Source organism: Dipodomys spectabilis, unplaced genomic scaffold (genome assembly GCF_019054845.1).
Source record: "Dipodomys spectabilis isolate Male_0828 unplaced genomic scaffold, ASM1905484v1 ptg000225l, whole genome shotgun sequence".
NCBI lineage: Eukaryota > Metazoa > Chordata > Mammalia > Rodentia > Heteromyidae > Dipodomys > Dipodomys spectabilis.
Genome location: NW_024870902.1, coordinates 4,987,501 through 5,121,390, shown reverse-complemented (window position 1 = coordinate 5,121,390; position 133,890 = coordinate 4,987,501). Strand labels below are relative to the sequence as shown.

General features: G+C 42.5%; 2 protein-coding genes across 4 annotated transcripts; one reads left to right on the top strand and one right to left on the bottom strand.

Annotated features, from left to right (window-relative positions):
• The first annotated feature begins 28,894 nt into the window (after positions 1 to 28,894).
• On the top strand, positions 28,895 to 114,982 carry Alpk1 (alpha kinase 1). 3 transcript variants are annotated; one of them, XM_042697608.1, is made up of 16 exons: positions 28,895 to 29,004; positions 37,162 to 37,197; positions 43,677 to 43,846; positions 49,219 to 49,373; positions 76,824 to 77,022; positions 83,088 to 83,147; positions 84,062 to 84,148; positions 86,221 to 86,297; positions 87,080 to 87,175; positions 88,773 to 88,877; positions 89,859 to 92,004; positions 94,295 to 94,448; positions 100,196 to 100,358; positions 101,469 to 101,655; positions 103,169 to 103,388; positions 114,972 to 114,982. In XM_042697608.1, exons 3-15 carry the CDS (start codon positions 43,726 to 43,728, stop codon positions 103,366 to 103,368), a joined length of 3,750 nt encoding a protein of 1,249 aa, XP_042553542.1. In that variant the 5' UTR covers positions 28,895 to 29,004; positions 37,162 to 37,197; positions 43,677 to 43,725; the 3' UTR covers positions 103,369 to 103,388; positions 114,972 to 114,982. The 3 variants fall into 3 exon arrangements, with proteins under 3 accessions (XP_042553542.1, XP_042553540.1, XP_042553541.1); XM_042697606.1 differs by lacking the exon at positions 114,972 to 114,982 and having other exon boundaries at positions 103,169 to 103,853; XM_042697607.1 differs by lacking the exon at positions 114,972 to 114,982 and having other exon boundaries at positions 43,625 to 43,846; positions 103,169 to 103,853.
• A 14,782-nt stretch (positions 114,983 to 129,764) lies between these two features.
• Positions 129,765 to 130,550, bottom strand: Neurog2 (neurogenin 2). Its single transcript, XM_042697597.1, has one exon. It carries the CDS (start codon positions 130,548 to 130,550, stop codon positions 129,765 to 129,767), a length of 786 nt encoding a protein of 261 aa, XP_042553531.1.
• Positions 130,551 to 133,890: the final 3,340 nt, after the last annotated feature.

The window sequence follows — 133,890 nt, the reverse complement described above, 5'->3', positions numbered from 1 at the left end:
AATGGGTCAACCTGTATCCTTGTTTCAGCCTTTTGTTATTTCCCTTCCCTTCCCCAAATTAGAAAAATGTATCTAGTGCCCATAAGTAGCTAGAGTAACTCTTATCAGAAGACTAAAACTTCTGAGGTAAGCACCACTGCACATTTGTGCTACTATATATGTTTCGTGTCTATGGGGGGGTGATATTGACAGTGACATTTATTTTTGCAGATGCTGTGACTTGTTCTATGTAGAGGGGTCTATGAATAAATAAATTTAAAATACGAATATTATCTAGTATCTAGAGTAAAGGAAGAGATTACAGTTTAAATTATAAATAGATATTAATACAACTTCCTTAAGATGTGTTTATACATCATACTGGTTTTAGGTGATCCATGTCACAATTTTATCTTAGTGTAATGTGAATTAAAAATACAATTTTCTGAATATTATTGCCTAGGAGCAGCTATATAAAGAAATGAGAGCCAGGTACTACTGCACTGAGGAAACGTGGGAATAATGTTAGCGATACTATGCAGATAGAGTAACATTGCAAAGGAGGCTTCTAAACCTTTGATGATAGGAAATGCTGAGAAGTGGATATTCAAATGCCTTAGAACGTCTCTGATTTGGGACTACAGAACTCAATCTATATTATCATCACTGCATTTCCTAATTATAGCCAATATAGGAAGATTTGATGGTTAAAGTGTTTTCATCCCACTCATCAGACTCGTAATGCTTTCAGCTTTCTGAGGAATTTCATAAAAGGGATGCAGAAAATGATCAATATTTCTTAAAATATAGTCATTGAAAAGGTAATTTGTCCTACTGTGAGCTTTATAGCTCCATTTTGCTACTTTCACCAAGATACATGGATAGCTCTGATTTGGGGGGGGGGGCAAATGTGAACCCCTTAAATATCACCTAGGTGAAGTATATCACAGTATGTGACAATGGTCGTTTAAAATGGCTATATTTGTCAAGCATCAGTGGCTCTTGCTTATAATCCTAGCTCCTCAGGAAGCTGAGATCTGAGGATCACAATTGAAGCTAGGCCGAGGCAGGAAAGTCAAAAAGACTCTTTTCTCCAACTAACCCCCCCAAAAGCTGGAAGTGGAGCTGTGGCTCAAGTGTAGAGCACTAGCCTTGAACAAAAAAAGCTCAGGGACAGTGTGTAGGCCCTGAGTTCAAGCCTAGGATTGGCATCAAAGAAGAAGAAGAAGAAAGAAGAGAAGAGAGAAGAAGAAGAAGAAGAAGATGAAGAGAGGAGGAAGAAGAAGAAGAAGAAGAGAAGAAGAAGAAGAAGAAGAAGAAGAAGAAGAAGAAGAAGAAGAAGAAGAAGAAAGAAGAAGAAGAAGAAGAAGAGAAGAAGAAGAAGAAGAAGAAGAAGAAGAAGAAGAAGAAGAAGAAGAGAAGAAGAAGAAGAAGAAGAAGAAGAAGAAGAAGAAGAAGAAGGAAGAAGAAGAAGAAGAAGGAAGAAGAAGAAGAAAAGCCGTATTTGAAAATTCCATTTCTAGGAATGCATCTCAGGGAGAAAATTACTCTAAATGGGAGAAAACAAATCATTACATCATGAAAGTAGTTACAATAAGCAAGAATTGCATGCATTCTAATAAAGACAAGAGGTTAAGTAAATTATAGTAGGTTCTTAAGACATGTAGAGATAAGCCAGGTGCCAGTGGCTCATACCTAGCTACTTAGGAGGCTGAAATCTGAGGATCGGGGATTGAAGCCAGCTGGGGCAAAAAAGTCCCTGTGAGACTCTTACCTCCAATTAACCACTCAAAAACCAGAAAACGGGGCTGTGGCTCAAAGTGGCAGAGCACTAGACTTGAACAAAGAGCTCAGGGACAGCACCCAGGCCCTGAGTTCGGGCCCCAAACCCCACAACCACCACCACCAACAAACAACAACAAAGACATGCTGGGTAAAGAAAAGTAGCACTAGCACAATAAATGCTACATGACAATCAGATCAGAACCATTCACCAACAGGAAATTCCTATTTGAAAGTCAAAGAATACAAAGGGGCATTCCCCTTCCCCTTCTAAATGACTCTGAATGTTATGCCCTGGACGCTGAAAACAATCTATGATCATGTATTCACACCCCCCTTATCCATGTTCATTGAGGGAGTTCATTGTGGATGCGAAGGTGAGGACAGCTCCCAGCCCTGAATATTGTATCTTTGTCCCATACATCCGCCTATGGTGAACTTTAATTTGTAAATTTGGCACAGCAAGACATTGAGAATAATAACTGATCATAAAGCAGGACAGTTTTAACCAGATAACACAGTAAGTGTGTGTAAATGTGATCTCTCAACATATATTATGGCAGTCACTTGTCTTACGCTGCTGGTTGTGGGAAATTATAGAATCCATGAGGGGAAATCGCCCAAGGGAATGACAGGCACCTTGTGTATTGAAGCCCTTCACTAGCAGCTGATATAACAAGATGTGTACCAAGTGACTACCAGGTAGGTACCATATAAATCATGGCTACACTCCATAAAAGGATGATTCAAAGTCTCAGGCTGGACCCGCGTAGGACAGGAGACACATTATACCACTCAGAGTAGCATGCAATTTAGAACTGTGAATGATTTTTGTTTCAGGAACTTTCCATTTCATATTTTTGGTGTGGGTTTTTTTTGGTGTTTTTTTTGTTTGTTTGTTTGTTTTGTCAGTCATGGGGCTTGAACTCTGGGCTGGGCACTGTCCCTCAGCTCTTCAGCTCAAGGCGAGTGCTCTGAGCCACAGCGCCACTGCCAGTTTTCTGGTTGTTAAATGGAGATAAGAGTCTCACGGACTTTTCCTGCCTAGACTGGTTTTTGAACCATGATCCTCAGATCTCAGCCTCCTGAGTAGCTAGAATTACAGGTGTGAGCCACTAGTGCCTGGCTTCCATTTCATAATTTTGAGTCCCAGATGATAGTAAGGCTAAGGGAAGTGAAACGGTGGTAAGGGAAGACTACTGTTCTAACAAGATGATGCAGGTTGCAGGGCCCTGGTGGCTCATGCCTGTAATCCCAGCTACTCAGGAGGTGGAAATCTGATGATCGCAGTTCAAACCAGCTTGAGCAGCAAGAGACTCATAGGTCCATTGATTGCCACAAAAAAGCTGAAAATAGAGTTGTGGCTCAAATAGTGCATGCCAAACTTGAGCAAAAAAAAACAACTAAGGGACAGTGTATAGGTCCTGAGTTCAAGCACTAGGATTGGCATCCCCCCCCACACACACACACACACACACACATACACATAAATTATTTGTTGAATGTGTCTTTGGGTCTGTCTTTCCATGGCAAGTCTTCAGTCTTTACCTTGTTTAATACTTGCTGCAGTCCTTGTGAATCGGGACTAGTACTAGGAGCATTTGTTCGGTAGCAGGAAGTGATTCTTGGTTCTACCCATTTGCTGTGCTGGCTGTTAACAAGACTCTGGTATTCTTCCTGTTGTAACTTTCTCTATCTCTAATCTCAACCATTGGCCAGAACGCTGTCAGTTATTTGATTGAGATGATGCACCAGCCAGAACAGGCTTTCTGTGGCGTTTGTCTGCCCTTCCTGACATGAGCGTGAGGCTCCAGTGTTGGTCTTGGCCTTGTCCCACTACTGGTCCATTCCTCTTTCCTCTCCCCATGCTTGTACCATGCCAAGACACAAGAGATCCTCCCCCAGGAAAAGACTTTGCTAAAGATCAATAAGTACTTGGCAGGAGATGAGGGACAGAGATGGGGCGCATGCCCCGTTTTAATGTAAGTGTGAGAGCAAGATATAGTAGTACATGATCGTGTATGAAAAAAGTATATGGCACAAGAGAAAAATTCGTTATTATGCAACAGATAGACTGTAGAAGCTACAAAGCTATTCTTTGGTTATTGTTGATGAGATACAGTGTTTCTATACTGCATATAAACAAAGTAAAAATTAAGCAGGAGGGGGTGAATGAGTGACTGGGACCAAGGGCTTCCATACTTCAGGTCCCATCTGCTCCTTCTCAGAGAAGGCAGAGCCCCTGCAAGGCTCAGCCTCCCACTGTATTGTACTGAAAAAGTAGAGTCATGTAGATGGGAAGTTCAATGTTGACTTGTTGACAATGTGCTGCTTGGTAGTAATGTGCCAAAACCAAGATCAGTGGATGAAAGTATATCTATGAAGACCCCAGAGAGATTGGGCTGGAGAAGGGCCTCTGTTCCTTGCAAACAAATGCCGTAATTTGAAAACCATGAATGGAATGCAATCCCCAAAGAGTGAGCGGAGATGGAGGAAGGAAGAGGACTTGCCACTGGGCTTTTGAATATTCTAACTGTAAGGGGTCTAGAAGAGGAGGAGGAGCCAGCACAAAGGGCTAACAAGGCGTGTTCAGTAAGAAATTAGAACCCATGTGGACAATGGGTGGGGCCTATAAAATACTGCTGCAGCAACAGAAAACAGCATGGCAGCTCCTCACAAAAGTAAAAATACAAACCCCTAGCTGAAAAATAATTAAAGTAAAAAGAGCTGTGAGCAAGGTTCAAGTGGTAGAGCACCTTCCCAGCAAGTGAGGTCCTGAGTTCAAACCCCAATATTGTGAAGAAAAGAAGAGGAAGAGGAGGAGGAAGAGGAGGAGGAGGAGGAGAAGGAAGAAGAAGGAAGGGAAGAAGAAGAGAAGGAGGAGGAAGGAGGAAGAGGAGGAGGAGGAGGAAGAGGAGGAGAAGAGAAGGAGGAGAAGAGGAGGAGGAGGGGAGGAAGAAAAAGAAGGAGGAGAGGAGGAGAAGGAGGAGGAGGAGGAGAAGAAGAAGAGGAAGAGGAAGAGGAAGAAGAAGAAGAAGAAGAAGAAGAAGAAGAAGAAGAAAGAAGAAGAAGAAGAAGAAGAAGAAGAAGAAGAAGAAGAAGAAGAAGAGGAAGAAGAGGAAGAGGAAGAAGAGGAAGAGGAAGAAGAAGAAGAAGAAGAAGAAGAAGAAGAAGAAGAAGAAGAAGAAGAAGAAGAAGAAGAAGAAGAAGAAGAAGAAGAAGAAGAAGAAGAAGAAGAAGAAGAAGAAGGAGAAGGAGAAGAAGGAGAAGAAGAAGAGGAAGAAGAGGAAGAAGAGGAAGAGGAAGAAGAAGAAGAAGAGAAGAAGGAGAAGGAGAAAGGAGAAGAAGAAGAAGAAGAAGAAGAAGAAGAAGAAGAAGAAGAAGAAGAAGAAGAAGAAGAAGAAGAAGAAGAAGAAGAAGAGAAGAAGGAGAAGGAGAAGAAGAAGAAGGAAGGAGGAGGAGGAGGAGAGGAAGAAGGAGAAGGAGAAAGAAGGAGGAGGAGGAGGAGGAGGAAAGAGGAGAAGGAGGAGGAAGAGGAGGAGGAGGAGGAAAAGACAGATTGCAGTGACTGAAGAATGGAGCATAGCTCTAGGGAAGAGACAGAGTGGAAGGTCAGTGTTGACATTAATAATCCAAATGGGAGCTAGGAGAGCCTCGCACAGGCAAGAAGAGGGCATGGGGGAGGGGAACCACGCGATGAGATAAAGTTGGCAGTCACAGCGAAGTTCCCCAACCACAGGATGTGTGCTGAGGACAAGGACGGACAGAAGAAGCTGTCAGCGAAGGCCCCGGGTCATGGTCAGCATTCAGGACCATCACATTTGATACTGCAAGTGAAGACCGCTGGTGCATCTAATACAGCTCTACCTTTCTTTTGACCCGTCAGTCTTATTTCATACTTTCAGTCATTCTAAAATATTCTACTAGCTGGGCCCTAGTGGCTCACGTCTGTAGTACTAGCTGCTCAGGAGGCTGAGATCTGAGGATCGTGGATGGAACCCAGCCAGGGCAGGAAAGTCTATGAAAATCTTATCTCCAATTAACCAGCAAAAAGCCAGAAGCAAAGGTGTGGTTCAAGTGGTAAAGCTTTGAGTGAAGTAGCTAAGGAGCATCCATCCATGCCAGGAGTTCAAATTCCAAGTGTCCACACCAAAAAAAAAAAAAAAAAAAAAAAAAAAGAAAGAAATCAATCAAATAAAAATTCTTAATAATGTTAATCATCTTCCTGTTCCACAAACAGTTTAAACACACCTTGCATTGATATTTTTACTATTCATTTGGTGAACAAGCTCTTCTTTCTCCAATGATAGTACCACTGTCACTTTTATCATTGCTACATTATAGATTTGGGGACAGTGGATTAGTGATTTTTTTTTCTAAGATGAAATTAAAAAGATTAATGTAGTCTAATACACATTACTACTTCGGTGTTTCACAAAATTTTATTTCTCCGGGTCATAACTACATCACGTAAATTACTAAGTAGACTGTTTGGTTGTTGTTCTGTGGAATAGCCTCTTGGTTCTTCATGAATTAGTAAAACCAGGCATCTAGGTCAAACTGTTAACACTTAGATATATGCCACCCAGAAGAGGGCAGCAGTGAGACACGCGAGAGAACTGGTTTACCAGCTCTGAAAATAGCACTGGCATCAAGTCCCAGGGGTGAGTGGCCAGAATGGCAGCAACTGTGAGATGGTAACAATCAGAAACGGATTTATGGGGGGGGGGGGGAGGAAGAATATGACACAACAACTTTCAGAATTTTCTCAAGATCTGACCTCATAATTCAACGAGGTAGTAATAATATTTGAGAAAATGTCTGGTACATACGATTGGTGAGGATCGACACTAAGGGGTATTTTGAAAATTCCTTGGAGAGAAAGCATTAAAGGATGAGCTAACATGAAGCATGTGGTTTCTTGTCACTTCAAGACTGTAGGCAGAGAATATTGTACTTTGCAGAGACAATTGAAGGCATCTTTGTTTGAATGATGTTACCAATGCTCTGAAATAGACGGAAATGTCCCCAGTTTATCAACGGTAAGCGAGGCACAGGAAAAGCATCTAACTCAGCCTAGAGCTGCTTTTATAAGTATTGAATATATATATACATATACATATATATATATATGTATGTGGTGTGTGTGTGTGTGTGTGTATGCACGTGTGCACCAGTACTGAGGCTTGAACTCAGGGCCTGGGTGCTTTTCCCTTAGCATTAGTGTTCAAAGTTGGTGCTTTGCCATTTGAGCCACAGCTCCACTTTCAGCTTTTTTGCTAGTTAACTGGAAATAAGAATTGCTTGCCTCAAACTGCAATCCTCAGATTTTCAGTCTCCTGAGTAGCTAGATTTACAGGTTTGAGCCACTGGTGCCCAGCAATAATAGACTTTTTTTTGCGGGGGGGAGGGGGTCTGTCCTGGGGGCTGAACTCAGGCTGGGTGTTGTCCCTCAGCTCTTCAGTTCAAGGCTCGTGCCCTAACGACTTGAGCCACAGTACCACTTCCAGCCCCTTCTGGCTTTTTTCTGCTTGTATGGTGCCAAGGAATCGAACCTAGGGGCCTCATGCAGGGAGGGGCAAGCACTCTACCACTGAGCCACCTTCCCAGCCCCAACAATAGTGTTTTTGTTTTTTTTAAGCACTAGGATATGCTAGGATCTATTCTGGGTAATAAGAGTATAGAAGAAAAAACAAATCTTCTTAAAGTATATGTTGAGGTGGGAAAAACATATTAAAATCATTAATTCATAATTTATAATTGAGAACAATCCAGAATATAGAAAGCAGTCTACCAAAGAGGACCAAAGTAATGAGTTGGGATTCAACCACTCCCCCGCCCCCCCCCCCCCAAATTGGTGAAATTGAAACAAGAACACAAGAAAAATTGTTTTCTTAGTGCCCATTTATGCCATGTATATTATTTCCAATGACTAAAAATGGATACTGTAAGTTTACGGACTCATGAGAATGACACTGTCAAAGGGCATTTGAATAGCTGTTACAAGAAGTTTAACAACTGAAAAGTGTAAGACTGTGCCATGCCTGGCCAGCCCTGACCAAATGAATTATTCTCTGTGTCAGCTATCAGCTAGCCACGCCACGTCTAAGGCCTCGTCCCAGACAGGAAATGCACTTGTACCACTTCCTCCTCCTCCTCCTCCTCTTCCTCTTTCTTTCTGTCACAACTAGGGTTTGAACTTAGGATCTTGGAGCCATCCCTGAATTTTTGTGCTCACGGCTACTTAACACTCTACCACTTGAGCCACAGCTCCACGTCCAGCTTTTTACTTGTGCTTAATTGGAGATAAGAGTATCACAGACTTTCCTGCTTGGGCCTGGCTTTGAACTATGATCCTCATTTCTCAGCCTTCTGAGCAGTTGAGACTACAGGCGGGAGCCACCTGCATACAACGTCCCCTCTTTTCTTACTCATTTTCACTGGCATCTCCACCGATTCTGATTCCCCACATCGCCTTCCCACTGTGAGTCCCCTCTAGGTCCTGTATCTCCACAACCAAATTTAACCTAAGAAGTGTGTGTGTGTGTGTGTGTGTGTGTGTGTGCATGCACATCCACCGGTACTAGGGCTTGAACTCGGGGCCTACTGCTTCTCCTTAACTATTTTGCTGTTGACTGGAGCATGCTCACTTCAAGGTTTTTGATGGTCAACTGGTTATGAGTCTCACAGATTTTTTCCTGCCTGGGCTGGCTTTAATTACAGGCACGAGCCCTGCACTTGTCAAAATCTGAGAATTTTTAAAAGCAGCGTTCACAACCATCAATTCTTAGTCTCCTTAGGTCCCTGGACATAGAGATCCTTCTGGGAGCCAGAAACCTTAGTGACCTGTTTCAGAAACGACCAAATTCCAGAAGGGGGCCTATCTCTGCTTGGTCTAAATGGGTCTCTGGGAATGGAGGAAAGAATAGAAACACAAATTTAACGGAAAATAAAGTAATTTATCTCTTAAAAGACAATCCCTAAGGAAAACTGGACAGAAACCACTCATTTGAACAATTTTCTGACAAGAGACATTGCTACTGTGTGTTCACAGATGCTGGACATTGCTGCTTGAACCGATTTCATTTAAAGCCCACAGGGAGCACTGGGCTCCGGTGGCTCATGCTTATAATCTTAGCTCCTCAGGAGGCTGAGATCTGAGGATTGTGGTTCAAGAGCTAGCCTGGGCAGGTAAATCTATGAGACTCTCAGCTCCAATTGACCACCAAAAAATCTGGAAGTAGAGCTGTGGATTAGGTGATCCAGCACCAACCTGGAGCCAAAAATCTGAATGACATCTCCCAGTCCCTAAGTTCAAGCCCCAGAATCAAGATGAATAAATAAATAGTCCAGGGCTGGTCAGGATATTCTCTCTGTCTTAAGGGGACAGGGCATAGTCTAGCCTGCAGTTTGTAGGATGTTGCTTGACTTGCTTGGTGTTGCAGGATGCTTCTTTGCGGTTTCTGGATGTATTCTCCGTTTCTTTTTCAGGCTATAGAGGAGAAGTGCCATTCTTTCCTGTTCACTAAAGCAGCAGGCTACCATGTCCTGGAGGCATGGAGAAACTTCAAAGGGAGACGGAGAGGACAGTGGAGAAAGCCTGAGGCAGTCATTTTAAGTTCTAAAAGGAAAAAAAGAAAATACTAAGGTCAATAAAATGGATTTGCCTAAGGTGAAGTTAGCCCCAAAGCCAAATCTTCAACTTCCAATGTAGCTTGGTGAAATCTGCTAACCTTGAGTAGTTTGGAAGAGTCCTTATCTGCATAATTAGAAGAACAAGACTTCCTTAAATGTCTGTAAGTACCAAACCAGATAAGTTCTTAGTTCAATGACATAAGTGCTCAGTAAATGCTTAGTACTATTAAGATCTTTTAGTGCTTTTGTAATGCAAATAGTAATGAGGAATGATGTTTTCCTGCTAATAACAGGAGAAAGTGATTTTTTTTTTCAGTTGAGAAGTGTAGTAGTAAAACTTGTATTTCACAGCTATTCACAATTCCCTTTTTAACCTAAACTCCTCAATGGTACAACCACCAGCAAGGAATACAGAACAGTTGGGGCCAGTGGCTCACACCTGTAATCCTAGCCACTCAGGAGTCTGAGATCTGCCGATCCTGGTTAGAAACAAGTCCAGGCTGGAAAGTCTGTGAGACTCTTATCTCCAGTTAACCACTAAAAAGCCCAAAGTGGACTTTGGCTCCATTTTGTGGTAGAGCCCTAGCCTTGAGCACAAAAGCTCAGGGACAGTACTCAGGCCCAGAGTTCAAGCCCCAGGACTGTCAAACAAACAAACAAAACAAACACAGAACAGCATCTACCTGATGTGCCTTCTCACAGTCCTCTGACCTCAAAAGCAATTTATAAATGGTGTGAGCTGTAGATGGCGAACTTGGTTTTGAGAATCCTAAGCAATGAACGAAGCTGCGGATGGTGTTTTACCGTGGAAAGGGCTAAGTCAAATTGCTATCTTCATCAAGGCTGCTCATGATATCAGGCCAAAAGGATGTTGGGGGAGGACACATAAAAATTCTTCTCTGAGGGAACCATTGGTCAGTCAGTCTAAGCGAATCCGCCCTCAGTCACACACCACTGAGAATAGACAGACCATGGAGCTGCTGATGGAAAAAGCCTGGCTGTGTGTTCACGCTGGTTGTGTATTCACGCTGGCTGCTAGTCACTGACACAAGAGGATGAAGTGTGGAATGGGGACTGTACATAGCTTTCCTGGAAATCTCTCAGGAGGTACACAAATGTTACCCTCTTGACATTTGTCTATCACCCTAATTAATTACCTGAATCCATCTTATGTGGCCAAACTATCTGTATCTTTTTTGTTTTTCTTATCTAGATGAATAATTCTATCTTTTCTTGCTTGCTTGGCCCACAGCTGAGTATTTCTTCCCCCTCCTATTCCCCAATGGTGTCCTTCAGGGACCAATTACCATCTTTTTACCGGCTGACATCATTTCACTGGCTGACAGAGGCTTCTAGAATGCCACATTTAAGAGATCAGGACTCATTCTTTACTACTTCTGTATAGTCTCTGTGTCCAGCGTGAGCAGTTGGAGGGTTTTTCTTTCAGTTCTGCTCTGGAATCGTAGTTGAATGGCCGCAGGTCACAGTGGCATGCCTATGGATTTGTGGGAAATTTTGTGTGACATTCCCAAACTCTGCCTGCTCACGCAGTGGCCTGAGAGGTTTTGTTGATTCGTTCCATTGTGAGAGAACGCAGCGACTCACCCCACATGATAGATTGATGACCTTTTGCTGCATTATAAAGCAGGGTCATGGGCCCCAAAGAGCATCTTGGCTTGTGGGTCAGGTGAAGGGACCTCTCCAGGCCTCCATGGGGCCTCTGCCCTGCCATTTATCACCAGGCTGTAATGATTATCCACACATTGGGCACTCACAAATGTGTCTCTGGACTCCAGCAAATGTGCCATATTCCACTGGTTACCCTGAGCGCTGGCTCTGCCATGTAGCAGGTGCATATAAAATGTTTGAATCAATGAAAGACTAGGAAGAACAGGAAGACAGGAAGGAGGAGAGGTCAATGTAGAAAAAGAAGAGAATACACTTATGGGACAATATTATCATTAGGTTTTTAAAAATTTTTTATTAATTTTATTTATTTTTTTGTTAGTCATGGGGCTTGAGCTCTGGGCCTGGACACTGTCCCTGGGCTCTTGAGCTCACGGTGAACGCTCTACCACTTGAGCCACAGCGCCACTTTTGGTTTCTGGTGGTTAATTGGAGATAAGAATCTCATGAACTTTCCTGCCCAGGCTGGCTTTGAATAGCAATCCTCACATCTCAGCCTCCTTAGTAGCTAGGATTACAGGTGTGAGCCACTGGTGCCCAGATATATTGGACAATATTACTCTATTACTCTAAAGAACATAAAAACAAAAATGAAGAACAGCCAGTCCACTTGTCTACTTGTTCATATACTTATCCATTTAAAAACTGTATTGTGTGTGTATGTACATGTGTGCACATGTGTGCACCAGTACGGGGGCTTGACCTCAAGACCTGGGTGCTATCCCTTAACTTTTTCATTCAAGGCTGGTGCTCTACCACTTGAGCCACAGCTTCACTTCAGGCTTTTGGCTTTCTATTCCAGAGAAGAGTCTCAAAGACTTTGCTGCCCAAACTTACTTTAGACCACCTTCCTTAGTTCACTCAGAATTTTAGGCGTAAGCCACTGGTGCCTGTATAATTCATTCTTTTGTTGTTGTTGTTTTTGTTGTTGTTGGTGGTGGTGGTGGTCATGGGGCTTGAACTCTGGGCCTGGGCGCTGTCCCTCAGCTCTTCAGCTCAAAGCTAGCTCTCTACCACTTGAGTCACAGTGCCACTTTGGGTTTTTTCTTTTTATGCGATGCTGAGGAATTGAACCCAGGACCTCATGCATGCAAGGCAAGCGCTCTACCACTGAGACACCTTCCCAGCCCAATTCATTCATTTTTTTTAACCAAGCTATCAAGAGCTGAATTTTCACTAAAATAAATGATCATTCACTAATTTCAGTGAGAATACATCTTTCCAAAGATTATATTGGGCCTGGGAAGGTGGCTCAGTGGTAGAGTGTTTGTCTTGCATACATGAGGCCCTGGGTTCAATCCCTCAGCACCACATAAGCAGGAAAAAAAAAAAAGCCAGAAGTGGTGCTGTGGCTCAAGTGGTGGAGTGCTAGCCTTGAGCTGAAGAGCTGAGGGACAGCGCCCAGACCCAGAGTTCAGGCCCCACGACCGGACCCCCTTCCCCCCAAGAAAAAACAAAGATTACATTGTTCACATTCCCTTCCATTATTGGCGTTTCCCAAGCTTGTGTATTTCATATTTTCAAAGGAAGTTCTTTCAGAATGAGGCCATCTGAGTTTTTAGATAGCTTCTAAAACTCCTGAGCTAGGCACTGATAACACACTCTTGTAATCCTAAAGAGGCTGAGATCTAAGGATGACTGTTTGAAGCCAATCTTAGATAAGAAAGGCTGTGCCACTCCAGTGACATAGTAAAGTGCCAGAAGTGGAGCTGTGGCTCAATTGGTAGAGCTTTGGGTGGAAAAGCTCAGGGATAGGCCCTGAGTTAAAGCCCCCGGACTGGTGTGTGTACACACACACACACACACACACACACACACACACACACACACACACCTCCCTCACGAAGCTTTAGTTAAGCTATGTCAATATAGAAGTTATCAGAAAATTTGGAAATTGTGAGATGTTATCTAAAAGTGAGTTTGGATTTAAAGATACCATTACTGAAAGGTAGACCTCAGGAAATAGGAGTTGAGATCTAAATAAAAGCAGCAACACATTAATGCCAAGTGTCACCTATGAAGTTGTTAATGGGACATCTGACATAAAATAAGAGCGATAGCCAAGAACACGGGGAAATGCATGGTGGGTAGGGTCCAGGAGGCCATGTCTGCCCTGTAAGCACTCAATAACGGCTGGTTGACTAGGCCAGCTATTGTGTGGCTGCCATGTTCACAGAGACAATGAACTGCCACCTCACTAAAGGCAGAGTTTGTTTACTTATGTATTTGCTTAAGTACTGATAAAAAGCTTTCTCTGTGAGCTGGGTGCTGGAGGCTCATACCTGTAATCCTAGCTACTCAGGAAGCTGAAATGTGAGATTCAAAGTCAGTCTAGGTAGGAAAGTCTGTGAGACTCTCATCTCCAATTAACCACCAGAAAAACAGAAGTGGCGCTGTGGCTCAATGTGGTAGAGGGCTAGCCTTGAGCAGAAAAAGCTCAGGGACTGTGCCCAGGCCCTGCATTCAAGCCCCATAACTAACAAAGGGAGGGAAGGAAGGAAGGAAGGAAGGAAGGAAGGAAGGAAGGAAGGAAGGAAGGAAGGAAGGAAGGAAAGGAGGGAGGGAGGGAGGGAGGGATGGAGGGAGGGAGGAAGGGAGGGAGGGAAGGAGGGAAGGAAGGAAGGAAGGAAGGAAGGAAGGAAAGGAGAGAGGGAGGGAGGGAGGGAGGGAAGGGAGGGAGGGAGGGAGGGAAGGAAGGGAGGGAGGGAGGGAGAGAGGAAGGGAGGGAGGGGGGAAGGAAGAGGGAGGGAGTTTCGGAAAGAAAGGAAGGAAGGAATCACAGTGATGCAAATTATTAAAATGTGCACAAATCAATGAAGGAAAGGTTAAAATGGAAAATTCAAGCCATAACTATTTGGAAGAAAGGAAGAATACAGTATCCCTGGCTTGCAGGAAGCTATGAGCTCCCCGACAACCAAGGGGGAGCATGCTAGAATCTACAGTTCTCATCAGCCCTATAAAGAGGAGTGTGTAAATCCTTCCACACATGCAGGCTTCTTCTCAGAAGTTAATTCTAGAAAAAAAAATACTGCATAAACAAGAGAAAGACGAACAAGACAATTTGACAGCGTTTTGTAAAAACTACATGAACTGTACTCTAAAGATCATTACTACCAACAGAGCTATATAAATTAATAGGTGACAGGGGAAGGAAAGAAAGAAAGAAACTGTTATCTGAAGCAAACATTGATAATAGTACCTGTCATTTCTTTCTGTAACTACCTACAAGACTAGGTTGATATAAAGTGTACTATACTATACTGTACCAATAAATCTCATACTCAGAGCAAGGAATGGGAAGGGTGGTATGAGAAACTTCATTCTCCTTACTTCCTGGCACCATGGGATCTGTCTTTTGGTGAAACAGCATCATACATGGATTATTGATTTGGAGTGTATACTGTTTCTTATAGGCCAGTCCCATAAAATGGTCTGCAGCTGAGTTCCAAACCGAGTCTTCAGTACACAATTGCTCTGCTGCAGGAGGCCAGCTGCACCTAGAGGGTTATGGGAAGACCCATCCATCCCGTGGGAAATGGCCAATAGCATCCTGTTCCAGAGGCAAAGTTCTCTGGTGACTGTGGGGGAATGAGACCTTCAGTAAGTCCACAGAAAGTATGGCATCCCCACAGCACATATCTGTCTTAGGGAGAAAAATGACTACCGAGTCCATGATGGAAGGGGTTCAGTATGGACAATCAACAGGAGATTGTCCACATCGCCCCAGTCCCTGGGTTCACAGGTGTATGGATTTCTGCTTCTGGTATTTTAAACATTTGGAAGTGGTGATGGCCACATCTGCTTTCATAAGGGAAGTCTGTGTCTCTGAGCCCATGTACCAACTACATCTTTGACACCTTAGTCACTTTGTCCTTCAACCCACTGAGGAACTCTAGTGAGAGTGAGGGAAAAAGGACAAAAAAATGATGTTTGTGGTACAGTCCTCTTGTCCATCTGATTACTGACAGCACCCTGCAGGGAAGCCCTTTGGTAAACGAACACACATCTCCTTACACCAGGGGCCTCTGTGAGAGCTTCATCCATGTACTTTTCTATTTTACACCTTGTAGCCAACATCTTTCAATCATGTCCCTCCATTCTCATTTTCCCGACTAACTTATAGGCTGAATATATGAATTGACACTCTGGGGAATCTTTCCTTACAGGCAAAAGATACAAGTAGACTATACAGAATACACAAATAAGTATATACAAAATATACAAGTTTCCTACTCATTGGGAAAACATCATGGCACTTGTCCTAATGTTTACCAGTGCGGATAGCTTTGGTAATATATCGATTTACTTATGGAAGATGTTGTCCATCATCATGAGTGAATTAGTCTTGAATCTTCTCTTACCTGAGCACAGAGAAATATCTCCATGAGGCTAAAAATGTGGCTCTCGACAGAGGTGGTATTGTAGATTTGGTACCATGGTAGTGTGAGGTCCTGTATAAGATCATATAGTCTGCAAACAGAAATAATTATGAAAGTAGCTTGGATCTTTATATATTATATATAATATATTATATATATTATATATTATATTATATATATATTGACCTGGATCTTGTGTTTGCCAAACAATTGGATGAAGGGGAGCTGCTGTGAAAATCTGAAATTAGGTTGATTAATATCAACATCATAAACATTGTATATGAAAAACGTATAGTCTACAACCTTCATCCAATGATGAGTTGTCTCTTGGTAATGGTTTGCTTTGATGTGCAGAAGCTGTGTAATTTGATGCAGTTCTATTAGTCATTTCTCACTCATTTCTTGTGAAATTAGAGTCCTGTTTAGAAAATAAGTCTAAATAAACCCAAGTCTTCCAGTGTTTTCTCTTTCAGCCATGTCTCCATTGGGTTTTGGTACAAGGGTGATACTGGCTTCATAGAATGACTTTGGCTTATTTCATTCCTATCCACTTGGTGGTATAGATTCAGAAACACTGGTGCTAGTTATTCTTTAATGGTCTGGTAGAATTCAGCAGTGAATCCATCCAGACCCGAGCTCTTCTTTTCTGAAAGACTTTTATTATGCCTTTAGCATCTTTGTTTGTTATAGATCTGCTTAAGTGGTTTGTATCTTCTTGATTCAATTTTGGTAGGTCAAAATGAGAGGTTCATGCCTATAATTCTAGCTACTCAAGAGATTGAGATCTGAGAATTGTGGTTTGAAGCCAGCCAGGACAGGAAAGTCTGTTAGACCTTTATCTCTAATTAACTACCAAAAAGCTAGAAGTAAAGCTGTAGATTTCGTGGTAGAGCACTTAGCCTTGAGAAAATAAAATTTAGAAACAGTCCCCAGGCCTTGAGTTCAAGCCCCACAACCAGCATACATATATACATACAATATATATATGTATATATACATGTATACAATAATATACACATATACATATATATCAAAAATTTATTCATTTATTACTTCATCTTCAATCTCTGGTATTCTCTGGTATATTCAGCTTGTTTCATTCCATTAGCAAGATTTGCAACTGAGGTTCTTTCTCTTTTTAATTTGGATTATTGAGATTTTTATTTTCAGATTTCAAATTGACTTTTTTTAGGATTCTATATTTTATTGAATTGCTCTTTCATATCCTGCAGTCTTCTCTATTATAGATGTTTGTTTGTATCCTCTTTAAATTCATTCAGGTGCCTATACCTGCCTTCTACTGAAATTAATCTGCTATTCTTTGAAATTCATTTGCTATTATTCAAGTCCTTCTTTGTGGAATTGTTAACAGAGAAATGTTGCCTTGTGGGTTTTTTTTTTTTTGAAAATATTACTTGGATATTTGGGATCTGTGCATCTGAATTCATAGGGTAGGATTACTCTACCAAATGCTGGATGAGGAAAGGAATTCCTAAGGTAATTTGTTTTATGAGGTCCTTGTTGTTATTAGAGTCAAAGTTGTTATTAGAGTTGTTGTTAGAGTCAAAGAAAAAGAATGGATGATGAGAATGAGCAATCGCATTAAACACTATTTGAGGAAATGGGACAGGACAGGGCTTGTCTTGGTGTGAAAGAGGCCTCTGAGTCTGGCACTGACAGCGCATATGATATGATATGATACAATATAATATAATAATCAGGAAGCAAGAATACAACTTCCATGTTTGTCAATGACTTAATGCTAAAAATATCTCAGTAATAACAGTGCTCTTGGATAAGGCAACACTTAATAGAAATAAGTTCAAGCAGTTTCCAGTAATAAAAGCTTTTGTCCATGGGTGATGGATTCCAATTGGTATATCCAAAACAGGACATGTTCAGGCCTTTTGCAACATCCCCTTCATCCCAGCCTGGGGGTGAGACTCAAGCCCCTTTTCTTTAGTTTCTTTTTCAGATAGGACCTTTTGCTTTTACCTAGAGCTGGCATTGGGCCATGATATTACTAGCTCTACTTCCTGAGTAGCTGAGGTTACAGGAACAAACCACTAGGCCAAGTCTGGTTTCTGAGTTATAGTCTTATTAACACGCCTTACCCCTCCTGTGTGCTGGCCTCAAATCACAATCCTCCTGTTTCTACCCCCTGAGTAGCTAGGAATGCAGACGTGTATCACCATATCTGGTCCTCAAAGCCATCTTTTGTTGTTTGTAGTTAGAAGTTTACATTTTACAGATATAATTAACAGCATCTTCCATAGTTATCTATTTTTTCACTACAGTGTTATGGCATCCTCATGAAATGAACCATGAGCTGATATTTTTTTGCAATGCCCTATAATCATGTAAACATTCTCGAAATTAAATATTTCAGAAAGATTTGGTGAGAATTAACTTTGACAGCATCTGAACCTAGCACTTGTGTTAAAGATGTAGAAAAAAAATCTATACTTATTTTTTGATTTTTTTCAACCACTTTTCACATCTATAAAAGTTGTCTTAGAAAACATATACTTAGTATAAATTTTCACATTTTTTTAGATTGGATTTGTGTGTATTTTACCTAAAATCTCAACTATATGGTGTTTCCCATTCTGAAAATATTTTTTTATCTCTTTATATCCATTAAGCTTTTTTCTGAAAATTATTTTACTGGTCTTTTCAAACAACTAGCTTTTCTTCTGCTTCTTTTGTATATGCATAGGTGTGTATTGGTACTGGGCTTGAAATCAGGATTTAGGCACTCTCCTTTAGCTTTTTCATTCTTAGACTGGTACTCTACCACTTGAGCTATAGCTTCACTTTTGGCCATTTGCTGGTTAATTGAAGATAAAAGTCTCTCAGATTTTATGCTATGCTGGCCTCAAATCTTGATCCTCAGATCTCAGTCTTCTGTGGAGCTAGGATTACATGTGTGAGCGATCAATGCCTGGCTGACTTGTCTACTATTTTATAACTTATTTTAAGAAATGTATTTTTTGGGGCTGGGAAGGTGGCTCAGTGGTAGAGCGCATGCCTTGCATGCCAGAGTCCCTGGGTTCGATTCCTCAGCACCACATAAGCAAAAAGAAAAAAGCCGGAAGTGGCGCTGTGGCTCAAGTGGTAGAGCGCTAGCCTTGAGCTGAAGAGCTGAGGGACAGCGCCAAGACCCAGAGTTCAGGCCCCATGACCGGACCCAAAAAAAAAAAAAGAAATGTATTTTTTCAGTCACCCTGACTTTTCCAAGGCTTAGTTTGTTCCTGGAGATGAAAGCATTATTCATATTTCTTTTTATTGTTTAAAAATTAAAACCATGCAGATTTCAATGTACATACAGTTCTGGTTGGATCCTGAAGTCTGGAATTGCATTGACAATCACAAAAGGATGATTTCCGAGAGCTGTTGAAATTTCCACATAGTCTGATTATATATTTTTAATTTTTATTAATATTTCATAATACCATTTTGTATTGTGGTCAATTATTTTTTTCTTCGACAACATTCATGACATTTCTTCCTTTTTTTTCTTTTTTCTTTTTCTTTTTGGTGGTGTTGGGGCTTGAACTCTGGACCTGGGCACTGTCCCTGAGCTTCATTTTGCTCAAGAGTAGCACACTACCACTTAAACCACAGCACCACTTCTGGCTTTTTCTGTGATTAATTGGAGATAAGTCTCATGAACTTCCTTGCTCAGGCTGGCTTCAAACCTCAGATCTCAGCCTCCTGAGTAGCTGCGATTATAAATGTGAACCACCAGTGCCTGGCTTCATAAAGTTTCTTTAGGACCTACAGCAGTTCTAATAGAAATATACATTTAAATATATAGTTATTTTGGATAACAGGCAAATAGTGCATTTTGTGCATGTGCAAGAACTGGGGCTTGAACACAAGGCCAGGATGCTTTCCCTTAGTTTTTTCACCCAAGACTGGTACTGTGCCACTTGAGCCACAGTTCTAACTCTCGCTTTTTGCTCGTTAAGTGGAGATAAGAATCTCATGGACTTTCTTGTCCAGACTTTTATCAGTTTTCAGCCATCAGATCTCAGCCTCTAGAGCAGCTAGGATTACCAGGCTGAGCCACTAGCACCCAGCAATACTTTAAAACAATAACAGCAACAACAACAAACTGTTATTCACAGAATAATGGACTTGGTTTATTTCCCTTTGTGTTTTACATACAGCCCTATTATATTTTCAGCAATGTTGTACAATGACCAATTTGCTATTATTTGGTTGAAAGTCAGTCCCTATGGCTTAGTGAGCTACGGTGAGCTAAATGATGTTTGTTTGTAGGAATTATTACCTCTAAATGTTTACTGCTATCCCATGAAAAATAGGAGAACCGGGGGCGGGGAGGAGAGGCTTGTGATGCCACCAAGTCTATTCTGATTATCCAAGATCAGGTTCTCTTAGCACTTGATCCTAATCAAAGGGCGGAAAATATTTGGATGCAGTTCATTTTAATCTTCCTTGAAAAGAGTGTGGATAGACACTTAGGAAAAAAGTGAAATCAGCATAACACCTCCTCTTCAAGTGGAATGGGACTGGCAGAGTGTGAGCGTGGATTTGAGCCTCTAATTCCCCTTGATAGGGACAGAGGATTTTGCTGCACAGAAAGCCATGGTTTATGAGGCCCAGGGACAGACGGCTGCACTCAGAAGAGAACGCTGTTCAGTGTCTTCAAAGTGATGCAGCGATGGCGGGGCTGCTGCGGTGGCCACATGTAATATCGCCTGTAGCTCTTTAAAGAGGATTAGCTCTAGCTGGAGCTGGGTGCATTCAAAGCTGGATTTCATGTAGGGCCCAGTATGCTAATGAAATGCTAATGTCTATTGCAAACATTTCGTCATATGGAAAACACTCAAAACTCAGCTTTGTGGCTTTGGGAAACCAAACTTTATCATATCAGAAGTATGAGAGAGAGAGAGAGAGAGAGAGAGAGAGAGAGAGAGAGAGAGCGAGAGAACAACTGTACATTTTTTGGATTAAAAAAAAGCAAAGTTAAACATACACTTCTATACATATTTAAAGTCAAATTTCCATGGCAGAAAAATAAAACTCAGTCATCCTAAGTAACTAATTACCTGACTTATGAAAATGGTAGTCCCTCTGTACAATACATTAATAATAGTAACAAAATTATTTTAAAAACAATATCCATGGTCTATGACTAGGAGTTGGGAAAGAAATAATTCATCTTTGCAGAAAATGATATACATACAAAACTGATTTTTAGAAAATCCACTAGGATGACAGGAAGGATTTCTTCCCATTTCAACCTAAGATTTCCTGTTAGTCTCACCTTTTGGCTGAATCAAGTCTTCTGTTCACAGTTTGGAAAACTGTATTTTCATTGTCATATTCCTATTTCTGGGGAAGTCAACATGTGCTTTGGCCAGTTTCTTCCAACTACACACGCACTTGGTCAATATAGAAGTTATTTTCCCTTTAGGATTAGATTTTCAGAGAATGTGTGGTGCGGGAAAGTTGAATTCAGGAGAAGTTGGATAAGTTCCAATCCATGGAGTGATGTGTAAGGTCTTTGCCTCCTTGCACGTAGTTCCCAAAGATTGAAATCCTCTAAAGATCTCGTTTCAATTGCTGGGAAAGAAAGATCTCTGCAAATACATGAAAACCACTGCCTCTGGCGTGATTTCCAATGCGTGAGCTTTCATTAGTTACCAGCATTTTGCTGTACTCAACTGAGTAGCTTAGGTTTTCTTGGTTTTTGTTGGTGGGATGGTGAATGTGTGTGTGTGTGTGTGTGTGTGTGTGATATCTCAGTTTTGAAGGGTTTGTCTTAGACACGTTGGAATGGTAATACATATTCATGAAAGATTGCTTTCCCCCGGTCCCAGTGAGGGCCTACAAAGCCCTAGCTGTCTCGAAGCAAGCCGACTGAGATTGTGTGAGGGCTCTGGGACCAGATTAGTACAAACAGCAAGTCCACTCCTCTCCTTGTTGGCTGTCCCGACCCGCAGGACTTCAACCAGGGCAGTGAACCTAAGCGAGAAGGAATGAAGGGACAAGAGACACGAAGAAGGACAGCAAGACAAGGATTCTGATCAAGCTGCCAAATTTTATTTTTCACACAGGGATATTTATATGCTTAGAATAAGGAAGCTTTTTCATTGGGCGTAGCAGCTGCAGGATGCTTGCTTAGGGCAATGTGAAAAGGTGGTCGTTAGCAGCTACCTGGTCTTTGTTTGGGGCAGGATGCAAAGACCAAATTCTGTAAATAGCCTTGAGAGATGTTCCAGCGAGATAGTCAAGCTTATCATGCAGAGAGACTCCCTGCAGGGCTCTCAACATCTCCCCCTTTCTTATTTAGAAAATTGACCATTAATTGTTGGTGCTCTTTTTGAGGGGGTGACAGAGGCTCTGTTCCTCTAAGGGCCCAGGGTTTTTCTCCGCTCCGAGCGAGCGTCCTCACTCGGGGAGGGGAATTTTACAGACCTTGGCATGTTTTTTGAGGAGACGGCTTGTGGGTATGCATGCCAACCGTCATGCACCAGAGCTTGCCACTCAGGGGTCTTGGGTTTTGGGATCTCGCGGATCCATCCCCCTGCAGTCTTACCTGCACCCTTGATTAGAGCATTTTTTCTTCCTCCCATAGGTGCATCCTCCCCCAAGCGGAGGGGCCTATAGGAGGAGGGGCGAACCTATCCCTTATGGCAATAGGTCTTGCCCGTTGAATGGTCAGGAGTTATGAATAAGGAGGGTTTTCTAAATAAGAAAAAAAGGAGGGCTGTTTCCCACTGGAACAAGCTCATGGCAAAACACTAATTAAAAGCCTGGGGTCAATCCTAGATCTCGATGCTGCGGTCTGCCATATCAAGGCGATGGTGATGAACCTGTATGGGCTTAGAAACCAAGAGATTAATCTGTTATTTAATAAATTTAAACAGGATGGTCCATGTCTGGAGTTCTAGCTGCATCTGCAAGAGAAAAGGCCTCATCCTCGGGGGGAAGGCTTCCCCTGGGTTGTGGTAAGCCATTCACCTGTTTTATCAAGCGTTCTGGCAGCCACCTTGGGGCCGCTTGTTCTTGATCTAAAATACAGGCTGAACCTCGCCCCAGATAACAGGATCTGGGCCCTTCCATTTGCCTGTAAGGGGGTCTCGCCACATGACAGACGGGCGGGCAGAACTGGAAGATGGGTGCCAATACCTGTCAGCTGCCGAGTGGCCTTCATTGTCCAGAGTTAGAAAATTAAGGGCAAACAATGTGTGACTAAGGCGATCCCTAGGAGTGGAAAATGAAAAGGCAGAGGCTTTGAGGCGAGTAAGCCAGGTTTTTAGGGTGTTTTAGCCAAATTTTTTTGCGCGGTCTCTCTACATTGTTCCTTAAAGTCCGCATTCCATAAAACATAATCACTCCCACTAAGGGTGGCGCGGGCCAGGAACTTCCAATCATTAGGGGTGAGCCAGCGCGCACTTTGGTTTTCTAACAAGGCTAACGTATAAGGCGCAGTCGGGCCATATTGGGCACATGCATTTTTAAGCTTTTCAACAAACCGGAGGCTAAGCCTCTTATACTCTTGTTGGCCTTTTCCCTGGGTGGGTTGTTCCTCTTCATCCCCAGTATCCTGCTCTTCATCCTCCTTTTCCTCCTCTTCTGATTCATCCTCCTCACCCTCTGAGGTCCTATCTGTCTGGCTCCGAGTTACTGGAAAGGCGAGAACTGATTGATGGCCTGATCTAACCTTAATTTTATCAGGCGTTTTTGGAGTATCGGCCAAGGCCAGTATGCGGAGTTCATAATCAAGGGACCGCAGTTCTTTTAAAAGTTGAAGGTGTTCTCGCCTATGTTGAAGAGTCTCGTGTAAAGGTGCCAGGTTAGGTAAAGGGGAGGGAGAAAAAACATCTGGATCTGGAGGGGTAGTGGGCCCTTGAAGGGCTGGGCCACAAAAGGAAGGGATTTTCAGTAAATTGACCAGCAGTCATATCTAATACAACTGATGGGCAAGCCGAGGGGGGCCTAGAGGCATGTTGGAGAACCTCCTCTCCTGTTTTTACAAGTTTTAAAATTCCACTATCAAATAGAGAACCTTTTAAAACTTCATTAATCAAATTCCAATAGGAAAAGGCCGTAGCAGGAACCTTTTCTGAACCAAAGGTTTCATAATCTGTTAAATAATCTCCTACTCTTTGCCATCTTTTTGCATCTATGATTCCTACAAGTCCTCTATGAATGAGAAAAATAATTCTAAATCCTTTTTCTTAACCCGCATTCCCCGTGTCTTGAAGGCCTCCCTGAGGTCTGACAGAAATAGATCATGTGACGATATTGCTTGTCCCATAGTGGGCCACTTACCATGCGCCGTCCCCACTCTCCTCCTGGATCTGTCTCTCGGTGGGGTCTGTCGAGGCGATCTCGCGATCTCGGACTGTACTTGGCCAAGTTTTCCCGGAGGACGGCGTTCCTTCCTCAGTCAGAGGCTCGTGCCCCACGTTGGGCGCCAGTTGTCCCGACCCGCAGGACTTCAACCAGGGCAGTGAACCTAAGCGAGAAGGAATGAAGGGACAAGAGACACGAAGAAGGACAGCAAGACAAGGATTCTGATCAAGCTGCCAAATTTTATTTTTCACACAGGGATATTTATATGCTTAGAATAAGGAAGCTTTTTCATTGGGCGTAGCAGCTGCAGGATGCTTGCTTAGGGCAATGTGAAAAGGTGGTCGTTAGCAGCTACCTGGTCTTTGTTTGGGGCAGGATGCAAAGACCAAATTCTGTAAATAGCCTTGAGAGATGTTCCAGCGAGATAGTCAAGCTTATCATGCAGAGAGACTCCCTGCAGGGCTCTCAACAGTTGGCCTGGCCTTCCTGACAATTTCCCCAATTGTCACTTTGTGACAAGGCCTGTCATTACGTGATGGCTTCTTTTGGCCATTTTCAGATAAAGATAATTTCCTTAACTTCCATTTTATTTGACAACAAGCAGTTTGGAAGAGAAAGGAAATGCTTCGAGTCATTTATGGATTAGGGTTTTGTCACTTCAAAGGCATCTTTGATCTAAAAATATGTGCTGTACCAAATTCATTATGTCTTTCCTTAAAGAGCTCTTAAATTTATTGATCTTCTCCTCAATTATTCTGCTTTTACGTCCAGTAATGATGTGTGAGACGGCAGTGTGAGGAAAAGCCTAAGGAGAAGAGGGGGTAGAGGGGGAATGGAGCCAACTGGTCATTTCTAAGGTCATTACATGAGGGAAACAACAGGTGCTTTTGTTCAGAGTGGATTCTTTTCGGAATCACTGGTGACAAAGGCCTCTCTGCTCCTCATTGCTCCACATAAGGATGTTATACCAACCAAGTAAGACAAAAGTGTGTTTAACACTGAAGCTCACAAAGAAAAACCCAGCTTGTACCGAAGTTGGGTTTGTGATCATTTTTATCTTTGTTGTCCTGCGCATGTGTTTCCCAGCCCATTCATACCATGCAAAAACAACAAGTGTCTTCTGTTGTTGACCAACACTTTTCTAGCTTCTGCTAGAGGCAATCTTACCTTGGTCTGAGGCTGCTCAGCTTGCTTAAATTCTCACAACTGGCTGGCTGGAAAGATTCTACAAGCCAAACACAAGAGGCTAAAACTCCATTGGTTAAGATGCATCATATGCATAAATTGTAATGTTGAATGAAAACCCCTTTGTACAACTACTGAAAGACAATTTAAAAAATAATATTACATAGTGAGCATTTAGAAGGTCTGCCTGCCCTCTTAGCCTTTCTTGTCTTGGTGATACTGTTCTGATCCTATGTGAGCCATTTCTCATGTTTCAATCAACATGGTAATTTTAGGACAAAGAGGTAAACAGTTTACATCCCAAATATCGCAATTGACCATTATCCCCTCACACTTCATTTTTAATCATCAAGCTTATTTCCATTTCTGCAAAGAGGTTAAAAGAAACAGCTGAGCACCATGTGCTGGTACATGCCTGCACTCACTCTCAACCCTTGGAAGGTAAAGGTAGGAGAATCCCTAAGCTCAAGATCAGCTTGCATTACATAATGAATTCCAGACTAGCCTGGCTATGAAGACCCTCTCTTAAAAATAAAAACATCAACAACAGAATCCATTCAGTTTCCATTTTCTTGGTCTTATGCATTAATGACTTCCCGTCCAACAGTCTATACCACAATTTAAGAACATTCAGATACTTTTAGTATTTATATGTTCATTTTAGCAAATCATACACCCCAGGGCTCACACATGGGAGGCACAGGTAGTCTGCCCTTGAGCTGCACCCCAGTGTGGAAATATGCAACTTGTGGCGTATGACTGTAAGTTCCTCAAAAGCAATGAAATTTGCTTCTTTAACAAAAACAAAAACAAAACAAAACAACAACAAAAACAATGCTCTGGGTTTCCAGAAATGAGTGTAGTGTAACATAATGTTTTCCATTTTGAAAAACTAGTATAAAGCTTTAGGACTCTTGAGGCTTTATTTACGCCTGGGATAAAAATAGCTCTTGCACAGAAATGGAGGGACAAAGGGTGGACAAATGCAGCAGTGGTACTCATTAGACACTATGTGCAAAATGAACTATACAACTTACGGATGTGGACAGGAGGGAAGAGAGGGAGAGAATGAAGGAAATGACGTGGTTCAAAAAGCAACGTACTCATTACCTGCCTTATGAAACTGTAACCCCTCTGCACATCACCTTTAGAATAACAATAAAAAAGCTTAAATAGCTCTCAAAGCAATGGGTAGAGCATTTGCCATGTGCATCCTCACTCAAAACCTAATTTAGCTGGTTTTTATAGACCAAAAAAAAAAAAAAAAAAAAAGAGGTATAAAGAACCTACCAGCAACTCACCCATGGTCTCAGATTCAGTAAGTAACAGAGCCAGAATTCCAACCTGGATGCATTGGATCCAAAGCCCCATTCTGAATGTTGGAGCTGCCTCAACTTTCAGGACCTGGGCAGCCTACAGAGGTCCATGCTACTTCCTGTCTAGCTCCTGCCCCACTTCAAGTGCATGTCAGTGTCTCCTTCTCTCCTCCCTTCTCTTCAGATTCTCAATCTTGGTTTCTTGCCCTACACATTCCAGTTGAATGGGCAGAGAGGCTACAAAGTGGAAACTTGCCCTCTCTCTCAGTTTCTCCAGTGTTCCTTCTGCCTGCGCATTAAGCTTGGGTATTGGGACGAGGATTGACCTACAGAGATCTGTTAAGCAGACACAGTGAGGATCATGATTTCTAGCAATCACTGTATCAATCACTGCATTAAAGATACTTGAGATAATTTCTCTTGACTTTGTTTTGGGTCTGTGTGTGTGCGCGCGCGCGCGCGTGCGCACGCGCATGCCAGTTCTGGAGCTTGAAGTCAGGGCCTGGCACTGCCCCTTAGTTGTTTTTGCTCATGCCTGGGGTTCTATCACTGGAACCACACAGTTTTCCTTACAGCTTTTTGGTGGTTAACTGGAGATAAAAGTCTCAAAGACTTTCTTGCCCAGGCTGGCTTTCAACTTTGTTTTCACCAGAAAACTTTGATTTTTGTTTTTTAGTTATATACATTCTTATTCTTTTCTCTAAACAGTCATGGTTAAACTGTTATATGAAATGAGTGTGTGTGGAATAATGAACCTTGGCAGAATAGAGTCCAAGATCATCACGAGAAGTAAAAGGCGGTTCAGTGAAATGAAAGGCTTATATAAGTCCACTTAAATATACTTATGAATGTTTTGTCATCATCCGGATAGTTTTCAGGCATTCCAGTCTGTGTGAAAAGAGACAATATCTTGACTTTGATTGGTTCATGTGTGTGAGACAGATAATACAGAAATACACACAAAGATGAGCAAAATAAAATAATACTGTCCATTTATCTTACAGAAATACACAAAGATGAGCAAAATCAAATAATTTTTATCTTAGTTTTTCATTTTCTGTCATATCTTTCATCTTGTCTTTTAAGTTTCTCTTGCTCAGCAACAATTTTTGGTGCTTTTTTAATTTTTAAAATTAAGTGTAAGTAGTTGTACAAAGAGGTTCCAATTCAACCTGTCAAGTACATGTATCTTTAAAAAAATTAGTTATCTTGAAGTGGTTGCATAAAGGGGTTTCAATTCGACATGTCAGTTTGTGAGCTTGGTGCATCTTGAATAATGTCACCCCTTCCATCTTTCTCCCCCTTCTCTCCCAACCCACCCATCCCTTCAAGTTACCTGGTTCCCTTTTCACATCTGCACATTAACTCTGACGACTGTATTTGCTTACCTTTCCTTCCTCTCTCCATTTCGTCTGTCTTCCTTCCCCTAGTCTCCCCCAGCCCCTCCCACCTCTCTGGGCAACACATGCAGAAAACTTTGATTTGGATTTTCCTGTGAAATCAATAAACACCATTGGGTGTTGGTTTTGAGGGAGAGTTTTAGAGGAAGATCGCCCATCTGTCTTAGCATTCACCTGCTTTGTGGCATATGAATCCATGCTACAAATGGACAGCCAGCAAAGCTCAACCAGCAGCCAGGCTCTGAGGAGACAAAAGTAAACACTGGTTTCCAAGAGATTGCCCTGCTGCAATATGATATCAGCTGTGAGGGAAAGCCACCTCCTCCGGTCAACTGAGAAAAAAAATCATATTATCCTCACTGTGGTCTACAAATAGCTTGTAAGCCACATTCCCCGTTTGGAGGATGACAATGACAAGGCTAACCTCACGGCTGTGGGCAGGCCTGATCCCATCTCTAAACACAAACACTTCTGCCTGGGTTGTGGCTGGGGGCTATGCTGTGGTCTCCCAACCCCCACCTTCTCCCCTCACCCCCTTGTTAATTGGCTGAGACCACCAGAATTTGGAGGACACAGATGTCACTGATAGCTTTCCTAGGGAACACATTTATGCCCATCTGTTGCAGCCTAGAAGGCTGTTCATATATCCACAAGGCCTTTATTTAATTCTTGTCAGAAAGTAATGTAAATCCAGTTTACCTCAGAGGTCGCAGTGAGATTTATGCCAATGAGCCCCCTGCAATTTACACACACTGTCGTTGTATAGGATGAAAAGAAAGCCTTTCATGTTGGTGAATATTAACGAGAGCCTGCCTTTCCAAGAGAGAGGGGGAGAGAGAGAGGGGGAGAGAGAGGGGCTTTCTCATTGAGCTTTCTCCTGATTTTAATAGAGCCCATGCCAGTTGGTATACCCAGCTTTACAAAAGAGGAAGAAGGAGGAAAAGAAGAAGAAGAAGAAGAAGAAGAAGAAGAAGAAGAAGAAGAAGAAGAAGAAGAAGAAGAAGAAGAAGAAGAAGAAGAAGAAGAAGAAGAAGAAGAAGAAGAAGAAGAAGAAGAAGAAAGAGGAGGAGGGGGAGGAGGAGGGAGAGGAGGAGGGAGAGGAGGAGGGGGAGGAGGAGGGAGAGGAGGAGGGGGAGGAGGAGGGAGAGGAGGAAGAGAAGGAGAAAAACTAATCTTTAAACTAAAGTTTCTTCTTTTATAAGAAGTGAAAGAAAAAGTGAGAAATCCTAGCAAAGGAGACTGCTATGTCTTTAATTATCTGTGGAGAGACAGAACGCCCCTGAACTTGGAAAAGCCAGAGTGTGACAAGTGAGCATGCATGTTCTGACCTGAATTATTACTTGAAGTCTAGGGAGAATTCCGATCATAAGCAATTATCTTTCAGTGTGAGCGTTGTTGTCAGACGGACCAGTTGAATTAGCCCTCCGCCTCCTCAGCTGTACCTTTCTAGTAGAGATAGAGGAAATGATGGGAGTTGGATAACTTTTTAAAGACCTGGCTAAGTAGAAATTGATCCACAGTAAAGCCGAAGAGTGCATACAGAGAAATATTTTTACTGGAAACCTTAAAAGCATTTGAAAGGACTTCCATTGATCTTTTTTTTCCCCCTATAGTGATATTCTGTGTCAGTAGGCTAGAAGGCAAATGGTTTTGGAGACACCTCTGAGCCAAAGTCTTTTTTTAATGTGACTTTGGGCAAGTTACTTAACCCCCATGACTCTCAGCCTTGTCATCTCTAAAGTGGGGATAAAATCTGCATCACAAGGTTTTACATTTGCCTTGCCCTCACGTTACCCAAAACAGACTAAGTATGTATCCCATGGCAACTGTCCTACTTCACTCCGCCTTTCAAATTGTTCACAGAAAATAATAGTTAATTGCCTGGCACCAGTGGCTCATGCCTGTAATCCTAGCTACTCAAGAGACTGAGATCTGAAGATCAAGGTTCAAAGCCACCCTGGGCAAGAAAGTCCATGAGACTTTTATCTCCAATTAACTAGCAAAAAGCCAGAAATGGAGCTGTGATTCAAATGGTAAAGCATTAGACTTGAGCGAAAAACCCAAGCAAGAGCATAAGGCCCTAAGTTCAAGCCCCAATACAGGCACAAACAAACACCAACACCAACACAACAATCTCCTCAGCATTTTAAGCACCAGACTATTTTTTCCTGTTTTTCCATATTTAAAAAAAGAGATTAAGTGAGACATTCTCTTTTTGTTCTTTAGAAGGATGGCAGCATGCAACTTCTAGGCTGCTACTCTTCATTCATCATTGTGACCTCTGATTTCCCAAGCCTGTGTTACTCAGGCCATACTTCTCCAGGGTTCATAAACACTGCTCATTTGCCTAAGTGAATGGCTTTGAGGTAGACAGCATGATGATTTTTTTGCACCACATTTAACTTTCTGTGTATATTTTTGCGGAAGATAATGTTTGAATTCAGTTGTGATTTCAAAGCCCACGCTAATGGAAGATAGCAACAGAGGAGCCTAACACTGGGTTGTAGGCTGGGGTTGCAGACGAGTAAGATCCTGATTAAGAGTACAATGTGTTGCTGGTAGCACACGAAGCAGAGAGTCCACATGTGTGTAGATTGTGCTTAATGACAGAACCAGATAAAGTAATACCAATACATCAGAGAGTAGTTGTCATACTAGGGAGTCTAACACCCCATCCTGTTGGTGTCTGAGCCCAGGAACGAGGAAGACCTAAAATTATTCCCAAATGGTCTCTTGCCTCCTATCAGAGGTCAGCAATACCACTTGGTTACTCCCATGGTCCTCAGACCCATTAAAATGCTTTGTTTTATTTTATACCAGTAGTAAGACTTGAACTCCTGTGTGCTATCTATTGGCTTTTATACACATGCCCTACCATTGAACCCTTCCTCTAGTTCCAGCTTTATGTTGGTAAACTGAGAGTTTGTCTGCTTGGGCTGGCTTTGAACCTCAATCCTCAGATCTCTATCTCTTGTGTAGCTAGAGTTATAGCTGAGCAATGATGGTTCTCACCTATAATTCTAGCTACTAATATTCCTTTATCTCAATATGTAATCCACGGCTCATCTTTTCTAGTTGACATCATTTTTCCAAACCTCTATTCATGCATCAAATTATTGTATCATTTCATCTATAAACATTTCAGAAATTAATCCAAAAAGATATGTACTCCTAAACATAGCCACAATGCTATTATCCTTTCTTTAAAGTGAACAGTAATCCTTTTATTATGAATTATTATGAGTTACTATTATCAGTTAAGATACAGGAACCTATTTATGAAGAAAGGCATTTAACCACTAACTCTTACATTACAAATTAATGCTTTTGTTCCTATGGAACACAATATCAGGAAAACTCCTACTTGTAATGGTAGCCACTCTGGAGGCTGAGATTTGAGGATCATGGTTCAAAAGCAGCCCAGGCAGAAATGTCTGTGGGACTCTTATCTCTAATTAACCACCAAAAAGCCAGAAGTGGAGCTCTGGCTCAAGTGGTAGAGTGGCTAGCTTTGAACAACAAAAGCCCAGGCCCCGAGTTCAAACCCTAGGACCAACACACACACACACACACACACACACACACACACACACACACACACACAAAATGCACAATGTCACTTCACTATTACGGTCCTTCCCCACTTTCAGTGATTTGTTTGGGTAAGTATTTTCCAACTTACTGGCCTCAAATAAAATTTTATGTGAGCAGCCATCACATAAAATAGATATGAATGAAACCGTTCTGGGCTCATGCTGCCAACTAGTCACCTGGCCCTTTGTTTCCCCAAGTGAGCAGGCTGAGTGTGTAACATCTTCATTATTTCAGGACAAGACAAATCGCTGAGCAAAGCAATGTAAGGCACAGGTGAGAACCACGCACATGGACATCTAAGGTCCAAGGAAAGGGGTACAACTTCCTTGTTAAGCTTCCGATTCAAAAAAGCCATGTTTCATGTAAAAGTATTAAAACTGTTTGTTATAATGGGGTGGGGGGAATTCACTGTGCTCATAAGTAATGACCCTACTCAGCTGACTGTGTATTGAGGTCTCCTGGGAAGAGAGATATTTGCCTGCAGTCAGGATTAATCTATAAAGGCAACCACCACCTAGACCCCAGCCGTCTTCACTTCCCCTTCATTGGCCCCTGTGGAATCACATTGTAACATAGATAAAGTCAAAATCAGGTTGCCTTCCACCTAGGAAAAGTGTATCCCTGTGATTTCAGTGCTTCAAAGCTAGAGTATTTCTTTAACTATGTGAGATATATATTTCCGTTTTAGAATCAGTGATTACTTCTTGTCTGCCCCCCTCCATATTTATTAATTTCTTTTCCACACAGGACCCAGAGTAGATTCATGCCAAATCATGCTTGTTGGATATTTAAGAGCTGTTATTCAAATCCTGTCATGCAAGTTTGTTAAGTTGTGATTTGTACTTCGACCAAATTATCGAACTTTGACTCTCTTTATCTTCTAGTGGAGACCATATTTCTCCTTATTTCATTATAATATTATAGCTTAAGATAATATACCCAGTTCTATTTTCTTTGTCAGGATTGAAGAATAAATGGCTTTTCTTCTAGATCCTATGAAAGTGGAAGGATGGAATCTGTTCTCCAAGATTTCTTAATCAAAGTAAATTCATCCTCTGTCACATTGTTGCTCTAGAATGTTTTTTTTACAAGTTGAATATATAGTTGTATTTACTTTCAAATGAGATTGACTTTGAAGGTTATAAAGGTTTATTCTGGGTTTTGTTTTTTTTTTTTTTATTCTGGAGACTTAAAAACATGCCAAGTGCAATAAGCAAGGACGTTCAGTAAGTACTAACTACCATCAAAGAATGTACCTTAGTTTACATTTTACAGTTCTGAATTAGCTACTCAAGCCAAGCATTAAGGAAAACATAGAAAAGAAACAATTATTTTTCTCCCATAAAAGATTGTATCAAAAAAGTTCATGTGTTTCATTTAACTGTTTTGATTTACTCATTTAAAAAAATGTTTTTCTGTATCACTGATAGTTTGATACTGGCAAATATTCCTTCATTAACTAAAAGCAAAGAAAAGAATGAATCTGAAAACCCAAATCATGTCCCCCTTGTTAGAGAAAGGAGAAAACGAGAGCCCTTCCGCTTGAGGAACTACCAAAGAAATAAGTAGTGTGAATCAAAAACAATAGTTATGCCTCTGATCAGATAGTTACACTGCATATTTGCTTCATGACTAGAGGGTGTTTTCTCCCCCTCGGGAATATACGTTTTACAGAAAATATGGAATCCTGCCCATCTCAAACTGGACTCATTTCCCAAATCAGCCTGCTAATACCAGGTCTCCACAGCTGGAATAGGTTATGGAGAAAACAAGAATGCCTATTCGGACCAAATCTTTGACTCAAAATAAGTCATGTTAAGGATTGCCTTTGTCTATACCACAGGGTGATCAGGAATTACAATAAGAGGTAAGCAAACAAATCCATTTCTCTGTAGGGGCTTCTTATTTTGGTTTGTTCTCCTTGGGTTCAGTCAGAAGTCATAAAATCCCACTGTAATTCTCTCTCCCATCCACAAGTGGAATTATATGTTTCTGTGTATAACACAGTCTACAGAGCTCCTTCCCGCTGAGACATGCTAGGCGGGTGAAGAGGTCTGCTGGATGGAGATTAGGTCCACAGAACCAGGTTCCTACCTGTGTCTTCCCACTACAAGCAGCTTTCCGCCTGCAGTTCTTTCCTACTCAGGACTTGCCAGGGGCTATTTGTTCCCAAGCCAGCAGGAGGCTCTCTGCCAAGATCTGTGGTTGGTTGGGGTGAGTCACACAACAGATCATAACAGATTTTATTCTGTCAGCCCAGGAGTGTGGTCGGCCAATCTCCAGTCCAGAGGACTGCTCTCTGGAGCCTTTGACATTTTAAGTATAAAATAAATAAAGAGCTTTGTGTGATGTCACCAAGAGAAGAGGAGGGGCTGGGGACAAATGTTTCTGTCTGATCTGTAATCCCACTGATCCTCATTCCCCCCACCCCCCAGCCACTTTAGCCTCACTTCTCCTACACCTCAGACAGAAGCCAGCCAGGATGACCTGGGGGCAAACAGCTGATTAAACTAAGTTGGCTGGGAATGGGATATATGTTGGGTTTTTTTTTTTTTTTTTTTTTCTGTTTTAGCAAATAAAACTCCTATCATTTTCTCTGAAAAAGTCTAACTGGTAATAATCATATTCCAATACTCTCACACAGTTGCTGCTCATTAATAAGTGTGGATCGGACTCATTATTTAAGGCATAATTTTATTATTAAATAGCTATCGACTGGTAATATAGTGACACATATATATTTTTTCTGAAGATTTTACAGAGCCGCATAATTTTCTTTCATGAACACATTAATGTTCATGAAGTCAACTAGGAAGCCAAATTCAGCAAGGGTAAAGTAAGGGAAAATGGAGTGACACTTAAAAATTAAAATATAATTTTTCCAGGAGCTATACAGGAGCCTGAGACCTGACCAGGCACCAAAAGCCTGTTAAGTCTCTTATCTCCAATGAACTACCAAGAAGTCAGAAGTGGAACCACCATGTAGTAGAGCACAAAAATAGCTCAGAGACAGTGCCCAGGCCCTGTGTTTGGGGCAAAAGAAATTAAACACTCTGATCTGGGAATTATAACTACAGCTTGGATATCTTTTGTTGCCAAATGAATCTTTGCTAGCTTCATCAAAAGTATGCAGTACGAGCCTGGCATGGTAATATATCCCCACAATATCAGCTTCTTGGAAGTTGAGAGTTCAGGGCCAACCTAGAGAAGTTTAGCAATATGCTATCTCAAAACAAAATACAGCCAGGTGCTGGTGACTCACACCTGTAATCCTAGCTATTCAAGATGAGGACACTAACCCAGGCAGAAAAGTCCATGAGTTTATCTCCAGGTAAACATCAAAAAGCTGTGCCTCAAGTGGTAGAGCAACCAGCCTTGAGCAAAAATGCGAAGGGACAGCAACCACTCACACAGTTCAAGTTGTAGGACTGGCACAAATAAAAAACAAAAACAAGCAACAACATATGAGTATGAGGTAAGACCCTGGCTCTTAGGTGGATGGCTTGGTGGCTTTGGGAAGTTCACCCAACCTCCTTCACCCCTTCACCACCTCCATGGCTCAAATCCTTTACTTAAAATTTGCGTAGGTGGTGTCTGCTTCCCAGAGTGTACATAGCCAATGAAAGGCCCTGCAGAATTAACAGAACCTTTTTTGTTCCCCCATACTCTCTACATCTCTGTCACCATGGCAACTCTGGCCTGGGAGACAGACAGACAGAGACAGACAGAGAGACAGACAGACAGAAGAGAAAGGAGAGAGATGGAGAGTGAGAGAGAAAGGGAGGGAGAGATGTTCTTTCTTTACTTGGGCATAGAAATGCAGGAAAAAATGGCTGTGGAATCACCCCATCTTAAAGCTCAGGACCCAGATGGTAGGCTTGACTCACCTTGACCTGAGATGTCACTCTTCCCACTGTGGAGGGTCAGTCTAATAGTTGGTCAGATGTCGGTATGGCTGATGGAGCAGTAACTGTAGCCAGCAGCAGCAGCATACACAGGCCCTGCAACTGTGGCCCTTGCTTTCTCTCCTTTCTTCCTGAGGCCTCTAGGTAACCCATTGGTGACCCGGAACACTCTTAGTACATTTTTTTTTTTTGCACTGTCAAGTTTGGTAAACACATTCAGCAGCAGGAACTGGAGAAGGTGGTGTTCCAGGGGTAACACAAGCAAGACAGAAGATGCTTTGGCACCTTGCTTGAATACAATCTAGTCTGGAGAAGATGGAGATGCCCAATATTTTATTTTCACGTATAGAAAAACAAATCCATGTTGCTTTTATAAAAAACCAAAACCAACTCCTTCACTGTCTATGCAGAGTATCTATTTCTTCATTGTCTATGTAAGGAGAATGAAAAGATGGATTGAATTTCTTGGTAATTCAGTTGGTTAAACTTGTGGTTCCAAGGGTCTGATCTCATTAAGGATTTTCTGGAGCCTATACAACCTAGTCTCTGAATGTGTCATTCTCCAATTACAATTTATCTCCTCATTGTTTTCTTCTTCAGCTATTCCAAATTCAGCATCCTCTAGAATTCCCCAAGCAAGTACCCTCTCCACTTAAAAAGACTGTACTGGGCTGGGAATGTGGCTTAGTGGTAGAGTGCTTGCCTAGCATGCATGAAGCCTGGGGTTTGATTCCTCAGTACTACATAAGCAGAAAAAGCAGAAGTGGTGCTGTGGCTCAAGCAGTAGAGTACTAGTCTTGAGCACCTAGGCTCTGAGTTCAAAATCCAGGGCTGGCAAACAAAAGAAAGAATGCGGAGGGAGGGAGGAAAAGGAGGGAGGGAGAGAGGGAAAGAGAAAGAAAAGAAAGCCAGCTTCTGTCAGTTAGCAAATTTATACATACTTCCTTTATGTTTGTGATTTGTCATTTTACTTGATTTATGGAATTGTTTTGCAAATCTGAAATTATTTACTCATAATTTGTCTTGTTTTAAGGTGTTTAAACTTTTATTTATATATTACTCTAAGAGTCATGGGTATTTTAGTTAGCTTAGAAAGCTCTGCTATGAAAACTGTCATTTCCTTAAATATTTCTCATTTCTATCTTTATTCCTATCAGAGTAGATATATACTTAGACCTAGCTACAATTTTTTTCTGTTTCTTAATCCTTTTTTAAAATTTGGTGCCAGTTCTGGGGCTTGAACTCTGGGCCTGGGCACTGTTCCTGAGCCTCTTTATGTTCAAGGCTAGTACTCTCCCACATGAGATTTTTCTGAATGATTTATTGGAGATAAGAGTCTCATAGACTTTTCTGCCCAGGCTGGCTTTGAACCATGATCCATTAGATCTCAGCCTTCTGAGTAGCTAAGATTACAGGTGTGAGTAACTGGCACCTGGCTGTGTTTTTTAATCTTTTTATGTGTTCGATGCCCTGTGTCCTTATGTCAAATTCTGGATATGTTCTGATTTAATATTATAGTTCAAAACTTCCATCTTAAGCTAGAACTAGTAACATTTTATTAAATCTCTCCATTGATTGCATTTTTAATTATTACATTTTTTAGTCCTAAGTATTCTAACTCTTGTTCGACCTGATAGACTTTATAGTTTGTTGCTCTTGCCTCCTATTTTCAACATGCTTATTTACTTCTGTAAACATATTACACAATTTTTTTTGGTTGGTCATGGGGCTTGAACTCTGGGCCTGGGCACTGTCCCTGAGCTCTTCAGCTCAAGGCAAGCACTCTACCACTTGAGCCACAGCGCCACTTCTGATTTTCTGGTTGTTAATTGGAGATAAGAGTCTCATGGACTTTCTTGCCTGGGCTAGCTTTGAACTGTGATCCTCAGATCTCAGCCTCCTGAGTACCTAGGATTACAGGTACATAAATAATTTTAACTGTATTTTTTTGTCTTTTCTTTTTCAGTATTGAGGCTCTAATCCAGGATGTTGCACTTGCTAGGTAAGAGTTTTGCTACTGAGCTACATCCCAGCCCATATATATATATATATATATATATATATATGGCTTAAACTCAGGGCCTGGGAACTGTCCCTGAGCTAATCAAGTCTTGCACCTTACATTTAAGCCACAGCTCCACTTCTGGCTTTTTTGGTAGTTACTTCGAGATAAGAGTCTCACAGATTTTCCTGCCTGGCCTAGCTTCCAACTTTGATTCTCAGATCTTGACCTCCTGAGTAGCTATGATTACAACTCACCCCTAGTCAGCTGCTCTACCCCTCGGCCACACTTCCAGAATCATTTATAATTAATGATTATAGATTATAATTAATGATTACTTATAGACTACTTATAGATATTATAAATCAGCTGCCATCAAGAAGTATTTTTTTCATGGGCCTTTAAGTTCTCAAGGGGAATTTTGTTCCCCATTCAAAAAACAGCACGTTCTGTTACAGGAGATCTCCTGGGAGGAGAAGGTGAGGGTTTAGTTATGCAATCATTCACTGAAGGTGCAGCCCTTTAGGCCCGTATCATGGTGAGTAAGATCTGGGCAGAGTTCTCCCACCTTCTATGTTGGGTAGTTCTCTGGTGCCATTTCTAATCTCTCCATTCTCTGAGTGGAAGTTGATGCTCAAGAGAATGGACTTTGGCAAATATACTCAAGACAAAGGCTACCTTCTGTATTGCTATCAAAATGTCAGATTCCATTAGAATTCATTTGGAGTCTTTTTATTTTTTTTCCAAGTCTATCCTGTAACAAAGGGGTTGACTATCCTATGAAAAACGTATATGTCACCAATGGAGATGAAGCATGCAGATGTAAAAACCCAAGCACAGAACCTGGCACTGGTGACTCACACCTGTAATCCTAGCTTTTTGGGAGGCTCAGATCTGAGGATTGTGATTCAAGACCAGCCCAGGCAGGAAAGTCCTGTGAGACTCTTATCTCCCAGTAACCACCAAAAAGCCAGAAGTGGAGCTGTGGCTCAACTGGTAGAGCACCGCCTTGAACACAAAAGCTAAGGGACAGTGCCTAGCCCTGAGTTCAAGCACTAACACAAACACACAAATTGAACACAGAATGTATAAACCTGGCTGTTTGGCTGTGTGTGTGTGTGTGTGTGTGTGTGTGTGTGTGAGTGTGTGTGTGTGTGTACCTTAGGGAGTATGATTCTAATTTAGTTGGGTTCTTACACTTTTTCTAGAATTATCTTTATGGTTCCTTGCTTTCCCTGGCCCATTTCTATTTCTATTTGATTTGAAACAAAAAAAAAATGTTTATTTGGAAAAAAAAAAAAAAGGAACACTTAGCTTGCAACAAATGCTGAGAAATTTCTGTTACTTGGTCTTAGAAACAACAAATCACTCACAGAAGGCCACAGTTCAGAGGAACACAAATTGTAATAGGTTGAAATGGGAAAATGGCTCTTTTATAAATGAAGTTGACCCAAAATTTCCAGCAGGACAATTGCCTGAAGGAAAGTTTCCTGGGCTCCAGCCTGTGAGGCCTAACAATGGATCACAGAAGCCTGCACAGATGGTTGCGTTCTAAAGTGTGTCTCGTGTTACCGTATTTGCTTCCTATTGTCTCCCCTGAAGTCTACAAGGGAACAGGGAAAATGCTATAACTTTTGAAAAGTGTAAAGAATATTTTTAGGACATGTACAAATACTAACCCTTGATTTATCTTAGACATCTCTTCTTCCTATTTCAGAAATGTGTTCACAGTTAAAATAAGATTGCTTGCTGCAGACACTCTGATTTGTCTTTTTTACTGTCTTTATAGCTAGATAGATCTCTCTGGGTGTTTACTTAGAAAACCTCTTCTATATTCCTGTCTCAAAGGATAGTTATGCCACCATTCAACTTTGTTTTGGAGAAGCAGAAGCCTGGCACTTGTTCTTAACCTTTTCTGTCATCGTAATTACTGCCTTTGTGGCCTAAATTCTCAGAGCCATCATATATGTACATGTATGTATATTTCTAATATGATAATTTTGCTCTAAAGTTTCAGATTATTATTATAAGTACCTAACTCTGTGTGTGTGTGTGCGTGCGTGTGTGTGTGTGTGTGTGTGTGTGTGTGTGTGTGTGTGTGTGTGTGCACCAGTACTGGGTCTTGAACTTGCTTAGCTTTTTGCTCATGGCAGGTGCTCCACTAATCGAGCCACACTCCCTGATTCACAAGTACTTAACTGATCTGCCTGGGTTGGCTTCAAACCACAAACCCTCAGATGGAAGCCTCCTGAGTATGTAGGATTACAGCCTGGGGCACCAGCACCCAGCTAAAATTTATTTCTTCTTATTTTTAAAAATTTTATTCATTTTTGTGCCAGTTCTGAGGCTTGCATTCAGGACCTGGGCACTGCCCCTGAGCTTCTTTTCTTAAGATTAACTCTCTATCACTTGAGACACAGCTCTACTTTTGGCTTTTTTTAATAGTGTTTAATGGAGATGAGTCTCGCAAACTTTTCTGCCCTGGATTAGCTTCAAACCACAATCCTCAGATCTCAGCTCCCTGAGTAGCTGGGATTGCAGGAGTGAGACATGAGCACCCAGCTTAATTTTATTTTTAAATCACCAAATACAGTCATATAGCTGTATCATGTACAATATGATATTTTGATAAATTTATGTTTCACAATTCAGGCTAATTAATGTACATTCCTCACATACTTATTCTTTGTGGGGAGAACATTTAAAGTCTCCTACCTTAGTAATTTTAAAGTTAAAAAAAAGTATCATTAATTGTAGTCACTGTGCTGTAAAATAGCTCTCTTACGCATATTCTTCCTATCTAACTGGGCTTTTCAGCCTTTGACATCTTTACAATGTTCCTACTCCTCAGATTTTATTGATTGCCTTCCTGCCCTTAGTCCTTTCTGTTTCTAGGAGCTGAACAAGACTACATTCTACTTTAGGTAAATGATACCGCCCCAGTAAAAGCTTACTTTAAGCCTGTAGACAATGAGATGATAAACTATTAATTATTTTTTGGGGGGTCCAGTCTTGGGGCCTGAACTCTGGGCCTGGGCGCTGATCCTCAGCTCTTCAGCTCAAGGCTAGCGCTCTACCCCTTGAGCCACAACGCCACTTCCGGCTTTTTTTCTTTTTGCTTATGTGGTGCTGAGGAATCGAACCCAGGGCCTCATGCATACAAGGCAAGCGCTCTACCACTGAGCCGCCTTCCCAGCTCCTTAAATTTTTTTAAAAATGCAACTATTTCTTGGCGCATGCTCTAGCTCTTCATATTTCCTTATTATGTCTTTTTTTCTATCTGATGTTCTACAAAAAGGGTTTTAAGATAGAAAATACCTTTCTTACATTATTTGGGATTTGGAGAAAAATGTGCCTAACTCACCTACAGCTCAGACCAAACTCAAATTTGTTCTTAACATTTCAACCACTAGATCGGTCTCTAGACTAACCCTCCTGTTTCACTAATACAAACCTCTCTCAAAGAATGATGAAATAGAACCATGCGAGGCTGACTCATGCTTATAACCCTAGCTTCTCAGGAGTCTGAGCTTGAAGGATTGTGATGTGGAGCTATCCCAGAGAGGAAAGTCTATCTTATCTCCAATAAACTACCAAGAAAAAGCTGGAAGTGAAGCTGCAGCTAAAGTGGTAGAGCACTAGCCTTGAGCAAAAAGGCTCAGGAACAGTGTTCAGGCCCTTAGTTCAAACTCCAGGACTGGCACAAAAATAAATAACAAAGAAGAAAGATGGAATAGAATGCTCTTGTTCCGTAGTCCTTTGCCTACTCATGCCCACAAATTATCTATCTTCTTAACTCAGAGCAGGATGAAGATAAAATCCTGAGCAGGCCCTTACTGCTTTATCTTTTCACAGTGAGGCAGTCTAATAACTAGCTAGTAGCACAAAACACTGTAGCTTACCGACATTTGAATTAAAAGGGACATTGGAAGCCATTTAACCCAACAACCCAAGTTATGCAGGTATACTTTCTGAAACGCTCTAAGCAGAGGAGAGAGAGCATTTATCCTGACACTCAAAAGTCCTCATTGACAAACGGGACATTTCACTGAGGTGAATGCTCTTTAAAGCAGCATGAAGTGTCTATCAAAGGCCTCCCCCATGCTCACCAACAAATACAACATTCTTTTGAATAAAGCAAGATTGTGGTAGCCAAAACTTCACTTTGGCAGTGGTGTGGCTTTGTGAAGTGCATGTGCATGCTTTAAAACCAAAGCACATGCGTGCACCCTAACACAAACACAATAATCACTGCTTTAATATGCAAATGATTACTTCATTGCATAGATAAGCTCAGAGATAGAGACTTGACCATTCTTCTGCTTCTACCTGCCCTACCTTCCCAACTCTCTTGCTTTGCTGTCATAATTCTACATTCCCTGTAAGAGTGTCACAACTAGACAGAAACTGCACTATCTATCCTGGTCAAGTCAGGGAGAAAATAATTTTCTTTGGTTTGCTTACAAGATACTACTTTAATAAAGAGAAGAGAGAACTGCCCGATAAATAAATGGTCTAAAGACTTAAAGAGAAACTTCTTTGAAGAGGAAATAAGAATGGCCAATAGACACATGAAAAAATGCTCAACTTCTCTAGCCATAAAAGAAATGCAAATCAAAACAACATTGAGATTCCACCTCACCCCAGTTAGAATGGCTATAATCAAGAAATCTAGTAACAACAGATGCTGGAGGGGATGTGGACAGAAGAGAACCCTACTTCATTGTTGGTGAGAGTGTAAACTTGTTCAACCACTTTGGAAAGCAGTATGGAGGTTCCTCAAAAGACTCCACATAGAGCTCCCCTATGACCCAGCAATCCCACTTTCGAGCATTTACCCAAATGATCACAAACAAGGCTATACTAAAGCTATCAGCACAACTCTGTTCATTGCAGCATTATTTGCCATAGTTAAGATGTGGAACCAACCCAGATGTCCCTCAGTAGATGAATGGATCAAGAAAATGTGGTATATTTATACAATGTATTTGTATGCCTCCATCAGAAAAAATGATATTGTCCCATTTGTTAGGAAATGGAAAGACTTGGAAAAAATTATATTAAGTGAAGTAAGCCAGGCCCAAAGAAACATAGGTCCCATGGTTTCCCTTACTTGCAATAACTAGTATAAGTCTAGGACAAGCAGAAAAGGTCAAAGGCTATGTACATATGACCATATAAGATGATATTAAATGAAGTAAATCCCAAGATACGGACCAAGTGGTTTTTTTCTTTCTTGCTGTTGTTATAATGTATTTAAATTGTACTATGTGATTTTTTTGTTTCTCTTGTATGTTCTTCCCCCATGGTATAACCCCTGTTTTCACTGTATTTGATGTTGGTGCCCTGCATCTTATATATACATTTTTCTAATTTGAGAAGGGGAAAGGAAATGACAAAATGCTGAAATAAGGATACAGGATGACCTATTGTAACAATGAGATGTACAAGACACTATGTTGAAAATGAACTTTACAACTTGCAGGGGTGGGGAGGTGCGGTGAGAAGGGGGGAGGGAGATGTTGGGGAGATGGGGAAGGAAGGGATGGTAGGGGGGAAACAAAAGAGGAGGTAACAATGCTCAATAGGAAATGTACTCATTACCTTACTCATGTAACTGTAGCCCTTTTGCACAGTATTTTTACAATATAAAACATATTTAAAAAGAGAAGAGAGATTGCTAATCAATATCTTCTTTTTTCTACTTATTTACCAGTTTTTTTTCCACACTGCCAATAAATCATTTTGTTCTTAAAATTACCTGAACTACAATAGATTGGTGCATCCCATTCCTATGGACATAAGGAACTCGCAGTGATTTCTATGTGAAATGGTAGTGTGAGCAGACCTATCTAGCTTTATGATAGATCTACTTCTGTGCTAAATCTAAAAAACCCCGTTTCCTGGGATGGTCTTTCCCTCTTTTACTTAGCAAGGTGCCTGGCAGGGACGAGCTTTAAATTTGGTATCTGTCATTGCCTTTCTGGGTTCAAATGATATCATGAAGAATAGTGCACAGGTGAAATTAGCAGTGGGCTATGAGAGTGGTAACTTCATCTTCTCATGTGCTTGTGTGTGCATATTAGAACACTTAGATGCTTCCTGTAGACTCCCAGAAAGGCACAAAGCATGATGCCACTGGGATGCAGAGAAATGGATGGGAAGTATGCAGGCGATACATCAATCATGAGGCATATTCATCTTCCTTGGCCCTGAGTGATTCAGCACCCTCTCCCTTCTGCATTCGGTGCCTTCAAGGTCTGTCCATCCTCAGTGGACTATAATCATTTCACACACTCCTCTAATAATATCCTCGGGGGCTGTCATGTATTTTCCTGTGTTTGCCCTATTATCTCTCCCTGCTTGAGTCTTACAGATAATTGATGATGCTCTAGTTCATCATCTTTCTTCCTCTTTTGTTCACCAGGTACCTCGGCCTTCCAGGGGCTCCTTTATTGAGAATCAATGTCTTCTCGTAGGTAATTGATCACCATAGACCCAGGGATTCTCGATTCATCGTGAATCATCATGAATAATCAAAAAGCAGTGGCTGTGCTGCTGGCAGAGTGCAAGCAGGTGCTGGACCAGCTCTTGTTGGAGGCGCCAGATGTGTCAGAAGAGGACAAGACCCAGGACCAGCGGTGCAGAGGTGAGGATCTGCTGAGAGAGAGACCAGCGGTGAGCCCAAAGGTTCACCCTCATCTTCCTCGCCCCAACAGCACGCGCTCATCTCTGTCCTATTTTTCTTCTTTGGGCAGATGACCACTGAAAAATGAGTGGATTTCTAGGGCATGAATGGGACATAGGGTACAGGCAGACGGGCCAGGGAAGGCAAGCCTACTTTGTTGCAATGAATTGCTGTCAGTTCTAATTTTAGGCTTCAGTACACATGAGGCTTCAAGAAACAGTTTAGTTCAAGAAGAACAAAGGGTCCACGTTGCGGCGGGTGCACGTAAATTTCAATTATTAAAAAATTGAAGCAACTTCTGAATGGTGGCCCAAACAAGGGTTTTGTGCCTCATGAATTTCCATAGACTTCTACCATTTCTACAAATATGTCATCTTACCCGTCTCATCTCTCATGATCACCATTCTTCTGGCCATTCATAAATATCATCCACTCATCTCAGTAAATACTGGGTGCATCATGGCCAGGTGTTAAGAGTTTGGTGTTTTTGCTCATCTCAGAGTTTGTACTACTCATACTATAGAAAAGCCATTCTGTCTTATCTTTTTTATTTTTTGCCAATCCTGAGGCTTGAACTCAGGGCCTGGGTGTTGTTCCTGAGCTTCTTTGTGTGGAGGCTCTACCACTTGAATCACAGTGTCAGTTCTGGCTTTTTCTGAGAAGTTTATTAGAGATAAAAGTATATCACAGAGTTTCCTGCCCAGGCTGGCTTTGAACTACAATCCCCAGATTTCAGCCTCTTAAGTAGCTAGGATTATAGGCATGAGCCATGGGTGCCGGCTGACAAGTCATTCTGGGGGTATTCTGGTCCCAAGATCTAGAAAGTGAGAACAATTCTTAGTCCTGGAATGATTTCTTTTCAACCATTCAAATAAATGTCCCTCTGTTTCTATAAGTAGATCTTTTATCATTCCTTTTAACATTTTTCTTTTGACTATTAGTATTTTAATGCTTTTTTTAAAAAAATTACTTCCTACCCAAATAACATGCCCAAGTAAAAGCCACACTCCTCATCTCTTTTGTTATAGATGTTGTTTGTGTGCTGGGGAAAAGATTATGAGAAAGTCTTTTCTCCCACTTTCTCATCTACACACACACATTTTCACAGAGGCACTACAGTTGCTGGAAACCTCTTATCTGTGCTCCTTTTAAGGCAAAATTCTCATGTGTCCAGTCAGTTCCCAACACCTTCACATGGATATGTTCTCTCGTTACTAGCCAGATGCACCCAGGTATGACTTTTCTTAGGCTTGTAAATCTGAGATCACTGCTGCTCCCGGATATAAGTCCCTTATCTGGGATTGGCAGGTTCCCAGTGCCTAGAGAAGGAATTAGTAGCTGCCTCTCCTTCCTGGAGACAATGAATTTTTGGTTTGTTTGGTGGTAAGGCTTGAACTCAGGGCCTATGGGCTTTCCCTGACCTCTTTTTGCTCAAAGCTAGTACTCTACAACTTTAAGCCACAGCACTACTTCCGGTTTTCTGGTGGTGAACTGGAGATAGGAGTCTCCAGGACTTTCCTGCCTGGGCTGCCTTCAAACTTTGATCCTCTCAGCCTCCTGAGTAGCTACAATCACAGGTGTGAGCTGCCAGCGCCCAGCTTTGTGGTTGTTACTGAAGTTTCTCTCTTGTCCTCTAACTACATCAGACTGTTTTCCCCATCCACATACCTTTAAGCTTTGTGTTCTCCCTAGTGAAAACTCAGAACTCCTGAGCCGATAGCATTTTTCTTTTCCTTTTCCTTCCCAAGTGCCACAGAATAGGGGAAATAATCTGTTTGGTTCCAGATAAGACAAATCAGGGCTGACAAAAAAAAAAAAAATCACTAAATTGGAAGTGGAAACAAGAGGACTGTCCATGATCCAGTATGGCCTGTAGGGAAAGACAGTTCAGAGGAGGCAAAATAAGTTGTAAAGAATAAGCTTTCAGCTGGGCACCAGTGGCTCATGCCTGTAATCCTAGCTACTCAGGAGGCTGAGATCTGAGGATCATGGTTCAAAGCCAGCCTGGGCAGAAAAGTCCGCGAGACTCTGATCTCCAATTAACCACTAGAAAACCAGAAGTGGCGCTGTGGCTCAAGCGGTAGAGCACTCGCCTTGAGCTGAAGAGCGCAGGGACAGCATTCAGCCCCATGACCGACCCAAAAAAAAAAAAAAAAAAAGAATAAGCTTTCTCTGCCAGGGCCATGCCTGTGATTGCAGTACTCAGGAGAATCTTGAGTTCAAGGCTAGCCTAGATTACATAATAAAAAGTCTCAAAAAAAATAACACTTGCATTGTTGTGAAGAAATTTAGTAATCTGAAGCTGAAGTGATTCAGTTCCAAAGTATGCTGAAATGCCGGCAACCTCAAATCATGCTTCTTTGGTCACATCACCACCCACGTTCTCAGGGCCCAGATAATTTACCAAACAAGAACACTCTTTCTAAAATAATTTTAAAATATTTTTATTATCTTTAAGTAGTTATATAAAGGAGTTGTCACTTAACAAATCAGTTTATGAATACAAAATTAACAAATCAGTTTATGAATACAATGCATCTTGATCAAGAGGACATACTTTATTTGTTGTTATTCTAGTCTTTGGGCTTGAACTCAGGGGCTGGGTGCTGTCCCTGAGCTTCTTTTTAACTCAAGGCTAGCTAAGCATTCTACCACTTCAGCCACAAGCCACTTCTGGCTTTTTCTGAGTAGTTTACTGGCAAAAAAAAAAAAGCCTCATGGACTTTCTTGCCCAGGCTAGCTTCGAACTGCAATCCTAAAATCTCAGGCTTCGGAATAGCCAAGATTACAGGCGTGAGCCACCAGTGTCTAGACCCAGAGGACATTCTTGAAAGTGAAAGGTGGCCCTGTGGAAAGGTACACGTAGAGCACAGCACACAAGCCTGCATAGCCAGATCACTCCTAACTATTGAGAACTTCCCTTGGGGAAGTTTGCTCTGTATACAGGTATTGAGAATATTTTCAGAAATTGAAATAATCTCAGTGATTGGATAAGAGCCACATTCTATAGCAGAATGTGACCCTGTAAGTCCCCCATGCCAGGACCCTGGTTCCATTGGAGGAGACTATGGTAGAACAGGTGTTCAGGAGTTCTGGACTACTGAGTCAGAGTGGGAGGGTTCACTTCCCTGCAAAACTTGAAAGCCACCATGAGTTCTCAGACCAATCACTCATCAGAGTTCACCTGATATCCCCTCAGTGCCAAGTAGTCCTTCTCTGCCTGGAAACATGGGGACCAGTCCACAAAAAGACACAGAGGAAAGCTGGGCACCCATGGCTCACACTTGTAATCCTAGCTAATCAGGAGGCTGAGATCTGAGGATTGTGGTGCAAAGCCAGCCCAGGCAAGAAAGTCTATGAGACTCTTTTTTCCAATTAACCACCAGAACACAGGAAGTGGCACTTTGGCTCAAAGTGGTAGAGTGTTAGCCTTGAGCAAAACAAAATAAAACGAAACCCTCATGGATAGAGCCCAGGCCCTGAGTTCAAGCCCCTTGATTGACAAGAAAGAAAGCAAGAAAGAAGGAAAAAAAAGCAAACAAGCAAGCCAGCAAGCAAGCAAGAGAGAAAGAAAGAAAGAAAAAAAAAGAAAGAAAGAAAGAGAGAGAGAGCACGAGAGAGAGAGAGAGAGAGAGAGAGAGAAAGAGGAGGGAGGGAGGGAGGGAGGAAAGAAAGAAGGAAGGAAGGAAGGAAGGAAGGAAGGAAGGAAGGAAGGAAGGAAGGAAGGAAGGAAGGAAGGAAGGAAGAGAGAAAGAAAGAACAAAACAAAATTAGATTCTTCCTTCTTCTTCTTGCCTTTCTTTGTTTTGTCTTTACTTATTTGCACTGTTTAGTATGCCTCAGGCTTTCATAAGACTAACGATGTCTCTTTACCTTGATATTCTTCTGCCCATCACGGTATGATTTTTACAAAGCATGGGACATGACACCTGTCCTCAGGAAGCTTGCAGCCCAATTCAGACAGAAGTAGTCACAGCGAAGTGTGAAGAAGGATGAAAGAGCCTTCCGGTTTGGGAGTGCAGAGAGGGGACTTTTCACTTCCACTGTGAGGTCCCAGCAGGCTGAGAGGACCAGGCATGTATGTCTGCATGAAATGCCGAAGGCAGTAGACCTGACTCTGTCCATCAAGGCATGGCGTAGACAGTATACACAGAACAGAAAGGGTGAAATGAAAGAATTCAAGCATTTTGTGCAGAGTGATGTCCTGGTCCATTTTGTGAGAAAGAGGATGGACAAATAGAGAAGATGGAATAGCTAGAGTGAGACTGGAAGCGTGAAGTCAGATTTTTTTAAAACATACTGAGCAGGAGGAAATGGGGCATTAGATAACCAATTAGATTCAGGGAGAAAGAACACAAAACTAGATTGATCAGGCTTCAGGTTTGGGTGACAGATTTTTTTATTCAGTTTTGGGTATGTTCAGTGTGAGATGCCTTTGAGACAAGTACTTGGTGATTTATAGTTGGATAAGTAGGTAGATGATAGATAGATAGATAGATAGATAGATAGATAGATAGATAGATAGATAGAGCGAGCCATAACCTTTACTGAGAACAAGTTTCTTTCAGTTATCAACATTACACAGTTTCAAAGTTTACACAGTGGAAGTGAATCATCTGAACAAGTAGAAACCAGAACTAGAAATAGACTTGAATTGAATAAATTCACCACTGATGATAGAAAATAGAAGAAAAAATCCACTTTCCAGAGTTGCTAGGCTTTAGAGTTTGGCTAGGAGACTGTTGAAACAGTATACGTAGACTTGGTGCCCACAGAGACATTTTATACAACTACTACTTCAGAACAGGACATTTTACCATGAACTGAGATCATTTCACATCTCATGTGTGTGGTTGTTGTTTTTCATAATTCTCTGTGTTCAAGTGCGTTCGATTCACAGAGCTAAGATGCAACACACTGAAGCCAAAAGAAGTGGAACAAATTACTCTCCATTACCCAGCTGCCACAAACCCCACATGCCGTGCCATTCCAATCCCTTTCTCGTTTTACAGGGAAAATAATATTTCCTTCATCCCTTTCTCTGATTGTTCATGCAGAGATAGACAGTGAAGTGCTTTGCTTCCTGCTAAAACCCTTTCTTAATGCCTGACTACCCCCAGTTTACCCTCAGGGCACAGTAGAGCAGGGCCAACCTTGACAGATAGCTCCACGCTATTATTCTTTGAGTCTGAACCAAATGCTTAGACCAGCGGGCAAGAGGTAGGGGAAAGGTTTTCTCACTCTCTGTCTCTGAGATGCTTCATCATAACATGGGTAGCTCTGTAGCCTTTTCTTTGACTGCAATTTCCTAACCTGAACTCTGACCTTTGCAGCTTTACTCCCCAGCGAGTTAAGGATTCTGATCCAGGAGGCAAAGGAAATGAAGTGGCCCTTCGTGCCTGAAAAGTGGCAGTACAAACAAGCAATGGGCCCAGAGGACAAAACAAACCTGCACGATGTGATTGGCGCCGGGCTACAGCAGCTACAGGTAGGAAGAGCCATACCACCTGTCCCCTCTGCCCCCAAAGGAGCCATTTAGACTCTAAGTGGTCTAATAGATTAAATTTCGTTGAAGCACAAGACAAGCCTACTCTTATGGTCAGTCAATTCTGCCAGATTGACTAATGGAGGGGAAATAGCTGTTTAAAAAGCATCAACTTGTCCATGTGAGGAAACCAAATGGAGTAAAAGTGAGAAGCGTGGCCAGTGGGTTCAATCAAGGCCTGTCTACTCGAAATATTGATGTCTTTCTGGGATAAAGAATGTTTGTGATTTCACCGTGCCTTATAACTTATTCATTTTGAAATGATACTTGGATAGCTTGAAAAAAAAAATCACTACGCTCGCATCTGTGCGATTTGCTATCTAAGCTATGAATTCTGTCATGTCCTTTCCCCAAACCCATCCTGGGTCCTTCCATGGCTTCTCATGACTCAGGAAACAACGTGAGTCGTTGCCATGTTTCTTTCTCAACTCACTAGAATTGTAGTGAACTACCTCCACTGAGGGCCAGAGACAACCTTAAGAATAGCAACGGGACCCAGAGAACTTAGGGTTCAAGCTTAGGTTCTGCTCTTTTTAAAAGGAGCAGGGCTTTCCTTTCAGGTTGCATTGCTTTTGATTCTCACTCTCCAAGATAATTGTCAAGAAAATCTACTTTTTTGTATGATTTTTTTTCTTACATAAATATACATTTGATGCCAGGCACTGGTGGCTCACATTTGTAATCCTAGCTATTCAGAGGCTGATACCTGAGGATTGCAATCTGAAGCCAGCCTGGGTAGGAAAGTCCTTGAGGTTCATTGCCTCCAATTAACTACTAAGAAGCCAGAAGTAGAGCTATGACTCAAGTGGTAGAGCACTAGCCTTCAGCAAAAAAGCTTAGGACTAGTGCTCAGGACCAGCATACATGCATGTATGCACACACACACACAACAATACATACATAAATTAACATATATATATACACACACATATACATATGGGTGACAATGATAATAGTTGTTTAGGGATCTACTAAGAGTGGTTGAGGCTCTATTTCTCTCTTCTCGCTGGAAAACCTGCAACCAAACCAGATTAAGCAGACCGAAGGATTTCAGGCAAAGGAAAGAGAATACTTGGAAAGAATGTAATGACCTTTTCTGAGGTTTTTAAATAAATATGTTTGGCATTAATGGAGGAGCCGAATAAAATAGTAACTCTAAATTACATATGATTGATTTGATGAAGTGTTCATCAAATTGTCCAAGCAACCCTCTAATGGGTTATTTTCATCACCATAACTCTTTTTTTAACAAATAAAAATATTAAGTACCGAAAGATAAACTGGCCCAGGGAAACAAATGAGCAACGAATGGAACAATTACTTTTAATTTCCTCCTTTGTGCAATTTCAACCCTGCCATCAGAAAGCCCTGGGTGAAGGAGCTGGTACTACAGGTGGGGCTCTGCAACTTGGCCTGATCTGTAGCAGAATCCTCTGCAGAGATGCAAGTGTTTCCTGTTTGTGCTGTTCAACATGGCCATCACCATTCTATTAGGCTCTTGAATACTTGTAAAGGCGAGTGGAACTGAAGATCTGAATTTGTGCTTTATCTTTTTTTTTTTTAATGAACATCTGCCTAAATAATCACATTTGGCTGGCGTTAACATCTTACTGGTTAGGATATCTCTAAACCAGTGACTCTTCTAGCAACACCTTCTAACAATAGGGCATGGAAACTTAAGCCCCAAACAAAACCCCTTACCTAACCACCTCGCCAAAAATCTTATGTGGAGGTGAAGGTCTAAGACGCAAAATATACAACCACTTCACGTGATTCTGGGAATCCTTGATGCAAAGAGAAGAAATAGGAGACATGTGGAGAGAGAGACCACAGCTTGACCAAGGAGGCAGAGGCAGAAGACAAGAGGTGAGGCGAAAAGGAGAATTGGGTGTGAAAATTGTGAGATCAACCAACTGGAAAAGAGCTCTCTCCTCCATTGGTTGTGCAAACTGTTGCTTAGACTGAGCCATTCCAGAATGGCGGCTACACCTGCTCGAAGATGCCTTGTGTGTGTGTGTGTGCATGTGTGTGTGTGTGTGTGTGTGTGTGTGTGTGTGTAGTCAGGCCAGTGCAGACAAGAATTCTAGGAGCCTTCCAAGGAAAACCAGAACCAAAGAGGCCCACAGGGAGTAACCCCTGCTCTGACTTTGGGGCTTAGAACGCTCCTCTGGTTTTTGAATCTAGGCTGAGACCTTGGGGCGCAGCACATCACCACAACCACGGCTTTTCTCTCCTTCTTCCATCTTGTTATTCTCCTGGTCCCCAGTCCTCCTTCCAAACTTGATAGTGAAAATAGTTTTTTTAAAAAATGAAGCCAGTTCAAGGCTTCTATATTTGGGGGGGTTCATGTGAGCTGAGAGCTAAACCACTCAGGAATGTTTTCAGAGTGCTGGGCGTCTGTATAGTACATGCATTTCACCACAGTGGCATCAAAAGCCAGAGAATTTAAGAAGTGTGTGCCTCTCACACGAGGTCATTCAGGGGCAGCTCTAAGAATCTGCATCGGGGCCTCCTTTAGTGCCTAATGTATTTAATCTGGGAGCTTTCTGAACTCTGAGCTTCATTTTCTTTAGCTTAGCCAGCAAGCTATAAATTAAGCAACCACACCTCCTAAGACTTTTAGGATGTTTTCCTACTGTGCCAGGCCCAAAGTGCACAACTGCTTGACCCACCTTGTTTTGTACATGTGGGGGAGTCCAGTGCCCCCTGGGCCAGGCTCCCTCTAGCTCGCCCTGCTTAGTGTCTGAGCCTGTTAGAACAGCTTGGTTAACTTTCTTGATTGGGTTTTGTCCTGGTGTGACATTGGGGATCAACTGCTGAGGACTTTTTTAAAAAAAACTTTAAAAGGAATCCTTCCCATAAAACGTTTTCCTTCCACTTTACAAAGTCAGCACAACACTTAGTTTGCAAATGGTATATCTTTTCATTAGTTCCACAAACAACAGACCCAAAGTCAGAAGAAAAGGCTTAGGGAAAAGGCTAAGTGATGGTCGACTCTTCAATAGCTTTCAGTTGGTGAAAATGCGGATCGCTCGTAATGGCACTACTCAGGCTGAACCTAATTAGTAAATGCAGAAAAATGGGGTGTGTTGTATGCCTTCTGTGTCCCCCTCTCCTCCCAATCTCCCTCCCCAGCCCTCTCCTTCCCTTCCCCTAATTTCTTGTCCTCAACCTTTTCCTTCCTTCCCCCATTCCTTCCCATCTATCTCCTCCCCAGCCTTCCCTTTCTCTCTTCCCTTCTCCTCATGTTCCCCCTTTCCCCCTTTCCTCCTTTCCCCCTCTCCACACCCCTCCCTAGCCCTCTCTTTCCCTCCTCCCTCCCTCTTCACTCTTTTTTCCTTTGGTGTGTGTGGCCACAGACAGATATTTATGGCAGGGGCCAACTTCCTTTACACTCCACACAAAGCTTGCTCACTTGAGAGAGTTTGTCTGCGCTCTCCCAGAAAAAACACCTGCAGGACGCTCCCCCAGAAACCTGGAGAGATGGGAGATTAATGTGGCTGTAATAGCCAAGCAGTGTTTTGGGTATTATGCCCTCTCCCCAGGTAGATGGGTCTTTTCCGAGATGATACCAATTATTTATTGCTGAAACATCTGTTGATAACTGCAGCTGCCCTTGTAAAACAAAGGATATCATGGGGTCACAGGCTATAGGGACCTCAAATCCTACCTCATGCTAGCTTTGGTCTATTCAACAACACCCCCAAGTCCATGGGCTACCATCATCTTTAGTGTCTCATCGTGCCGTGGAAATACTTTATAAACACTGCCCTGCCTTGCCTTGCCGGCTTTGAAGTATTATTTCATCTTCATTGGTAATTTATATTCCAGCGCCATTGTGCTGTGGGAAAAAAGAAGGGGAACTTTTTTTTTTTGTTGTTTTCCATTTAATTGTATATCGCCTGACACTTTGACCCGTATTATTAGTATTAGTCAGGAAAAAAAAAAAAAAAGAGAAAGGATTTTCTCCCTCTCTTATTTAAAAATAAAATTTCAAGGGAAAGTAAGCACTCCTTCAGCTCTTTTCAGTCAAAACAATGTTTACACTCCAAGAGAGAAAGATGAAAAGCACGAGCAACTTTTTTTTTTTTCAAGTGCCGGAGAAGGGCAGTTCAGTTTTTGAAAGAGAACAGTAAAGGCCCTTATAAATATCATTCAGCTAAACCTTTGATGGATTTTTTTTTAAAGGATTGCAGGCATTTAGAGTTGGCTTCCATCTCTTGGCTTTGGTGCAGAAACAGACCACTGACTAGAAAACCCGGCCCTTGTATGTAGTGCCAGGGGAAAGGGGCTGTAGTATGGATGCTACCTTTGAGGAACTTCCCCCCCCCCCCCCCCAGTAACTTTCACTTTTCTAAAAGGAGCAATTTCTATACCATCAAAAGGAAATCTGAAAATAAAGCTTTTGAAAAAGGAGAGAAAGGGTGAGCTGAGATTTGCATGTCTATAGCAATTGGGAACAAGAATTGATTGCTCAACCTTGATTTTGAAATTCCCTGCAAAAAGGCTGGCCTCTCCATACCGGTTTCTTGGCGGAAGGAAGCTGCTGTGTGCCACTCCTGCTTCGATGGCAGCTCCTCTTCAGAGATACGGGGTAATATCCAAGGGTTGGTACCAAAATGCAGTCTGAGAAGAGAAGAGGCCAGCTCGGGGTGGCATTTTTTCGTTCTCATTTCCTTTTCTACTCTTGAGACATGGGAATCTGGTAACTTTTATGCTGTGAATGTTTGTTGAAAATTCTATGCTACCTGAGAAAAATTTGAAGAGAGAACCCCCTCTCCTCCTAACAATTAAATGGTTAGTTATTTCTTTATGCTATTTTGGCTAAAAAACAATCAAAAAAAAACTTTGTAGATGACTAATAAATGGAAAAGTTTGGCTTCCAGAATACTCTTTTGTTTGTTGGTTTCTAAGATGTCTCTTCAGATCATCTTGGTACCTTCAATTTGTTCTGGGGTTTGTTTTTGGTGGGGTTTTTTTTGGTGGTGTTTGGTTTTAGTGTTGTTCATTGTTTCTTTCTTTGTTCTTTTGGTTTTTGGAATTTCTAGAGTTTAAACTCAAGGCCTCTAAGCACTTTAACGTTTGAGCCATGTGCCTAGTTGTACCACAGACCTCCCTACCAGCCTTTTTCCTGGGGCTAGCCTCAAACCAAGATCCTCTTACCTCAGCTTCCTTTGGAGCTGGGATTATAGATGTGCATCGCCATGCTCAGCCCTAATATTTTGTTTTTGAACTGCTTATCCAATGGAAAAAAATTAAAATATGTAAACATGAATAAATATAAGAGCTGATCCTTGCAAGCTTGCAGGAAAAATGCTATGAAAAGGTCTATTGTCACCAGATTCAAAACTGAGAGGAGTGGAGGAAGATCTTCAGCAAAAGAAATCAAAGGGGGAGTTTATTAGAAAATAAAATATCAAGTTGAATAAAGGCAGTTATGTGGTATGAGGGCTGAGTAAAAGGGTAAGTGAGAACAATCAAATCTCATCTAGGAATTAACTTTTGTTTGAAAGATGTTCTTGGCTGTGCCTCAAGGGTTAGAGCATTTGCCCGGCAGGCAGAAGGCCCTGAGTTCAAACCACGGTACTATTCCTTCAAAAGAAGGGAAGAAAGGAAAAGATGGTCATAAAATTAACGCCAATATGAGCTGGGAAGGTGGCTCAGTGGTAGAGTGCTTGCCCTGCATGCCTAAGGCCCTGGGTTTGGTTCCTTAGCACCACATAAACAGAAAAAACTGGAAGTGGCACTGTGGCTCAAGTGGTAGAGCGCTAGCCTTGAGTGGAGGGGGGGGGAAGTAAGTATAAACTATACAATCATTCATCCATTCACAAATACTACATAGGTATCACCTTGTGCTGAAGCCTTGTAATAAAGCTCCAAGAAAAATGTAAAAGGAATAGAAGCCAAGCATCAGTGGCTCACATCTGTAATCCTAGCTACTCAGGAGGCAGAATTGGAGGATCATTGTTCAAAGCCAGCCTGGGCAAGAAAGTCCATGAGACTTTTATTCCTAGTCAACCACCAAAAAGCTAGAGTGGAACTGTGGCTCAACTGGTAGAGAGCCAGCCTTGACAAGGACAGTATTGGAGCCCTGACTTTAAGCCCATGCCTGACAGAAAGAAGAGAGAAAGAGAGGAAGGAAGAAAGAGCGAGAAAAAGAAGAAGAAGAAGAAGGAGAAGGAGAAGGAGAAGGAGAAGGAGAAGGAGAAGGAGAAGGAGAAGGAGAAGAAGAAGGAAGGGAGGGAAGGAGGGAGGGAAGGAAGGAAAGGGAAAGGAAGGGAAGGGAAGGGAAGGGAAGGGAAGGGAAGGGAAGGGAAGGGAAGGGAAGGGAAGGGAAGGGAAGGACCCAGGTGATATTCTGGAAGAGTTTCTGTAAGGAAGAAGAGAAAGGGCTGGGAATGTGGCTCAAGTGGTAGAGTGCTTGCCTAGCATGCATGAAGCTCTGGGTTTGATTCCTCAGTACCTCATAAACAGAAAAAGCCAAAAATGGCACTGTGACTCAAGTGGTAGAGTGCTAACCTTGAGCAAAAGAAGCTTAGGGACATTGCCCAGAGTCCAAGCCCCAGGACTAGAAAAAGAAAAAAAAAGAAAAGAAAAGAAAGAGAAGAGAGAGGAAACACTTATCAAAACTTGATGTATTCACATAATTTGTTCCATCTATTGAGTAACACGTGACAGGTATTCAATATATATTCTGTTTTTCACCACTCTCTTGCAAAGTTAACAAAGATGGATGTTCAGAGAAGTTAAGGAAGGTTTCCATCTCTCTGGAAGTCTCTTGTTCTTCACATTCAAGAACACACTGTATGTAGGACTTAGCTGGCTGTACATATGCTAAGACATCTGTGGTCACCATCTCCCAGAGCCCCTGTTCTGACTGATTCAAACCCCAGGGCTTCACTCCATGGCTGAACATGAAGCATCAGGCTCAGATGGGATCCGACCCCAACCAGATGACTGAGGGTTGAGGATGCAACCATTGCCAGATACTTACCCTAAACCTCTTCAAAAGGAGAGCATGTCAGAGAAATGGAGAGTTCGAAGTACAACTGATGTTGGGTTGTGACTCAGTGGTACCATGCTTGCCTAGCATATGTGAGGCCTGAATTCAACTCTCCAGAAGTACAAAAATAAAAAAAAATAAATAAATAAAAACGTTCTGCAAATGTGTAGCTGAGCATGTGGTTAGAGGCAAAACATCCTCCATATAGTAACCATTTACCTGAATGAGGTGGGCACTATGGACAGGGCAGGTTCCTTGGCCTCTACTGAGAGGATTGTTTAGGCTGTTAGCTGAGCTAGAGGATACAGGAGCAGGCATAAGGGTGCACAGTCTTGATTGCTGCTCTGGGACGTCTTAGAGACAGCTGAAGGTCATGAGTATTGTCTGTTCTCTTCCAAGGTCTGGTCCTCCACTGAATGGCTCCACCAGGCTCCACTAGCACAGGCTAGGAACTAGAGTCACTCTAGCAGCCTTCTCTCCCTTGCCTGCCCTATCTCCACCTTCACCTAGTCCCATTGGTTCTCCCTCTCGAGCTCTCCAATTCACTTCCATCACCTCTATCTGTCTTAGTCCGTTCTGTGTGCCGATAAAAGAATGCTAAAAAATACAGCACTATAGTTAGTTTGGTTCAGTCCTGGAAGCTGGGAGAGCCAAGGACATGGTGCCAGTCCTGAGGTTGAGCCTTCACGCCGTGCCCTCTCTTGGCGGAAGGTGGAAGACAAAGAGAGTTTGAGTGCAAGGGAGGGCCAAATTGGTTCTTCTAACAAGCCCCCTCTCACCAGAACTGACCCATCTCCAAGCAGTGACATTACCCCATTCATGAGGGCAAAGTCCTCTTGACATAATAACCTCCCAGGAGAATCTACCTCCTAACGCTATCGCTTTGGAGATTAAGTTTCCAACACACAAACTTTAGGAGATCCATTCAAACCACAGCACTATCTTTGTCCAAGATGCAGTTATGTCTTATGTGGGCTCTCACCTGAGTAGATTTCCAGGTTCACTTTGCTCTTTTCCTCCAGTTTATTGGAGGTAAAATTCTCTGGACTTTCCTGCCTGGGCTGGCTTTGAGCCATGATCCTCAGATCTCAGCCTCCTGAGTAGCTAGGGTTATAGGTGTGAGCCACCGGCTCCTGGCTTAAACAAAAAAGCTTATACCACCCCAACTGTCTAGGAATATCTGGGTCTGTAGCAGTTCACTGATAATTCCTCTGCCATCCCTGCCCTGCCCTGTCTAACCATGCACACGGCTGTCTCCACTCGAGAGACACTCTCTCTTCTGCTCTTTGTGAGGTTCCATGCAGTTCTCACATCTCAGCTGAGGTTGCCCATTCAGGAAACATTGTCTGGCCTCCAGAAGCATAGATCAGCACAGTCATGAAAGCTTACTCTGTCCTCTGGCTACACGTCCATCCGAGGTCCACGGGAGGCTCTGCTTTATGTCAGCTCCCTTAGGGACAATATTTAATCACCTGAAATTCCACTGGTATAAGTGGTGTGATGGCAGTCGGAGAGGAAGTAGGAATGAGGAATTGCACGTGGAAATGCTTCCATGCAAATGAGCCATGCTATCTTCCTTCCAGAAGCATCTATCCTACCATATTCCCAGAAGAAGAAGACTCAGAATATGTGACTAGAGGTAGTTGCCATGAGCATCACGGCTCAACACCTTTTCTCCACATTGCAACCAGAGTATCTTTCTCACATAGGAATCTGGTATTATTTCCTGCATACATTTGGGGAGGAGGTATGGGAAATCTCTCTATTTCTTTCTCTTTTTTTGGTCTGAGACTGAGACTCAAACTCCCTATCTGATGCTTGCTTTTGTTCATTGGCTGGAGCTCTACCACCTGAGCCAGACCTCCAACCCCAGGGAAATCTCAACTAACTTTTTTGAGACTATTTTTTTTTTTGCGGGGGGTGGGGGGGAGGTGGTCTGGTCGTGGGGTCTGAACTCTGGCCCTGGGTACTGTCCCTCAGCTCTTCAGCTCAAGGCTAGTACTCTACCACTTGAGCCACAGCACCATTTCCGGCTTTTTTCTTTTTGCTTATGTGGTGCTGAGGAATCGAACCCAGGGCCCCATGCATGCAAGGCAAGTGCTCTACCACTGAGCCACCTTCCCAGCCCCTCAACTAACTTTTTTAAAGCAAAATAATATAGCAAAAATATGGAAATCTTATAAAAGTGTCTATACTAAATAAATATGTATGAACATTTTCCTTAAAATGATAGGATTACTGGTTGCTTATACTTCTTTGAGTCTTCACAATAGATAGCTAATTCCATTATAATAAAGGAAGCAAGAGTGTATTAAGGAAATGTTCTAGATGAGATCAAATATTCTAAACATAAACTTCTCTGCATCATTTTGAACATATATTCAAATGCTGAAGCTCACATTATTTTTTTTTTAAATGGAGAGGCCAGGTCTTTGGTTAAGTGACATTGGCAATTTTATTTTTGCCAAATAAAATAAGGCTTTTAAGTGTGATGTTCTTGTTTCTGTATCTTTCCCCTGCATTTGGTGGCCTGCTATGAACTAATTCCCATGATTTTTTTCCTATTTTCAGAGATCATGTGGGTGTGCGCATGTGTACACACATGCACATGTGTGGAATTCCTATCTAATTGGTATCAAATGTCAGATGATAGATGTCAAAGCTAGAGGGGAATTTCAGACCCACTGCCTCAAAGTCACTGTTGGGGGAACTGAATCCCTACAAGAGTAAGAATTGGTTCCTCTTGTCTTGAAACCAGTCAGTAGAAAGGACAAGACCACAATGCTCATGGTTCCTAACTCTAATTATGATGTCTCTTCTCTGCATCTGCACAAGCCCATGGCTAATCACGTCTCTTCACAGGGTAGTTAGAGTCTGCTGCAGCTCTCCATGTTTTGTATCCCGGTTCTCTTTGCTGCCTCAAACCTCATTCTTCCTTCTATAAATGTAATTTCACTTTTTCTCTAGAGCACAATCCATTATAATAGAAGTTTTACGAATTCCAGTCACCAGCTTTTAACACTTTAATTTCTTCTGCTGACTATTGTGATTCTTGCTTAGAGAAGAAGACAGGTGAAAGATTCAGATTCTTCCAAAAATAAATGTAATAAGTGTCAATTAAGTTGCAAGAGAATGGAGCTTAGAAGGATAAATATTAGCTCCAAGGCCTATGCATTTCCAGACCTTAAGATAGAGTATGATTAAAGTCACCAAGGACTTAAACTCTGCTCTAAAACTCTGCCAAAAAAAAACTATCCTTTTAATAAGGTACTTTCAAGTTTCAATAGAAGATAAATTAAAATGGTGGCTTGTTCTTAAGATTCTACCAATGAAACTCTGGTTGCCACAGAATCAGGCATGCAAGTTATCCCTTTGATGGGGGATGACTCTGTGAATTTCATGTCTCCTCATAATGAGGCCTGAAAGCTGAGCCAAGGCTGGCAGCCGTTGACTGGGAAGACTGGATAGCCAGAGCAGAGCAGCTCAAAGTGCTAGCAGGAGACGAACAAGCTCAAGTGCTGGACAGACAGACAGAGAAAGTGATGACCTCCAGAAACTAAGTAGTAGTGTCTTCACTGTGCACTGTGCTTGTAAGTAGAAGACTGTCACCTCCCACACTGCATGTACTGAGTAAATAAGGAGTGTGAGCAATAATATCATATCCCTAGATTTGGCTTATTTAGGTTGACGTATATGAACACGTCACCTTTGTAGATCAGCAAACATGCACTGTCAGTTAGGTAGAATGGCGTCCGATCTATTCTTCACAAGATCTCGACAGCCTTGCAAAGTGGAATTTATGATGCCCCATTTTGCAGGGGAGGTGAGTGGCTTCATACACGTGAAAGACACTCCCAAGCTAGACTACAGAATGCAGGGACACTGGAATCAAACCCCAATTCTTCTCTCAGTGCCTCATTCCCATACCATACTGTCACCATATCTTGTCACCTGCCCACTTCATCAAACAAGCTGGATGAAATCATGAGAGCAAAAATAAAGACATACACCATACACACACACACACACACACACACACACACACACACACACACACACACACACACACACACACACACACACACCCTTTTTCTTTCTCTCTTTGGGGCTGGTACTGGGGCTTGAACTCAGTACCAAATTACTCTACCTTAGCTTTTTTTTCCTTAAGACTAGTGCTCTACCACTTGAACCACACCTCCACTTTTGGGTTTTGGGTGGTTAATTAAAGAGTCTCATGGACTTTCTTACCTGGGCTGGCTTTGAACCATGATCCTCATATGTCAGCCTCCTGAACAACCGGGGATTATAGGTGTGAGCCATTGGCACCTGACTGGAATCAAACATTTCTAGGTTCAAGTTTCTAGGTTTTTTTGGGTTTAATAATCATCTTTTTTGTTGTTATTGGAACCGTGGCCTGAACTCAAGTGAGGGCCTCCAACTCATTTCACATGCTTGCTCAGAGCCAGTTACTCTACCACTTGAACCACACTTCCAGTCCATCCTTTTGCTGGTTAACTACAGATGAAGTCTCTTGGCCTTTTCTTCCAGGGCTGGTTTTAATTCATGATCGTCCAGATCTGAGCCTGCTGAGTAGCTAAGATTACAAGTATGAGCCACCAAGACCCCCAACTAATACAGTCTTTTAAAAAAATGTGTATATAGCATACAAAATGTTTGTCTACTGACATTTATTATTAATCACTTGTCATAATTCTCCTTTCCTTTTTTTAAAATTTATTTGTTCATGCCCGAGTAACAAATTGTGTGATAGAGATATTTTGTTTATTTTGTTCAAGCTTTTGCTATGTTGCCTAGGCTGTTTTTCAAGTCCTGTTCTCCAATGATTCTCTTTCTCAGCTTCCTAAGTACTGGGATTCGGGACAGCATGGGAACAGGTAACATTGCCCAAAAAGAAATGTACTCTTTACCTGACTTATGTAACTGTAATCCTTCTGTATATAACCTTTATAATAACATTTTTAAATGCTGAGCTTAAAGCTTGCACTCCCATATCTAGCTTTCATCAGTAAAATCTTTTGGACAAGCTATGTACTATGCATTATGTTATACAGATTCCTATAAAAATTTAAGAATAATGAAATAAAGATTAAAATAATATTTTAAACACATTTTAAAGTTTGTACTATTGCCATAAGAAGCTTTTTGTTCATATTTACATCGTGGCTGGATATGTTTAATTAAAATGTCATGGAAAGCCGGTTACCAGTGGTTCATGCCTATAATCCTAGCTATTCAGGAGACAGATCTGAGGATCAAGGTTCAAAGCCAGCCCAGGCAGTAAACTCCATGAGACTCTTATCTCCAATGAACTACTCAAAAAAGCCAGAAGTGGCACAGTGGCACTGTGGCTCAAGTGGTAGAGCGCTTGCCTTGAGCTGAAGAGCAGGGACAGCGCCCAAGTGCAGAGGTCAAGCCCTACGACTGACCAAAAAAAACACAAAAAACAGCAACAAAAAAAGAAGTAGCCTTTATAAACTGGCTTATTTTATATATGTGATCTATCACACTTTGAAAGTTTTAACAATTTATTGCTGGAATTTATATGTGTGTGTATGTATATATAAAACATATATATAACATACGTATATATATGTGTGTTTACATGTGTGTGTGTATATATATATATATATATATAGTGTGTGTATGTGTGTGTGTGTGTGTGTGTGTGTGTGTGTGTGTGTTTTGGTAACTGAGGCTTGAACTCAGAACTTGGAGGCTGTCCCTGAGCTTTTTGTGTTCATAGCTAATACTCTACCATAGCTACACTTCCCGCTTCTTTTACTTGGAGGAGAGGGGTGTTACCTAATTGGAGACTTTCCTGCAGAGGCTGACTTCAAACCACTATCTTCAGCTCTCAGCCTCTTGAGTAGCTAGGATTATAGTCATAACCCACTGATGCCCAGCTCTCTTCAGGTTTTGAGATAAAGAAAGGCCTACAACTGTTTTCCAATCTGTATTTTCCACTGGTAAAATGAAGGAAAGGCCAAGGAGGTCTTAATTGATCCATGGCGTACACCTTACAGAAGTTGAGTCTTTCTCTTTTCTCCTCCTTCTCACATTTCGTGGATGGACCAACATGGCGTGTGTGATGGTTGGTCTTCCTTTAACCTTGAACAGTCCATCTTGATCCACGCTACTGTTCCTAGGCTTGTCCTGTTGATGCATAACTATGCAAGCATCAATCACGTCTCATTTATGTTGCTAATTCTTCACCTCAGGACATGCTTTCCCCACCCACCCATCCTACCCTTCCTGTTCCCCATCTTCCAATTTGCTATGCAGCAATAATTTCCCTTCACACTGCTCCTGCCAATTGCTATGCCAGATGGCTTCAGCTCTGAGGCCCCTCCCGCGGCCCCCTGTGAGAACAGCTGTCATTGTCGTTGCTGTGAACATATCGTGGCTTTGAACCCATAGCTAGGACCCAAACTCGATGCTCAGGATGGGGAGGGGTTGGCACTAATGCCAGGAAGCATGCAAACAGCACACTTTTCCTTGTTGCTGTTCAGCAAAAGCTCTTAGAAAAAGCTCTTTAGCATTTTTTCAATCATCTGTGTATCAAAATCTCATTGTGTGGTTTAATTCCTTAGCCACCTGACTCAGCCTGCTAGCCATGAAGTTCCTTTTGTGCCTTAAACTCAATTAGAAACCCAGATTTCCCAAACTGACAACAGATGTGAAAACACAACATAGATTGTGTGTGTATGTGTGTGTGTGTGTGTACGCACGCGCATGTGCATGTGTGTGTGCATTTGTAAGCCTGTCTTTTAGAATTCGGCACATTCTCATAAACAGTTCTAAATATGTCATTTGACCTGGCCACTCAATTACAGCAACAACAACAAAATCGAGTTTGGGGTTGTTTGGATGCTTTATATCTTGAAGTCAGTCTTTGAGAAAAGACACCAGAATTCTTATTTAGTTGCTCGCATGACAGCATCAGTGTGACATGACCCAAAAGATCATATTTGTGAGTCTGCTGACATGGCCAGTCTGTGGTGGCCCGAAAAATCCAAACAAAAAGAACACTCCACAGAATCAAATTCTGTGTAGATCAATATGCATTTCAAAGACACTGTGTGTGTGTGTTGTCTTTGGGTTCGGGTTTTTATGTTATTTTCTTTTTCTTCCTTTTATTTTTTTTAGGAGGTGGGGGAGGGGAGGGGCTCTCTTTCATGTCAATTCTAACTGTGCATAACCCAGGCCCATTTTGCCACTAGAGAGACTTTTCTTTTTAGTTATCCCTTCCCTACCACACACCCTGGCTCTTTTCATTTCTCCCCTTCTGATGTCATAATGCTCCCCCAGCATACATAGCAGGGAGATTCCAGGATGGGTGATACATTCTGCTTTGCTGTTGAGGAATTCACTCTCCGCTCCGTTGGCAGCAAATGAAAGTGGGTATTAATTTCTCAGAGTGCTGGTAGACACACAAGAGAGCCGGCTGCAAGAATGATAGCCACCTAACTCTGTATGTCGTGCACAGCATGCTGCCGTCTCAAAAGAGGGAGAGCAGAAAGGGAAAAGAAAAAGAAAAAGAAAGAAAAGAAAAGATTCTCCTGAGATGACTTCGACGGCATTTTTGCATCGTTAGGCTTTGGAGAGAGATGTGAGGGGTTTGGGCCCTGAACCGAGCTAAATTATGCAGCTGCCAACGATGCCAAGGTCCTCTAGAATAGGATGCTTCGTTTAGATTTTCCACAATGCTATTGAAGTGCTTATTTTCCTCCTGAAGAGACACAAACAGATGCAAACTTCTGTAAACACTTTAGAAATGAATTCAGTGAGTTTGGCCTCTCAGCGGTCCTCAATAGCTGACAGAAAAATGTCTAATTAGTGCAAGTGGAAATAATAGGGCCACTTGGATCCTTTCCATCCTCCTCCAAGTCTACTTTTCCATGGAACTCAAAGACCCTTTTGTCTGGCAGGTCACCCTCTCTTGGGCTTTTGTGCTCCGATCTATTAAGAGGAGAAGGGGGAAAAATAGATTAGGCAATGTTCTCTGCTCAAAGATATGGCGTGTTCAGGAGGGGCGCAGAAAGGCCTGCTCCCGGCCTCCGTTTACAGGTGCTGGGGGAGGGCTCCTCCATTGGCCACAGCCAAGAGCAAAGCACATGTGAGTGCACAGAAGGCTACTTGGCCCCACAGGACCTGGGCCTCTTTTTTTTTTTTTTTTCCTTCCTGGTTTCTAGGAACATCCATCAAGCCTCAGAGTGGGTGAAGAGAAGAGATGACAAGAAGTGAAAGGAGCTGGGAGCCTGTGGCTGATGCCTGTAATCCTAGCTACTCAATGAGGCTGAGATCTGAGGATGGCAGTTCAAAGCCAGCCCCGGCAGGAAAGTCCATGAGAGTCTTATCTCCAATTAACCACCAGAAAACCGAAAGTGGCATTGTAGCCCAAGTGGTAGAGTGCTAGCCTTGAGCTGAAGAGCTGAGGGACCAGCCCTGAGTTCAAGACCCTGGACCGACAAAAAGAAGAGGAGGAGGGGGGCAGGAGGAGGAAGAGGAGGAGAGGGGGAGAGGAGGAGGAAGAAGAGGAAGAAGTGAGTCTCCTGAACATTTCACCCACACTTACTTCCAGAACCAGCCTTTGCCAATTGTTAATATTTTGTCACAGAAGGATAAAATGATGGAGTTCTTCCATGGTGTTCTGTGTCGTCAACTAAACACCTACAATTCGCCTTACTCTGTGCTGACTGTGTGACCCAAATTCTCTCCAACCCTGAAACAGCACAGCAAAGAGATACTGTCCACATTTCTTTTTGTTTATTTTTCTTTCTTTTTTTTCTTTTTCTTTTCTTTTTTTTTTTTTGTGCCAGTCCTGGAGCTTGAACTCAGGGCCTGGGCACTAAGCTTTCATACTCAATGCTAGCTTTCTATCATTTGAGCCATATAGTTCTTCTGGGAATTTCAAAGCACCAACATTAAAGCTATCTCCTGAGAAGTTTTTTTCTCCTTTCTCTTTTTAAAAATATACAACAGATGGGGCTGGGAAGGTGGCTCAGTGGTAGAGCACTTGCCTTGCATGCCTGAGTCCCTGGGTTCGATTCATTAGCACCACATAAGCAAAAAGAAAAAAGCTGGAAGTGGCGCTGTGGCTCAAGTGGTAGAGCGCTAGCCTTGAGCTGAAGAGCTGAGGGACAGCGCCCAGGCCCAGAATTCAGACCCCATGACCGGACCCAAATATATATATATATATAATATATTTATTTATTTATTTATATTTATATATAACAGAAACACTCTTTTCGTGGGACCTTGTTTTTGTCTTTTTCCCCTTACCATACTTTCATCACAATAAAAGGTATGATAGATCAGCGCTCCTACACCCACTGCTTAGACTCAATAGTGAATTCAGCACTAGCTCCAAAGAACTATTTTGCTCCAATAGGCACTGCTCCAAATGACCTTGATTTAACCACAGAGGAAAAGCAGGGGACCAATTGACCCTCGAGACACTTGTGGGCTACAATGTGGGGCAAATGGAATCCTGTTGTTTGAGATGGAAAAATGTTGTGTGACCCCTATTAAAACAGTATGACCCCTCCAGCACACACAAAAAAATCTAATATGATCCAGAAATCCCACTTTGGGGTGTAAATATAGCCAAAAGGATTGTAGCTGGATGTGGTAGTTTATGCCTCTAATCGCAGCCCTCTGGATTATGAGGCAGGAGGATCCTAAGTTTGAGACCAGTCTGGGCTATATGGTGAGTTCCCATCTGAAGAAAAGAATTGGAGCAGGGTCTCAAATTGGAGCAGGTGCACATCTATGATCGTGTGGAACTCTTCACAACAGCTGAGAATTTGCATAAACAACCTATAGTACACATGCACAATGGAACAACATTTGACCTTAAAAAGGAGAAAATGTTGTCACATACTACAATAAGGATGAACCTTGAAGGCACCACGCTGAAAGAAGCAAGCCAGGCATCCAAATGCAATGTGGACTCCATTCATACAGAATATCTGAAGTGCTGGGATTCATAGGAACAGGAAATAGAATGGTGGGTTGACCAGATTTAGGGGAAGGAGAAGTTGCTAAATACGTTGATAGTCAAATTTGGATGATGAAAACTTTTGGAAATTTACTTTGCTACCGTGTGAGAATATTTAACACTACAGAAGTATACACCTCAATAAATGGTATGTTATGTGCTTCATATCACAAGTAGATAAACACAATGATAAATAAAAAGGGAGAAAGAAGAGAAAGGGAAGAAGAAGGAGAGGGAGAGGAAGAGGAAGAGGGGAGGAGGAGATCCTGTCTGGCTCTGTCTTCCTTGAAATTTTTTCACTTTGGGAAGTAACCTAAGCTCTCAGACTCAGTTCCTCATTTAATGCTGTGTGTGTGTGTGTGTGTGTGTGTGTGTGTGTGTGTGTGTGTGTGTGCACATGCATACTGGTCCTGAAACTTGAACCCAGGCCTGGACATAGTCCCTTGAGTAAAATTTCCTCAAAGCTAGCATTCTACCACTTGAGCCACAGCTTTACCTCCAGCTTTTTGGTAGTTGCTTGGAGATAAAAGCCTCACAAAAGCCGGGTGCTGGTGGCTCACGCCTGTAATCCTAGCTACTCAGGAGGCTGAGATCTGAGGATCGCGGTTCAAAGCCAGCCCGGGCAGGAGAGACCGTGAGACTCCTATCTCCAATAAACCACCAGAAAACTGGAAGTGGCGCTGTAGCTCAAGTGGTAGAGTGCTCGCCTTGAGCTGAAGAGCTGAGGAACAGCGCCCAGGCCCAGAGTTCAAGCCCCACGACTGACAAAAAAAAAAAAAGCCTCACAAACTTTCTTGCAAGGACTGGCTTTGAATCACAATCCTCAGATGTCAGCTTCCTGAATAGTGAACATTACCCTTGTGATTACCGCCAGTGCCTGGCTCCTCATTTCTTTCTGAGGGTGGTTAAAAATTCAAATAAGCTGGTAGGTGTGAACATTCTTCACAAGCCAGGTAGAGCTGTAAAGATGGAAACCATTATTATCAGCAAGGAAAAGAGAGAGGGGTCACCTCTGAAGAGCAGCCTGCCTCTGAACATGGTCTTTCAGTGGTTTCTTGCAGGTTGCTTCAGGGTTTGGAAGGTCACATGGGGACCAAAGAGAAGGCAGAGAAGAACCATACATCAAGGGTCAAAAAGGCGTTTGCTGGTGACTGAGGACCCTGCAAGGTCCTCACAGCCATGAGAGGGTGACAGGAATAAAACCTTAATCCCATCACAACCCCCTAGATGCCACCACATCTTACAGCCCATCCAATCCAGAAGCAAGAATTACAGCTAACCAATCTAGAAGTAAGAATGATCGCCCAACCAATCCAGAAGCAAGAACTCCAACCCAACCAATCTAGAAGCAAGAATTACAGCCCAGCCAATCCAGAAGCAAGAATTACAACCCAACCAATTCAGAAGCACAAAAAAGAAACCAGTCCTTCTTATTGGACAGCCTCCTACCCCAAAGCTTCCCTCTCTTTGCATACTCCCACCCTCTTATCTACAAACATTGCAGACCCACAGTAAATAACTTATGTCTCCATTCTCTAAATTTTCTTTATAAAAATACAAAGACTTAACCTTAGCCACTACCTGGCTTTGCTTTTGGAAGTAATGGAAACTTGCTCCAAGACCAGGCCCTTTCTCTGGCTAGCATTTGTTCACAGTTCAATCAACCCTTTTATTTCAGCCTCAAGAGTTTGGGTTTAAACATTTTCAATTTGTCAAATTTAAGCCTTGCTAAAAGCAGCAGCTGCAACCGCATCGACTGAATTTATAGTACGTATTAGCTTAAATGCTATCCAACCCTCCAGGTTTCTCTAGGTAGATGACCACAGAAGCCATGTGCACTGGTCATGTGACAGGTCACCATGTCCCAGGTCATGTGACACGAGCATGTGACTCAGCTTCTGAATCCCCAGTGTCCCTTCTGTAACCGTGCTTAAGATAGAACCAGCCTCCGATTGCTGCTTAAGATAGAACCAGCCTCTGATTGCTGTGAGGACTGGGTGAATTATTCATCTAACAAGGTTCACACTGTGGCTGGCACCTTATTTTTCCAGATGAGTGTTAGTACTTAAGACTGTGATGTAAAGAAAGTGGTGCTTTGTAGAGTAACACTGTAATAGGCAAATGCTTACGCTGCTTTTCAGCTTTCATCTGTGAACAAACATGCTTACAAACCACTCGGCTTGGTTTTGTGTAGCACGTAAAAATAGTAGTCATAAATTTAAATAATAATAACAGTGAATGACCACCTCATTCAGGCTTGTAATTGTATAAACCATTCTAAGGTCTAACATAGCATTTTCCCATAGAAAATACTTATGTACTTTATTTTATTATTTATTTGCTATTTTTACTTCCCCCTCATGTTACATTTTCATGTCACACCTGTTTCTTCATTTCTTGTTCATTAACTAAACATGATGATGTAAATCAATTAAAAATGTCATCTGGAATTCTTCTTCTTAATTAAAATGTATGCCACAGAGCTGGGCATAAAGCAATACACCCATAAGTTCAGTACTTGCGAGGCTCTGGCAGGTATATCACGAGTTTAGACAAAGCCAGCCTGGCTGGAAGGGGTGACATTGTCCAAAAAGAAATGCACTCTTTATCTGACTTATGTAACTATAACACCTCTGTACCTTTATAATAACAATTTAATTTTTTAATGAGACTCTGTCTCAAAAAAAGAAGTGTATTCAATAAATAAAGCAGGGTGTTATATATTGATGTGGAGAGTTCATACAGATATAATGATGACTAAAAGGGAAAAAGAGGAGAAGGAGAGAGGGTGTAAAAGGAAAAAGAAGATGAGAGAAAGAAGGAGGAAAGGAGAGAGAAAATAAGGAAAAAAAGAGATGGAAGGAGGGAAGGAATGCAGGAGAGAAGGAGGGAGGGAAGAGAGAGATAAACAAGCTCTGGAAGAAACCCTCTGACATCCTTGTCAGGGAGGACGGAGACAGTACTGAGGGATCTGTGGAAGACAGAGGATGAGTAGTGAAAACCATGGCTTACTTTGATTTATTTTTGCCCTTGATACTTTGCATATTGTATAATTTTAGGATCATCATGGGGGACGGGAGTAAACGGAATGATGGAAATATTATTTTATCCTTAATTAATCAACTCATCTAAATTCTCTCTCCTCCTCCTCCTCCTCCTCCTCCCCCTCCCCCTCCCCCACCCCCACCCCCTCCCCCTCCTCCCCCTCCCCCTCCCCCTCCCCCCTCCTCCCCCTCCCCCTCGCCCTTCCCCTCTTCCTCCTCCTCCTCCCTCATCATTTGGGCTGTTGTTTTTTTTTTTTTTTTTTTTTTTTTTTTTTTTTTTTTCAGTTATGGATTTGTTTAATCAAAGAAATAGAATGGTATGTTAACAGCTACAGTCAAGCAAATCTGCTTTTATACATATTAATAACAAATGTTAACTTGGATGTTTTCAATAGTAATTATGTTCCTAGCTTAATGCAGATCTGTTTTCTTGATTTTTTTTTCTTTTTTTTTTTTTTTACTTTTTTTTTTTTTTTTATTGTAAAGCTACTATACAGAGGGTCACAGTTACATGAGTGAGGTTATGAGTACACTTCCTCTTGAACATTGTTACCCCCTCCATTGTTTTCCCCCTACCATCCCCTCCCTCCCTCCCTTCCCCGAGGTTCTTTTTTTTTTTTTTTTTTTTGATTGTGATTAAATGATTACATAATTTCAAAGTCACAAGTTCATTCTAACTTCCCTGGAGTAAATTGTCTACCACAGTCTGTAATATATAACAGTGTTCACATGTTATATACCATATTTGTGATCAGCAGCATGAGGATATTTAGTAGTGGTTCAACCAGATGAGCGGGAGTTCTTTGTTTCTTAAGTCCTGTTAGTTTTGTCGTATCACTAACCTTTTGGATTTAGCATCCACTTATGAGGGAGACCATGTACCGTTTGTCTCTTCGTTCTTGGCTTACCTCGCTCAACATGATTCCTTCTAGCTCCATCCATTTCCCTGCAAATGCCATTATTTTGTCATTTCTAATGGCTGCATAATATTCCATTGTGTATAGATACCACAATTTTTGGATCCATTCATCTGTGGTGGGGCACCTAGGTTGTTTCCATATCCTAGCTATTGCGAACAGTGCTGCAATAAACATGGAGGTGCACGTGTCCTTGTATATTGGTTCCTGTTGTTCAGGGTAGATGCCTAGAAGTGGTATGACTGGGTCGTAAGGGAGGTCAATCTTTAGCTTTCTAAGGACCCTCCAGACTGCTTTCCAAAGTGGTTGTATAAGTGTACATTCCCACCAGCAGTGTAATAGGGTTCCTCTTTCTCCACATCCCCTCCAGCATTTGTCGTTGGCTGATTTGTGGATGTGGGACATTCTGACTGGGGTAAGGTGGTATCTCAGGGTTGTCTTTATTTGCATTTCCTTCACCACCAGGGATGATGAACATTTCCTCATGTGTTTCTTTGCCATTTTTATTTCTTCATTTGAGAAGTCCCTCTTTAGTTCCCTTGCCCATTTAGTAATTGGTTTGTTAGGTTTGGGAGGGATTAGTTTCTTGAGTTCCCTGTATATACAGGATGTTAACCCCTTGTCTGATATATTGCTGGTAAATATTTTTTCCCAATTAGTTGGTTGTCTTTCTAGCTTAGTTGCGATAGATTTAGCTGTGCAGAAGCTTTTTATTTTAAGGTAGTCCCATTTGTCGAGTCTCTCTCCAACTTGTTGTGACCCTGGGACTCTGTTCAGGAAGTTCCTTCCTGTGCCTATTAGTTCAAGTGTCTCTCCTACTCTGTCCTGCAGTAGTTTCAGAGATTCAGGTTTAATGTTAAGGTCTTTAATCCATTTTGAGTTGATGTTGGTGCATGGTGATAGGCTGGGGTCCACTTTTAGTTTTCTGCATGTGGCTGCCCAGTTTTCCCAGCACCAGCGGTTGAAGAGGCTGTGTTTCTTCCATTGTATGTCTTTGGCTCCTTTGTCGAATATCAGCTGGCTGTAGGCCTGTGGATTTATATCTGGATCTTCTATTCTGTTCCATTGGTCTTCGGGTCTGTTTTTGTGCCAGTACCATGCTGTCTTTGTGATTATAGCTCTGTAGTAGAGTTTGAAGTTCGGCATGGATAGCCCTCCCATATTGTCTTTATCCCCTAGAATTGTTTTGGCTATTCTAGGTCTTTTGTTGTTCCATATAAATTTTTGGACTGTTTTCTGTATTTCAGTGATGTACGTCATTGGGATTTTAATAGGAATTGCATTGAATTTGTATATTAGTTTTGGAAGTATCACCATCTTTACTATATTAAGTCGGCCTATCCAGGAGCATGGGAGGTCTTTCCATTTCCTAGTGTCTTCTGCAATTTCTTTCTTTAACTTTTTATAGTTCTCATTAAATAGTTCTTTTACATCTTTGGTTAGGTTAATTCCTAAATATTTTATTTTTTGGGAGGTTATTGTGAATGGGGTTGCTCCCTTTATTTCCCTCTCTTCCTGTGCGTTATCAGTGTATAGGAAGGCAACTGATTTTTGTGGGTTTATTTTGTATCCTGCTATTTTGCCGAAGTGACTTATGATTTCTAAAAGTTTGGGGATGGAGTTTTTGGGATCGTGGAGGTATAGTATCATGTCGTCTGCAAAAAGGGATAGTTTCACTTCTTCTTTCCCTATGCGGATCCCTTTAATGTCTTTTTCTTGCCTTATTGCCCTGGCTAAGGGTTCTAGGACTATGTTGAAGAGGAGTGGAGACAGTGGACATCCTTGCCTTGTTCCTGTTTTTAGGAGGATTGGTTGTAGCTTTTCCCCATTAAGTATAATATTGGCTATTGGTCTGTCATAAATGGCTTTTATTGTTTTTAGAAATGTTCCTTCTATTCCTATTTTCTCCAGAGCTTTTAGCATGAATGAATGTTGAATTTTATCAAAGGCCTTTTCTGCATCTGTGGCGATAATCATGTGATTCTTGACCTTGGCTCTGTTGATATGCTGGATTACATTTATTGACTTACGTATGTTAAACCATCCCTGTGTCTCTGGGATGAAGCCTACCTGATCATAGTGTATTATTTTTTTTATGTGTTTCTGGATTCTGTTAGCTAGAATCTTGTTAAGGATCTTTGCATCTGTGTTCATCAAGGAGATTGGCCTGTAATTCTCCTTTTTGGTTGGGTCTTTGCCTGGTTTGGGGATGAGTGTGATATTGGCTTCGTAGAATGAGTTTGGGATAGCTCCCTCCTTCTCTGTTTCTCTGAAGAGCTTGAGGAGTATGGGTATTAGTTCTTCTTTAAAGGTCTTATAGAATTCTGCTGTGAATCCATCTGGTCCTGGGCTTTTTTTTGTTGGAAGACTTTTGATAGCTTCCTGTATCTCATTATAGGATATTGGCTTATTTAATTGGTTAACTTCTTCTTTGCTCAGTTTGGGTAACTTGTATTTCTCTAAAAATGCATCCATTTCCGCCAGATTTTCTTCCTTTAGAGAGTATAGCTTTTGAAAGTAGTCTGTTAGAATTGTTTGGATATCTTGGGTACGTGTTGTGATGTTTCCCGTGGCATCCCTAATCCTATTAATATGGGTTTCCTCTCTTCTTTTTTTAATTAATCTTGCCAACGGGCCGTCAATTTTGTTTATTTTTTCAAAGAACCAGCTTTTTGTTTGGTTTATTTTGGTTATGGTTTTCTGATTTTCTAATTGGTTAATCTCTGCTCTCAATTTGGTTATCTGGCTTCGTCTAGTAGCTTTAGGTCCCATTTTTTCTTGTTTTTCTAGCTGTTTTAGTTGCAACATGAGATTATTTACTTGGTCTGTCTCCATTCTCTTGATGTGGGCACTGAGGGCAATAAATTTGCCCCTCAGGACTGCTTTTGCTGTGTCCCACAAGTTTCTTTGTGAGGTGTTTTCATTTTCATTGAGTTCTAGGAAATGCTTTATTTCTTCTCGGATCTCTTCTGTTACCCAGGCCTTGTTAAGGAGTGTGCTGTTCAATTTCCATGTATTAGAGAAATTTCTGCGGTATGCTTTGTTATTGAGAGCTAGCTTGATTCCACTGTGGTCAGATAGGATACAGGGGATTATGTCGATCCCTTTGTATTTGCTTAAGTTCCTTGAATGAACTATGATATGGTCTATTTTGGAGAAAGTTCCATGAGCTGCTGAGAAGAATGTGTACTGTGTTGTTTTAGGGTGAAATACTCGGTAGATGTCAGTTAATTCCGCTTGAAGTATGGCCTCACTTAATTCGGTAGCTTCTTTGCCAATCCTCTGGTTGGTAGACCTGTCCTTTGGTGAGAGTGGCGTGTTAAAGTCTCCTAGTATTATCGTATTGGGATCTATTTTATTCTGTAAGTTTGAGAGCATTTGTTTAACATATCTGGGTGCACCGATATTTGGGGCATATAAGTTGATGATGGTTATATCCTCCTCTTGGATTGTTCCCTTTATTAATATGTAATGTCCGTCCTTGTCTTTCTGTACTGATTTTAATGAAAAGTTTATTTTGTCAGATATCAGGATAGCTACACCTGCTTTCTTATTGGGGGAATTTGATTGGTAGATCCTTTTCCACCCCTTCACTCTGAGTTTGTTTGTATGTTTGGCTGAGAGGTGGGTCTCCTGAAGGCAACAGATGGATGGGTCTTGTTTTCTGATCCAGTCCTCAGTTCGTTTTCTTTTAATTGGCGAATTCAGCCCATTTATATTAAGAGAAAGTATAGAGAGATGCATTGTTGTCCCTGCCATTCCGTTTTCCTAAGTTTTTCTTCTTTCCTTTCCTCCTGTGCTTGCTCAGTTAGACTTTGAGTAATGCCTGTTTGGGGCAGGTCCCAGTTCCTGGTTGCTTTCTTCAGGTTGTGTCCCCCCTCTTAGAATTCTTTGTAATGCTGGCTTAATGTTTATGTATTCATTTAGTTTTTCTTTGCTATTAAAAGTTTTCAGTTCTCCATCGAATGTGAATGCTAGCTTTGCCGGGTATATCAGTCTGGGTTGGCAGTTATTGGCTCTCAGGGCTCGTATGGTGCTTTCCCAGGCTTTTCTTGCATTCATTGTTTGTGTGGAGAGATCTGCAGTGATTCTAATTTTTTTCCCGTTGTAGTATAGCTCCTTCTTCATTTTTGCTGCATGCAGGATTGTTTCCTTATTATTCAGATCCATCATTGTTACTATTATGTGCCTAGAAGTGTTTCTCCTGGGATCTTGCTTGTTGGGTGTTCGATAAGCTTTTGTGATGTAGTTAAGATGGTCGTTTTTGAGGTGGGGAAAATTTTCATTGACTATCTTGTTAAATAGGTGTTGCATTCCCTTGCTCTGGAATTCCTCACCTTCGTCCACTCCGATTATGCGAAGGTTAAATTTTTTAGCATTATCTGCTTGCTCTTGAATTTCCCTTTGGTTTAATTTGAGTGATTTTTCCATATCTGTCACTTTTTGGTCCAGTTGGTGTATTCTGTCTTCTGTATCTGACACTCTACCTTCCATTTCATTCACTCTGTTGACCGTGGCTTCTATTGTGGTTTGCATGATGGAAATGGATCCCTTTATGGATTCAATGTTGGTTCTCAGAGTACTGATCTCACCTCTCAATGAGGTGATATCAGTATGCATTACCTCTAATTTGGCGTTTATCTCACTTCTTACTGAGGTTTGTGCAGCTTCTATTTTTGCATCCAATTTTTGTTTGATATCCTGTATATCTTTTGATAGTTCATCCTTGTGCTCTTTCAATTTCTGATCCATTTCTCGCTTTATTTCTTGAGTCATTGCCTCCAGCAACCCTTGGATGTAGTTTTTGTCTTCCATTCCTGCTTTGCTCCCACTGGGGCTCTCCCCTGCGTGGCTGCTGGCTTTTGAGGTGAGCTTGCTGTCCTGGGTAGTGGTAAACCTTGTGATTTTTCTCTGTGATTTTCGCATGGGGGTTCAGGAGACTGCTCTTCAATCTTGTTTTGGTGTGTCTGTCTTTGCTTGGTTGCTGATTCTCTATTGGTAGAGAGAGTCTGTGTCTGATCTGGATTCTGTTGGGAGCCTATTTCCAGCTGCTATTCACTTAGGATTCTCAGCTCTCTGCTGTAGCAATTCCCGCCTTTGGAAGGGTTGAGCAGCCTAGACTGCTTGTGTTTGCTCCTGCGGGTGCTCTTGGGAAGATCAGATGCTCTGGATGCACTCTCCCAAATACTGGAGTCTGCTATGGGCTCCTGATGTGTTTTTGTTTGTTTTGGGCTGGTTGTGGGCTTGAACTCTAGGTTTGGGTGCTGTCCCTCAGCTCTTCAGCTCAGGGCTGGCACCCTACCATTTGAGCCACAGCCCCACTTCTGACCCTTTTTGCTTTGTTCAGGCGCCGGTCCCCTGGCCTGGTTCCGGCCCCAGCCTGGAGCGCGCTCGTTAGGCCTGTGCTAATGTGTATACCACCTTGGTTATGCAGCCTGGAGGACACAGTTCAAATTTCTTCTACTGTTGGTAGTCTTGACCCAGGGGCACTGTTCCTGGCTTGAGCATTTAAGCTCCCTTCCCGGGGCGCTCTTGCTCTGGCCTGGCCAGCAGAGTGTGCTCCACCGGCTGGTGGGGCTCTCGAACAGTTCCCAGTTTTAGTGGGTCCTGTGGTCCGGGTGTTGGGGTAGGGAGTCTAGGTCAGGGTCTGGGGATTCCCTCCAGCTCTGGTCTCCCTTGATGGATTCCCTGTCCCCTGATGGGTACTCACCCTGTAGGTCGTCAGTTGTTGTTGCAGTCCGTCAGTTGTTGTTGCAGTCCGAGTTCAGTTGGGGTGGTTGCGGGCTGGGTTGGGCGGCCCCCCGCCGGGTCGTTGCGATCGCGACAGGTCCCTTTGTGGCGCTGCTGGTGCCGGGCGGCTTTGGCGGGATGGAGCCTCTCCGCTCCGGTGGAGAGTGATGGGTGGGGTGGGATCCTCCTGGAGACTCCCGGCTGGTAGGTTTCTCTGTTCCTGGCGATCTGCTGTTCTGCAATCCGGTACCTGGTGATCTGCAAGCAGCCCCCTGTGTCTCTGTGGCTCCGGCAGCCCCTGCCGGGCCGGCTGGCCGGCGGCTTGGCGCACTGCCGCGCGGCCAGTAAAGGTTGGGGGAGGGGTCTTCGCTCTTCTCTGTTCTGAAATTCTTCTTTTCCTCTCTTTCTTTTTTTGTTATTTTCCACCTCTGGTTTTTCTCTGAGTGTTCGTCTTTTTGTTGTTGTCGGTCTCTTGGGGAGATTAAAGGTTGGAACTCGAACTCTCTTTTTGGTTGGAGAGAGCTGTGGCGTTTCCCTACTGCCCCGTCGCCATCTTGAGAACTCCCCCTGGGCTGTTGTTTTAATTAATAGCCCCGAGATGGGGGCAGGGTGTGGGGGGCAGGTCTTATTTTAGGGTCCTGGCTATGTTTCTTTGTCTGCTCTATTTCGCATCTCCAGGCGGCCTTGCGAGCCTCCATAGTGGCTCAGGACTGTGCAGTGGCCTCGGCCATCGTCTTCTTGATGGACAGGTTCCTGTATGGACTCGATGTTTCTGGAAAACTCCTGCAGGTGGCCAAGGGCCTGCATAAGCTGCAGCCAGCCACACCCATCGCCCCTCAGGTGGTTATTCGCCAGGCCAGGATATCCGTCAACTCAGGTAGGCTGTGTTCTGTGTCCTGGGTCGTCTGGTCCTCATCTGCCCCTGGCTGCAGAGCTACTTGAACTCTGCAGGCGCCCAAGGGCACTGGGGCCTGCGTGCCACCTCTGCCCCGCGTCTCTCCCGCCGCGCCAGCCTTTGCACCCGCCTCTCTGCCGGCACAAAGGCCCTGGCATAAAGGGTTTCAGAGCCAAAAGCAGGGAAGAAAATTGTGAAAGGGTGTGGAAAATACTAATTGGAGCTTTTGTCCCCTAACAAATCTATCCTGCTGCTTTCAAACAGGGGTATCTGAATTGCTATACTTCTGACCAAGAGCCTTTAAAAAGCAGATTAGAATTCTAGTATTTTCTCTTAGCTCTCCTGTCTTCTTTCTGTAGGGCCACTTGACTAAGCTAACAATGAAGCTAACAAACCCACTGAAGCAATTTGAGGGTTGGTATTTTTTTTTTTCCTTGTCATTCACAACACCGGTACAGTACCTGATTAGGTCTGAAAGTATCTTTTTCTTTCCCTCCTGTCACATTGAATGAGATGAAAAATGAGGCTGACAGTCTAACTTAAGATGGAGAGCTGAAAGTAGGGGGCTTCGAGGGGAGAGGGGGCCGGTGATGTGTCACAGCCAAGTCCACCTGCAAAGAATTCCAGAATTACTTAAATCACCAGTACCCATTGGATTTAGAAATGCAGCCTGCTTTGCTGTTCTCATTTCCAGAAGTAAAGGCCTCTTCCCACTCCCAAACACAAAACTGAAGCTCTTTTTTCTATTGCTTGATGTTAGTTACTGCTATTATTTTAATATTCTGGTCTGTAAGACGTTAAATGTTCTTCATTTCCTTTGAAAAGGAGTGTAGCGACTACACTGAGCTGCTGAATAAAGAGAGGAAGACACAGAAAGAAAAAGACATGGAAAGCCGGGTGCCGGTGGCTCACGCCTGTAATCCTAGCTACTTAGGAGGCTGAGCTCTGAGGATCACGGTTCAAAGCTAGCCTGGGCAGGAAAGTCCATGAAACTCTTATCTCCAATAAACAACAGAAAACAGGAAGTGGTGCTGTAGCTCAAATGGTAGAGTGCTAGCCTTGAGCTGAAGAGCTGAGAGACAGTGCCCAGGCCCAGAATTCAAGCCCCATGACCAACATGAAAGAAAGAAAGAAAGAAGAAAGAAAGAAAGAAAGAAAGAAAGAAAGAAAGAAAGAAAGAAAGAAAGAAAGAAAGAAAGAAAGAAAGAAAGAAAGAAAAGAAAGAAAGAAAGAAAGAAAAGAAAAGAAAGAAAAGAAAGGAAAGGAAGGAAGGAAAGAAAGAAAGGAAGGAAGGAAGGAAGGAAGGAAGGAAGGAAGGAAGGAAGGAAGGAAGGAAGGAAAAGGACATGGAAAAAATGGGTTTGTGAAAGCTTTTTACTGTTTAGGCCCCAGACTGGGACTTAAACTCAATACCTGATGCTTTACAGGCAAGCACTCTACCAACTGAGCCATAGCTCCAAACCTGGAAATTATCTTAAGAGCCCAAGTTCACTTCCTTTTAGGTTCTTGCGAATGCGTATCAATTGTTCTCATGTCTTAGTATTGGCTTTTCTAGTGCAACTCCAGAGACAGAATTGAACTGAGAAAGAAAATATTTTGTTCCAGATGTTCCTGAGAGCAGCAAAGATGTTTGAGGCATGAAGTAACCTAACAACAAATGCACCTGGTGGTGTCGGAGGACAATGGCATAAGAGACAAATTCTAGGGGTGACACAGATGAGGGCTGCAGCACCATGGTGGGCTAGTGTTGGTTTTGAGCAAGAATTTGAAGCCAGGTTCACACTTGTCATCCTCACTACTCAGGAGTCTGAGATTTGAGAGATTAAGGTTCAAAACTAACCCAGGCAGGAAAGTCTGTTAGACTCTTCTCTCCAATTAACCAGCAAAAAATAGTCAGAAGTGGAGGTGTGGCTCAAGTGGTAGAGCAGAAATCTAAAGAAGAGCACAAGGCTCTGGGTTTAAGCCCCAGCACTGGCACAAACACAAAGAAAGAAGAACGTGGACCACAATCACTGTATTTTCACACCACTAAATGCACTTGCTCAGATTCTTTCCCTCCTGTCTCCAGCCAAGATGGTAGAGTGTTTTTCCCTCTGAGAAGGAGCAAGCCACAGTATCATCAGGAATGGTGAGGTCCTCTGCTCACAGCACCATGCTGAAAGGCACAGGTCCCGATTCTCATGTCCCAACAGTTGGAGCTCTTCACAAGTATCCCAGCCTCAGAGTTAAGTCTTCCATATGTAAACTGCTGTCCAAAAATCTTATCTAGAGCCTCCAAGTAGATTCAGAGAGGGAGGAGAGGATGGGGACCATGGGAGGAAGCATGAGGGTATAGGAAGAGGTTACATGGAAATAGGGGCTCCATCTCAGCCTTTGGAAGCCTTGAAGTAGAGAGAGGAAGTGTATTAGAAAGCGTCAGGAGGAGCGTTCATGGTAAAAGAAGAGGGCAGTCCATCTCGCCATGGATAAACAGGTTTACTATGGCTGCTGTCTAGGGCTCGGATTCCTTTTCTCCACCAACCAGAGATTAAAAGGGCAGAAAAGTGTTTAAAGCAGACAGAGTTATTTGAAAACAGAAGAAACTATGAAAGGAACAGGAAAATAGACTCCTTGTGCAAAGAGGGAGTCCTAGGGCCAGAAGTCCACTGTTTCTCACCATGTAGGACACCCTAAAAAAGACAATCTGACACTCATGTTTTTTAACTTGTAAATATATATATACATATACATATGCAAACTTACACATACATATTGAAAGCGACAGAGCAATTGAGGTGAAAATCAATATCTTTTTGCAAAAGTTGTCGTAATTGGAAGACATTACCCACAAAACAGGTAGAGCATGTAAGTTCTTTTTGTAAGATACAAGAATGTAGCCACCCAAGAGAAAGAGCCGGAAAAGGGAGAAGGACGTTCTGGCAGTTTTGAGTGCCGAGAAGAGCTCCTCACTGCCAAGGAAACCTTACCACTGGCATGAATACAACAAAATAACTCATGAGCAAAATGAAACTAAAAAGACAAAAAGTGAAGAGGATGGAGATGTGGCTCAGTGGGTAGAGGGCCAGCCAATGAGCAAAGCATCAGGTATGGAATTTAAGTTCTGGTCTCTCAACAAAAAAGAAAGAAAGGACAAAAGACAGAAAGGAGAGAAAGAAAGAAAAGAAAAGAAAGAGAAAGAAAGATGTAAAAATGCAATACTAAAGTATTTCTTATTAGCTTCAAATGGAAGATTATTTTGGCAATGGCCAGCTACCTATCAATCTAACTATGACCTGCCTGCACCCTTGCCACAATCCAAAATACCTTAGAATGCAACAACAACAAAAAAAAAGACCTGTTTTTTGATTCCTAAAGCCTGTTTTTCAGGTGTTGCATAGTGGGATGCTAGTACTAATTTTTAAAAATGCTTTTTCTCAGGCTACATATAGTTCCTGTGTTAATATGCTGTCTTTATTTCCTTTAAGAGTTTCTTACTGTGGGTTCTTTTTAATAGTTTCACCAAAGTGTGTCTAAAGGTAGATTGAATGTTTTCCCCCTCCTTCAGGTTAGGTAAGTTTCTTGAATGTTAGAGTTTTTCCTAAGTGTGTTTCCCCAGCTCTGAATCTACTTCCTCTTAGAAGTGTTATTGTGATTATATGGGTTTTTCATTCTCTTTGAACTTTTTTTTTGGGGGGGGGGGGTCCAGTCGTGGGGCCTGAACTCTGGGCCTGGGCGCTGTCCCTCAGCTCTTCAGCTCAAGGCTAGCGCTCTACCACTTGAGCCACAGCGCCACTTCCAGCTTTTTTCTTTTTGCTTATGTGGTGCTGAGGAATCGAACCCAGGGCCTTAGGCATGCAAGGCAAGCGCTCTACCACTGAGCCACCTTCCCAGCCCCTCTCTTTGAACTTTTTAACTTCTCCTTCCTATTTTCATCTGCTTTATTCTTTCTCTGTCTTTTCCCTTTTTTTCCTGCAGAGCTGGGACTCAAACTCATGGTCTGTGTAAGCTAGCAGTCAAGCTATTAGCATGAGCTATATCTCTATTCTTTCTCACCATTCTCTTTACCTGCTTCTCTCCCCTGCTGTTAAACCTGTTGCAGGAATACATTTCAGATGGACCAGGGTTGAGCAGATTTAACCCAGAAAAATCAACCTTTACGTGCTCAAACTGGATAAAATACATAGTGTCACCTCTACCACATAATGTTGGTATAAACAGGTCATGGGACTAGTTCAAGTTCAAGAAGAGGAGAAATACACTCCAAACTCCACCTCTTTATAAAAGAATAGCAAAGTCACATTGCAAAAGATGGAAAAGAGCCTAACAATCATTTTAGAAAGTCCCATCTACACAGCTAATTTATCTTTGCAAGTGGAAATAGTGTGCTCAGGGAAGGCCTTCAAAGAAATTTTGGAACCTGGGCACCAGTAAGTACCTCATGCCTGTAATCCTATCTTACTCAGGAGGCTGAGATCTGAGAATTTTAAGGTTCATAGCCAGTCAGCACAGGAAAGTGGATGAGACTCTTATCTGCAATTAACCATTAACCATGTAAAGATGAAAGGGGAACAGTGGCTTAAGTGGTAGATGATGTAGAGATGAGGTCCAAGAGCACTGGAGCAGTGAGATCATGAAGCCTTAGAAGCACCCGGCCGGCTGGGTTAAAAGAATTTCAGTCACTCATCAAGAGAGCTAGTGATTGGATTTTCTGCCTGTGGAAGACAACTGTCCATTGCCAAAGCCTTCCTATTAAGTTCAGGTGCTTAAAAATGAGTGAAAAGGTTTTGCTTTTTGTTTTTTAACTCTAAGCTTCCCCACACTTGTTTCCTAAATTCCTTTGTGATAATTCTGTAAAGAAACCTGGTTGTGGACAACTCTGCACATAGCCTCTTGCTACCCTTGCTCTACTAGTATGGTGTCTAGATACATGCATACACACGCACACATATATACAAGTATTATATATGTATGTATGCATGTCTGTATATAAAATAAACTGCCATTTCAGATACTTTGTAGATGCTTACCTTGCCATCTCCTGAAAATATCATCTCTTTCAGTTTTACATAGGACCGTTGATAGTTTTTTTTTTTGGTTTTTTTTTTTTTTGGGTCCGGTCGTGGGGCCTGAACTCAGGGCCTGGGCGCTGTCCCTCAGCTCTTCAGCTCAAGGCTAGCGCTCTACCACTTGAGCCACAGCGCCACTTCCGGCTTTTTTCTTTTTGCTTATGTGGTGCTGAGGAATCGAACCCAGGGCCTCGAGCATGCAAGGCAAGCGCTCTACCACTGAGCCACCTTCCCAGCCCCTGTTGATAGTTTTTAAAACAGAATATTTCCAAGGAAAGTTATGATTTTTGTTAGAATACATCTATCTTAGAACAGAAACTATTTGTAGAGGCCTGATGGTATGTGCCTCTAATTTCAGTACTCAGGGGCAGAGGCAGAATAATTACAAGCTGCAGACCAGCTTGGTAAGAACCTGTCTCAAAAACACCAAAAATAAATCTTAAAAAAATAAGTAAGTAAATAAATATGAAAAATGCATGTTCAGAAATGATTGCATGGCATTTGATCTCTTGTTTTTTTTTCAAATTTTTTATTGTGATTAAGTGATTACATAATTTCCCAAATTTCACAGTATTGTGGGATCATGATGCTCAGTTAAAGTCACAAACACATTCTAACTTTCCTGGAGCAAATTGTCTATCACGTTCTATAACATTTATGAGTTCTATGAGCTTTGCAATACAGTTATTTCTCCCACATCGGGTGAGATGTACATTTCTTTTGTTTTGCATAGCATCAGCTGTTCCCTCTTTCCCACTTGCTCCCTCCCTCCCATCGCTGCCATTGAGTTGCTTAGTTCATTTTGGTCAATGTCCAGTGCAGCTGATGGGTCCCGCTGTTGTGTGTTTTTCCCTGATTCCCTCTAGTTCTATATCGTCTTCCTGGTTCCCCTCTGGTGTTCACATATATACCATACAGTGATCAGCACCATGGGGTTATTTAGTAGTGATTCGACCAGATGAGTGGAAGTCCTTTGTTTCTTAATTGACCTCTGTTTTTCAGGAAAACTTTTAAAAGCAGAATATATCCTCAGCAGTCTCATAAGCAACAATGGGGCAACAGGTGAGAACATCAATCCTCACAGTGATTTATCCCCAGTCCTATCAGATTCTAATATATGTGTGTGTGCATATATATATATATACATATATATATTATTTCTTGTCAGTCATGGGGCTTGAACTCGGGGCCTGGGTACTGTCCCTGAACTCTTTTGCTCAAGGCTAGCAATCTACCACTTTAAGCCACAGATCTACTTCTGGTTTTCTGGTGATTAATTGAAGATAAGAGTCTCATGGACTTTCCTACCCAGGCTGGCTTTGAACCACCATCCTCAGATCTCAGCCTCCTGAGTAGCTAGGATTACAGGCGTGAGCCACCAGCAGCCGGCTCCTTTCTAATTTAATCACAGCATAATGACCTAATCCTTATTCTACACTAGATGTTCACAGAACTACGTAGAACTGGCTTTGTACTGATGAGTTAGGTGACTTTTGGTCAAACATCTGTGTTTCTGTTTCTCTGATTCCAAATACAAGGCTTGAGTCTGTAATTCTAGTTACTCAGAACCATGATATAGAGGATCATGGGTCAAGGCCAGGCTGAGCAGAAAAGTTTCTAAGACTTCATCTCCAAAATAACTAGCAAAAATCTAGGGCTGGAAGTGTAGCTCAAGTAGTAGATCACCACCCATGAGCAAGCAAGTGATGTGAGTTTGATCCTGAGATCAAACTCAGTATTGGGAGGGAAAAGAAAGGATCGTAATAATTACTAATATCATATATATGTACATATATATGTACACATATGTGATTTATGATATTATATACATATATATGGATATATGTATGTATATACATATACATATATATATGTATATATGGTTTGGTTTACCAGATTATTTCCTTAGTAACTCCAGGCATCTTCACCCTACCCCCACACCCCACCACCCCCACCCTGCCTTTTTTTTCTTTTAGGTACCTGGCAGTACAGAAAAGAAAGTGACAAGATCCTGGTTCAGTCCGTCTGCATACAAATCAGAGGGCAAATTCTGCAAAAGCTAGGTACTCACTCCAACCCTCCCCTCCAGTAACGGTGCACTTACAGAGTCTGGCTCCAAGACTTCACTACGGAATTTTCTTACTGCATCTGGTTAAATTGTTGATACTCACTTCTTTTAGTTTCCTCACTGGAGAGAGAATAACATTTAGGATTCTAGGAGCGGAGCTGGATGTGGTGCTTATTCTGCTAGTTGGGAGACTGGACCCTCTGGGTCCAGAAGTTCAAGATGAGAGGGAGCAGCCACAGCAAGGCCATACTAATAATTAAGAAATTAATGATAGATAGATAGATAGATAGATATTAATACAATTTAAAAATTCTCTCTAGCTTCATTAGAGAAATTTACTGTTGTTTATTGTAACAGTTAACCTCAGGTCCCTCAGTATTATTCTTAACCTCTGACTCAGCTTTGCAAGAAGTTGAATTATATAGACATTATATTATATATACATGTTATATATAATATAGAATATTTATTTAATATATAATGTATATGAATATATATTAACTGCTTCTCTTTCTCTAGTTTTTGTGATAATGATAATGAGGTTTGAGTTTTCATCTTGATGCATGCCTCTAGCTGCTAGTAGCACTTGCTTCTAAACTCATCAAAACCTAGGCCTGGGAAGGTGGCTCAGTGGTAGAGCGCTTGCCTTGCATGCCTGAGGCCCTGGGTTCGATTCCTCAGCACCACATAAGCAAAAAGAAAAAAGCCAGAAGTGGCGCTGTGGCTCAAGTGGTAGAGCACTAGCCTTGAGCTGAAGAGCTGAGGGACAGCACCCAGGCCCAGAGTTCAGGCCCCACGACCGGACCCAAAAAAAAAAAACAGAAAAAAACCTCTCACTTGTTCACTCCTTAGGGTAGTCACAAATTTTTCAAGCAAAATTTACAAGCCATAATTATGCAAACTAACAGAATTGAAATTTTTAAGAGATGTCTTCTAAAACATGAAAATAACTATATATACTATGATAGTATATTATATGCAAATTTTAGAATAATTCTTAACTATTCACCAGTGAAATGGAAAAAAATTATCAGTATTGAAACAACTGAAAAAACAAATTGTGTCAATGTAATCCAGCCCTGAGTTTTCTTTTTTTTTTTCAAATTCTTTATTGTGATTAAGTGATTACATAATTTCCCAAATTTCACAGTATTGTGGGATAGTGATGCTTGGTTAAAGTCACAAACACATTCTAACTTTCATGGGGCAAATTATCTATCGTGGTCTATAAAGTTTATGAGCTCTATGAGCTTTGACAATACCGTTAAATTTCTTCCACATTGGGTGATATGTACATTTCTTTTGTTTTGCATAGCGTCAGCTGTTCCCTCTTTCCCACTTGTTCCCTCCCTTCCATCGCTGCCATTGAGTTGCTTAGTTCATTTTGATCAATGTCCAGTGCAGCTGATGGATCCAGCTGTTGTATGTTATTCCCTGATTCCCTCTAGTTCTGTGTCCACCTCCTAGTTTTCCTCCAGTCAGCCCTGAGTTTTCTTAACAAGATGCAATAAACCTTTTGTTTTTGTTTTTTTGTCAGTCTTGGGGCTTGAATTCAGGGCCTGGGCACTGTCCCTGAATTCTTAAGCTCAAAGTGAGTGCTCTACCATTTGAGCCACAGCAACACTTTCAGTTTTCTGGTGATTTATTGGAGATAAGAGTCTAATGGACTTTCCTGCCCGGGCTGGCTTTGTCCAGGATCCTCAGATCTCAGTCTCCTGAGTAGCTAGGATTACAAGCATGAGCCACTAGTGCCCAGCTTTTTCTGTTTCTTTTCTATTTTTTCTTTTCATTCTCTTTCTTCCCTCTTGTGTGTGATGATACTGGGGGCTTGAACTCAGGAGGTCTATCACAGCTCCACTTCCAGATTTTAGCTAGTTAATTAGAGATAAGCGTCTTCGATTTATCTGCCTTGGACTGGCTTTGAACTTGAATCCTCAGATCACAGCCTCATTGTGTGGCATGGATCACAGATCTGAGCCACCAGCAAGATTATTTTCTAACACAGACGTTATAGACATTAGCTGCTTTCTCTCTGTCCCATATTGTGTTTTGTTTGATTGATTTTAGGCATGTGGTATGAAGCGGCAGAGTTAATATGGGCCTCAATCGCAGGATACTTGACTCTTCCTCAGCCAGATAAAAAGGTTGTATGTCTAGTGTGTCTTTTTTCTACTTTCCCACATTTATCCTTAGGTGATTATCTCCTAATAAAACAGTTAAGTTGACCATTTATCAATTTCATGTTCCTATTTTTATTTACTTCATGAACATAGGACCAGGAAAATACATTAACTTCCTTTTGTCTCATTCTTCCTGACTCACAGTTACACTCGTCATATACCCAGTGTTTCTATAATCATGTATTTGCCTCTTCTGCTTCATTCACTATTTTCCTTATCATATATTTAGCCTTCCCCTAATTCTAGAGCAAAGTTGGGTTGAGCATGATGCTGTATATGGACAATTGTTCTTCTTAAGTTAATAGTTGATGTAGCATCTTTAAGAAATCAAAAGGCAAACCTTGGCTTTCCGACTGGGCATTTTCATTCTCTGTAATTTTATGGGAATATTCTCCTCATTGTCTGAAGCTGCAGGATATTTATTCCACTTCTTAGAGCTGTGTCAGCAGTGTTCTGTCTACAACATGGATTGAATGGAATATGAGCTTTCTTTCTTAGGCCCATTATTCATCCTTAGCAGTATGGACCAGTTAGTGTAGACTTAATGAAACCCAACTAAGAAATATCATTGTTTCCAGTTGGTCCATAAGCCAGTGACATCAGTTCTAAAGCATTTTCCAGATCATAGCAATAATAGGGTAATAGGCAAGTGGTTCAGGTGGAAGGTTAATCATTGCCTTTCGGCCATAAATAAGAGCAATAGTCAACTCTGAATTCTAGTCTGATCCGTTTGTTTTCCCTTACAGGGCATCTCCACATCCCTTGGTATCTTGGCAGACATCTTTGTTTCCATGAGCAAGAATGATTATGAAAGGTTTAAAAACAATCCACGGATTAACCTGGTAGTCATTGTTTGTCAAATATATGGTTCATAATGGTGACAAAGCAATTCGTACTGTTCCTTTATACAACTGTCAACATTACTTTTGGTGCTGGTTAGTCAATTACTTTCCCAGGAGAGTGGGGGTAGGGAACACATAAGCTCGCCTAGAATAATGTAACTAAACCTATCTAGCACCTAGTAGAAAATCAGTCACACAGCGGACACTTGAAAAAGTCCTAGTGAATGAATGAATATCATCAAAGTGATTTTGAGCTCCGTTTATTTCTTTTCAAATGATCGCAAAATTCAGCATCCAAACTTGGGCCATCTTGATGATAGAGGAATTTTGAAACCCTTTACCATCTATTCAAATCATGCATCAGTCATTTATTCCAATATTCTTACCCTTAATAGTAATGACTATGAGTATTTATTTATTATCCTACTGCTCAAAAACCATGTGGCTATCCACACATACCTTATAAGATAGAACAGAATGTATCATTCCTACCTTACAAAAAATGTCATCCATGGTCTAGAAAACTAACAAACCTCTAGTTTTCCCAGCTAGTAGGAGAAAAATCTCAAAGCAGAACCTGGAGCATTGACAATAACATTGAACTCTGTCCAGGCAGCATTGAAACTGAGATTCTTTTCATATCATATCTACTGCCCCTTTATTAAATACCCAAAAGTAGTAACCTACTCCACATTAGTGTAACAAGCACACCTTGCTCTTAGTCATATGAATCTCATGGAGTTACTATTTCTATTCTCAAATGAAAACAAAAAAGTTATGTCCTTTGTTCAGTGAACTTGTTACTGATGATGGTTCAGAATTAGAGATTTTTAAGTTAGACACTAGTGATTCACACCTGAGTCCTATCTACTCAGGAGGTTGAGACCTGGAGGATGACAGTTCGAAGCCATCCCAGGCAGAAAAGTCAAGAACACATTAGACTGGAGGTAGGGCTCAAATGGTAGAATGCCAGTTGGGAGGGCTTATAAGCCAAGCAAGCTTCTGACTGGAGCCCTGGTACCACATTAATATTAATTAATCAGTCACAAATTTCCAGTACCTCTTGAATCCCTTTTCCACTTTATTTTCCCCCAGAACACTTACCACCACTTGATACTATCTATTTTACTTACTTTGTGAGTAACAGTCTCTCTCTGTCAACATAGTAAGCTCACTGTCCATCTCCTGATCTCAGAGTCTACAACAGTGCCTGTCCCATGGAGATACTGACTAAATGAACGAATCCTCAAGAATAACACTGAAATAGTTGATTGGCGTTGCAAAATGTCGTGAGAACCAAGAGTACCACATTTTTCAGAGAAGCCAGAAGCCTGTCTGGCTTACTTTGCACATAGTAGCCCTCTTTAGAATGTAGATGGAGGATGCAGGTGGGAGGGAGATGCTGGGAGAAAGAATAGTCAGTGTTCTGGAGTTTTTAATCAAGACCCACTTAGTCTTGCTTAGTGTTTTCTGACAGGTTTCCAGTGAGGAGTAAGGAATCCTTCAGAATCTTGACAAGTAAACAAAGACATTTCATCACACGATTTTGTTCATTGATAAGTAATAATTGCTGATTCCTTTCTTCTGTGTCTCGCAGGGCTTGCTCAAGGAGTTTGATCACCAATTGCTGTCGGCTGCAGAAGCCTGCAAGCTAGCAGCTGCCTTCAGCGCCTACACACCTCTGTTCGTGCTCACAGCTGTGGTAAATAGACTGCGGCTCTCCTGGGGCCCCAGCCCCTGGGAACTCTAGCAGGCAGCCAGGGGGAGGGAAAGGTGTCACTCTAAAGGAGATTTGGACCTCATGGTTGGCGATTGTGCTAAGACTCAACCTGGAGAAAAGAGCAGACAGTCAGAATGGCCATGTCTTTTTGGTAGCTAATTCAGCCCAAGTGTATAATGTTGCTTGTTCTAGAACAATGGTTCTCAAGCCTGGCAACACAGATAATAGCCCAAAGAGCCTTTTCAAAATACACATTCCTAGACTCTACCCTAGATCTATTAACAGCAAATCTCTGAGACTGGTACACTGAGAACTCTTTTATTTTGAAATACCATTAGCCTTCCACATCCAGAGGTTCTATGTCTACAAAGTCAACCAACCTAGGATCAAAAATATGCACGCGCAAACCTCAGTAATGCCCACAAATCCACCATCTTTAATCAAAAAACATCAGGAGTCAGTCAATGATGGCTCACACCTGTAATCCTAGCTTCTCAGGAGACTGGGATCTAAAGATCATGACTCAAAGCCAGCCTGGGCAGGAGAGTCCATGAGACTCTTGTATCCAATTAACCACCAAAGATCCAGAATTACAGCTGTGACTCAAGTGGTAGAATGCTGTTAGCCATGAGCAAAAATGCTCAGGGACAATGTCCAGTTCCTGAGTTCAAGTTCAAGACTGGTGCATGCACACACACACACACACACACACACACATCATAAGCTAGATGGTAGCTAAAGCTAATTTCTTACCCATTCGTATTAACTAAGTACTTACATTCCAGGCCATTCTTTCTATTCTTCAACAGGTCTCGGTGTTTGCTCATCTTCCTTAGACTATTTGTGGGCTGTTTCATTTCCTAAAATATTTCTAAGGATTGTCCTCTAGCAATGGAAAGTTTGTCCTGGTTCACTTCCAGTTTCCCATTCAACATCTCATTTTGCATTTGGTATTTTCTTTAGAACATCCGTGGCACGTGCTTGTTGTCATTCGCTAGTTCTAGTGACTGCCCTGCAGGCATGAAAAATGCGTATCTGTGTGCAGCCAAAGAGGCCTTTGAGATTGGCCTCCTGAGCAAGAAACATGATGAGCCAGTGACTGGCAAACAAGAGCTTCACAGCTTCATCAAAGCCGCCTTGGGTCTCACCATAGTGCACCGAAGACTGCACGGAGAGACGGTGGCCGTGTGTGCTGCGAATGAACTCTGCCTCACAGCCATGGGGAAGTTGTATTTCTTTGGCACTTCCTCCAGAAGTCAGGACAGAGAAGCCCTCTCTTGGGAAATCATGACTGCTATCAGCCAGGTGAAGGATCTTTTCCATGTCCAAAGTTTCTCAAATTTAGATGACAGATCTTATGTTCCAGAGAGTTTCAAGAGTAGATTGGATAAACCGATCTTGCATGGGCAAGTGGATTTCCAAAAAATCCTCGAGGCCTATTCACAGCACCATATTTCAGTGTGTGAGGTTTTTGAAAGCAGCTGTGGAAGCAAGAAAGACCAACAGAAAGGCACAAAAACAGGAGTCTGTGTCACTGCTCTAAAAACAGAAACAAAATCCATGGATACAATGAGTATGACACAAGACAACCCATGCTCTCAAGAAAGCAGGGGAATGAACTCCTCCATAATGGCTGAGGAAGGTCGGGAGAGGCTCAGAAGGGCAGAAAGGAGAAACTGGACCCATTCTGATGCATTCCGAGTCTCCCTGGATCAAGGGATGGAGACTGAGACTGAGCCGCCTGACCGGAGCAATGGGAGGAGAGATGTTTTGAACAAGTCCCAGAGTGACAGCCAGAGCTCCAGTTCTTGGAGCAAGTTCTCCGGGCTTAGTTCTTCTACGAGCTGGGAGGAAGTAAATTACCAAGTGGAAGATAAGTCCGTGAGACAAGAATGCAGCAAAGAGGACCATCTTGTTGATACTCAGTGTTCTACTGCATTGTCTGAGGAGCTGGAGAATGGCAAGGACAGAAAACCTATGCACTTATTGTCTCCACAATCTCCTGATCTCTCTCTCCAGGTAACCAAAGTTGACCATTTAGAGGCTTCTCAGAGTCAGCTACACACACCGATGCCCCTGACAACAACAACAAACACTTGCAACACCACAAACACTTGTCTGGCCTCTAGCCCTGGATTATTAGAAGCAGGACAAAACAGTATCCCGGAAGTCAGACCTGAAGGACCTGGAAGTTCTTCAGCTCACTGCAGACCTTCAAGCACTTCCGTTTCTTGCCTTTCACTTGGTAATGGCAGGTGCAAGTACCTGACCAGATACCCATCTGTCCAAGAAGAAGAAGAAGCTTTTGAAAAAATTGATGTTTTTCCAAAGCCAAATGGTGACTTCAGAAACTGGCACAGGGAAGAGAAGGGAAAAGAACTCACTGCAAGATTCAAAGGCTCTCTATTTACAGAGAATCCGTCCTGGATTGACCCGGAAGAAGAAAGAGCTGAATGTACAGAAGATGGGTCCTTAGGCTTCCGAGCAGTCATGGGCAGTGCTCAGGGCAACCAATGCAGGTTGGTGTCTGGCTCCTTCAGTCCTCATTGCCCTGCTCAGAATCTTGACTCAGGAAAGAATGGTGGCTCAGTTGAAGATCAGAAAATTGACCCTGATGCCACAACAGAGGATGAGGAGGGTCAGCTGCTTGCCAGCACAGGTGTCTGCTCCATTGGTGAACATGGACTTTGTAGACCATTCATGATGAGGCAATTCTCTGCTCCAAGACCTGACACCCTCAAATCCTGTCTAAGTGGGAACGCTTCCTTCCCTGGCATCAGTGAGGACTGCACCACCACGGAGGAAGGGAAAGAAGCTGTAATCCCGCTCAACTGCAGCCAGAACTCCAGCTCAGCCCCTTTCTGGTGGCTGAAATCACCTGCGTTTTCCAGTGGTTCTTCAGAAGGGGACAACTCATGGTCCTTTCTAAAGTCCAGTAGAAGTTCTTCTGTTTCAGTGCCAGGAATCACCAAGGAAGAGACCCTGGAGGCTCGAACCCTGCAATCTGATGACTTTGAAAAACTGCTGGCAGGAGTAAGACAGGATTGGCTACTGTGGAGACTGGAGGATACAGGAGTTTTTAAGCCCTGCCAACTCCAGCGGGCACACAGTAAGTACCATGTTTTTGGGTGGCACGGCTTCATGGAGCATCTATGTTTGGGGGCTTCTGAAGAGCTTGTATAGCTCACTTAAAGCTCATGAAAGTAACACTATTATCTGTGAGCACATAGTGAAAAGTGTAGGTTACCTGCCCCCTCCACTTTTTGTGTAAAGGATCCTAATGATTGCCAAGAATAAAGATTGGCTCAGGCCACCATAAGATATTGGAAGTTTTCTATACGGTCACATTAGACAGAAAGGGAGCTGGGAATCTCAGGGGATTTGAACAAAACTAACCAACTTGTTTTGCACTCTCCCTTCCCCCCCCCCCCCCTCCGCCAGCCCTCATTCTAGGAGGATAGCATCCTGTGGCAGAGATTTTCATACTTGTCCACCCTAAGCAATTTCTTGCCAACCCATGAATCTATCAGGCTACATCTTGCCTTAGTTTGTTTGGCATGCTATAGCAAAATATCATTAACTGGGTGGATTATAAATGTGTGGAATTTGTTTCTCACAAATTCTAAGAATGCTAGGAAGTCTAATGCTAAGAGACAAAAAGTTTGAGTGTCTGGTAAGGGTCCACTTCTGGTGCATAGATAGAGACTTTTCTGTGTATCTTCCCAAGGTGGGAGGGGCTGGGGACTTCCTCATGATGCATTTGTCTCTCCCAGAGAGCCCTCCCTCCCAATACCATTACCTTTTAGGTTAGGATTTCAACATGTAAATTTTGAGAAGACCCAAATGTTCTGAACACAGCATTCTTATAGTTGCAATCAGTTGTGACTTCTACCAAAATCAGGAGGCTGAAGCCAGTAGCTCAGTGGTGAAGAAGCTGGAGAAGGACAAGTTATTCTTTTAAGCCCAGAGAATCATATGTAACAGAATTATTCAAATAAGAAAATTGTTCAAAAGTGTGTCTCAGAAAAAATTAACTACATGGATTACTAAGCAATGGATACTAAATAGTAATTCTGTGTGTGTGTGTGTGTGTGTGTGTGTGTGTGTGTGTGTGTGTGCTGGTACTGGGGCTTGAACTCAGGGCCTAGGTGCTATCCCGGAGATTTTCTGCTCAAGGCTGGTGCTCTACCACTTGAATCCAGTTTCAATCTAGATTTTTGCTGGTTAATTGGAGATAAGAGTCTCATGGATTTTCCTGACTGGGTTGGCTTCAAATCTCAATTCTTAGATCTCAGCTCCTGTGTAGCTAGGATTACCGGTGTGAGCCACCACCTCCCAGCTCTAAGTATTAATTCTTACTTTTAGCACCAAGTGAGAATTCCTTGGAGATCTTTCATCCCAGAGAACACATCCAATAGACCTGGATCAGTAATGCCAACATCAGTTATTTTAGGAGCTCATCCTTGCTGATCCAATGTTGAAAACTTCTGCTTCAAAGTACTCCAGCGATTTGCTCATGGCCTTGACGTCAGATCAAAACACAAGATCAGGTCACCACTATGAAAACTAATATTCCCTAGTAGTAGCATTCCCCTACTACTGTAAGGTGCTACAATTTTAAAATCATATTTCTTATAGTTAGGTAATTGCTCTATTGATATATACTGTTAGTGTTTGTCAATGTATGGATGAGAAGCGCAGTAGAGGGAACCAATTCCAGAAGTTATGGGAATAGAACAAGTGGAAAAAAGAACTCTTTCTTGTCTTTTCTCTGTATTTGCCACCCTCCCTGAGTGTGGAGGGGACAAGCGGTTCACCTTCCATTTCCATCTCAGCTTCTTCTGATCACTCAATCCTGTTCACTGTCTCCCCAACCCAACTATTTCCTTCTCACACTTGCGGGTGGTCTTTTAAGTATTTTGTCTCCTGAGTCTCCCATTCTTCCCTTCACTATCACAATCCAGACACCAGAGGTCTTTGTTCACTGAATTTTCACTTGGGCACCAAATTACATCCCTTTATTAATGTCCCTTTTGGTACATTACCTGAGTTATGTAACTGTAAACCTTTATAATAATAATGAAGTATAACTCCCCCAAAAAAAGTTCATGTAGGTCTTCCCCTAGAAAAAATGTTCTTCTGCTTAATGATCTTCTTTCCTTTAGCATGGAGACACTCCTTCCTATCTCCTCTTTTTCTTTTTCAATTGAATTCACATCTTTGTACAGCAGCTATAGGGAGATGCTTCACTATGTAACTTAGGATCTCTGATGTTGTCAGGGGTCTATTAGGTAAATTATTTGTTTCCCTCTGATCTGACGGAACAATGCGAGGTTCCCAGATCATAAGAAATTTATGAGTATTATTCATAATCTGACATCTTTCTTTTTTATTTTCAGATGCTCTTTTATTAAAATATTCGAAAAAGTCTGAATTGTGGACAGCCCAAGAAACTGCTGTGTATTTGGGTGACTATCTGAATGTGAAGAAGAAAGGCAAACAGAGAAATGCTTTTTGGGTTCATTATCTTCATCAGGAAGAAACTCTGGGGAGGTATTGTAAACATTTACGTCACCAGTGGAAAATGGGCTAAGCTTTCCCACAGCTAAGTAACCACACAGGAAGTTCTGAAAAATGCTGAAAATGCTTTAAAAACAAAAAGGTCCGAATACAAACTCTTTTCATCTGTATTATTAATTAATGATAGTGATCATGCCTTGAAGACCCTGTTCTGTCAGCCACGCTGCTGCATGTTTTGGGTCGTACACGATTTCAGCTTTCAATCTGCCAGTACTAGAGTTTGAACTCAAAGACTTTGTGCTCACAAAGTTTGCTTGCTCATCTGATGCTTTACTGATAGAGACATGCCTCACCCCTGCATTTGGTTGGTTATTTTGGAGATGAAATTTCATGGTTTTATTTAATCCAGGCTGGCTTTGAACCATGATCCTAGATCTCAGACTCTTGGGTAGTTAGCATGAGCCACTTGCCTTCAATGTGGGAAACATTTTGAACATCACCTGTAAGATAAGAAAAAAGTCAGAAAAATATGTGGAGGTCATGAATGAAGTGAGTTCAGCTATGTTTGTCACTATTCACATAAGTGTAGAGATAGGCAGCATGAGGGAGCAGCAGTAGACAAAAGTTACACACAAAGGGAGTGACCAAAAGCCACTCAGATATACTCAGCAGTGGCTACATCCTTGACAGAAAGGTTGTTGAACATCTCACTCTCCAGAGACAAGTGCCTGTCTGCTTTGCCATCATTCTTGGTTAATTTTTTTTGTCTTGGTCGGTTCATGAGTCATGAATTCTGGGCCTGGGCGCTGTCCCTCAGCTCTTCAGCTCAAGGCAAGTGCTCTACCACTTGAGCCACAGCACTATTTCTGGTTTTCTGGTGGTTAATTGGAGATAAGAGTCTCACAGAGTTTCCTTACCAGGGCTGGCTTTGAACTGCTATTCTCAGATCTCAGCCTCCTGAGTAGATAGGATTACAGGCGTGAGCTTGGCTGGTTAAAATTGTTAAATAACAACTCACCTGAATATTAGTGATACCGTCCTTGGGATTGAGCCCTAGCTTTTATTGTTGTTGTTTTCATTTATTTCTTTTTTTTTTTTTTTTTTTTGGCTGGACGTGGGGCCTGAACTCTGGGCCTGGGCGCTGTCCCTCAGCTCTTCAGCTCAAGGCTAGCGCTCTACCACTTGAGCCACAGCGCCACTTCCAGCTTTTTCTGCTTATGTGGTGCTGAGGAATCGAACCCAGGGCCTCATGCATGCAAGGCAAGCGCTCTACCACTGAGCCACCTTCCCAGCCCTTGTTGTTTTCATTTATTTCTGTTTGTTTGGCTTGTTGTTGTTGTTGTTTTCTTGTGCCAGCACTGAGGCTTGCACTCAGGGCCTATGCTCTGTCCCTTAGCTTTATCATTCAAAATTGATGTTCTACCACTTTTGCAACAGCTCCACTTCCAGATTTTTGTTGGGTAACTGGAAATAAAAGACTTTCCTGCCTCTTTGGCTTCCAGTTACAATCCTCAGCTTTTGGCCACCTGAGTGAGGCCTAGTTTTGTACTATTTATAAATTTTGAAGACTTATAAGTCAAAAATAAATAAAGAAATGACTTATTCACTGAAACTTTTTTTGGGGGGAGGGGGGCCTAGAACTTAAAGCCTGAGCACTGTCCCTGAGCCTTTTTGTACTTGAGACTAGCGCTCTACCACTTGAGCTGCAGCACCACTTCCAGCTCTTCCTGAGTAGTTAATTGGAGATAAGAGTCTCACAGACTTTCCTGCCTAGGCTGGCTTCAAACTGTAATCCTCAGATCTCAGCTGCCTGAATTGCTAGTATTACAGGCATTAGCCACCAGCACCCAGCTTACTGAAACTTTTGAAGTTGACTTTATTCTTTTTTTTTTTCTTTTTTTGTCAGTCATGGGGCTTGAACTCTAGGCCTGAGTGCTGTCCCTCAGTTCTTCAGCTCAGGGCTAGCACTCTACCACTTGAGCCACAGCCCCACTTCTGGTTTTTTTGGAGATAAGAGTCTCATGGACTTTCCTCCCCAGGTTGGCTTTTGAACCATGATCCTCAGATCTCAGCCTTCTGATAGCTAGGATTACAGGCATGAGCCTCTGGCACCTGGCTGTTGACCTTATTCTTTACCTAAATCCAAATAATATAAGACAAAAAAAGGGAAGAAAAAAATGATTGAGTCTTGTTTTTTTTTTTCTGAACTTCAAAGGATTGAACAAGTAGATTATAATTTATTGTGTCCATCTAAGTGTTAAGTACTTCTTGATCAAAGTCACCCCTTTAGTAGACTCTTGGTAAACAGTAAACATATCTCTTTAAAAGTTGATTATTACAATAACAGTAGCACACGACAGAGCACAGGCAAGGTACCAAGCCCTGTTCGAAGTGATGTATGTACTATGTAATTAATACTTGCTCAACTTTTTGAGTTAGGTGCTATTATTGTCCCCACTTATGAATGAGGAAACTGAGATGCAGAGATGCTAAGAAACTTTCCCAGGATTTACATATGTAAGTGGTAGAATGAAGCATGACAATGGAGTAGCATCCCTCCATGTGTTTAAATTTTAACATGTGTTAAATTCCCAAAACCAAGCCAGGCACCAGTGGCTCACATCTGTAAACCTAGCTACTCAGGAAATTGAGATCTGAGGCTCACAGTTCAAAACCAGATGGGCAGGAAAGTCCATGAGACTCATGTCCATTAGAAAACCTGAAGTGGCACTATGTGTTCAAAGTGGCAAAGCTCTAGCCTTAAGCAAAACAGCTCAGCGACAGCACCCAGGCCCCGAGTTCAAGCCCCACAACTGACACAAAACAAACAAACAATAAGGTTCCCAATACTAAGTGGAAATAGAATCATGTCAGATGTGGTTAAAATAAGGTCATACCAAATTAGAGTGAATCCTTAACCTTACTAGGGTATACATAACTGGTATATATATATATATATATATATATATATATATATATATATATATATATAAACCAATTTGGAGCAAAGCATGCAGACAGGGTGACTATCATGTGACAATTATAGTTATGCTGGCATAAAACAAGGAAATTCTAGAAGTTAGGAGAAAGGCCTGAACAGATCCTTCCTTAGTGACCCCAGAGGACACATGGAACCCACTAACACATAGATATGAACATCCAGCTCTACAACTGTAAGAAAATCCATTTGTATTGTTTAAGACAAGTTTGTGTACTTGTCATACATCACTTGTCATACATCATTTTCCCTAGGAAATGGATATGCTGAGAAACTTCCAAGGAGGGTTTGAAATAAGCAATAAATTGAGAATAAGAGACTCAGAGAATAGAGTGTCTGATTAGAAGAAGATAACAGAGCAAATAGAACAAAAGCACTACCTAAATAGAAAACTTAGGGTCATTTTCCAGAATTGCCAAATAACACCTTCAAATACAAGAATCACACTGAGTCCTAAGGAAAGTAGGAATGGAAACGAAACAGAGGACAAACAGGAAGCAAGGAAGGAAAGAAGGAAAAAGCAAGGAAGGAAGGAATGATGGAAGGAAGGAAGGAAGGGAGGGAGGGAGGAAGGGAGGAAGGAAGGAAGGAAGGAAGGAAGGAAGGAAGGAAGGAAGGAAGGAAGGAAGGAAGGAAGGAAGGGAGGGAGGGAGGAAGGGAGGAAGGGAGGGAGGGAAGGAGGGAGAGGGAAAAGAAGGAAGGGAAATCATAAGTCCACTCTTAGGTGCAGTACATAGTAGTCAAACCAGACTATGAAGGATAAAGAAACCATCTTAAAACAGTTAATAAAGCATAACAAAAGCAGATTGCATACAAAAAATATCCATTAGACATATAGCTGATTTCTGAGAAGAAACAGCTGAAGTCTGAAATAATGGAAGTCATGTACTTGCAACTGTCTTTCACAGAAGACAAAATAAAGACATTTGCTGTTTAAAAGGAGGGAAAAACAGACCACAAGAGTTTACCAGTAACCGATCTTCACCAAAGAAAAAATAGAACAATCTCAGAAAACAAAGAGCCAAGTGGAAGAATGAATGGTCCCGTGTTCACAGTGGTCATCCCCTACCTAGACTCAATTCCACTGGCAGCATGTTGAAGAAATGCATCAGTACCATTACACAACTCTGGGCCTCCATCAACAAAGCAAAGTTCTGAATTGGTTCTTTCCCTCTATGGGTCTCAGGGACTTTCCACATAGAGCGAACTATGGTAGTACTGAATTACTCTAAGGACATTTAATCCTCCACAGCTTTCTTTTTTTTGGGGGGGGGGGGTTCCGGTCGTGGGGCCTGAACTCTGGGCCTGGGCGCTGTCCCTCAGCTCTTCAGCTCAAGGCTAGCGCTCTACCACTTGAGCCACAGTGCCACTTCTGGCTTTTTTCTTTTTGCTTATGTGGTGCTGAGGAATCGAACCTAGGGCCTCAGGCATGCGAGGCAAGCGCTCTACCACTGAGCCACCTTCCCAGCCGCTCCTCCACAGCTTTCTGATGCCACTTAGACTCCTCCTTTATAGACTCCACTGTCATATTTCCTGTCTGATCTTCAGAGACTAACCATCTTAGATCCCACTGCATATTGGAATCAGAAACTTCTGGTGTGATTTAGCTCTCACTGAGGTCCATATGCCAGTTTCCTTTGACCTTAGGAGGTCATTCTATCACATGTGTTATCATTCATAAACTCACACCAGCTTATAGAAAGTCTGAACTTCACTATAGTACTTATTGTTTTACTTCATCTTGTATCTTCTCTCTCCAACTGGGTTATAAGCTCTTGAAGTATATCTCCTGCTTTCTTTAAAAACTATTAGGGCCAGGCCCCAGCAGCTCATGCCTGTAATCCTAACTACTCAGGAGATCAGGGACTGTGGTTTGAGGCCAGCTCTGGCAGAAAAAACTAGGAGACTTACCTCCGATGAACTTCCAAAAAGTTGGAGCTGTGGCTCAAGTGGTAGCTTTGAGCAAAAAGGCTCAGACACAGTGCCCAGGTTCTGAGTTCAAGCCCGAGGACTACTCACACACACACACACACACACACACACACACACACCACTCAGAACTAGCATATGTTGTGCCCATAATAGGGGTTTGTGGGAAATAAGAATTTGGAGGAATGAAATAATCACTTGAAGGAGGGTTGGAGGAAGACTGCAGATTGACTCAATGATGTGTTTCAATGAGAAAGACCTGGCTTCAAAGTCCAAGCGTGCTCCGTGCTGATGCCCGTAGCTTACCAGCAAAATGTGGCAGACATAAGGTGCCCACTTTGTCTGTGTGTGTATGTGTGTGTGCACACGTGTGTGTGCTTGTGCATGCCCGTGCCTATAATGGGGCTTGAAATCAAGGCCTTACACTCTTACTTGGCTTTTGCTCTCAAGGCTGCTGCTCTACCACTTGAGCCACACCTCCACTCCAGCCTTTCTACTGAAAGGAAGAATCTGGAAAAGTCTTATGGACATTTCTGGCTAGGCTGCTTCAAACCTGATTTCTTAGATCTCAGCCTCCTGAATAGCTAGGATTACAGGTGTGAGCCACCTGCCCCAGGCCACACCCTCCCTCCATCAGCCATATCTTTCTGGGACAGTTAGTATTGGGTGTGTTGCACGGTCCAGGTGCCCCTTGCAGAATTATTTGAATTGCGAGTCACAATAACTAATATTGATTTGAATAAGGCAGGGGAAATGACAGCAAGCATTTTTGCATAACTTTGTCTTCTCTCTTTTACTCTATAATAAAGAAGACCCCTTTCATATTGTGTTGTGTGGATTTCTCCATCCATAGATATGTTGGGAAAGAATACAAAGAGCAGAAGGAGCTCTGGCACCATTTTATTGATGTGGAGCGGCAGATGACAGCACAGCACTATGTGACAGAATTTAACAAGAGACTCTATGAACAAAAGATTCCAACACAAATATTCTATATCCCATCTGCAGTATTACTGGTAAGGCTTCTTTTCTTCTTTTTCTTTTTTTGTCAGTCACAGGTCTTGAACTCAAGACCTGGGTGCTGGCTCTTAGATTTTTCTCTCAAGGTAGCGCACTACCACTTTGAGCCATAGTTCTACTTCTGGTTTTCTGGTGGCTAACTGGAGATAAGAATCTCATGGACTTTTCTGCCTGGGCTGGCTTTAAATCCTTATCCTCAGATCTCAGCCTCTCGGGTAGCTAGGATGACAGATGTAAGCCACCAGCACCTGGCTTTACAGGTGAGGTTTTTAGGAAATGAAATGGTTAAACAGGCCTATACACATATGCTAGATTAGATTTCTATCCATAAACTGTCTGCATCCACCACCATTGTGATAAAACCCAATAACTCAGTTTCTGAATTCCTTCCTCAGCTTCATTAGCACTATCTCCTTAGACAGATGAGTGTGAACTATGACCCTATGTCCCCATAATGCGTTTTGTATCTTCCAAGTTGAACATTTGAATATCAGTTGATCCTGGTATCTTATCTCACATGGTCAAGTTATTTGTTTTTGTTTGTTTGTTTGTTTTTTGGGTCCAGTTGTGGGGCCTGAACTCTGGGCCTGGGCACTGTCCTAGCGCTTTACCTCTTGAGCCACAGCACCACTTTCGACTTTTTTCTTTTTGCTTATGTGGTGCTGAGGAATCGAACCCAGGGCCTCATGCATGCAAGGTAAGCGCTCTACCACTGAGCCACCTTCCCAGCCCCACATGGTCAAGTTATTATTCTTCATTATTCACTTTGTTGTATTATCACTGAACTTTCAGGAAGAGATGTGCCACATAAATCTCATTTTACATCTGTTTGCCCCGTTCTTTGCAACCAAGTGCTAAGCTACAAACACCTATCTAATTTATCATTATTCAGTTCTAACTCTACATGCATTTTCACATATTATCCTTTCAAAGACCTAAAGGGTAGCTATTATTAGTATTTTACTGACTACATAGATAAGGAAATTGAAGTCTAAGATAACAAAGCAACTAAGTGGCAGAGCATAGGTTCAAATGGAGATCTACTCAACTCCAAAGGCCAGGAGTTTAACCATGATGCTATACTACATCTCATTTTTGTTTTTCAGCTTTTAGAAGACAAAACAATAAAGGGATGTATCACCGTGGAACCTTATATACTGGGAGACTTTGTAAAGTTATCAAATAACACAAAAGTGGTAAAAAGAGAATACAAAGCCACAGATTATGGCTTGGCTTATGGCCATTTTTCTTATGAGTTTTCTAATCACAGAGATGTTGTGGTTGATTTACAGGGTATGTAAAACTGTGAATTTTATTTTGAATATCAATTTATTTTGAGTAGTCCTTATATATAATTAGCTTCATTAATCATTATTTAATAGAATATTTGGTGTGTAGGATTCTGTTAGAATCAATTGATTTTCTTGCAGGTAGCAAATGATTCCCTTAATTTTTTAAAAAAGTCTAACTTTTACAAGTTTATAAAGTATCGCATAATTTAGTGGGGAGTGGAGGAGGGGGGGAGAAAGGGAGTCCTATTATTTCCTATTATTGTATTTTTAAATCCATTTTTTCTAATCTGTAGCCCTTTATTCTTATTTCAAGTATGATACAGAGTATCATAATTGAGATCATTATGAAATAGAAAACTATGTATACTTAAGTCTGACTTTTAAAAAATATCTACATTAATATTTGAGTTTTTACAATTCTATTTAGAATTGTTTTGAGCCTCTCACTATTACTTAGCTTTTTTACTCAGGGCTGGTGCTCTACCTCTTGAACCATACCTTTGCTTCTATCTTTTTGTTGGTTCATTGGAGACAAGAGTCTCTTGATTTGTATCCCAGGGTTGGCTTCAATCCACAATCCTTAGATCTCAGCCTTCTAAGTAGCTAGGATTATGGGGGTGAGCCACTGGCCTCTAGCTCGTAAGAATTCCTACTAACCAACATTCTTCCCTTTATGTAAATGACAAATGAGATTTATTATAATTATTTCTAATAATGACCACTTTGCTTCCATCTATAGCATTTATAATCTGTCACATTATGTTTTAGTTGATTATAGTTTATTGATCTGCTCCACTTTACAAGAACTTTATTTCAGTGAGTACAAAGATGTTTGACTAGCTTGTTACTACTGCATATCCATCACCAGCAGCACTGTGTTGGGACAGTGTCTACACTTCGTGAATACCCGCTAATGAATGGATGAATATATAAATTAAGGACAGATAAAGCACTAAAGAAGCTTCCAAACTGTGATATAAGTATTCTATTGTGATTTTTTTTTGGTCAGTCATGGGGCTTGAACTCATGGTCTGGGCACTGTCTTTAAGCTCTTTTGCTCAAGGCTAGCACTCTACCACTTTGAGCCACAGCTGCACTTCAGGTTTTCTGGTAGTTAATCAGAGATAAGAGTCTCAAAGACTTTCCCACCTGGGATGGCTTTGAATCCCAATCCTCAGATCTCAGTTTCCTGAGTAGTTATAAGTATAGGCGTGAGCCACCAGTGCCCGGCTCAATATTGTGATATTAATCATTATTCTAAGTGCATTCTATTGCTACTAATTCCTTGAGATGATCATAAATGACAAATATAATGTGGCAAAATCAATTCTCCTTCTTAAGCTTAAAAATTTTAAAGGCAACCCAAAACTTCTAAGAGTAATGTACTAAACTTAAACCACGGTATAAACCCAAATTTTAAAGAATCTCTTTAAGCATGTGTGTGCATTTTTCTTTCTTTGCCTCTAAAATGTGTGGCTACCATTTATAGACGAATATATTCTTTTCTCTTTCAGGCTGGGTGACTGGTAATGGCAAAGGCCTCATTTACCTCACAGATCCCCAGATTCACTCTGTTGATCAGAAAGACGTCACGACCAATTTTGGAAAGAAAGGAATTTTTTACTTCTTTAAGAACCAGCATGAAAAATGTAATGAAATATGCCATCGCCTTTCTCTGACGAGGCCTGCAATAGAAAAACACGGCAAGCCATAGACTGCATGGGTCATGTGATAGTCTGGTGCTCACCAGCATCAGGCTCTCTCTCCTTCCAGGGACATGGGACATGGCATCGCCTGGTCTTTTGAGGCAGGGACAGGCCATGGGCTCATTCTGGCCCATGATTTGGCTGAGGGTGGTGGATGGTGAGAACTGTGGCTTACCCTTAGAGTCTTGAGCTTTCATTTACATTTTTGTTCAAGGCTGGCACTTTACCACTTGAGCCACAGTTCCATTTCCGTGGCCAGTGGTTTCTGAGAGCAACTGATGAGTGTCAATGTCAGGCCTCATTGAACTTCCAGAACATGACACAGTGTCTCTTTCCTGCTGCCATGGTTAAGGAGAGTGTGTCAGGAGGCAGCCATGGTAAACCTCCATTTATAGTGAAGACAACTTGGAGAAGAACAGAGAGGAGCCTCATCTGACCATGACAAATACAAAGCTCTGCTGAGAAATAAACTTTTTATTGTTCATGCCATTGAGGTTTGAGAGCTTTGGTCATAATCTGTCAAATTTTATACTATCATACCATTGGTGCTTTATATCTGGGTTTAGGATGTGTGTGTGTGTGTGTGTGTGTGTGTGTGTGTGTGTGCCAGTACTGAGTCTTGAACTCACAGGTGCCTGAGTGCTGTCCCTTATCTTTTTCATTCAAGTCTAGAGCTCTACTGTTTGAACCATAGCTCCACTTCAGGCATTTTTAATGGGCATCATATTATCAACAGTAATTTATTGCAATTACCTTTTGTCTTATTTATTTACTACTGTGTGAAAAATTATTTCTCAAGTTTAGAATCTTGAGCAGAGCAGAGCAGAAAGGGAAAAGAAGGGCAAAGCTATGTGCCAGGAGCTCAGGCCTGTAATCTTGACCACTCAGGAGCTTGAAGCCATTCCAGGATAGGAAAGTCCATGAGACGCTCATGTCCAATTAATGAGCAAAAAGCAGGAAGTGAAGCTGTGGCTCAAGTGATAGAACACTAGCCTTGAGTGAAAAAGTTAAGGGACAGATCCCAGGCCCCCTGAGTTCAAGCCCCAGTACTGGCACAGAGAAAAGAGAGGGGGAGGGAAAGAAGGAAGGAAGGAAGGAAAGAAGGAAGGAAAGAAGGGAGGGAGGGAAAGGGAAAAAAGAAAGAAATTGAGAGTTGACCTAGCTGTATGGCTCTGATACCGAATCTTTGATAAAATGATATTAGGAGCTTTGGTCATCTCAAGGCTCAGCCAGGACTGCTCTTGCTTGTGCTCACTCTCTCTCTCTCATTCTCAATCTCTCTCTCTCTCTTTCTCTCTCTCTCTCCTACCTCCTTCTTGCTGACTGGGGGTGAGAAGCCTCCGTGTCTCATCACATGGCCTGTCCATAGGACATGACAGTTGACTTTTTAAAAAATACATGTTTTTTTAAAATTGTAAAAATAGTGTACAGAGGGGTTACAGTTACATGAGTAAGGTAGTGAGTATATTTCCTATCAAGCATTGTTACCTCCTCCTTTGTTTTCCTCTACCATCCCTTCCCTCTCCACCTCCCCAACTCCTCCCTCCCACAGCCCCCCCTCCCAAGTTGTAAAGTTGGTTTTCAGCATAGTGTCTTGTACATCTCATTGTTACAATGGGTCAACCTGTATCCCTATTTAAGCATTTTGTTTTTTCCCTTCCCCTCCCCAAATTAGGAAAAATGTATATTCAAGATGCAGGGCACCGACATCAAATACAGTGAAAACAGGGGTTATACCATGGGAGAAGAACATACAAAAGAAACAAAAATACCACATAGTACATTATAGGTATATTAAAAAAACAATAGCATGAAATAAAAAACCACTTGTGTCCCTGTCTTGGGGTTCATTTCACTTAACATCATCTTATATGGTCATATGTACATAGACAGCTGACTTTTGCCAGAATGAAAAGTCCTAAGTCTTTCGTAGCCTCGTCACTGAAGTAGTATGCTATCACTTCACATTGTTGTTCACACCAATCAACCTTGGGGGAGACTAAAGGGGCCTGAATGCCAGCAAGTGGGGATCACTTGTTTGTTCAAGATTGTTTTCTGCCTCAGGATCCTGCTCTGGGGCCTGTGTCTTTTCATATCCTAGTATGACTGCTTAATGGTTGATGCTTAGTCCATTTTTGTTTAAATAGATGGATGTGCTGGGCACCAGTGACTCAGCCTGTAGTCCCAGCTACCTAGAAAGAGTAGGGGATCTTGGTTTAAGGACAACTCAGGCATACATATAAGATCCTCTCTCAACCAGTAGCTGAGTATGGTCCGGCGCTTGTCACCCCAGCCACAGGGGAGGCTAGGGTCAGGAGCATCAATGTTTTAAGCCATTCTAGACATTCTGCTATGAGCATTCTGGCTCGTACCTATAATCCTAGTAATACAGGAAGCTAAGAGCTGAAGATCCTGGTTCAGAGTCATTATAGATAGACAAATTTGAGAGACTCTTATCTTCTAATTAACCATCAAAAAGCCAAAACTGGAGGTGTGGCTCAAGTGGTAAAGGGCCAGCTGAGCAAGAGCTTGAGGCCTTGAGTTCAAGCCCTGGTATCAGCACAAAAAAAAGAAAAGGGAAGGGAAGAGAAAGGGAAAGAAATAAGGAATAAGGCAAAAGAAAAATAAGGGAAGGGGGAAAGGAAGGAAGGGAAAGGAAGAGGAAAAAGAAAAGGATGGGATGGGAGGGGAGGGGAGGGGAGAGGGGAGAGGAGAGGACAGCACAGGACTTCCAGGTCTGGAGGTGTGAGTGGCATCAAGCTACACTAAAACAATCAGTGCAGAATTAGGGCTGAGAGTTATAGTTCAGTGGTACAAACCCCAGTACTTCTGTAAATAAGTAAGTAAATAAATAGTGAATAAATGATTAATGAGGAAGATGTCAACAATCATGCTGTGCATGATATTATGCATTTTAGATGCTCTATTAATGCTAATTCACTTCCTAACTTACTGCAGAAGGTGAGAGGCAGTAAAAAAAAAAAAAAAAGAACGTCTGAGCTCTCTGAGATTCAGAAAATCATTCCACAACCAGGTGGTGGAGATCTACAGATCTACAGATAGAAGGAAAGAAAAACTACGATTTTTCTCTCTCTTATGAACTTGTTCTGTATTCCAACTTTAACTTCATCCCTCCATCGCCAAATGGATATGGGAAAATTTTCAAAGAATTCTTCCGAAAATTCAATGATCCTAATTTTTCTAATTTGAAGTGTTTTTTTTTTTTAATCTTGTTCTTTTCTTACTGGCGTGCAGGACCCTGTGAAATGACAATCTTTTAAGAGCTGGGTTTCAGGAATTTTGTTCCTCTGCACGAGATTTAATCTTTATCCCTTCAGAGATAAAAAAAAAAAAAACATCAGGCTGTTATTTTCTTTGAGTACCACATTGTTTTGAAGGTGATATGTGTGCTACAATTTGGGATATACAGATGTCCTGTGCCTGAACAGAGTCCCTTAGAAACTAGGTGTAAAATGTAAGAAGCAAAAGAGAGTGAGAGGGAGAAAAAAAAAAATAAATCTCTTTATTATGGTGCCTAAAGCTTCGGTGTGAGCGAGTCTGCAGCTGCACGAGGAGAAAATGCATTCAGATATATAACGCAAGTGTGAATAATCCTGTCTCAAATGCTGCTTGCAGACTGCTCCAAGCTTTGTCAGGTGAACTTGAACCGGGCCATCAGCTTCGCCTAGTTCTCATTGCACACTCTGTCTACCACCCCGGGGCATTCACCATCTTGACTGTTGTTTCAAGAGAACAAGCAATCCATCATTGAGCCAGGGAGTCACTTTCTCATAGAAAAGTAAAATCAGCATGTGCCAGTGCTCAACCCTTGTGGTTTGCAGATTAAAATGATACATGGCGACTCACGTGTTACGAGAAAGATTAAGTCGGTTATCTTGTTCCGATGCCCAGACAAAAGAATTCCCTTCAAGCAAGTTAAGTAGGAATTTTCCAGAAGCTGAAAACATTGGGCTTAAGGACTCGATGCTAAGACAGAGGATTTAATGAGAAAGCAGGAAAAAAAAATGTCATTTTACAACTAAGCACTAGTTGTATTCTCTGCATGAGATAAGAACAAAGAAGAATTGAGTGCTGTGAAATCTTTGTGTAAGTCTCTGCTGTTTGAGATGCCAACTTGAGATGGACACACGATTTATTGTTTCCCACGATTGATTTAAATATGGTGAAATAAATGAGCAGCCAGCTAGTGCCCCCAGGGCTGGAAGATTCGGCAGAGTAAACTTTAGATCCTGCAGCTAAAATATCCAGTTATTAGCCATGTTGTTTCATTCTGTAAGTTACGTAGTAATAACATTTGAAATAAATCTCTTAGAGAAGCTAGCTTAAAATGAAAGGCTAGGCCACAGACTTCATTCACGAAGCTACAGCAAGTATTTCTCCTGTTACAGAAAATATTTTTATATAAATGAATTTGTCACTGGGTTGTTTTGGCTCAGGGATGGGTGGCGGGGGAGGTGAGGGGGGGGGGGCGTGGGAAGCAGTTCCTAGGGCTTGAATACAAGCCTGGGTGCTCTCCCTTAGCTTTTTTGCTTAAGGTTAGCGCTCTACCACTTGAACCACAGCTCCACTTCTGACTTTTTGCTGAATAACTAGAGATAAGAATCTCACAGACTTTCCCCACTCAGGCTGGCTTTGAACAGCAATCTCAGCTCTCCTGAGTAGCTAGGATTACAGGCATGAGCCACCAGTGCCCAGATGTTTTCTTCCTTTTGAAATTAATTTTTAAAGCCAATATAAGCCAGTAGCACACCTCTGTAATCCTAGCTACTCAGGAGGCTGAGATCTGAGGATTGCAGTTCGAAGCCAGCTGGGGCAGAAAAGTCTCTGTTAGACTCTTATCTCCAATTAAACACACAAAAATTAGAAGTGACACTGTGGCTCAAGTGGTAAAGCACTAGTTGTGAGCACAGAGGCTCAGGGACAGTGCCCAGGCCCTGAGTCTAAGCCCCTCAACCAACAAAAATAAAAATATAAAATATAAAAGAGAGAGAGGAAGGAAGAAAACAAAAAGATGTATCAAAGTACTTCATTTTAGATTTTTTTAAGTGCATTAATTAAAATGCACAGAGAATCTTTTTCTCTCTGGAAAGATACTTTTTTAAAACCGAAAAAGATATAAAAGCTTACATTTTGCCTTTAAATTTTATCAAGAAGTGACATCAAATGAATAAGAATTCTATGTGTTCTTTTAGATTCCATATGTGTTATTGGGAAAAACTGTCAGACATTCATTATTTACATTTTGCCTGTATAATGCTGTGCCAAGCCCTTGTTTAAAAGCACAGGCCTAGGGTTGGGAATGTGGCATAGTAGTAGAGTGCTTGCTTAGCAATTCCTAGTACCACATAAATAGAAAAGGCCAGAAGTGGCACTATGGCTCACGTGGTAGAGTGCTAGCCTTGAGCAAAAGAAGCCTAGGGACAGGGCTTAGGCCCCGAGTTCAAGTCCCAGTACTGGAAAAAAAAAAAGTACAGGCCTAATTTTTTTTTAGTTACATAAATTTCAAATCAAAGAAACTTTCAAATGTATTCTTCTTAACTAGCTCTGTACGTGCAAATGAATAGTCAGCATAAGGAACAGCAGTATAATAGGTAAATTTTCTCTGCTGCCGGGCACAAGAAATTTAACTGCCTTCTCTTATACAAATCATCAAGAAGGAAAGGCAGTGTCTAAATACTTTTGTTACACATTTGGCATGCTCTTTCCCACATAACAGAAGGACCCACAGAGACTGGCTTTGAAGGGCCATGTTCCCAACATAATTTCAATAGAGAATATTGTCTCTGGGCTGAACACCTGGATTGTGGCTGTATTCCCTTGGGCTCTGTGGCACTTACTGAGCCACCTGCATCAGAGAAGATAGAAGAGAGCGCCGGGAGCCTCTGGTCAGCTGTATCTTTCTCCAGCCTCCAGGGCATATTTGTGCAGAAGAGTCAGGCCATGCCAGTCTCCATCCCCCCTACACACACACACACACACACACTCACAGCCATTCATCTGAGTTGGCCCCTGCTCTTTATCCCACCACAGACAAGTTAGCATGATCCATCCATGAGTATAACCTCTGACGCCTATGTGCCACGTGCAAAAGACTTAAAGCTATACATTATTCTGATAAAGGCAATTGAAAACTGCCCAGGACTTGCAGAGGAACACCAAAGATCTGAGATTGAGCTGGGTATTAGAATGAGATCCACAGTTCAACACAGCCCCCCAACAACCTGCTGTGAACATGGATTTCAGTTCAGCCCCCCTCGCCCTCTTTCCTCCCTCCCTAGCTGGCGTACAGACATGCCTTCAGCCAACTAAAAGGATTTCCTGCCAGTTACCAATTGTTTAGCTACCCAGGAGGCTGAGATCTGAGAGTCCCACTTCGAAGCCAGCCCAGGCAGGAAAGACCTTAAGACTCTTATCTCCAATTAATCATCAAAAAGCCAAAAGTGAAGTCATGGCTCAAGTAGTCGAGGGCCAACCTCAAGTGCACACAAATGATTTTCCTAAGCATCGTTATAGCTGCTCACATACTGAGCATGTCTAGAGTTCTGCATTGCTTTTGGTTGTCAGATAAAAGGGGAAAATGCAAATAACCAAACGGATGACTTATGAAATACCCCATCAATTTAGATCAATAATAATTCATTGTTGTTGTTTAGTAGTGTCATAAGAGCTCAGGATTGAGAGGCAGACAGTTCTAAATTGCCTTAAACATCAAGAGATTTTACCACTAATAATTTAAAAAGTAAATTCAACTACAGCTCAAGATCAAGCACACTAGTAATTTGATCTATATTGACTGTTCTAGTTCCTTCATCATTTTTTTTAATTTAATTTTATTTTATTTGAGAGCATACTGTACAGAGGGGTTACAATTACATGGGCAGGATAATGCATACATTTCTTACAAAGCATTGCAGCCTCCTCCTTTGTTTACCCTTCACCTCCCTTTCCTTCATCATTTTTTAAGATGTACCAGACATACCATGCTCAGAACATCTCCCAATCTGTGTGCACTGCAAATGCTACAGACTAAAAATTGTACTTGAGAAAAGGAAATCTTTTATACATCATTCTAGTTGTCAAGAAGATCTTCTTTTCAGGAAGCATTTTATAGAACCAAGTCATTCAATTGCCAAGAGACCCTGCTACATGCTTGCTGATTTATTGTATTGTATTTTAATTTGGAAAGATTAAATATTTCACTCTGCTGAACATGGCTTCTCTTTTTGCCTACAGTCATTTTCTCTTTCAGACCCTAACAAAACGACGTTTCTTATTTAAAGAGCTAAGACTGAGAAGACACAGGCACCTAAACTCAAAGAGTGAACTTTCAGTTTTTGTTTTGCTTTGCTTTGGTTTTCAAAAATCTTTTTTAAAATGCAGACTGTGAATGGTTGCCTCTTGGTTGCAAAGGTCACTTCGAGTGCACTGTCCACAGCATTAACTAGAAATGACCTTTGTCATTACTCTCAGCATGTGAGACAGAAGAAACAAATGAAATGACATACCCAAAAGATGGTTTCTAGACTTGGCCCCTGGGATAATTGTCCAGCCCCCACCCCCAGGATTATAATGTGCTCAGTGACGTCAACATTAATCCATACAGAGCTGCAACGGCTAAGCTGGACCCCCACCGAGAAGGGAGGATAATGTTGTCTGTCTTCAAGTTTAAGAGCACTCCCTTTAGGGAACAAGTTCCAAATTTCTGTGTTGTATTTTCTAGGCCACATATTACATCTTCCAGGTGGGGGCTACATTGGGGAAAATGGTCTCATCTAGTTTTCTTCTACTCTACAATTAGTTAAGAAGTTCACCATGCTGAATTTGCTTTGTGCTTGTCATAAAGGTTAAATTATAGGACCAGCTGGTTTCTGTGTGTGTGTGTGTGCTGATTCTGGGGCTTGAACTCAGTGTCTAGGCACTGTCCCTGAGCTTTTGTGCTCCAGGCTAATACTCTACCACTTGAACCACAGCTCCCCTTCTGATTTTTTGTGGTTAATTGCAGTGGTATTATAGTGGCACCAAGTTAGTCAGCTGACTTCTTGGAGCCAGTGATCCCCAAATACTGAAGGGTATATTATATATACAAAGGCCCACCTTAGGGAATTGTGAAGTTAAAGGTGTCTGTGAAGGACTTAACCCATGGCCAGCATATTTTGGTATTTAATTAAGTAGAATCCAGCTTTTTACTGTTGTTTTGGTTTTGGCAAGTCTGAGAATATGAACTCAGGATTTCATAAGCAGATACTCTACCACCTCGAGCTCAAGAGTGGGGTTTGGCTGTAAATATTAACCCAGATTTTTCCCCAATGTTGGCTCACTAAGTTACTTTCCCAGCCCTGTAAAGATTGCTTTTCTGGCTTTGTGGTACTTAACTGATGTGGTGCTGTACGCCTGTAGTCCCAGCCATTCAGGGGGATCACTTGAGTCTGAGAGTCTGAGACCAGCCTGGGTGAAAAAGCAAGACCCCATCTCAAAAAAAAAAAAAAAAAAAGGAAAGGAAAGGAAAAGAGAATAAAAGGAAAGAGGAAAAAGGACAAAAAGAAAGAAAGAAAGAAAGAAAGAAAGAAAGAAAGAAAGAAAGAAAGAAAGAAAGAAAGGAAGGAAGGAAGGAAGGAAGGAAGGAAGGAAGGAAGGGAAGGGAAGGGGAAGGAAGGAAGGAAGGAAGGAAGGAAGGAAGGAAGGAAGGAAGGAAGGAAGGAAGGAAGGAAGGAAGAAAGGAAGGAAAGTTGGTTCTGCCTACTTACATATAAACTAGAATCTCCACTCAGACCAGAAACATTCTTGATCCTACAGAGAAGCCACTGGTATTGGATGGGGAGTAAGAAATGTAAGTACTAATAATTGAAACAATGATGACAGATTCCATTTGTTTAGTTCGTTTATGATGTTCATTCATCATCATTGTGTCACCTGGAAACATGATTTAAATGGTTCTTTTTTTTTTTAAAGTCAAAATAATCTAAGCTGAGTACCAATGACCTCATTCGTATAATCCAAGCTACTTAGAGGCTGAGATTTGGAGGATCATAGCTTGAAGCCAGCCTGGGCAGAAACATCCTAGAGATGCTTATCTCCCATTCACCAGCCAAAAGCAAGGCTTAGGAGGAATGGCTCAAGAGGTAGAGCCAGGCAAGCAAACTGAGCAAGCTCAAGGTTCTGAGTTTGAACCCCAGTACATGTGTGTGTGTATGCATGTGTGGGTGTATATATATAGACATATATATATTCATACATACATATATATATATATATATATATATATATATATATATATGGATATGTTCTTTACCAGCAAGTTCATGGGGGATCTACTGAATCATCATGATTCTTTATCAAACATGATTCTCTTGCTCCATTTCCTTAATGCCATCCCCAGGTCATCCCACATCCTACCAATTCCCCAGGTAGGACACGCTCTGCCTTGTGTTTCCCCAGGCTCTCCCTTGCACCTGGCCTGTCCTATCCTTCCTTCCCTGGGAACTCACTTGTCCTTCAAGAGTAGCTCAAGTGTTAACTTCTTGAGAAGACTTTCTGTGACTCAACGTATCCCCTACACACACACACACACACACACATCTTTATGGAGCCCCTCAACTGCACAGTAATTACTTGTTTATGACTCTACCTCTCCCCTCCCCAACACACCCCCATTAGATTATGAGGACATGAAAGCATGAGTTCATCTTGGCAGCCTCAGTGCCTAGCCTGGCCTTGCCTTATTAATAAGGCCTTGTTGAAGGAAAGAATTAAATCATTAAAAATCACAAGATTAATTAAGACTTTGGTTTTATGATTGGCCCATTGTGGCATAACTCTCAGTGTTAATACAGTATTTAACATTGTGCCTTGACCATCACACGTGTGCCATAAATGTTGGTGAACTGAATAAATGAATGATGGCAGGTGAAAAATCTCTTAATTAGATCCAGAGGGCCTTCTTTATTTGAACAATCCAAATAAGAAAGGCAGGCTCAGACACTGAAAACGCTATGCCGACATCTTTGTCTTACTAAAGACTCATCTGAATGATAATGAGTGTGGAAAATGGATTAGCTGGGGTGGGGGTGGGGAAGGACAGGGCTTTTCTTGTTTGTTTGTTTGTTATTTACTCTTTTTTTTTTTTGCTTTTCTTTTTGGTCTGGATTAAACAAAGTAAAAGTGGGAAATCTGTCCCTGCCTATACATCTTTGGGTTTTATTTTACTGCTTATTTAATTAAAAGCAAGTTCTTTGTGGTAGATAAATTAAATTGGGGGAAATGGTTAAAATCTACTTGTCAGGTGGCCAGGTTCTTCTCATCTGGAGCTTAGGGTCCTCTTCCAGTCTCACTCTTGTTATTGGAAGAATTCTGTTCCTTATAGTTGCAGAAATTTCATTGTAGGACCATTTCCCGGACTGAGAAGCTCACCCTGTAAGCCAAAACTAGCACACTACATCCTCCTCATTCCTCTCTCCTCTAGCCCGCTTCTAGCCATAGGAATCTCTGCTTAGCTAGGTGCTGTGATTCACGCCTGTAATTCTAGCTACTCAGGAGGCTGAGAGCTGAGGACTGAAGTCTGAAGCCAACCTAAAGTTCAAGGTGCGCTTATCTCCAATTAACCACCAAAAAGCCAGAAGTAAAGCTGCAGCTCAAGTAGTAGAACACTAGCTTTGAGCAAAAAAAAGAAAACAAAAACAAAAGCCAAAAACTCATTGATATAAACTAAATTTCAAATAATTACAAGCCTCCTAAAGATAAAAGACGGCACACAAAGTCTTTCATCATTGGCAGTGCACAAAAGAAAGATATGACCAGTGCATAAGCCAGTAATCAGAAATCAGTTAAAATTCACCGGATTCTTAAAGGCCAGTTGGAAATAACTTAAGAGCCCAAGCCACAAGGAAATTTTGTCCTAATTCTCAAGCTCATGACCACTGGCCTTTACTGCAAGCTGATGGAAGAAATTAGGAACAGACAGAAGTGGTATGCTAAAACAGAGGTGTCTGTGGTTAACAACAGGGAAAAGCTGAGAAACTCCACCGGCCATAGAAAAACAGAAGTTGTATTGCTTCTACGTGATGCCTACTGGTTTTTTAATTTCCAAATATTCCATAATTTTTCCAAGTAGCTTTTTTTTTTTTTGGCCAGTCCTGGGAGCTTGAACTCTAGGCCTAGGTGCTGTCCCTGAGCTTCTTTTGCTCAAGGCTAGCACTCTACCACTTGAGCCACAGTGCTACTTCTAGCTTTTTTGAGTAGTTTATCAGAGATGAGTCTCACACAGTTTCCTGCCCAGGCTGGCTTCAAACCGTGAACCTCAGATCTCAGCCTCCTGTGTAGCTAGGATGACAGGTGTGAGCCATTGGCTTCCTGCTGCAAATATCTCTCTGTGTTTGATTTCTAACATAATTTTGTAGTGGTAAGAAAATATGCTTTGAATCATTTCAAGTTTTAAAAAATGTATTGACTTGTTTTAGAAACCAAAAGATGGTCTATTTTATAAACAGACTGTGAAACTTTGAATTGAAAGTGCATTCTGCTGTGTTTACTGGAAGATTCTGTGAATGTTCAGAAATATTAATTAAGGGCTGGGAAGGTGCCTTGCATGCCTGAGGCCCTGGGTTCGATTCCTCAGCACCACATAAGAAAAAGCCGGAAGTGGCGCTGTGGCTCAAGAGGTAGAGCGCTAGCCTTGAGCTGAAGAGCTGAGGGACAGCGCCCAGGCCCAGAGTTCAGGCCCTACGACCGGACCAAAAAAACAAAAACAAAAACAGAAATATTGATTAAGCTGGGTACTGGTGGCTCACACCTGTAATCCTAGCTACTGAGAAGGCTGAGATCTAAGGTGGTTCAAAGTCAGCATAGACAGGAAAGTCTGTGAGAATCTTATCTCCAAATAATCACACACACACACACACACACACACACACACACACACACACACACACACACACACACAAATGGAATAAGTTTATGGTTCAAGTAGTAGAATGCCAGCCTTGAGTGAAAATGACAAGAGACAGTGCACAGACCCTGAGTTCAAACCCCAATACTGGCATAAAAATGTGCCAGTACTAGTCATTTTTAAGTATTCTATATTCTTGGTGAGTGTGCTTTCCTAATAATTATTAGGAGTACAGAAAACTCCAGCTTCAATTGTGGGCGTATCTACTTCTATCATTTCTGTCATGTATTGCTTTGAAATGTTAAGTGTGTGTATTTAGAATATGACATCTTCTTGGTGAATTTATCCACACCAACACAAAGTGGCCTTTAAGATCTCCCTTTAACATTCTTGGCTCTGGTGCTGGGGGACGGAGCTCAGCATCGATAGAGCGCTCATCCAGAATGCATGAGGCCTGGGTCCAATCTTCCAGCACTGGGAGGAAAGGTCTTGCTTTGTCACACACTTACTAGCATGTAACTCCGGTAGCACAGGCATTTTTCAAATGCATTTCTAATACTCTCACAAATGGACCTTGCTGATCCTTAAGAGGCTGCTCCTTTCAAGTCTAGCTTATTCCAAGAGATGTACTTCAGAGACAAACCAAGCTGACCACTCCCCTTATTGGACTCCATATACCCATCCTTCCCACCTAATTAAGACAGATAGCAGACCAATAAAGGAAGATAGATATATGCCATATATTTATTCCTTATGTATATATATATGTATATATGCATGTAATAGCTATAGCTATATATGTTATATAATATATAGAGATATATAGATATATGTATATATCATTACATCTATTCACATATGCATATATACATACATTATTTGTATATGTATTTATATATCACATTATGTATATTACATTTTACGTATCACATCTTATAAACTAATATATGTTAATTTGGGGACAGTTTGAGAGGATTCTAAGAAGCGGAGGAAAAGATAATGTTAGAGTATGAATTATACCAAAACCTATGACATCAGTAAGTGAAGATGACAAAATAAAATGCACTGAAAGCTGTTCAAGAATAGGGGTAAGAAGGTTATGGAAAGTGACACTAAGCAAGGGGAGTCAATCTGATAGAAGTACTGAACATGCACATATCGATGCCACAGGAAATCATCTCTGACGTATACGTTTAAGAACATGAATGACAGGAATGTAAAACAGGAAGGTCCTAGCTGGGGTGTGCGTATGAAGGAGAGTGACTGTGGTTGAAAGATTTTACGTATATGTGTGAAATAGAATGTGGAGCTTGTGGAGGTTGGTTTGGGAAGGGGCGACGGGAGGAGAGAGAGTCCTGGAGAGATGAGTCTGATCAAGACACATTGTATGCATTTATGGGCATGTCAGATGAAATCCCCTCCTACAACTAATCGATGCTAATGTGACACACATATAGATGGATAAATTGATTTCAGCGTTTATGTTGTTGTTGTTGGGTTGAATTCTAGGTGTAAATATGTTTTCACTATATTATCCCAACCTGGCACCAGTGGCTTACGCCGATAATCCAAGCCACTTGGGAGGAGGAGATGTGAGGATTGAGTTTGAAGCAAGACTAGGCAGCTCCAATTAACCAGCAAAAGCCCGGAAGTAGATCTGTGGCTCAAGTGGTAAACAGTTAGCAAAAAAGCTAAGAGAGAGGCCCTGAATTCAAGCCTTACTAACAGTGTATGTGCCCACGCATGCACGCACACACACAGTCTATAACTCAATGTCTTTTTTAAAAACACCTGGGCTCCAGTGGCTCACGCCTGTAATCCTAGCTACTCAAGAGGCTGAGATCTGTGGATTGTGGTTCAAAGCCAGCCCAAGCTAGAAAGGCCATGCATGAGACCCTTACCCCCAATTAACCACTAGAGAACCAGAAGTGGAGCTGTGGCTCGAAGTGGTAGAGCCTTGAGCAAAAAAAGCTTAGGGACTACATCCAGGTCCTGAGTTCATGCCCCACATTGACCAAAAAGAAAAAAAGACTTTGAGCTTAAAAAATGGAGAAAAAAAAAAAAAAAAACATTGGTTTAGCTCTGTATCACAGAGCTAAATCAAACTTCCTAACTAAAAGCTTCATCCTTTTACAACTTGTTATTAAATTCAGTGATACTTTCTCCAGTCTGGGGGAAGAGAGAGGGAGGGGGCAGGGGCATAATTCTAAGATGATTCTGAGAGATCTCCAAGCATGGCAGTAAAGTAAAACTCCAAAGCCGGATTTAACTACCTCTGCTCACCAACTCTGCTCTGAGGCCATGCTTTTCCCTCTTACACCAGCCCGTCATGTTAATAAGAGCTGATTTGTAAATAGCGTCTCCCTCACCCATCTCCAGCCTCCCTGTTGGCCAGGCTCCTGGTTTTCTGCTCAATGGCACAGATGCGGCTTTGAGCTGATGGGGACCAGCAGCTATTAGCAGCAAATCCAGTGAGGGAAATTAATGAAGGAAGGGGACAACTAATAAAAGACAGCTCAGGACAGCCAGACTAACTTGCTTCGAGCAGTAATTAACTTTTTTTTTCTTTTTTTCTTTTTCAGCTCCTGAGGGTAAATATGCCAGCGGCACTGGTCCAGTCTAACTCTTTTTTATTAAAAAAAAAAAAAAAAAAGACTAGAGCTATTCATGAAAAGCTGGGGTTTCCTCGAAATAAGAGCAATTTTTAATTACACTATGATGTGTTTATAGGTCTGTGATGCCTACTTCACCAGATGCCTTTAAAAATCAGGGAGACAGGAGGCTGATGAAGGATCCGAGTCTCTGTATAAAAACCATCATACCCAGGCCCCTGCCTGCAGGCAGATTAAAACTGAGAAATTCTAAAGATCTGCCTTTTTCCCACCTAAAACGACTGACTTCTGGGTAAGTGCAGGTTGAAACAGGATAGAATTTAAAGCAAGGCCAGTCTTGGACATTGGTGTGCAGTGTCAGCCTGAGCTGAATCATACTTCATTGGTCTTGGTCAAGCTTCCAGATTTTACTTTCAAAGAAACAGTGATAGCTAGGCACCAGTGCTCATTCCTAAATGTAATCCTAGCTACTCAGGAGGCTGAGATCTGAGGATCATAGTTCAAAACCAGCCCAGGGAGTAAAATCTATAAGATTCCTATCTCCATTAACCACCAAAACACCAGAAGTGGAGCAGTAGAGGACTTGCCTTGAAGGATAAAGCCAAGGGAAACCATATGATCTTGAGTGTAAGCCCCAACACTGGCACAAAGAAAGAGCCGGGGTGGGGGGGTGAGGAAAGAGTTATGAAAGACAATTAAAAGTTGATTTCTACATGTCATTTTGAAAACCAATATGGACTTTGAAAAATAAAAGTCTTGTCAGATGCCAGTGGCCCATACCGATAATCCTAGCTACTTCAGCCACTGAGATTGAGTCCAGCCCAGGTGTAGAAAAAGTTCACAAGACCCTTTCTTAATGAAGGGCTAAATGCAGTGGTGCTCATTTATCCTCATGCCTGGAAGCTCTAACATATCTCAAAAATAACCAGCAGAAAATAGGGTTGGAGATGTGACTCAGTGGTTAGAGCCCCTAGCAAGGCCAAGGACCAGAGTTCAAAACCCTAGTACCAACAATAACAACAACAACAACAAAGAAAACAACTCTGAAAATATCAGGATTAAATTGTTAGATTTTTGTCCATTATTTCTAGAAACAAAACCATTGCACTTGACAAAACAAAAACAAAACAAAAAAACATAAATCAGAACTAGAAGCAGCTTTGAAAAAAAAATATTTAGTCCACAACCATAAATCTTTGGATTAACTTCAACCCTAGCAGGCTAAGAGCCTTAACTACTGGTCATATAGTCACTCCATAAGCAGAAGAATTCTATTGATGAATTCTGTCTCTTGATTCAGTCTAGGCCTCTGCCTTCTACTGAGGGAGTATAGTCTTGTCCTATACTCTAAGTTACTGGGCTAGTTATAATACTTTGTTTCCATGTATAATACTTGGTTTCTGTGTCCCCTTTGGGGCTGGAGTATAATAGGATCAAATTACATCATTACAGTGAATGTTAGTCATTCTCAGGAATTAGTCTATTCAAACTGGCCTTCAGACCTAGTGAACTACCTCAGCACTATTTTGGAAGGAATAAAGGCAATGTGGAATGATCTCCAGGGCTCTCTTAAGGTTAGTTTCATTCTGGGAAACTCAGTGGCTATCTGTAACTCTGTGAAGCATCAGGAAGGGTAGAGAGGAAATTTCATGCAAGAGGGACTAAAATTGTCTTGCAAAATTGTCTCCAATGAATCAGTAGCACTACTCAAAGGAAAAAATAACCTCATATGCCATTTTTTTGTGTGTGTGCATGCCCATCCTAGGACTTGAACTCAGGGCCTGAATGTTGTCTCCTAGCTTTTTCTGTCAAGGTTGGTGTTCTAGCCAGGCGCTGGTGACTCACGCCTGTAATCCTAGCTACTCAGGAAGCTGAGATCTGAGGATCACGGTTCAAAGCCACCCCAGGCAGGAAAGTCCAAGAGACTCTTATCTCTAATAAACAACGAGAAAACCAGAAGTGGCACTATGGCTCAAGCGGTAGAGTGCTCACCTTGAGCTGAAGAGTTGAGGGGTAGTGCCCAAGCCCAGAGTTCAACCCCCACGACCAACAAAAATAGAAAAATTTTTAAAAAGGTTGGTGTTCTACCACTTGAGCCATAGTTCCACTTCCAGCTTTTTTTTTGGTGGTTAATTAGAGGTAGAAGTCTTATAGACTTTCCTGCCTGGGTTGGCTTTGAATGGTATTCCACAGATTTCAGCCTCCTGAGTAGCTAGGACTACAGGTGTGTGCCATCGGTGCCCAGCCAATCTTGCTCATTTTTTTCCACCAGGCAGAGGTAAAGTTAGGTGTGATAAATGAAAGCATTTACCTAGAGACCTATGACTAGTTGTCACTGTGACTGGTTCCAGCCTACTTTGTAACACAGTGTGATCTTTGCTCTCCCTTCTGTATATGTGATGTAGAAGGGTCAGAGAAAATAAAGGGGGCAGACACTAGAGGTATGGCTCAAGTGGTAAAGCATCAGTCTTGAGCAGAAAAGTCAAGCCACAGTATGAAGCCCTGATTTCAAACTCTAGAACAAGTGGGTATACACACACACACACACACACACACACACACACACATACACACACATAAAGTAGAGGGATGATTATACCCCTGGGTAGTGCCTGCCTCAGTTGAGCTTTACTTCCCATAGGGGAAAAAAAAATATTTCATTCTAAAAGAAACAAAAAATTCTAGGACATCAATAAACTCACCCCAATGCTGGAAAACAGAAAAGTCTAAGATGCCAGCACAATTCTACTCAAGGAGAATGAAATCTCTTTAAATTATTTGCTCCCAAGCCAGGCACCAATGACTTATATGTGTAATCCTAGCTATTCAAGAGACTGAGATCTGAGGATCACAGTTCAAAGCCATCCCTGGCAGGAAAGTCTGTGAGACTCTTATCTGTCATTGATCACCAAGAAGCCTAGAAGTGGAGCTATGACTCAAGTGATAAAGAATTAGCCTTGAGCTGAAAAATCCTAGGCGCTGAATTTATTATACTATAGTATGTATGTATATATATATATATATATATATATATATGTATACATATATATATAGTATATATTTTTCCAGGATTGGAAAAAAGTTGTTCACAGAATAAAACTCAGTTCCCTCTATACTATGTCTGATACTTGCTTATTTTCAGACATCCATGGGATCTGCTAGCGCTTCTGAAAGTGACAGGGCATTTCATTGCAAATGCCATCAAGAATTTAGCAGAACACTTCAAGGATGGCATTATGACCGTTGTCATATAAACAGTCCCCCAAACAATCTTTCCTACATTTTCAAGAAGAATACTAAATTTGAACTGACGATCTTTGAGATGCTTCCATGCTCTATCAAGAAACTCATGCTTTCATTGTAACCCCTCTGTACAGTATGCTCTCAAATAAAATAAAATAAAATTTAAAAAAAAAGAAAAAGAAAAAGAAACTCATGCTTTCTTCCTTATCTGAGTTCATCCTGGAATTTTAGGAGGTAAGGAAACATATTAAGCTATACAAGTTTGATTTGGAGGGGGAAACAATTGTGGTTGTGTTCTAGGATCTCTGACACCAGTGAAGTAGGAATGCATTCAGACTGTTTATCTGAGGCTTACAGAAGTTTGCTGCCTTTCCAGACAGTTTCTCATGTACATTCAAGATTTTACCTCCCTTGACTTCTTTTCCAAATTCACCTGGAAAAGAAGGCTCAGAAAAATAAAAGGATCATATCTTTTCATTGAATCAATCTTCTTGCATGTGCTTGCACGTGATGCTTCAGAAGATGCAAAGGGTTAGCCCACCAAATTGAATTCAATGATCCCAGAATTCTCTGTGTTCAATTACTTCAATGTATAGCCGGATTTATGTTTTATGGGGGGAAAAAGGGTAGAGCAATGACAAACTTGTGGAGGTCACTTCTTTGTCACACTGGCACTAGTTTTGCTTCTTTTTGCTCCTCTTATGCCAAGAAGGCCATAAACCCCCTTGAGAGCCAGAGAGCTGCGCATGAAGCCCTGACAGTGCAGACAAGCTTTTATGCCAAAATACAATACACAAAGAGATCATAAACAACGTTTGCAAAGGAAGATGACCTCTTTGCCACACAGAATTAGGCTTTATTGCAAGCCGTTGCCATGGAAACCAGCCCCTACAGTTCTCTCTACAGTTTAAAGATTCTTGTTTCCGTTTTCCATAGAGCACTTTTAGCTGCTTCTATAGCAAATAAAAGAGATGAGAGAGGTTTTCTGGTTCTTCACTTCATAAAAAGTTTAATATCGCCAGGTGTGCCTCCTGGTAGTGAGCAAAAGAGAAGGAAAGAATATGAGCCCAGGAGGAAAAAGTAGAGTGAAACAACGGGGAGATGGGGGAGTCTTTAAAAAGGAAGGAAATATAGAGGGATATTAGCTGCCCAACCCACTGTACAAGCTGACAAAAGCCATCAGAAGAGATAAATACTGCCCATTAAACCTTTTACAGACAAGCTTCAGTCCCAAAGGTCTTCCAGAGAAGGGCAGTCTTGGAAGTAACTTTAGGACTTTGCTTCCTCCTTTCTCATGTCTCTGGACTTCAATGTGCCATAAGTAGAGTCTCTGCTAGGTAATATGGATCTAAAGAGCTGTGCATAAATTTGAACCTGTAAAGTATAGCTCTATTGTAAACAACTACGAATCTCAAATCAACTTCTCTTTATTCCTCCCTTCCTTTCCTCTCCCCTCCTTCCTCCCTCCTTCCCTTCCTCCTTTCTTTCCTTCCTTCTCTCCTGCCTTCCTTCTCTCCTTCCTTCCTATCTTGCTTTTTTCTCCCTTTCTTCTCTCCTCCCTTCTCTTTCTTTCCTTTCTTCTTTTCCTCTTCCTTTCTCCTTCCTTCCCTTCTCCTTTCCTTTTCTCCTTCCTTCTTTCCTTCCTCTACGTTTCCTTCTCATCCCTCCTTTCCTTCTTTTCTTTTTCTTAAGAAACACAGCAGAAGGCAAGGCACTGGTGGCTCACACCTGTAATCCTAGCTACTCAGAGGGCTGAGATCTGAGGATCATGGTTCAAAACCAGCCAGGGCAAGAAAGTCTGTGAAACTCTTATCTTCAATTAACCACCAGAAAACCAGAAAACTGTGGCTCAACGTGGTAGAACACTAGCCTTGAGTAAAAGCTCAGGGACAGCATCCAAGCCCTAAGTTCAAGTCCCACGACTGACAAAAAAGAAAAGAAATACAAGAGAAAGTAGGTACAAAAGAAAGCCAAATGCTTACAGTTAGAACCTTGAAAAACAAAAAGAAAAGACAAGTAAAAAAAAGAAAGCTAGTGAATAGCTAGAGCAGAAGTTCAGAAAGCCGAAGTTGGTTGGTCATCTGCAAACTGGCCCTGGGTCAGCTGGGAGAGCTGGGCGCTAAGGAGGAGAAGCCCTGGGCCTAGGATCCTGTCATTACTTGAAGAGTCCTTTTCTTTCCAGCTTGCATGTGCAGTTCCCAGCAGGCTGAGCACCCTTCCCCCTCCGTCCCCCCTGGAGCAGGTGACACCCACTCCGCTGTGGAGCTTAGCCCTTGGGCAAGCGTTCTGGGAGGCCCAGCCGCTCACATGGTGAGTAATCCAAGCTGACGTTCACCCTCTCTGACTCTGAGCAGCTGGAAAAGCCGAGAATGTGAGCTCAGGCAAACAGAAGCACCCATCAGTTCCCTCTCCCCGCCCCCCCCCCCCATCCCAACCTTGGCGCCAAGAGGAGGAAAAAGTCATTTGTTACAGCCACACACCATCAGGACCCTTTCCCACTGCGCCTCCCCGCCTGGCAGAGGCGAGCCAATCATGGCTGCCCCCCACCCTGGCTTAGCCGGTCTCCTTTCCTGATGATTCCATTGCTTTGCTCAACTCTGACGTCCGGGACTCTCTGAAAATGCCCCCCAAGTCACATTTCCAGAGACTCCTTGCTCACCCCCTGACCTCCTCCCTCCCTCCCCCACACACCATCTTCTGATTCCACTTGGAGACTCAAGAGCGCTTCACATCAGTCCTCCAAGAGATGAGCCCCTCCAGATTCAGGCTGGAGAAACTGCAAAAGGGAAAGTAGGGTGGTACGGGGTGGGGAGAAGGAGATCCCCTATAATCCCGCCCCACCTCCGGCTGGGGGCCAGAGTCACGTGGGGCGACTGGGAGGGAGGGAAAGAGGGAAAGGGGATGGAGAAGCACCCTACCCCCACCTCAAACGCTTTGAAAAATAAAGTGCCCAGAATACTGCACTGCGGAGGATGGGGAAAGGGAGAGGTGTGACACGAGACTGCACACACACATACACACACACACACACACGTTTTGGACATTCCTTAACTTTAACCAATAAAGTGGATCTTTAAAAAGAGAGGCTGCAGCTGAACGCCACCTATCTACCCCCAGTGCAACAGAAAGATCTGGACCTAGCTTTGTTGCTTGGCCACCAATAGAAGACTTGGGAGACCAAGCCTCTGATTTCTGGGCCACATCAAAGCACTGATTATGCAAATACCCGGGTTTTTTTTTTTTAAAGAATAAAAGGAAATAGAGGGGGAATTATTTATCACACAATGAACCCCCTACTGAGGTTGGGAAACAATAGATCAGACCAGATAGACCTTCTAGCCCCAGGCTTGGGGAGTGGGGAAAGGAGGGGGTGCCGGAGTCCCCCTCACGTTTTATTGGCCTAACCTAATTTCACTAATTTTCTTTTCACACATTGCTTTGGCTGATTGGGAGGCCAAGAACTTTCTCGCACCGGGGACTGCTCTCTCCGTACTGGCTTGATTCAGAGGCTGCCCGCTTTATTTAATTAATACATTCAATGTGCGCCTAGGAGCCCCAGGGGGATTGGAGCAGGAGGAGAAGACACGCTGTTAAAGGGATCCAGGTGTCAGTGCCCCAAAAGTCACAACCAGCCCAAGGCTGGGCCATGCAGGAGGTGCTAGCAGCAGGCGGGCACTACCGAAGCCCAGGCCAGGACTGGACGTCACTAGCCAGCCATGATCCTCCACTCTGGGCAGGGAGGAGTGTTGTTACCCAGGGCCTTTCTATGTTCTCAGTCAGGTGTGACTCCACCCATGAGGGTGGACATTGGGCTCTGGTGGTTCAGCCTGTAATCTCGGCTACTCAGAAGGCTGAGTCTAGAGACTGTGTGGTACAGAAAGCTCCAGCTCATTATTCCTCCATCCAGTGAGGGCAGGGGGATGGATAAACTAAAAAATCATTCTCCATGGCAAAAGGAGCCTTTTCTGAGTTTCATTGTCCTCATTCCTCTCAGAGAGGGGAAGAGGACCACGGGGCCTCAGGCCCAAAGATTGGGGGGGTTGCAGAGGGCTAAGGAGAACTCCCAGGACTAAGTGAGCCAGTAAACATGCCGTTTTTAATTTGCTGGAGACCATTAGCTGCCATAAAAGTAATTGCCCCAAGTTAGTGTAAAATAAGGTGTGATTTGTTGGACAAAGGAAAGCCTGAGTATAGATTTCAGATGACAGAGCTACAGGCTGTTGATGACTTGCTGGCTTGGGTGTTGGCAATGTGGGGCCTAGAGAAATTGTACAGGTACTTGTTATATACTGCTAGACCCTGGGGCATTATCTGTATGGCCCCAACTCAAAACTATGCCTATTGCCCTTCCTAAACCATCAGCACCACATGTTAATGGAATTCGTTCACCAACTGGGAAGGTTTTCCCAGCCAGAAGATTGGATCCCTCTGAGTCTGCCACACAGACCCATGCCATGACATATTCCTTTGGTGGCTTTGCAAGGGGCCCCATATATAATTTTAAGTACCATCAAGTCACACAATGTGATTCAGCCTCAAACTGGATGTTTTCATACCCTCCTATTGCATTTACTTTGCTTGTTGGCTTGATGTTTTCAACACTAGACACATAGAGGTAAATTAGAAAGTTATTGCTTCCTCCCCCCCCCTAGTAGATTACTCTTGGGTATGAATAACACAATCTTTAAATTAAAAGAGACTTTCTGATGGGTCCTTCTAATGGCCAGTATGAAAACTAAGCAAAAACCTTGACCTTTTTGCATAACTCTTTCTCTGATAAATTTGGAATTGTGAAAATATTGATCACTTAATATCATCCATATAAATAAAGAAAAGAAGCTGTTATAGATTGACTTCTCAGGTGAAATAAATTATTGTTGCCTTATGCAAAGAAATGGAGGGTTTAGCTAAAAACCAAAACAGATTTGAGATTCATGGGGCAAGTGTACCTTGAAAAAAAAAATGCCTTTTCTTTTCTAGTACTAGAAGGCATCTGATTATTTGATTTGCTTGTTTGTCTGCTACCATGTGGACCATGCCCCCAGTCCAGCTTTTTGCGGGTTATTTTGGAGATGGTGCCTCATGAGCTTTTCTCCTTGGGCTGCCTTTGAACTGTAACTTTCTAGATCTCAGCCTTCGGAATAGCTAACAGTTGTGAACCACCGAAATCTAGTTGCTTTAATGCCCTCTCCTCCCCCTCTCCCAAACACACAGACATAATTTTTTTGTTTTGTTAGTTTGTCAGCCATCATCTCTCCTGCAGCTTAAATTTAGAATGAGGTCAACTTTAACTTGGTCATCTTTGAATCTAAGTCAATCAAAGGTCATTCATTTCTGCACTGAGAATTGAGGTGCAAGTTATGCCATTTTTGCTTCCTTTCTGTGTTTTTGTTTTTGTTTTGTTTTTGTCATTTGTGGGGCTTGAACTCAGGGCCCAGGCACTGTCCATGAGCTTATGTACTTGTCTAGTGGTCTACCACTTTGAGCTCACACCTCCACTTCCGGTTTTCTGGTGGTTAACTGGAGATAAAAATCTCACAACTTTTCTGCCCAGGCTGGCTTTGAACCATAATCCTCAGATCTCAGCCTTCTGAGTAGCTAGGATTACAAGTTTGAGCCACCAGTGCCTGGCTGCTTCCTCTTTTTTGACTACTTCAATGAAGGAAGGAAGTCCGAGCTATTTCTGTCATATATTCTTTTTATTTAAATTAAAAGAGACTTTCCAACAGGTCCTTCTAATGCCTAAAACTAAGCAAAAATCTTGAGAATATTTCTCTTCCCCACTTAGTTTGAGTTTAAAAGGCTAATACAAAATCAATCTCCTATAATTAATTTATAAATTCAGTGACATCAAAAATGTGAGATTTGGAAGGAGGGCTCTTAAGACCCCTATCAATCCCTTCACTATACAAATGAAAACTGACACTAAAAGAAGTTAAGGAGGGCTGGGAAGGTGGCTCAGTGGTAGAGCGCTTGTCTTGCATGCCTGAGGCCCTGGGTTCGATTCCTCAGTACCACATAAGTAAAAAGAAAAAAAGCCAGAAGTGGCACTGTGGCTCAAGTGGTAGAGTGCTAGCCTTGAGCTGAAGAGCTGAGGGACAGCGCCCAGGCCCAGAGTTCAAGCCCCACATCCGGATGCCTACCCCCCAACAAAAAAAGAAGAAGTTAAGGATCGGAATCAAGTTTCTTTTCTATTTTAGGTCTGAGGTTGGGACTTGAACTCCATGCCTGATGCTTGTGTTCATTGGCTAGTGCTCTACCAACTGAGCTGTACCTCCAACCTCAGAATCAAGTTTCTACACACTCTACCAAGAAACTCCAACTTCACTAATTATTATTATTTTCTTATTGTGCCAGCCCTCGGGTTTGAACTCAGGGCCTGGGTGCTGTCCCTGAGCCTTACCACTTTGAGCCACAGCTCCATTTTTGGCTCTTTGGTAGTGAATTGGATGTGAAGGCCTCATAGACTTTCTTGCATGGGCTGGCTTGGAACAAAGGTCCTCAGATCTCAGCCTCCTGAGTAGCTAGGGTTACAGGACTGAGCCACTGGCACCTGGCAACTTCACTATTTTTTTAAATTAAAAAAATTCTGATGTTTGAAGCTTGTTGTGACTTCCCACCCCCTTTCCTTTTGCTTTTGTTTGTTCAAAAATTGATTTTTTTTTCCTTTTTGGTTTGTTGTTTCTGGTGTTGCTCTACCACTGAGCTATATCTCTGGCTCAAAAACTGATTTCTTATCAACAAAATTTGTCTTTGTATTGAAATGCACTTCTTTCAATGTTAGTACCTCAAATACACTTCAGCTTCTTGTAATTTATTAGTGAAATTCCATACCAAATAATGCCAAAAATGCAACTGGTATTTTCTACTTGATGTGGAGGCTTTCAGAAAAACGTGACTCATAAGGCATCAAAAAAACTACAGTCAAGCCAAGTGCCAATGGCTCACACCTGTACTCGTAGCTACACAGGAGGCTGAGATCTAAGGATCTTCGTACCAAGCCAGCCTGAGCAGGAAAGTCTGTCAGACTCTTATCTACAATTAGCCACCAAAAAGCTGGAAGTGGACTTATGACTCAAGTGGTAGAGTGGTAGACTTGAAGAAAAATGCTCAGGAATAGTGCCTAGGCCCTTAGTTCAAGCCCCAGGACAAGCACAATAAATAAATTAATTAATACCACAATCAAGAAAAAATTAGAATGCTACACACAAAACTTATGAAAATTAGATACTTTATTTGTAGCTTAATCAAAAGAACCATTTTCTTGTTCTTCAAGACGTAAATACATACTAGAATAAACTCTGTAGAATATACAAAAAATACATATTTTTCCCATGAAAATCTTCTTCATAATAAATAGAAGGGAACACGTGTGTGGCTGATCCTGATAATTCTCCGTGTCTGCTTAGGTTTTCAGACTGTTGATTTATTTTTAATCTCTTGAAAGAATGGGGGAGTTCCTTCTCCCCTAAAAGGTCATGATAAATAATGCATGAAGCAATCCTCCCTCCCGATTTTCTCCTTTTCCTCCACATTTTTTTTTCCTTTTGCTAGAGAGTTCAGCCTAAATTTCCACGCTTGCATTCAATCATTACAAAGCTTACAAATTATACAATGACTTCTAACCTGGCTCTTTAAAAACCCCAGTTTTTCTCTTACCCATTATAAATCATAAGAGACAGATGGCAAAATGGAGAAGAAAAAGGAAAGAGAAGGACGAAACAATGGGCATTGTGAGGAATCTGGGAAAAACAACAAAGTGCGCACCACAGAGGGAAAGTTTGGTTTGACAGGTGAAATTCCCACAGCCTGCAGACAGCAATGGGAAGAAAGCAGATGCCAGCCATTGCAAATCTGTGGATAATATTATTACGGGTCCAATCATTCAGATGCTAAGATACATTTCTTTCTACTAGGCATTAACATCTCTATGTAGACGCAAAGGTGAAGAGATCACAGGAACGAGTTGCATTCCCTGTGGGAAATTCACAGGAGTCCTTTTCGGGCGATTAAGTGACTAGAGGAGCATCAGTCCAACCTCTTCTTTTCACCAGTCTCTTTATTCTCAAGAAACGCTCACCTGCCTCTTCAGTGGCCTGTAATCCTAGCTACTCAGGAGGCTGAGCTCTGAGGATTGGGGTTCCAAGCCAGCTGGGGGTGGGGGGGAGTGGAAAGGAGGAAAGTCCGTGAGATTCTTATCTCCAATTAACCAACAGCAACAACAACAAAAAGTGGAGCTATGACTCAAGTGGTAGGGCAGAAAAAGCCAAGGGCCAGCTCCCAGGTCCTGAGTTCAAGTCCCAGTACCTACACACACACACACACACACACACACACACACACACACACACACACAGAGAGAGAGAGAGAGAGAGAGAGAGAGAGAGAGAGCCCTCACCACCCGCCCTTGTCCTCTTGGACAATAAACTCCCTTACAGCTTCCATAAATCAAAGTTAACCCATTAGGCAACTAAGGGAGGAATTATCCCACAGGGCTACATCTGCTCTGCGAAGTGGCTTCTAAGGGTGTGGGAAATGGGGGCAGGAGGGAAAACAAGGGAGGGAGGAGATAGCCAGGAAAGGGACCCCCCCCCACCTCCCTTAAAGGTCTCTGGAGGTGGGGAGCTCTGCTAACTCTCCCTGGCTACTACGGGAAGGCGAGAGGTGGAGTCTGCCAATAGTCCACGTCGGAGCCCGCGGGGCTGGCGGGCGATAAAGTGCAGCTGTAAGGGGACGTGGAGCTGGAGGACGCGGGCGACGAGGAGGAGGAGGAGGGCGAGGCCAGCGACGCGGGGCTGTGGGTACAACTCCACGTGGGAGCGGGCGAAGGGCTGTCCCCGCTGGCGCCCCCGGGGCTCAGCAGCACCGCCTCGGAGAAGGAGATGGCGCCGGCCCCGCAGTGATCCGCCAGCCGCAGGGTCTCGGTGAGCGCCCAGATGTAGTTGTGGGCGAAGCGCAGGGTCTCGATCTTGGTGAGCTTGGCGTCCTCGGGGAAGGTGGGCAGCACCTCGCGCAGCGCGTCCAGCGCCGCGTTCAGGTTGTGCATGCGGTTGCGCTCGCGGTTGTTGGCTTTTAATCTCCGGCTCTTCTTGATGCGCTGCACCGTCTCGGCCGTTTTGGCACCGCGGGTGACGGCCCGTGCCCGAGACTGCCGCCGTTTGCACTCATGGACCAGACCCAATAATGGCGTGGGACGACAAACCCCGGCCCCCGCGACGGCCCGGCCCCGCGCCCCCGGCCCGGCCTCAGCTCCGAGTTTCGCCGGCGCCCTCCCCGGTGCGCCCGGCTCGTCGTCGTCGTCGTCCTCCTCTTCTTCCTCGCCGGCGCTGGAGGACAGTGGCGTCAGGGTGACCGAGGCTGGGGAGGCTGAGCCGAGCAACACCAACACGTCCTCCTCCTCCTTCAACTCCGCGCTCTCGGATTTGACGAACATCCTACAGAAGAGATGATGGGAGAGAGAGAAAGAGAGAATAGTGTATCCATGTATGAGATGGAGACTTAGACGCGGGCGCGATCTCGGCTCCCCGGGGCGCGGGAGAGCCAGGCCAACAAGGATCGTCCTGAGCGGAGACCCCGCACCCCGGCCTGCGGGGATTCTTGCTCAGAGAAGGAAGGGACGATTGGCGAGCCTGGAGCGACCCAGCTTCTGCCCTGCGCGGGCGCGATCAAGAAGAGAGTTGCGGGGAGGAAGCCAGCCCCTGCGGCGGCGCAGATGCTTACCTACTTGGCTCTAGACGTGCCCTCGGCGTGGCGGGGACTTTGGCGTGTGCCGGGCGTCTTTTCTCCCCACCCCCCCTTCGGCAAACCCAGCCCAACGCTGGGGCCTTTTGCTAACCAGGCCGACCGAGCCTGGCGCTGCGGTGCCGCGCCCCGCAGGAGACCCCAATAACCCGGGCGCAGGGTGCCAAAGAGCCCGCCCCGGGTGCCGGGTGTGGTGGGTGGTGACGGCAGGGTGGCGCCGGCGGTGATGGTGGTAGTACGTGTCTGTCTGTCTGTCTGTCAGTCCCCCTGGCCGTGTGGCTCCTGGCACGCGACTCCCAGCCACTCCAGTTAAAGCGAAGCTGCTTGTGGCTCAGTTGGCTGCGTGTCTGGCACACGACTCTCCTTAAAACCCCTTATATATACCACCAAGAAAACAATCAGATCTGCCCCCCGGCGCCCCCACCTCACCTACCCCCCCCGACTCCCCTCCCCTCCCTCCTCCCCTCCTCCCCCCTCCGCTTCCCCCTCCCCGGCTTATTCTTTTCATTGTATTATCATCATTCATTTCTTTCTTTTAGCCCCTTTCTCCCCCTCCCCTGGCCCAGCCATCCATCCTCCCCCGCCCCCCCCGCCTCCCCCCTTTCCCCCTTTATCTAATCAGCATCAAATGGTTCTAAAGCTCCTGTTGGAGCGCCAGGCTGCAGCCTCCGCTACCCAAAGCCACCGCCGCGGCCCCGCGGCTCAAGCTGCGGCCGCTGTCGCCGCCGCTGTCCATTGTGATTGGTGGCTCGCGCTCGGCTGGAGCGTGCCGCTAATTTATTAATGAATGGAGGTCGCGAGGCGCAGCTGGCCAATCAGGGCGCCCCGGACTCCGGGAGGCCTGCGAGCCACGCGCACCGGAGTCTGCTCCCTTTCAGCAGCTCATTAGGGGCCCCGAGCACTGGGGGTCGATGTGTGTACGGGGGTGTGTGTCGGGGGGGGGGAGAAGACCTGGACTCCAGCCCCAGCCCCCCCGTCCTCGCTCCCGCCTCGGTGGCCTCCTCTCCACCCTACGCGCGCACTAGCATCGCACCCGCGGCGGCCGAGCCTCCTAGTGTCCCAGCCAGGGGAACCCAGGAATCACTTAATGGGGGTTGGGGGGAGGGGGTGGAGGAACAAGATCCCGGGAAAAGCAGTTAGCTCTTCGGGTTTGCCTGGTGTCCTGTGCCAAAGCCTCTTAGGGTGTGTCTTAAATAGTTAAAAAACGAATTCATTTGGATAGGAGCGGGGGGGGGGGGGGAGGGGTTTGGGGGTTCCAAAACGTCGCCTCGAAGAGTTTGGGGGAGTGGGAGATAGACCAACGCGTGAGGATGTGAGAATCAATGTTGTGTCAGAACGGAATGGGGGACTTCTCTAATTGACCTGCGATAAACAGATATGGGGGTGCTGGTAGGCTTGGGATGGGGGGCACTCGTCTAGAGCGCAGCTCCTGGTTTCCTGGGTGGGTGGCAGCGAGGACGGGAGGAGCTGCTCCCGAGAGCGAATGGACTGAACTGACATTTCTATGACCTCTGCTCCACGCTGGGGGGGGGGGGGCGTTGTAGAGACATGGGCGCCCCTCCTCCCAATCCCCCCCTCTTTTCAACGAGGAGGGGGGAGAGCTGCTGGTCTGCCCACCCCTCTTCTCCTATTCTCCAGCCTCTCTGTCTTGTCGCCCTAGGAGTCCGAGCTCTAAAAGTGAGTGCCGGGCCGAGTGTTAACTGGTGCAGGAATGGCGGCCAGCACTGGGCTGCCTCCCTTGAGATCCCGTTGACAAATGGAGTTTACGCAAGGTGCACATGGAGTCAAGAGTCCGAGGGAAATGGAAATAAGGTGCATTGCAGACAGGCGTGCTGAACGTGGCTTGTTAGGGTTTGGGCATGGTTTATCATTTATGTGGTGGTTTCTGTGGAGAGATAAACAACAGGACTGGAAGGCCAAAAAAGTGACGAAAATGAAACTTAGAAACCCTGGGAGACTCTCATTTTTTTTGTAGCTCTCCAACCTTTAGACTTCCCTCTGTCTGTCCTGAAATTATTTGGAAACGATCACAATTTTCTATTTGCTTCTTGATATTTTTTTCGACTTCTCTGTCTCCCCCTCCCCCACCTTTAAAACACATTTTCTAAATTTAAGAACATTATTTCCCCACTTTGCCTCTCTTACACACAAACACACACACACACACACACACACGCACACACACACCTTTTGGAAAACTTGATTCTATCTGTTACTTGTTCTATGTATCCAGGAACAAATAAGTTGGTTAAAAAAAAAAAGGGGGGGGGAGGAAGGGAAGAGATTCAGTTTTCTTATGGCCTAAGACTCTCTCAACTTTCATTGGTCTCTATTTTCGAGGAGCCTGAAAACTCATAATTCCACTTAAAAGGTTAATCAAAGCAAAAGACAGGCCAGGAGGAACCACCAGAACTATCCAAGGGCTCATCGTGGTGTGGTTTTACAGGCAATGGTGACTGATACCAAATCTTCTTCTCAAACTCCTTCTAAAAACCAACCAAGGACCTAACCTTAGCTAATAGAGATTGAGAACAGATACACCATTTTAGTTGTTTGCAAATGTGGGTAAATTAAAGGATGAAAAAGCTAAAGGCTTTGAGAGAAATGGGAGAGAATGATGATGCATTGCGCTTGTAAATTAACATGTTGAATTGAAACCCCTTTGTACATCTACTTAAAAAAAATAGCTAAACCTGGTGAAGCGTTCAACAACTACTTAAAAATTCATAATAATTGCTGGCATGATATAAGGAACTATGGTGGTGCAGTCTTTGGCTAGTTGTGTCTTCTGACAGGAGCTACCAGTCGATTCATATAATAGAAAACCAAAAGACAGTTTGTTTTAGTATCAACAGAAACATGACTTTTTTGGATAGGTTGCTTCAAGTATTTTGATTGAACTAGGACACTAGTCAGGAGGCTGAGATGTGAGGATCACATTTCCAAGCCAGCCTCCTCTCAAAAGTCTATGAGACTCTTATCTCCAATTAACCACCAAAAAGCTGGGTGTGAAGCTATGGCTCAAGTCCTAG

Excerpts from the sequence above, each read along its gene's own strand:
- Alpk1 (XM_042697608.1), top strand. The coding sequence starts at position 43,726 with ATGAATAATCAAAAAGCAGTGGCTGTGCTGCTGGCAGAGTGCAAGCAG. Across the intron at positions 92,005-94,294 it reads CCAACTCCAGCGGGCACACA|ATGCTCTTTTATTAAAATAT; the intron begins GTAAGTACCATG and ends TTTTATTTTCAG. Across the intron at positions 101,656-103,168 it reads TGTTGTGGTTGATTTACAGG|GCTGGGTGACTGGTAATGGC; the intron begins GTATGTAAAACT and ends TTTCTCTTTCAG.
- Neurog2 (XM_042697597.1), bottom strand. The coding sequence starts at position 130,550 with ATGTTCGTCAAATCCGAGAGCGCGGAGTTGAAGGAGGAGGAGGACGTG.